At 46.9% G+C, this 144,179-nt stretch overlaps 1 protein-coding gene across 1 annotated transcript; it reads right to left on the bottom strand.

Moving 5' to 3' along the window:
- Window positions 1–38,844: 38,844 nt before the first annotated feature.
- LOC141167193 (asialoglycoprotein receptor 1-like) lies at window positions 38,845–131,660 on the bottom strand. The gene is made up of 9 exons (XM_073654627.1): window positions 131,505–131,660; window positions 129,630–129,681; window positions 128,487–128,600; window positions 66,757–66,852; window positions 66,610–66,681; window positions 66,340–66,417; window positions 65,660–65,811; window positions 52,713–52,819; window positions 38,845–40,860 (listed from the first exon to the last, which is right to left on the bottom strand). Exons 1-9 carry the CDS (start codon window positions 131,643–131,645, stop codon window positions 40,716–40,718), a joined length of 957 nt encoding a protein of 318 aa, XP_073510728.1. The 5' UTR covers window positions 131,646–131,660; the 3' UTR covers window positions 38,845–40,715.
- Between the last annotated feature and the right edge of the window lie 12,519 nt (window positions 131,661–144,179).

The raw sequence follows: 144,179 nt of genomic DNA, 5'->3' as shown, positions 1-144,179 counted from the left end.
CACAGTATGATGTCTCCACAGTACATTCCCTCCACACAGTATGATGTCCCCACAGTACATTCCCCCCACACACAGTATGATGTCCACACAGTACATTCCCCACACACAGTATGATGTCCTCACAGTACATTCCCTCCACACACAGTATGATGTCTCCACAGTACATTCCCCCCACACACAGTATGATGTCTCCACAGTACATTCCCCACACACAGTATGATGTCTCCACAGTACATTCCCTCCACACACAGTATGATGTCTCCACAGTACATTCCCTCACACACAGTATGATGTCCCCACAGTACATTCCCCACACACAGTATAATGTCTCCACAGTACATTCCTCCACACACAGTATGATGTCTCCACAGTACATTCCCTCCACACACAGTATGATGTCCCCACAGTACATTCCCCCACACAGTATGATGTCCTCACAGTACATTCCTCCACACACAGTATGATGTCTCCACAGTACATTCCCCCCACACACAGTATGATGTCCCCACAGTACATTCCCCCACACACAGTATGATGTCCTCACAGTACATTCCCCCACACACAGTATGATGTCCTCACAGTACATTCCCCCACACACAGTATGATGTCCCCACAGTACATTCCCTCCACACACAGTATGATGTCCCCACAGTACATTCCCTCCACACACAGTATGATATCCCCACAGTACATTCCCTCCACACACAGTATGATGTCCTCACAGTACATTCCCTCCACACACAGTATGATGTCCCCACAGTACATTCCCCACACACAGTATGATGTCCCCACAGTACATTCCCCCACACACAGTATGATGTCCCCACAGTACATTCCCTCCACACACAGTATGATGTCCTCACAGTACATTCCTCCACACACAGTATGATGTCCTCACAGTACATTCCCCACACACAGTATGATGTCCTCACAGTACATTCCCCCACACACAGTATGATGTCCCCACAGTACATTCCTCCACACACAGTATGATGTCCTCAAAGTACATTCCTCCACACACAGTATGATGTCCTCACAGTACATTCCCCACACACAGTATGATGTCCTCACAGTACATTCCCACACACACAGTATGATGTCCTCACAGTACATTCCCTCCACACACAGTATGATGTCCCCACAGTACATTCCCCACACACAGTATGATGTCCCCACAGTACATTCCCCACACACAGTATGATGTCTCCACAGTACATTCCCCCACACACAGTATGATGTCCTCACGGTACATTCCCACACACACAGTATGATGTCCCCACAGTACATTCCCTCCACACACAGTATGATGTCCCCACAGTACATTCCCCACACACAGTATGATGTCCCCACAGTACATTCCCCACACACAGTATGATGTCTCCACAGTACATTCCCCCACACACAGTATGATGTCCTCACAGTACATTCCCCCACACACAGTATGATGTCCTCACAGTACATTCCCCCACACACAGTATGATGTCTCCACAGTACATTCCCTCCACACACAGTATGATGTATCCACAGTACATTCCCCCACACACAGTATGATGTCCCCACAGTACATTCCCCACACAGTATGATGTCCCCACAGTACATTCCCCACACACATTATGATGTCCTCACAGTACATTCCTCCACACACAGTATGATGTCTCCACAGTACATTCCCCCACACACAGTATGATGTCCTCACAGTACATTCCCCCCACACAGTATGATGTCCCCACAGTACATTCCTCCACACACAGTATGATGTCTCCACAGTACATTCCCCCACACACAGTATGATGTCCTCACAGTACATTCCCCCACACACAGTATGATGTCTCCACAGTACATTCCCTCCACACACAGTATGATGTATCCACAGTACATTCCCCCACACACAGTATGATGTCCCCACAGTACATTCCCCACACAGTATGATGTCCCCACAGTACATTCCCCACACACATTATGATGTCCTCACAGTACATTCCTCCACACACAGTATGATGTCTCCACAGTACATTCCCCCACACACAGTATGATGTCCTCACAGTACATTCCCCCCACACAGTATGATGTCCCGACAGTACATTCCCCCCACACAGTATGATGTCCCCACAGTACATTCCTCCACACACAGTATGATGTCCTCACAGTACATTCCCCACACACAGTATGATGTCCTCACAGTACATTCCTCCACACACAGTATGATGTCTCCACAGTACATTCCCCTCACACACAGTATGATGACCTCACAGTACATTCCCCCACACACACAGTATGATGTCTCCACAGTACATTCCCCCACACACAGTATGATGTCCTCACAGTACATTCCCCACACACAGTATGATGTCCTCACAGTACATTCCCCCCACACAGTATGATGTCCTCACAGTACATTCCTCCACACACAGTATGATGTCCTCACAGTACATTCCCTCACACACAGTATGATGTCTCCACAGTACATCCCCCCACACACAGTATGATGTCCCCACAGTACATTCCCCACACAGTATGATGTCCCCACAGTACATTCCCCCACACACAGTATGATGTCCCCACAGTACATTCCCCCACACACAGTATGATGTCCCCACAGTACATTCTCCACACAGTATGATGTCCCCACAGTACATTCCCCCACACACAGTATGATGTCCCCACAGTACATTCCCCACACAGTATGATGTCCTCACAGTACATTCCCCACACACAGTATGATGTCCCCACAGTACATTCCCCACACACAGTATGATGTCCCCACAGTACATTCCCCCCACACACAGTATGATGTCCCCACAGTACATTCCCCACACACAGTATGATGTCCTCACAGTACATTCCCAACACACAGTATGATGTCCTCACAGTAAATTCCTCCACACACAGTATGATGTCTCCACAGTACATTCCCCACACACAGTATGATGTCCCCACAGTATATTCCTCCACACACAGTATGATGTCCCCACAGTACATTCCCCACACAGTATGATGTCCCGACAGTACATTCCCCACACACAGTATGATGTCCTCACAGTACATTCCTCCACACACAGTATGATGTCTCCACAGTACATTCCCCCACACACAGTATGATGTCTCCACAGTACATTCCCCACACACAGTATGATGTCACCACAGTACATTCCCCCACACACAGTATGATGTCCCCACAGTAGATTCCCTCCACACACAGTATGATGTCCCCACAGTACATTCCCCCTGCACACAGTATGATGTCCTCACAGTACATTCCCCCACACACAGTATGATGTCCCCACAGTACATTCCCCACACACAGTATGATGTCCTCACAGTAAATTCCTCCACACACAGTATGATGTCTCCATAGTACATTCCCCCACACACAGTATGATGTCTCCACAGTACATTCCCCCACACACAGTATGATGTCCCCACAGTACATCCCCCCACACACAGTATGATGTCCCCACAGTACATTCCCCACACAGTATGATGTCCCGACAGTACATTCCCCACACACAGTATGATGTCCTCACAGTACATTCCCCACACACAGTATGATGTCCTCACAGTACATTCCTCCACACACAGTATGATGTCTCCACAGTACATTCACCACACACAGTATGATGTCATCACAGTACATTCCCCCACACACAGTATGATGCCCCCACAGTACATTCCCTCCACACACAGTATGATGTCCCCACAGTATATTCCCCCTGCACACAGTATGATGTCGTCACAGTACATTCCCCCACACACAGTATGATGTCCCCACAGTACATTCCTCCACACACAGTATGATGTAACCACAGTACATTCCCCCACACACACAGTATGATGTCCCCACAGTACATTCCCCCACACACAGTATGATGTCCTCACAGTACATTCCCCCACACACAGTATGATGTCCCCACAGTACATTCCCCCACACACACAGTATGATGTCCCCACAGTACATTCCCCCACACACACAGTATGATGTCCTCACAGTACATTCCCCCACACACAGTATGATGTCCTCACAGTACATTCCCCCACACACAGTATGATGTCCCCACAGTACATTCCCTTCACACACAGTATGATGTAACCACAGTACATTCCCCCACACACACAGTATGATGTCCCCACAGTACATTGCCTCACACACACAGTATGATGTCCCCACAGTACATTGCCCCACACACAGTATGATGTCCCCACAGTACATTCCCAACACAGTATGATGTCCCCACAGTACATTCCCTCCACACACAGTATGATGTCCACACAGTACATTCCCTCCACACACAGTATGATGTCCACACAGTACATTCCCTCCACACACAGTATGATGTCCTCACAGTACATTCCTCCACACACAGTATGATGTCCACACAGTACATTCCTCCACACACAGTATGATGTCCCCACAGTACATTTCCCCACACACAGTATGATGTCCCCACAGTACATTCCCCCAACACACAGTACGATGTCCCCACAGTACATTCCCCCACACACAGTATGATCTCCCCACAGTACATTCCCCCAACACACAGTATGATGTCCTCACAGTACATTCCCCCACACACAGTATGATGTCCTCACAGTACATTCCCCCACACACAGTATGATGTCCTCACAGTACATTCCCCCACACACAGTATGATGTCCTCACAGTACATTCCCCCACACACAGTATGATGTCCTCACAGTACATTCCTCCACACACAGTATGATGTCCCACAGTACATTCCTCCACACACAGTATGATGTCCACACAGTACATTCCTCCACACACAGTATGATGTCCCCACAGTACATTCCCCCACACACAGTATGATGTCCCCACAGTACATTCCCCCCACACACAGTATGATGTCCTCACAGTACATTCCCCCACACACAGTATGATGTCCTCACAGTACATTCCCCCACACACACAGTATGATGTCCTCACAGTACATTCCCCCACACACACAGTATGATGTCCTCACAGTACATTCCCCACACACAGTATGATGTCCCCACAGTACATTCCCCCCACACACAGTATGATATCCCCACAGTACATTCCCCCACACACAGTATGATGTCCTCACAGTACATTCCTCCACACACAGTATGATGTCCTCACAGTACATTCCCCACACACAGTATGATGTCCCCACAGTACATTCCCCACACACAATATGATATCCCCACAGTACATTCCCTCCACACACAGTATGATGTCCACACAGTACATTCCCCCACACACACAGTATGATGACCCCACAGTACATCCCCCCACACACAGTATGATGTCCTCACAGTACATTCCCTCCACACACAGTATGATGTCTCCACAGTACATTCCCCCACACACAGTATGATGCCCCCACAGCACATTCCCCACACACAGTATGATGTCCTCACAGTACATTCCCTCCACACACAGTATGATGTCTCCACAGTACATTCCCTCCACACACAGTATGATGTCCCCACAGTACATTCCCCCCACACAGTATGATGTCTCCACAGTACATTCCCTCCACACAGTATGATGTCCTCACAGTACATTCCCCCACACACAGTATGATGTCCTCACAGTACATCCCCCACACACACAGTATGATGTCCCCACAGTACATTCCCCCACACACAGTATGATGTCTCCACAGTACATTCCCAGACACACAGTATTATGTCCTCACAGTACATTCCTCCTCACACAATATGATGTCTCCACAGTACATTCCCCCCACACACAGTATGATGTCCACACAGTACATTCCCCACACACAGTATGATGTCCTCACAGTACATTCCCCCACACACACAGTATGATGTCCCCACAGTACATTCCCCCCACACACAGTATGATGTCCCCACAGTACATTCCGCCACACACAGTATGATGTCCCCACAGTACATTCCCCCACACACAGTATGATGTCTCCACAGTACATTCCCTCCACACACAGTATGATGTCTCCACAGTACATTCCCTCCACACACAGTATGATGTCCCCACAGTACATTCCCCGCACACAGTATGATGTCCTCACAGTACATTCCCCCCACACACAGTATGATGTCCTCACAGTACATTCCCCCCACACACAGTATGATGTCCCCACAGTACATTCCCCCCACACACAGTATGATGTCCCCACAGTACATTCCCCCACACACAGTATGATGTCTCCACAGTACATTCCCCCACACACAGTATGATGTCCTCACAGTACATTCCCCCCACACACAGTATAATGTCCTCACAGTACATTCCTCCACACACAGTATGATGTCCTCACAGTACATTCCCCCACACACAGTATGATGTCCTCACAGTACATTCCTCCACACACAGTATGATGTCCTCACAGTACATTCCTCCACACACAGTATGATGTCCTCACAGTACATTCCCCCACACACAGTATGATGTCCTCACAGTACATTCCCCCACACACAGCATGATGTCCTCACAGTACATTCCCCCACACACAGTATGATGTCCTCACAGTACATTCCTCCACACACAGTATGATGTCCTCACAGTACATTCCCCCACACACAGTATGATGTCCTCACAGTACATTCCCCCACACACAGTATGATGTACTCACAGTACATTCCTCCACACACAGTATGATGTCCTCACAGTACATTCCCCCACACACAGTATGATGTCTCCACAGTAAATTCCCCCACACACAGTATGATGTCTCCACAGTACATTCCCTCCACACACAGTATGATGTCTCCACAGTACATTCCCTCCACACACAGTATGATGTCCCCACAGTACATTCCCCACACACAGTATGATGTCCTCACAGTACATTCCCCCCACACACAGTATGATGTCCTCACAGTACATTCCCCCCACACACAGTATGATGTCCCCACAGTACATTCCCCCCACACACAGTATGATGTCCCCACAGTACATTCCCCCACACACAGTATGATGTCTCCACAGTACATTCCCCCACACACAGTATGATGTCCTCACAGTACATTCCCCCCACACACAGTATAATGTCCTCACAGTACATTCCTCCACACACACAGTATGATGTCTCCACAGTACATTCCCTCCACACACAGTATGAGGTCCTCACTGTACATTCCCCACACACAGTATGATGTCCTCACAGTACATTCCTCCACACACAGTATGATGTCCTCACAGTACATTCCTCCACACACAGTATGATGTCCTCACAGTACATTCCCCCACACACAGTATGATGTCCTCACAGTACATTCCTCCACACACAGTATGATGTCCTCACAGTACATTCCTCCACACACAGTATGATGTCCTCACAGTACATTCCCCCACACACAGTATGATGTCCTCACAGTACATTCCCCCACACACAGCATGATGTCCTCACAGTACATTCCCCCACACACAGTATGATGTCCTCACAGTACATTCCTCCACACACAGTATGATGTCCTCACAGTACATTCCCCCACACACAGTATGATGTCCTCACAGTACATTCCCCCACACACAGTATGATGTCCTCACAGTACATTCCTCCACACACAGTATGATGTCCTCACAGTACATTCCTCCACACACAGTATGATGTCCTCACAGTACATTCCACACAAACAGTATGATGTCCCCACAGTACATTCCTCCACACACACAATATGATGTCTCCACAGTACATTCCCCCACACACAGTATGATGTCTCCACAGTACATTCCCCACACACAGTATGATGTCCCCACAGTACATTCCCTCCACACACACAGTATGATGTCCTCACAGTACATTCCCTCCACACACAGTATGATGTCTCCACAGTACATTCCCCCACACACAGTATGATGTCCTCACAGTACATTCCTCCACACACACAATATGATGTCTCCACAGTACATTCCCCCCACACACAGTATGATGTCCTCACAGTACATTCCTCCACACACACAATATGATGTCTCCACAGTACATTCCCCCCACACACAGTATGATGTCCTCACAGTACATTCCACCACACACAGTATGATGTCCTCACAGTACATTCGCCACACACACAGTATGATGTCCTCACAGTACATTCCTCCACACACACAATATGATGTCTCCACAGTACAACCCCTCCACACACAGTATGATGTCCCCACAGTACATTCCACCACACACAGTATGATGTCCTCACAGTACATTCCCCACACACACAGTATGATGTCCTCACAGTACATTCCTCCACACACACAATATGATGTCTCCACAGTACATTCCCTCCACACACAGTATGATGTCTCCACAATACATTCCTCCACACACAGTATGATGTCCTCACAGTACATTCCTCCACACACACAGTATGATGTCTCCACAGTACATTCCCTCCACACACAGTATGATGTCCCCACAGTACATTCCCCACACACAGTATGATGTCCCCACAGTACATTCCCCACACACAGTATGATGTCCCCACAGTACATTCCCCACACACAGTATGATGTCCCCACAGTACATTCCCCACACACAGTATGATGTCCCCACAGTACATTCCCCCCACACACAGTATGATGTCACCACAGTACATTCCTCCACACACAGTATGATGTCCTCACAGTACATTCCTCCACACACACAGTATGATGTCCCCACAGTACATTCCCGCCACACACAGTATGATGTCCTCACAGTACATTCCCCCACACACAGTATGATGTCCCCACAGTACATTCCCTCCACACACAGTATGATGTCCCCACAGTACATTCCCCACACACAGTATGATGTGCTCACAGTACATTCCCTCCACACACAGTATGATGTCTCCACAGTACATTCCTCCACACACAGTATGATGTCCTCACAGTACATTCCCCCACACACAGTATGATGTCCTCACAGTACATTCCCCACACACAGTATGATGTCTCCACAGTACATTCCCTCCACAGACAGTATGATGTCCCCACAGTACATTCCCTCCACACACAGTATGATGTCCTCACAGTACATTCCCCAAACACACAGTATGATGTCCTCACAGTACATTCCCCACACACAGTATGATGTCCTCACAGTACATTCCCCCACACACAGTATGATGTCTCCACAGTACATTCCCCACACACAGTATGATGTCTCCACAGTACATTCCTCCACACACAGTATGATGTCCCCACAGTACATTCCCCCCACACACAGTATGGTGTCCTCACAGTACATTCCCTCCACACACAGTATGATGTCCTCACAGTACATTCCCCCCACACACAGTATGATGTCCTCACAGTACATTCCCCACACACAGTATGATGTCCCCACAGTACATTCCCTCCACACACAGTATGATGTCCCCACAGTACATTCCCCCCACACACAGTATGATGTCCTCACAGTACATTCCCTCCACACACAGTATGATGTCCTCACAGTACATTCCCCCCACACACAGTATGATGTCCTCACAGTACATTCCCCACACACAGTATGATGTCCCCACAGTACATTCCCCACACACAGTATGATGTCCTCACAGTACATTCCCCCACACACAGTATGATGTCCTCACAGTACATTCCCCCACACACAGTATGATGTCTCCACAGTACATTCCCCTCACACACAGTATGATGTCCTCACAGTACATTCCTCCACACACAGTATGATGTCCCCACAGTACATTCCCCCACACACAGTATGATGTCCTCACAGTACATTCCTCCACACTCAGTATGATGTCCTCACAGTACATTCCCCCACACACAGTATGATGTCCTCACAGTACATTCCCCACACACAGTATGATGTCCTCACAGTACATTCCCCCACACACAGTATGATGTCCTCACAGTACATTCCCCCCACACACAGTATGATGTCCTCACAGTACATTCCCCCACACACAGTATGATGTCTCCACAGTACATTCCCCCCACACACAGTATGATGTCCTCACATTACATTCCTCCACACACAGTATGATGTCTCCACAGTACATTCCCCCCACACACAGTATGATGTCCTCACAGTACATTCCTCCACACACAGTATGATGTCTCCACAGTACATTCCCCCCACACACAGTATGATGTCCTCACAGTACATTCCCCCACACACAGTATGATGTCTCCAAAGTACATTCCCTCCACACACAGTATGATGTCCTCACAGTACATTCCCCCCACACACAGTATGATGTCCTCACAGTACATTCCCCACACACAGTATGATGTCCTCACAGTACATTCCCCCACACACAGTATGATGTCCTCACAGTACATTCCCCCACACACAGTATGATGTCCTCACAGTACATTCCCCCCACACACAGTATGATGTCCTCACAGTACATTCCCCCACACACAGTATGATGTCTCCAAAGTACATTCCCTCCACACACAGTATGATGTCCTCACAGTACATTCCCCCCACACACAGTATGATGTCCTCACAGTACATTCCCCACACACAGTATGATGTCCTCACATTACATTCCTCCACACACAGTATGATGTCCTCACAGTACATTCCCCACACACACAGTATGATGTCTCCACAGTACATTCCTCCACACACAGTATGATGTCCTCACAGTACATTCCCCCCACACACAGTATGATGTCCTCACAGTACATTCCCCCACACACAGTATGATGTCTCCACAGTACATTCCCCCCACACACAGTATGATGTCCTCACAGTACATTCCCCCACACACAGTATGATGTCTCCACAGTACATTCCCCCCACACACAGTATGATGTCCTCACAGTACATTCCTCCACACACAGTATGATGTCCTCACAGTACATCCCCCACACACAGTATGATGTCCTCACAGTACATTCCCTCCACACACAGTATGATGTCTCCACAATACATTCCCCCCACACACAGTATGATGTCCTCACAGTACATTCCCCCCACCACAGTATGATGTCCCCACAGTACATCCCCCACACACAGTATGATGTCCTCACAGTACATTCCCCACACACAGTATGATGTCCTCACAGTACATTCCCCCACACACAGTATGATGTCTCCACAGTACATTCCCCCCACACACACAGTATGATGTCCTCACAGTACATTCCCTCCACACACAGTATGATGTCCTCACAGTACATTCCCTCCACACACAGTATGATGTCCCCACAGTACATTCCTCCACACACACAGTATGATGTCCCCACAGTACATTCCCCCTACACACAGTATGATGTCCTCACAGTACATTCCCTCCACACACAGTATGATGTCCTCACAGTACATTCCCCCCACACACAGTATGATGTCCTCACAGTACATTCCCTCCACACACAGTATGATGTCTCCACAGTACATTCCCCACACACACAGTATGATATCCTCACAGTACATTCCCCCACACACAGTATGATGTCCTCACAGTACATTCCACACACACAGTATGATGTCCCCACAGTACATTCCCCCCACACACACAGTATGATGTCCTCACAGTACATTCCACACACACAGTATGATGTCCCCACAGTACATTCCTCCACACACAGTATGATGTCCTCACAGTACATTCCCCACACACAGTATGATGTCTCCACAGTACATTCCCTCACACACAGTATGATGTCCCCACAGTACATTCCCCCCACACACAGTATGATGTCCTCACAGTACATTCCCCCACACACAGTATGATGTCCTCACAGTACATTCCCCACACACAGTATGATGTCTCCACAGTACATTCCCTCACACACAGTATGATGTCCCCACAGTACATTCCCCCCACACACAGTATGATGTCCTCACAGTACATTCCTCCACACACACAGTATGATATCCTCACAGTACATTCCCCCACACACAGTATGATGTCCTCACAGTACATTCCACACACACAGTATGATGTCCCCACAGTACATTCCCCCCACACACACAGTATGATGTCCTCACAGTACATTCCACACACACAGTATGATGTCCCCACAGTACATTCCTCCACACACAGTATGATGTCCTCACAGTACATTCCCCACACACAGTATGATGTCTCCACAGTACATTCCCTCACACACAGTATGATGTCCCCACAGTACATTCCCCCCACACACAGTATGATGTCCTCACAGTACATTCCTTCACACACACAATATGATGTCTCCACAGTACATTCCCTCCACACACAGTATGATGTCTCCACAGTACATTCCTCCACACACAGTATGATGTCATCACAGTACATTCCTCCACACACAGTATGATGTCCTCACAGTACATTCCTCCACACACACAGTATGATGTCTCCACAGTACATTCCCTCCACACACAGTATGATGTCCCCACAGTACATTCCCCCACACACAGTATGATGTCCTCACAGTACATTCCCCCACACACAGTATGATGTCTCCACAGTACATTCCCTCCACACACAGTATGATGTCCCCACAGTACATTCCTCCACACACAGTATGATGTCCTCACAGTACATTCCCCCACACACAGTATGATGTCTCCACAGTACATTCCCTCCACACACAGTATGATGTCCCCACAGTACATTCCCCACACACAGTATGATGTCACCACAGTACATTCCCTCCACACACAGTATGATGTCCCCACAGTACATTCCTCCACACACAGTATGATGTCTCCACAGTACATTCCCCCCACACACAGTATGATGTCCCCACAGTACATTCCCCACACACAGTATGATGTCCCCACAGTACATTCCCTCCACACACAGTATGATGTCCCCACAGTACATTCCTCCACACACAGTATGATGTCTCCACAGTACATTCCCCCCACACACAGTATGATGTCTCCACAGTACATTCCCTCACACACAGTATGATGTCCCCACAGTACATTCCCTCCACACACAGTATGATGTCCTCACAGTACATTCCCCACACACAGTATGATGTCTCCACAGTACATTCCCTCCACACACAGTATGATGTCCCCACAGTACATTCCCTCCACACACAGTATGATGTCCTCACAGTACATTCCCCACACACACAGTATGAGGTCCTCACAGTGCATTCCCCACACACAGTATGATGTCCTCACAGTACATTCCCCCACACACAGTATGATGTCTCCACAGTACATTCCCCACACACAGTATGATGTCCCCACAGTACATTCCCCCCACACTCAGTATGATGTCCTCACAGTACATTCCCTCCACACACAGTATGATGTCCTCACAGTACATTCCCCCCACACACAGTATGATGTCCTCACAGTACATTCCCCCACACACAGTATGATGTCCTCACAGTACATTCCCCCACACACAGTATGATGTCTCCACAGTACATTCCCCTCACACACAGTATGATGTCCTCACAGTACATTCCTCCACACACAGTATGATGTCCCCACAGTACATTCCCCCCACACACAGTATGATGTCCTCACAGTACATTCCTCCACACACAGTATGATGTCCTCACAGTACATTCCCCCACACACAGTATGATGTCCTCACAGTACATTCCCCACACACAGTATGATGTCCTCACAGTACATTCCCCCACACACAGTATGATGTCCTCACAGTACATTCCCCCCACACACAGTATGATGTCCTCACAGTACATTCCCCCCACACACAGTATGATGTCCTCACAGTACATTCCCCACACACAGTATGATGTCCTCACAGTACATTCCCCCACACACAGTATGATGTCTCCACAGTACATTCCCCCCACACACAGTATGATGTCCTCACATTACATTCCTCCACACACAGTATGATGTCTCCACAGTACATTCCCCCCACACACAGTATGATGTCCTCACAGTACATTCCCCCCACACACAGTATGATGTCCTCACAGTACATTCCTCCACACACAGTATGATGTCTCCACAGTACATTCCCCACACACACAGTATGATGTCCTCACAGTACATTCCTCCACACACAGTATGATGTCCTCACAGTACATTCCTCCACACACAGTATGATGTCCTCACAGTACATTCCCCCCACACACAGTATGATGTCCTCACAGTACATTCCCCCACACACAGTATGATGTCTCCACAGTACATTCCCTCCACACACAGTATGATGTCCTCACAGTACATTCCCCCCACACACAGTATGATGTCCTCACAGTACATTCCCCACACACAGTATGATGTCCTCACAGTACATTCCCCCACACACAGTATGATGTCCTCACAGTACATTCCCCCACACACAGTATGATGTCTCCACAGTACATTCCCCCCACACACAGTATGATGTCCTCACAGTACATTCCTCCACACACAGTATGATGTCCCCACAGTACATTCCTACACACACAGTATGATGTCCCCACAGTACATTCCTCCACACACAGTATGATGTCCCCACAGTACATTCCTACACACACAGTATGATGTCCTCACAGTACATTCCCCCACACACAGTATGATGTCCTCACAGTACATTCCCCCACACACAGTATGATGTCTCCACAGTACATTCCCCCCACACACAGTATGATGTCCTCACAGTACATTCCTCCACACACAGTATGATGTCTCCACAGTACATTCCTCCACACACAGTATGATGTCCTCACAGTACATTCCCCCCACACACAGTATGATGTCCTCACAGTACATTCCCCCACACACAGTATGATGTCCTCACAGTACATTCCCCCCACACACAGTATGATGTCTCCACAGTATATTCCCCCCACACACAGTATGATGTCCTCACAGTACATTCCCCCCACACACAGTATGATGTCTCCACAGTACATTCCCCCCACACACAGTATGATGTCCTCACAGTACATTCCTCCACACACAGTATGATGTCCTCACAATACATTCCCCCCACACACAGTATGATGTCTCCACAGTACATTCCCCCCACACAGAGTATGATGTCCTCACAGTACATTCCCCCACACACAGTATGATGTCTCCACAGTACATTCCCCCCACACACAGTATGATGTCCTCACAGTACATTCCTCCACACACAGTATGATGTCTCCACAGTACATTCCCCCCACACACAGTATGATGTCCTCACAGTACATTCCTCCACACACAGTATGATGTCCTCACAGTACATTCCTCCACACACAGTATGATGTCCTCACAGTACATTCCCCCACACACACAGTATGATGTCCCCACAGTACATTCCTCCACACACAGTATGATGTCCTCACAGTACATTCCCCACACACACAGTATGATGTCTCCACAGTACATTCCTCCACACACAGTATGATGTCCTCACAGTACATTCCCCCCACACACAGTATGATGTCCTCACAGTACATTCCCCCACACACACAGTATGATGTCCCCACAGTACATTCCTCCACACACAGTATGATGTCCTCACAGTACATTCCCCACACACACAGTATGATGTCTCCACAGTACATTCCTCCACACACAGTATGATGTCTCCACAGTACATTCCCTCCACACACAGTATGATGTCCCCACAGTACATTCCTCCACACACAGTATGATGTCCTCACAGTACATTCCCCACACACACAGTATGATGTCTCCACAGTACATTCCTCCACACACAGTATGATGTCCTCACAGTACATTCCCCCCACACACAGTATGATGTCCTCACAGTACATTCCCCCACACACAGTATGATGTCTCCACAGTACATTCCTCCACACACAGTATGATGTCCTCACAGTACATCCCCCACACACAGTATGATGTCCTCACAGTACATTCCTCCACACACAGTATGATGTCTCCACAGTACATTCCCTCCACACACAGTATGATGTCTCCACAGTACATTCCCCCCACACACAGTATGATGTCCTCACAGTACATTCCCCCCACACACAGTATGATGTCCTCACAGTACATCCCCCACACACAGTATGATGTCCTCACAGTACATTCCCCACACACAGTATGATGTCCTCACAGTACATTCCCCCACACACAGTATGATGTCTCCACAGTACATTCCCCCCACACACACAGTATGATGTCCTCACAGTACATTCCTCCACACACAGTATGATGTCTCCACAGTACATTCCCCCCACACACAGTATGATGTCCTCACAGTACATTCCCCCCACACACAGTATGATGTCCTCACAGTACATCCCCCACACACAGTATGATGTCCTCACAGTACATTCCCCACACACAGTATGATGTCCTCACAGTACATTCCCCCACACACAGTATGATGTCTCCACAGTACATTCCCCCCACACACACAGTATGATGTCCTCACAGTACATTCCCTCCACACACAGTATGATGTCCCCACAGTACATTCCTCCACACACAGAGTATGATGTCCTCACAGTACATTCCCTCCACACACAGTATGATGTCCCCACAGTACATTCCCCCCACACACAGTATGATGTCCTCACAGTACATTCCCTCCACACACAGTATGATGTCCCCACAGTACATTCCTCCACACACAGTATGATGTCCCCACAGTACATTCCCCCCACACACAGTATGATGTCCTCACAGTACATTCCCTCCACACACAGTATGATGTCTCCACAGTACATTCCTCCACACACAGTATGATGTCCTCACAGGACATTCCCCCCACACACAGTATGATGTCCTCACAGTACATTCCCTCCACACACAGTATGATGTCCTCACAGTACATTCCCTCCACACACAGTATGATGTCTTCACAGTACATTCCTCAACACACAGTATGCTGTCCCCACAGTACATTCCTCCACACACAGTATGATGTCCCCACAGTACATTCCCCCCACACACAGTATGATGTCCACACAGTACATTCCCTCCACACACAGTATGAAGTCTCCACAGTACATTCCTCCACACACAGTATGATGTCCCCACAGTACATTCCCCCCACACACAGTATGATGTCCTCACAGTACATTCCCTCCACACACAGTATGAAGTCTCCACAGTACATTCCCTCCACACACAGTATGATGTCCTCACAGGACATTCCCCCCACACACAGTATGATGTCCTCACAGTACATTCCCTCCACACACAGTATGATGTCCCCACAGTACATTCCCCCCACGCACAGTATGATGTCCTCACAGTACATTCCCTCCACACACAGTATGATGTCTCCACAGTACATTCCTCCACACACAGTATGATGTCCTCACAGGACATTCCCCCCACACACAGTATGATGTCCTCACAGTACATTCCTCCACACACAGTATGATGTCCTCACAGTACATCCCCCACACACAGTATGATGTCCTCACAGTACATTCCCTCCACACACAGTATGATGTCCCCACAGTACATTCCCCCCACACACAGTATGATGTCTCCACAGTACATTCCCCACACACAGTATGATGTCCTCACAGTACATTCCCCCCACACACAGTATGATGTCCTCACAGTACATTCCTCCACACACAGTATGATGTCCTCACAGTACAACACCCACACACAGTATGATGTCCTCACAGTACATTCACCCCACACACAGTATGATGTCCTCACAGTACATTCCCTCCACACACAGTATGATGTCCTCACAGTACATTCCCTCCACACACAGTATGATGTCCTCACAGTACATTCCTCCACACACAGTATGATGTCTCCACAGTACATTCCCCACACACAGTATGATGTCCTCACAGTACATTCCCCCACACACAGTATGATGTCCTCACAGTACATTCCACACACACAGTATGATGTCCCCACAGTACATTCCTCCACACACAGTATGATGTCCCCACAGTACATTCCTCCACACACAGTATGATGTCCTCACAGTACATTCCCCACACACAGTATGATGTCTCCACAGTACATTCCCTCACACACAGTATGATGTCCCCACAGTACATTCCCCCCACACACAGTATGATGTCCTCACAGTACATTACTCCACACACACAGTATGATGTCTCCACAGTACATTCCCCACACACACAGTATGATGTCCTCACAGTACATTCCTTCACACACACAATATGATGTCCTCACAGTACATTCCCTCCACACACAGTATGATGTCTCCACAGTACATTCCTCCACACACAGTATGATGTCCTCACAGTACATTCCTCCACACACAGTATGATGTCCTCACAGTACATTCCTCCACACACAGTATGATGTCCTCACAGTACATTCCCCCACACACAGTATGATGTCCCCACGGTACATTCCCCACACACAGTATGATGTCTCCACAGTACATTCCCTCCACACACAGTATGATGTCCCCACAGTACATTCCCCACACACAGTATGATGTCACCACAGTACATTCCCTCCACACACAGTATGATGTCCCCACAGTACATTCCCCACACACAGTATGATGTCCTCACAGTACATTCCCTCCACACACAGTATGATGTCTCCACAGTACATTCCCCCACACACAGTATGATATCTCCACAGTACATTCCCCCCACACACACAGTATGATGTCTCCACAGTACATTCCCTCCACACACAGTATGATGTCCTCACAGTACATTCCCCACACACAGTATGATGTCTCCACAGTACATTCCCTCCACACACAGTATGATGTCCCCACAGTACATTCCCTCCACACACAGTATGATGTCCTCACAGTACATTCCCCACACACACAGTATGATGTCCTCACAGTACATTCCCCCACACACAGTATGATGTCTCCACAGTACATTCCCCCCACACACAGTATGATGTCCTCACAGTACATTCCCCCCACACACAGTATGATGTCCTCACAGTACATTCCCTCCACACACAGTATGATGTCTCCACAGTACATTCCTCCACACACAGTATGATGTCCTCACAGTACATTCCCCCCACACACAGTATGATGTCCTCACAGTACATTCCCCACACACACAGTATGATGTCCTCACAGTACATTCCCCCACACACAGTATGATGTCTCCACAGTACATTCCTCCACACACAGTATGATGTCCTCACAGTACATTCCTCCCACACACAGTATGATGTCCTCACAGTACATTCCCTCCACACACAGTATGATGTCTCCACAGTACATTCCTCCACACACAGTATGATGTCCTCACAGTACATTCCCCCCACACACAGTATGATGTCCTCACAGTACATTCCCACACACACAGTATGATGTCTCCACAGTACATTCCCCCCACACACAGTATGATGTCCTCACAGTACATTCCCCCACACACAGTATGATGTCTCCACAGTACATTCCCCCCACACACAGTATGATGTCCTCACAGTACATTCCTCCACACACAGTATGATGTCTCCACAGTACATTCCCCCCACACACAGTATGATGTCCTCACAGTACATTCCTCCACACACAGTATGATGTCCTCACAGTACATTCCCTCCACACACAGTATGATGTCACCACAGTACATTCCCCCCACACAGTATGATGTCCTCACAGTACATTCCCCACACACAGTATGATGTCTCCACAGTACATTCCCCCCACACACAGTATGATGTCCTCACAGTACATTCCCCCACACACAGTATGATGTCTCCACAGTACATTCCCCCCACACACAGTATGATGTCCTCACAGTACATTCCTCCACACACAGTATGATGTCTCCACAGTACATTCCCCCCACACACAGTATGATGTCCTCACAGTACATTCCTCCACACACAGTATGCTGTCCCCACAGTACATTCCTCCACACACAGTATGATGTCCCCACAGTACATTCCCCCCACACACAGTATGATGTCCTCACAGTACATTCCCTCCACACACAGTATGAAGTCTCCACAGTACATTCCTCCACACACAGTATGATGTCCTCACAGGACATTCCCCCCACACACAGTATGATGTCCTCACAGTACATTCCCTCCACACACAGTATGATGTCCCCACAGTACATTCCCCCCACGCACAGTATGATGTCCTCACAGTACATTCCTCCACACACAGTATGATGTCCTCACAGTACATTCCCTCCACACACAGTATGAAGTCTCCACAGTACATTCCTCCACACACAGTATGATGTCCTCACAGGACATTCCCTCCACACACAGTATGATGTCTCCACAGTACATTCCTCCACACACAGTATGATGTCCTCACAGGACATTCCCCCCACACACAGTATGATGTCCTCACAGTACATTCCTCCACACACAGTATGATGTCCTCACAGTACATCCCCCACACACAGTATGATGTCCTCACAGTACATTCCCTCCACACACAGTATGATGTCCCCACAGTACATTCCCCCCACACACAGTATGATGTCTCCACAGTACATTCCCCACACACAGTATGATGTCCTCACAGTACATTCCCCCCACACACAGTATGATGTCCTCACAGTACATTCCTCCACACACAGTATGATGTCCTCACAGTACATCCCCCACACACAGTATGATGTCCTCACAGTACATTCACCCCACACACAGTATGATGTCCTCACAGTACATTCCCTCCACACACAGTATGATGTCCTCACAGTACATTCCTCCACACACAGTATGATGTCCTCACAGTACATTCACCCCACACACAGTATGATGTCCTCACAGTACATTCCCTCCACACACAGTATGATGTCCTCACAGTACATTCCCTCCACACACAGTATGATGTCCTCACAGTACATCCACCACACACAGTATGATGTCCTCACAGTACATTCCCTCCACACACAGTATGATGTCCTCACAGTACATTCCTCCACACACAGTATGATGTCCTCACAGTACATTCCTCCACACACAGTATGATGTCTCCACAGTACATTCCCCACACACAGTATGATGTCCTCACAGTACATTCCCCCACACACAGTATGATGTCCTCACAGTACATTCCACACACACAGTATGATGTCCCCACAGTACATTCCTCCACACACAGTATGATGTCCCCACAGTACATTCCTGCACACACAGTATGATGTCCTCACAGTACATTCCCCACACACAGTATGATGTCTCCACAGTACATTCCCTCACACACAGTATGATGTCCCCACAGTACATTCCCCCCACACACAGTATGATGTCCTCACAGTACATTCCTCCACACACACAGTATGATGTCCTCACAGTACATTCCTTCACACACACAATATGATGTCTCCACAGTACATTCCCCACACACACAGTATGATGTCCTCACAGTACATTCCTTCACACACACAATATGATGTCTCCACAGTACATTCCCTCCACACACAGTATGATGTCTCCACAGTACATTCCTCCACACACAGTATGATGTCCTCACAGTACATTCCTCCACACACAGTATGATGTCCTCACAGTACATTCCTCCACACACAGTATGATGTCCTCACAGTACATTCCCCCACACACAGTATGATGTCCCCACAGTACATTCCCCACACACAGTATGATGTCTCCACAGTACATTCCCTCCACACACAGTATGATGTCCCCACAGTACATTCCCCACACACAGTATGATGTCACCACAGTACATTCCCTCCACACACAGTATGATGTCCCCACAGTACATTCCCCACACACAGTATGATGTCCTCACAGTACATTTCCTCCACACACAGTATGATGTCTCCACAGTACATTCCCCCACACACAGTATGATATCTCCACAGTACATTCCCCCCACACACACAGTATGATGTCTCCACAGTACATTCCCTCCACACACAGTATGATGTCCTCACAGTACATTCCCCACACACAGTATGATGTCTCCACAGTACATTCCCTCCACACACAGTATGATGTCCCCACAGTACATTCCCTCCACACACAGTATGATGTCCTCACAGTACATTCCCCACACACACAGTATGATGTCCTCACAGTACATTCCCCACACACACAGTATGATGTCTCCACAGTACATTCCTCCACACACAGTATGATGTCCTCACAGTACATTCCCCCCACACACAGTATGATGTCCTCACAGTACATTCCCCCACACACAGTATGATGTCTCCACAGTACATTCCCCCCACACACAGTATGATGTCCTCACAGTACATTCCCCCACACACAGTATGATGTCTCCACAGTACATTCCCCCCACACACAGTATGATGTCCTCACAGTACATTCCCCCACACACAGTATGATGTCTCCACAGTACATTCCCCCCACACACAGTATGATGTCCTCACAGTACATTCCTCCACACACAGTATGATGTCTCCACAGTACATTCCTCCACACACAGTATGATGTCTCCACAGTACATTCCCCCCACACACAGTATGATGTCCTCACAGTACATTCCTCCACACACAGTATGATGTCCTCACAGTACATTCCTCCACACACAGTATGATGTCCTCACAGTACATTCCCTCCACACACAGTATGATGTCACCACAGTACATTCCCCCCACACAGTATGATGTCCTCACAGTACATTCCCCACACACAGTATGATGTCTCCACAGTACATTCCTCCACACACAGTATGATGTCCTCACAGTACATTCCCCCACACACAGTATGATGTCTCCACAGTACATTCCCCCCACACACAGTATGATGTCCTCACAGTACATTCCTCCACACACAGTATGATGTCTCCACAGTACATTCCCCCCACACACAGTATGATGTCACCACAGTACATTCCCCCCACACAGTATGATGTCCTCACAGTACATTCCCCCACACAGTATGATGTCTCCACAGTACATTCCCCCCACACACAGTATGATGTCCTCACAGTACATTCCCCCACACACAGTATGATGTCTCCACAGTACATTCCCCCCACACACAGTATGATGTCCTCACAGTACATTCCTCCACACACAGTATGATGTCTCCACAGTACATTCCCCCCACACACAGTATGATGTCCTCACAGTACATCCCTCCACACACAGTATGATGTCACCACAGTACATTCCCCCCACACAGTATGATGTCCTCACAGTACATTCCCCCACACACAGTATGATGTCTCCACAGTACATTCCTCCACACACAGTATGATGTCTCCACAGTACATTCCCCCCACACACAGTATGATGTCCTCACAGTACATTCCTCCACACACAGTATGATGTCTCCACAGTACATTCCCCCCACACACAGTATGATGTCCTCACAGTACATCCCTCCACACACAGTATGATGTCACCACAGTACATTCCCCCCACACAGTATGATGTCCTCACAGTACATTCCCCCACACACAGTATGATGTCTCCACAGTACATTCCTCCACACACAGTATGATGTCTCCACAGTACATTCCCCCCACACACAGTATGATGTCCTCACAGTACATTCCCCCACACACAGTATGATGTCCTCACAGTACATTCCCTCCACACACAGTATGATGTCCTCACAGTACATTCCCTCCACACACAGTATGATGTCTCCACAGTACATTCCCCCCAAACACAGTATGATGTCCTCACAGTACATTCCCCCCACACACAGTATGATGTCCTCACAGTACATCCCCCACACACAGTATGATGTCCTCACAGTACATTCCTCCACACACAGTATGATGTCCTCACAGTACATTCCCTCCACACACAGTATGATGTCCTCACAGTACATTCCTCCACACACAGTATGCTGTCCCCACAGTACATTCCTCCACACACAGTATGATGTCCCCACAGTACATTCCCCCCACACACAGTATGATGTCCTCACAGTACATTCCCTCCACACACAGTATGATGTCTCCACAGTACATTCCTCCACACACAGTATGATGTCCTCACAGGACATTCCCCCCACACACAGTATGATGTCCTCACAGTACATTCCCTCCACACACAGTATGATGTCCCCACAGTACATTCCCCCCACACACAGTATGATGTCCTCACAGTACATTCCCTCCACACACAGTATGATGTCTCCACAGTACATTCCTCCAAACACAGTATGATGTCCTCACAGTACATTCCTCCACACACAGTATGATGTCCTCACAGTACATTCCCTCCACACACAGTATGATGTCCCCACAGTACATTCCCCCCACACACAGTATGATGTCTCCACAGTACATTCCCCACACACAGTATGATGTCCTCACAGTACATTCCCCCCACACACAGTATGATGTCCTCACAGTACATTCCCCCACACAGTATGATGTCCTCACAGTACATTCCCCCCACACACAGTATGATGTCTTCACAGTACATTCCCTCCACACACAGTATGATGTCCTCACAGTACATTCCCCCCACACACAGTATGATGTCCTCACAGTACATTCCCCACACACAGTATGATGTCCTCACAGTACATTCCCCCCACACACAGTATGATGTCCTCACAGTACATTCCCCCACACAGTATGATGTCCTCACAGTACATTCCCCCCACACACAGTATGATGTCCTCACAGTACATTCCTCCACACACAGTATGATGTCCTCACAGTACATCCCCCACACACAGTATGATGTCCTCACAGTACATTCCCCCCACACACAGTATGATGTCCTCACAGTACATTCCCTCCACACACAGTATGATGTCCTCACAGTACATTCCCTCCACACACAGTATGATGTCCTCACAGTACATTCCTCCACACACAGTATGATGTCTCCACAGTACATTCCCCACACACAGTATGATGTCCTCACAGTACATTCCCCCACACACAGTATGATGTCCTCACAGTACATTCCACACACACAGTATGATGTCCCCACAGTACATTCCTCCACACACAGTATGATGTCCCCACAGTACATTCCTCCACACACAGTATGATGTCCCCACAGTACATTCCCCCACACACAGTATGATGTCCCCACAGTACATTCCCCCACACACAGTATGATGTCCTCACAGTACATTCCCCCACACACAGTATGATGTCCCCACAGTACATTCCCCACACACAGTATGATGTCCTCACAGTACATTCCCTCCACACACAGTATGATGTCCTCACAGTACATTCCTCCCACACAGTATGATGTCTCCACAGTACATTCCCCCACACACAGTATGATGTCCTCACAGTACATTCCCCCACACACAGTATGATGTCCTCACAGTACATTCCTCCCACACACAGTATGATGTCCCCACAGTACATTCCTCCACACACACAGTATGATGTCCTCACAGTACATTCCCCCACACACAGTATGATGTCCTCACAGTACATTCCCCACACACAGTATGATGTCCCCACAGTACATTCCCCCACACACAGTATGATGCCCTCACAGTACATTCCTCCACACACAGTATGATGTCCTCACAGTACATTCCTCCCACACACAGTATGATGTCTCCACAGTACATTCCCCCACACACAGTATGATGTCTCCACAGTACATTACCCCCACACACAGTATGATGTCCTCACAGTACATTCCTCCCACACACAGTATGATGTCCTCACAGTACATTCCCTCCACACACAGTATGATGTCCCCACAGTACATTCCCCCCACACACAGTATGATGTCTCCACAGTACATTCCCCCACACACAGTATGATGTCCCCACAGTACATTCCCTCCACACACAGTATGATGTCTCCACAGTACATTCCCTCCACACACACAGTATGATGTCCTCACAGTACATTCCCTCCACACACAGTATGATGTCCCCACAGTACATTCCCCCCACACACAGTATGATGTCCCCACAGTACATTCCTCCACACACAGTATGATGTCCTCACAGTACATTCCCTCCACACACAGTATGATGTCCCCACAGTACATTCCCCCCACACACAGTATGATGTCCTCACAGTACATTCCCTCCACACACAGTATGATGTCTCCACAGTACATTCCTACACACACACTATGATGTCCCCACAGTACATTCCCCCCACACACAGTATGATGTCCCCACAGTACATTCCTCCACACACACAGTATGATGTCCTCACAGTACATTCCCTCCACACACAGTATGATGTCCCCACAGTACATTCCCCCCACACACAGTATGATGTCCTCACAGTACATTCCCTCCACACACAGTATGATGTCCCCACAGTACATTCCCCCCACACACAGTATGATGTCCTCACAGTACATTCCCCCACACACAGTATGATGTCCCCACAGTACATTCCCCCACACACAGTATGATGTCCCCACAGTACATTCCCCCTACACACAGTATGATGTCCCCACAGTACATTCCCTCCACACACAGTATGATGTCCTCACAGTACATTCCCTCCACACACAGTATGATGTCCCCACAGTACATTCCCCCCACACACAGTATGATGTCCTCACAGTACATTCCCCCACACACAGTATGATGTCCCCACAGTACATTCCCCCACACACAGTATGATGTCCCCACAGTACATTCCCTCCACACACAGTATGATGTCCCCACAGTACATTCCCCCCACACACAGTATGATGTCCTCACAGTACATTCCCCCACACACAGTATGATGTCCCCACAGTACATTCCCCCACACACAGTATGATGTCCCCACAGTACATTCCCTCCACACACAGTATGATGTCCCCACAGTACATTCCCTCCACACACAGTATGATGTCTCCACAGTACATTCCTCCACACACAGTATGATGTCCCCACAGTACATTCCCCCCACACACAGTATGATGTCCCCACAGTACATTCCTCCACACACTCAGTATGATGTCCTCACAGTACATTCCCTCCACACACAGTATGATGTCCCCACAGTACATTCCCCCCACACACAGTATGATGTCCTCACAGTACATTCCCTCCACACACAGTATGATGTCCCCACAGTACTTTCCCCCCACACACAGTATGATGTCCTCACAGTACATTCCCCCACACACAGTATGATGTCCCCACAGTACATTCCCCCACACACAGTATGATGTCCCCACAGTACATTCCCCCCACACACAGTATGATGTCCTCACAGTACATTCCCCCACACACAGTATGATGTCCCCACAGTACATTCCTCCACACACAGTATGATGTCCTCACAGTACATTCCCTCCACACACAGTATGATGTCCCCACAGTACATTCCTACACACACAGTATGATGTCCCCACAGTACATTCCTACACACACAGTATGATGTCCCCACAGTACATTCCTCCCACACACAGTATGATGTCCTCACAGCACATTCCTCCACACACAGTATGATGTCCCCACAGTACATTCCTCCCACACACAGTATGATGTCCTCACAGCACATTCCTCCACACACAGTATGATGTCCCCACAGTACATTCCTACACACACAGTATGATGTCCCCACAGTACATTCCTCCACACACAGTATGATGTCCTCACAGCACATTCCTCCACACACAGTATGATGTCCTCACAGCACATTCCTCCACACACAGTATGATGTCCTCACAGTACATTCCCCCACACACAGTATGATGTCCTCACAGCACATTCCCTCCACACACAGTATGATGTCCTCACAGTACATTCCTCCACACACAGTATGATGTCCCCACAGTACATTCCTCCACACACACAGTATGATGTCCTCACAGTACTTTCCCCCCACACACAGTATGATGTCCCCACAGTACATTCCCCACACACAGTATGATGTCCCCACAGTACATTCCCTCCACACACAGTATGATGTCCTCACAGTACATTCCTCCACACACAGTATGATGTCCTCACAGTACATTCCCTCCACACACAGTATGATGTCCTCACAGTACATTCCCTCCACACACAGTATAATGTCTCCACAGTACATTCCCTCCACACACAGTATGATGTCCCCACAGTATATTCCTCCACACACAGTATGATGTCCTCACAGTACATTCCCTCCACACACAGTATGATGTCCTCACAGTACATTCCCTCCACACACAGTATGATGTCTCCACAGTACATTCCCTCCACACACAGTATGATGTCCCCACAGTACATTCCACCACACACAGTATGATGTCACCACAGTACATTCCCCCACACACAGTATGATGTCCCCACAGTACATTCCCTCCACACACAGTATGATGTCCTCACAGTACATTCCTCCACACACAGTATGATGTCCTCACAGTACATTCCTCCACACACAGTATAATGTTACCACAGTACATTCCTCCACACACAGTATGATGTCTCCACAGTACATTCCCCCCACACACAGTATGATGTCTCCACAGTACATTCCCCCACACACAGTATGATGTCTCCACAGTACATTCCCCCACACACAGTATGATGTCCTCACAGTACATTCCCCCACACACAGTATGATGTCCTCACAGTACATTCCCCCACACACAGTATGATGTCCCCACAGTACATTCCTCCACACACAGTATGATGTCTTCACAGTACATTCCCTCCACACACAGTATGATGTCCCCACAGTACATTCCTACACACACAGTATGATGTCCCCACAGTACATTCCTCCACACACAGTATGATGTCCTCACAGTACATTCCCTCCACACACAGTATGATGTCCCCACAGTACATTCCTACACACACAGTATGATGTCCCCACAGTACATTCCTCCACACACAGTATGATGTCCCCACAGTACATTCCTACACACACAGTATGATGTCCCCACAGTACATTCCTCCACACACAGTATGATGTCCTCACAGCACATTCCTCCACACACAGTATGATGTCCTCACAGCACATTCCTCCACACACAGTATGATGTCCTCACAGTACATTCCCCCACACACAGTATGATGTCCTCACAGCACATTTCTCCACACACAGTATGATGTCCTCACAGTACATTCCTCCACACACAGTATGATGTCCCCACAGTACATTCCTCCACACACACAGTATGATGTCCCCACAGTACATTCCCCACACACAGTATGATGTCCCCACAGTACATTCCCCACACACAGTATGATGTCCCCACAGTACATTCCCCACACACAGTATGATGTCCCCACAGTACATTCCCCACACACAGTATGATGTCCTCACAGTACATTCCTCCACACACAGTATGATGTCCTCACAGTACATTCCCTCCACACACAGTATGATGTCCTCACAGTACATTCCTCCACACACAGTATAATGTTACCACAGTACATTCCTCCACACACAGTATGATGTCCTCACAGTACATTCCCTCCACACACAGTATGATGTCCCCACAGTACATTCCCCCACACACAGTATGATGTCCTCACAGTACATTCCCACACACACAGTATGATGTCCCCACAGTACATTCCCCCCACACACAGTATGATGTCCCCACAGTACATTCCCCACACACAGTATGATGTCCCCACAGTACATTCCCTCCACACACAGTATGATGTCCTCACAGTACATTCCTCCACACACAGTATGATGTCCTCACAGTACATTCCCCCACACACAGTATGATGTCCTCACAGTACATTCCTCCACACACAGTATGATGTCCTCACAGTACATTCCCCCACACACAGTATGATGTCCTCACAGTACATTCCCCCCACACACAGTATGATGTCCTCACAGTACATTCCTCCACACACAGTATAATGTCTCCACAGTACATTCCCCCACACACAGTATGATGTCCTCAAAGTACATTCCCTCCACACACAGTATGATGTCCCCACAGTACATTCCCCACACACAGTATGATGTCCCCACAGTACATTCCACCACACACAGTATGATGTCCCCACAGTACATTCCCCACACACAGTATGATGTCCCCACAGTACATTCCCTCCACACACAGTATGATGTCCTCACAGTACATTCCTCCACACACAGTATGATGTCCTCACAGTACATTCCTCCACACACAGTATGATGTCCTCACAGTACATTCCCCCACACACAGTATGATGTCCTCACAGCACATTCCTCCACACACAGTATGATGTCCTCACAGTACATTCCTCCACACACAGTATGATGTCCCCACAGTACATTCCTCCACACACACAGTATGATGTCCTCACAGTACATTCCCCCACACACAGTATGATGTCCTCACAGTACATTCCCACACACACAGTATGATGTCCCCACAGTACATTCCCCCCACACACAGTATGATGTCCCCACAGTACATTCCCCACACACAGTATGATGTCCCCACAGTACATTCCCTCCACACACAGTATGATGTCCTCACAGTACATTCCTCCACACACAGTATGATGTCCTCACAGTACATTCCCCCACACACAGTATGATGTCCTCACAGTACATTCCTCCACACACAGTATGATGTCCTCACAGTACATTCCCCCCACACACAGTATGATGTCCTCACAGTACATTCCTCCACACACAGTATGATGTCTCCACAGTACATTCCCCCACACACAGTATGATGTCCTCAAAGTACATTCCCTCCACACACAGTATGATGTCCCCACAGTACATTCCCCACACACAGTATGATGTCCCCACAGTACATTCCACCACACACAGTATGATGTCCCCACAGTACATTCCCTCCACACACAGTATGATGTCCTCACAGTACATTCCTCCACACACAGTATGATGTCCTCACAGTACATTCCTCCACACACAGTATGATGTCCTCACAGTACATTCCCCCACACACAGTATGATGTCCTCACAGCACATTCCTCCACACACAGTATGATGTCCTCACAGTACATTCCTCCACACACAGTATGATGTCCCCACAGTACATTCCTCCACACACACAGTATGATGTCCTCACAGTACATTCCCCCACACACAGTATGATGTCCTCACAGTACATACCCACACACACAGTATGATGTCCCCACAGTACATTCCCCCCACACACAGTATGATGTCCCCACAGTACATTCCCCACACACAGTATGATGTCCCCACAGTACATTCCCTCCACACACAGTATGATGTCCTCACAGTACATTCCTCCACACACAGTATGATGTCCTCACAGTACATTCCCCCACACACAGTATGATGTCCTCACAGTACATTCCTCCACACACAGTATGATGTCCTCACAGTACATTCCCCCACACACAGTATGATGTCCTCACAGTACATTCCCCCCACACACAGTATGATGTCCTCACAGTACATTCCTCCACACACAGTATGATGTCTCCACAGTACATTCCCCCACACACAGTATGATGTCCTCAAAGTACATTCCCTCCACACACAGTATGATGTCCCCACAGTACATTCCCCACACACAGTATGATGTCCCCACAGTACATTCCACCACACACAGTATGATGTCCCCACAGTACATTCCCCACACACAGTATGATGTCCCCACAGTACATTCCCTCCACACACAGTATGATGTCCTCACAGTACATTCCCCCACACACAGTATGATGTCCCCACAGTACATTCCCCCCCACACACAGTATGATGTCCTCACAGTACATTCCCCCACACACAGTATGATGTCTCCACAGTACATTCCTCCACACACAGTATAATGTTACCACAGTACATTCCTCCACACACAGTATGATGTCCTCACAGTACATTCCTCCACACACAGTATAATGTTACCACAGTACATTCCTCCACACACAGTATGATGTCTCCACAGTACATTCCCCCCCACACAGTATGATGTCTCCACAGTACATTCCCCACACACAGTATGATGTCTCCACAGTACATTCCCCCACACACAGTATGATGTCCTCACAGTACATTCCCCCCACACACAGTATGATGTCTCCACAGTACATTCCTCCACACACAGTATGATGTCCTCACAGTACATTCCTCCACACACAGTATGATGTCCCCACAGTACATTCCCCCCACACACAGTATGATGTCTCCACAGTACATTCCCCCACACACAGTATGATGTCCCCACAGTACATTCCCCCCCACACACAGTATGATGTCCTCACAGTACATTCCCCCACACACAGTATGATGTCTCCACAGTACATTCCCCCCCACACACAGTATGATGTCCTCACAGTACATTCCCCCACACACAGTATGATGTCCCCACAGTACATTCCTCCACATACAGTATGATGTCCCCACAGTACATTCCCCCCACACACAGTATGATGTCTCCACAGTACATTCCCCCCCACACACAGTATGATGTCCTCACAGTACATTCCCCCACACACAGTATGATGTCTCCACAGTACATTCCTCCACACACAGTATGATGTCCTCACAGTACATTCCCTCCACACACAGTATGATGTCTCCACAGTACATTCCCCCCACACACAGTATGATGTCTCCACAGTACATTCCCCCACACACAGTATGATGTCTCCACAGTACATTCCCCCACACACAGTATGATGTCCTCACAGTACATTCCTCCACACACAGTATGATGTCTCCACAGTACATTCCTCCACACACAGTATGATGTCCTCACAGTACATTCCTCCACACACAGTATGATGTCTCCACAGTACATTCCCCCCACACACAGTATGATGTCTCCACAGTACATTCCCCCACACACAGTATGATGTCTCCACAGTACATTCCCCCACACACAGTATGATGTCCTCACAGTACATTCCTCCACACACAGTATGATGTCTCCACAGTACATTCCTCCACACACAGTATGATGTCCTCACAGTACATTCCCCCACACACAGTATGATGTCCCTACAGTACATTCCCCCACACACAGTATGATGTCCCTACAGTACACCCCCCCACACACAGTATGATGTCTCCACAGTACATTCCCCCCACACACAGTATGATGTCTCCACAGTACATTCCTCCACACACAGTATGATGTCCTCACAGTACATTCCCCCACACACAGTATGATGTCACCACAGTACATTCCCTCCACACACAGTATGATGTCTCCACAGTACATTCCTCCACACACAGTATGATGTCACCACAGTACATTCCTCCACACACAGTATGATGTCACCACAGTACATTCCCTCCACACACAGTATGATGTCACCACAGTACATTCCCTCCACACACAGTATGATGTCCCCACAGTACATTCCCCACACACAGTATGATGTCCTCACAGTACATTCCTCCACACACAGTATGATGTCCCCACAGTACATTCCCCCCACACACAGTATGATGTCCTCACAGTACATTCCTCCACACACACAGTATGATGTCCCCACAGTACATTCCCCCACACACAGTATGATGTCCTCACTGTACATTCCTCCACACACAGTATGATGTCCTCACAGTACATTCCCCCACACACACAGTATGATGTCCCCACAGTACATTCCCCCCACACACAGTATGATGTCACCACAGTACATTCCCTCCACACACAGTATGATGTCCTCACAGTACATTCCCCCACACACAGTATGATGTCCTCACAGTACATTCCCTCCACACACAGTATGATGTCCTCACAGTACATTCCCCCACACACAGTATGATGTCCTCACAGTACATTCCCTCCACACACAGTATGATGTCCCCACAGTACATTCCCCACACACAGTATGATGTCCCCACAGTACATTCCTCCACACACAGTATGATGTCCCCACAGTACATTCCCCCCACACACAGTATGATGTCTCCACAGTACATTCCCCCCACACACAGTATGATGTCTCCACAGTACATTCCCCCACACACAGTATGATGTCCCCACAGTACATTCCCCACACACAGTATGATGTCCTCACAGTACATTCCTCCACACACAGTATGATGTCCCCACAGTACATTCCCCCCACACACAGTATGATGTCCTCACAGTACATTCCTCCACACACACAGTATGATGTCCCCACAGTACATTCCCCCACACACAGTATGATGTCCCCACAGTACATTCCCCCACACACAGTATGATGTCCTCACAGTACATTCCTCCACACACAGTATGATGTCCTCACAGTACATTCCCCCACACACACAGTATGATGTCCCCACAGTACATTCCCCCCACACACAGTATGATGTCTCCACAGTACATTCCCCCACACACAGTATGATGTCTCCACAGTACATTCCCCCACACACAGTATGATGTCCTCACAGTACATTCCTCCACACACAGTATGATGTCTCCACAGTACATTCCTCCACACACAGTATGATGTCCTCACAGTACATTCCCCCACACACAGTATGATGTCCCTACAGTACATTCCCCCACACACAGTATGATGTCCCTACAGTACATCCCCCCACACACAGTATGATGTCTCCACAGTACATTCCCCCCACACACAGTATGATGTCTCCACAGTACATTCCCCCACACACAGTATGATGTCACCACAGTACATTCCCTCCACACACAGTATGATGTCTCCACAGTACATTCCTCCACACACAGTATGATGTCACCACAGTACATTCCTCCACACACAGTATGATGTCACCACAGTACATTCCCTCCACACACAGTATGATGTCCCCACAGTACATTCCCCCCACACACAGTATGATGTCACCACAGTACATTCCCTCCACACACAGTATGATGTCCCCACAGTACATTCCTCCACACACAGTATGATGTCCTCACAGTACATTCCTCCACACACAGTATGATGTCCCCACAGTACATTCCTCCACACACAGTATGATGTCCTCACAGTACATTCCTCCACACACACAGTATGATGTCCCCACAGTACATTCCCCCACACACAGTATGATGTCCCCACAGTACATTCCCCCACACACAGTATGATGTCCTCACAGTACATTCCTCCACACACAGTATGATGTCCTCACAGTACATTCCCCCACACACACAGTATGATGTCCCCACAGTACATTCCCCCCACACACAGTATGATGTCCTCACAGTACATTCCCCCCACACACAGTATGATGTCCTCACAGTACATTCCTCCACACACTGTATGATGTCCCCACAGTACATTCCCCCCACACACAGTATGATGTCCCCACAGTACATTCCCCCACACACAGTATGATGTCACCACAGTACATTCCCTCCACACACAGTATGATGTCCTCACAGTACATTCCCTCCACACACAGTATGATGTCCTCACAGTACATTCCTCCACACACAGTATGATGTCCTCACAGTACATTCCTCCACACACAGTATGATGTCCTCACAGTACATTCCCCCCACACAGTATGATGTCCTCACAGTACATTCCCCCACACACAGTATGATGTCCTCACAGTACATTCCCTCCACACACAGTATGATGTCCCCACAGTACATTCCCCACACACAGTATGATGTCTCCACAGTACATTCCCTCCACACACAGTATGATGTCCCCACAGTACATTCCTCCACACACAGTATGATGTCCCCACAGTACATTCCCCCCACACACAGTATGATGTCCTCACAGTACATTCCTCCACACACAGTATGATGTCCTCACAGTACATTCCTCCACACACACAGTATGATGTCCCCACAGTACATTCCTCCACACACAGTATGATGTCCCCACAGTACATTCCCCCCACACACAGTATGATGTCTCCACAGTACATTCCCCCCACACACAGTATGATGTCTCCACAGTACATTCCCTCCACACACAGTATGATGTCCCCACAGTACATTCCCTCCACACACAGTATGATGTCCCCACAGTACATTCCCTCCACACACAGTATGATGTCCTCACAGTACATTCCCTCCACACACAGTATGATGTCTCCACAGTACATTCCCTCCACACACAGTATGATGTCTCCACAGTACATTCCCCCCACACACAGTATGATGTCCCCACAGTACATTCCCTCCACACACAGTATGATGTCCCCACAGTACATTCTCCCCACACACAGTATGATGTCCTCACAGTACATTCCCCCCCCCACATACAGAATTATAGTCTCTCATCCCCCTACGAGTAATGACTCCTAAAATAATAAGATAGACCCTATATGCTCACCTAGCTCTGGATCCTGGAGTTGCTCCCACAGTCAGTACTGGAACCAGTTCTCCCTGCTGTAGCCTCAAATTTAATTGTATTGGTATGCTCTACATGCTGTGTATAGTTAAGATTTGCAGTTATTCCAAGTGGATCCCTCCAGGGCTGACACCAGGAATTTCAGTGCCCCATACTGGCAAAATTTTCGGGCCCCCTTGAGACTCTGCCTTGAGACCACCCCAGCTCCACGTCCATCACTCGAACCTTCCACAGTTCCACCACTAACTGTTGGAAAAAATTTACTTTCTGCACCAAATCTTCACCAATCACATATTAACAGTTCCCATCAAACACCATATCACATACATAGTAGCCAGCAGCTTTTGTATTGACCAAAAGATTTTTTAAGCCGCCACCACGACAAGGAGACTCTTCTGGCCGGGCACTTACTCTACTCTAACCTATTATATATTTCTTATAATACCCAATAATCTTTTTAGGTATATTTTTATTTATGTGAATGTGTCACATACATTTTTTAAAATGACCAATAATACCACATACAAGGGACAAATACCACCACACTATGACCATATCACATATTACCACCACATAGTGACCGAATAATACCACATACAAGGGACAAATACCACCACACCATGACCGAACCACATATTACTACCACATAGTGACTGAATAATACCACATACAAGGGCAAATACCGCCACACTGTGACCAGATCACATATTACCACCACATAGTGACTGAATAATACTACATACAAGGGCAAATACCGCCACACTGTGACCAGATCACATATTACCACCACATAGTGACCGAATAATACCACATACAAGGGACAAATACCCCCACACCATGACCGGACCACATATTACTACCACATAGTGGCTGAATAATACCACATACAAGGGACAAATAAGACCACACTATAACCATATCACATATTACCACCACATAGTGACTGAATAATACCACATACAAGGGCAAATACTGCCACACTGTGACCAGATCACATATTACCACCACATAGTGACCGAATACTAGAATACTGATCACTAATAAAAAAACAGAATACTAATATTACCATAAGTGCCATTATACACAGGAGCTCTGTACATAGTATACAGTGTCAGTGACAGATAACACACTGACTCACTTGTGACGTCTTTAGTTGAAGTCCTTCATCTTCGCTTTTCCTCTTCATCCAGCACAGACCGCCATCACTTCTTCTAGCCAGGAATCGTCTCTGCATAAAATAACACAGTTATCTATAGCAGCTTACAGAGCACATTCCCAATATTTACCAACTTCTACACTGCGCCAGATGAGGAAAGGAAAGTGACATAGTGTCACCCTGCACAGTAACAGGACCCCCTCCACTGAAAACAGTATCCTCAGAAATAATGCATCACAGCAGTAATAAAATCCTTTAATTAGCCCCTACAGTAATAATGTCCTACATCTTGCCCCCATGTCTCCATCCTGCCCCCATATCTACATCCGGCCTCCAATGTCTCTATTCTGCCTCCAATGTCTCCATACTGCCCCCATGTTTCCATTCTGCCCCCAATGTCTCCTTTCTGCCCCCATTGTCTCCATCCTGCCCCAAAGTCTCCCATTCTGCCTCCATTGTCTCTATCCTGCCCCCATTGTCTCCATCCTGCCCCCATTGTCTCCATCTTGCCCTCATGTTTCCATCCTGCCGCCATGTTTCCATTCTGCCCCTAAAGTCTCCCATTCTGCCCCCATTGTCTCTACCCTGCCCCCATTGTCTCTATCCTGCCCCCATTGTCTCCATCCTGCCTCCATTGTCTCCATCTTGCCCTCATGTTTCCATTCTGCTCCAATGTTTCCATTCTGCCCCTAAAGTCTCCCATTCTGCCCCCATTGTCTCTACCCTGCCCCCATTGTCTCTATCCTGCCCCCATTGTCTCCATCCTGCCCCCATTGTCTCCATTCTGCTCCCATGTTTCCATTCTGCCCCCATGTGTCCATCCTGCCACCATTGTCTCCATCCTGCCCCCATTGTCTCCATCCTGCCCCCATGTTTCAATTCTGCCCCCATGTTTCCATCCTGCCCCCAAAGTTTCCCATTCTGCCCCAAAGTCTCCCATTCTGCCCCCATGTTTCCATCCTGCCGCCATGTCTCACATTCTGCCCCCATGTTTTCTGCCTACAGTATCTCACATTCTCCCCATTATCTCTCCATCCTGCCCCCATGTTTTCTGCCCCAATGTTCCCCATGCCCCCCATGTTTTCTGCCCCCAATTCCGCCCCCATTGTTCGGCTTCCCACACGGCAATAGATTTAAAGTGAACCTGCATCCAAGGACGCACGTTCACAGTAAGTGGACCGTCAAAGCCCTGCTGCTGGGGCCCGGTGAGCAGAAGAATGGGGGTCATCTCTGGTCACCGGGCCCCATATGCCAGTAAGGGCAGTAATGCCCTGATGGCGGCCCTGGATCCCACCATGTGAGTGTGCTTGGGGTGACCGCTCCCTCTGCCCCACAGTATCTGCACTGCTGTCTCCATCACATTATTGACTGCACTGTGTGTGGCAGGTAACTCCATAGCATTATGGCTGCAGCATTGATGTCTTGTTGTGAAGAGGCTCTGTCCGGGATCACCTGGCAGCTCCCACTACGGCTTCCATGGACAGGTTACTCAGACTATCATCTCGTTCCATCTGTGCCCTGGCCTTCACCCGTTATAGGGATGTGGCCCTGGGTTTACTTCTGTAAGTAGTTGCTGGACGATGTAGCAGGCTGGCAGGAAAGTCAGGTAGTTGGGTCAGAACCAGGAGGTATTGATAGGGAACAAAATGAATGAGAAGAATAGGCAGGAAACAGGTTGTGGTTGTCACAAGGTGGAAAATACAGAAAAGATACAAACCAAAGTCACACAGAACAGTATTAGCAAACCCTGCTAACCCAGCGCAGTCCCTGCAGCCCAGCATAAGCCTGCAGCTGTTGTAGTCTCTAACACTGATATGGCAGCATATACATATATATGGTGTCGGGGGTCCTGAGATTTCTCCCTGTGGTCACACATGAGACAGCAGGTGTAATATATTAGATTTGATATATTCTGACATAATTATCACAGAATCATAATATATTCCTTTACACAAATGGATGAATGTGATCAGGTAGTCGGTGTATTATAGGAGATGTCTGAAGATCAGGTGGAGGTGTCTTTCCAAGAGCATGACGTGAGGGTGGATCATGGGTGATAAAGGACGGGAAGAGGACATGTCCCAGAAACCATCGATATTGTTCTTCTGGCTGGAGGACCTATGTGGTCATCTAAATGGAGCCACTCATTGTACCTTCTACATGGTCAGGTCCATACAGCCGCTCTGTGCACCTACATGGTCAGGTCCATACAGCCGCTCCGTGCACCTATATGGTCAGGTCCATACAGCCGCTCCGTGCACCTATATGGTCAGGTCCATACAGCCGCTCCGTGCACCTATATGGTCAGGTCCATACAGCCGCTCCGTGCACCTATATGGTCAGTTCCATACAGCCGCTCCGTGCACCTATATGGTCAGGTCCATACAGCCACACCGTGCACCTATATGGTCAGGTCCATACAGCCGCTCCGTGCACCTATATGGTCAGGTCCATACAGCCGCTCCGTGCACCTATATGGTCAGGACCATACAGCCGCTCCGTGCACCTATATGGTCAGGTCCATACAGCCGCTCCGTGCACCTATATGGTCAGGTCCATACAGCCGCTCCGTGCGCCTATATGGTCAGGTCCATACAGTCACTCCGTGCACCTACATGGTCAGGTCCATACAGCCGCTCCGTGCACCTATATGTTCAGGTCCATACAGCCACACCGTGCACCTATATGGTTAGGTCCATACAGCCGCTCCGTGCACCTACATGGTCAGGTCCATACAGCCGCTCCGTGCACCTATATGGTCAGGTCCATACAGCCGCTCCGTGCACCTACATGGTCAGATCCATGCAGCCGCTCCGTGCACCTATATGGTCAGGTCCATACAGCCGCTCCCTGCACCTATATGGTCAGGTCCATACAGCCGCTCCGTGCACCTATATGGTAAGGTCCATACAGCTGCTCCGTGCACCTAAATGGTCAGGACCATACAGCCGCTCCGTGTACTTATATGGTCAGGTCCATACAGCCGCTCCATGCACCTATATGGTCAGGTCCATACAGCCGCTCCTTGCACCTATATGGTCAGGACCATACAGCCGCTCCGTGCACCTAAATGGTCAGGACCATACAGCCGCTCCGTGCACCTAAATGGTCAGGTCCATACAGCTGCTCCATGCACTTATATGGTCTGGTCCATACAGCCGCTCAGTGCACCTATATGGTCAGGTCCATACAGCAGCTCCGTGCACCTATATGGTCAGGTCCATAGAGCCGCTCAGTGCACCTATATGGTCAGGTCCATAGAGCTCCTCCGTGCACCTATATGGTCAGGTTCATAGAGCCGCTCCGTGCACCTATATGGTCAGGTCCATAGAGCCGCTCCGTGCACCTATATGGTCAGGTCCATAGAGCCGCTCCGTGAGCCTATATGGTCAGGACCGTACAGCCGCTCCGTGCACCTATATGGTCAGGTCCATAGAGCCGCTCCGTGCACCTATATGATCAGGTCCATACAGCTGCTCCATGCACCTATATGGTCTGGTCCATACAGCCACTCCGTGCGCCTATATGGCCAGGACCGTACAGCTGCTTCATGAACCTATATGGTCAGGTCCATACAGCCACTCCGTGCACCCTCTACCTGGATCTTTTATAAACAATTCCTACCTACATTAAGTTCCATATGTTACTATGAAAAATGTTTTGAAAACCCCTGAATGTCGGGGTCCGTGGTCCGGGGGGGTCCAGAAGAGCGTTAGATCCAGGGTAATGTCACCGGCACTGTAGGACGTCAGCTCTTTTCACATGTTCTTTTCACACATGTACCAGTAGCGTCGGGAGCAATGGTCATCATTCCACTGTCCATTTTGATGAAGGTGAGCACAATCTTCTCCTCCACCAAGTCCATGGCCGAAATACTCATCGGGCTGCCCGGGGATCCAATTCCTACCATACAAGAAAGAAAGGGTCAGAGTCTACAGAGAGAAAAGGGGTTCAGGGACACATGAAAATCTGGGGTACAGGATAACGAGGCCGACACTCGGGGTACGGGATAATGACCCCGACATTCCTGGTCCCGGAAAACGACACCGACACTCCTGGTACCGGATAACGACGCCGACATTCCTGGTCCCAGAAAACGACGCCGACATTCCTGGTCCCAGATAACAACGCCGACACTCGGGGAATGGGATAATGACGCCGACACTCCTGGTACTGGAAAACGACGCCAACACTCCTGGTACCGGAAAACGACGCCAACACTTCTGGTTCGGGAAAACGACGCCGACACTCGGAATACGGGATAATGACGCCAACACTCCTGGTACCGGAAAGCGACGCCAACACTCCTGGTACGAGATAACGACGCCGACACTGCTGGTACGAGATAACGATGCTGACACTCGGAGTATGGGATAATGACGCTGACACTCCTGGTACCGGATAACGACGCCGACACTCCTGGTGTGAGATAACAATGCCGACACTCAGAGTATGGGATAATGACGCTGACACTCCTGGTACCGGATAACGACGCCGACACTCCTGGTACTGGATAACGTTGACGACACACCTGGTACGGGATAAAGACGCTCACGCTGCTGGTACCGGATAACGATGCCGAAACTCCTGGTATGGGACAACGATGCCAACACCCAGGGTACGGGATAACGACGCCGAAACTCCTGGTACCAGATAACGACGCCGATACCCCTGGTACGGGATAACGACGCCGACACCCAGGGTATGGGATAACGATGCCGACACTCCTGGTACGGGATAACGACGCCAACACCCCTGGTATCGGATAACGATGCCGACACTCCTGGTAGCGGATAACGACGCCGACACTCCTGGTATGGGACAACGATGCCAACACCCAGGGTACGGGATAACGACGCCGAAACTCCTGGTACCAGATAACGACGCCGATACCCCTGGTACGGGATAACGACGCCGACACCCAGGGTATGGGATAACGATGCCGACACTCCTGGTACGGGATAACGACGCCAACACCCCTGGTATCGGATAACGATGCCGACACTCCTGGTAGCGGATAACGACGCCGACACTCCTGGTAGCAGATAATGATGCCGACACTAAGGGTACGGGATAACGACGCCAACAACAAGGGTACGGGATAACGACGCCAACACTCCTGGTACGGGATAATGACGCCAACACTCCGTGTACCGGATAATGATGTCGACACCCAGGGTACGGGATAACGACGCCAACACTCCTGGTACAGGATAACGATGCCGACACACCTGGTACGGGATGACGATGCCGACACTCCTGGTACGGGATAAAGACGCCGAACCCAGGGTACGGGATAACGACGCCTACACTCCTGGTACATGATAACGACGCCAACACTCCTGGTACAAGATAACGACTCCGACACCCCTGGTATGGGATAATGACGCCGACACCCCTGGAACGGGATAATGATGCCGACACTCCTGGTACCGGATAACGACGCTGACACTCTTGGCACCGGATAACGATGCCGACACTCCTGGTACGGGATAACGACGCCGACACCCAAGGTACGGGATAAAGACGCCCACACTCCTGGTACGGGATAACGACGCCGACACTACTGGTACAGGATAACGACGCTGACACTCCTGGTGCGGAATAACGACGCCGACACCTAGGGTACGGTATAACGACGCCAACACCAAAGGTACGGGATAATGACGCCGACACTTCGGGTACAGGATAACGACGCCGACACTCCTGACACGGGATAACGACTCCGACACCCAGGGTACGGGATAACGACGCCGACACTCCTGGTACCAGATAACAACGCCGACACTCCTGGTACGGGATAACGATGCCGACACTCCTGGTACAGGATAACGACGCCGACACCCCTGGTACGGGATAACGATGCCGACACTCCTGGTACAAGATAACGACGCCGACACTCCTGGTAGCGGATAACGACAACGACACTCCTGGTAGCAGATAACGACGCAGAAACTCCTGGTAGCGGATAACGATGCCGACACTCCTGGTACCGGATAACGATGCAGACACTCCAGGTAGCGGATAATGACACTGACACTCCTGATACGGGATAACAACGCCGACACTACTGGTACTGGATAATGACGCCGACACCCCTGGTACAGGATAACGATGCCGACACTCCTGGTACCGGATAACGACGCCGACACTCCTGGTAGCGGATAACGACACCGACACTCCTGGTAGCGGAAAACGACACCGACACTCCTGGTACCGGCTAACAATGCCGACACTCCTGGTACAGGATAACGACGCCGACACTCCTGGTACCAGATAACGATGCAGACACTCCTGGTACCGGATTACGATGTAGACACCCCTGGTACGGGATAACGACGCCGACACCCCTGGTACAGGATAACGACGCCGACACTCCTGGTACCGGATAACGACGCCGACACTCCTGGTAGCGGATAACGACACCGACACTCCTGGTACCGGCTAACGACGCCGACACTCCTGGTACCGGATAACAATGCCGACACTCCTGGTACCGGATAACAACACCGACACTCCTGGTACTGGCTAACGACGCCGACACTCCTGGTACCGGATAACGACACCGACACTCCTGGTAGCGGATAACGACACCGACACTCCTCGTACTTGCTAACAATGCTGACACTCCTGGTACAGGATAACGACGCCGACACTCCTGGTACCAGATAATGACGCAGACACTCCTGGTACCGGATTACGATGTAGACACCCCCAGTACGGGATAACGACGCCGACACTCCTGGTACTGGAAAAAGACGCCGACACTCCTAGTACGGGATAATGACACCGACACTCATGGTACGGGATAATGACGCCAACACTCCTGGTACAGGATAACGACACCGAAACTACTGGTAGTGGATAACGACGCCGACACTCCTGGTAGGGGATAATGATGCCGACAGCCCTGGAACAGGATAACGAAGCCAACACCAAGGGTACAGGATAACGACGCCGACACCCCTGGTAAGGGATAACGACGCCGACACTCCTGGTACAGGAAAATGACGCCGACACCCTTGGTACGGGATAACAACGCTGACACCCAGGGTACGGGATAATGACGCCAACACCAAGGGTACGGGATAATGACGCCAACACTCCTGGTAGGGGATAACGACGCCGACATTCCTGGTACAGGATAATGACGCCGACACCCCTGCTACGGGATAACGGCGCCGACACTCCTGGTAGCGGATAATGACGCCGACACTCCTGGTAGCGGATAACGACGCTGACACTCCTGGTAGTGGATAATGACGCCGACACTCCTGGTACCGGATAACGATGCCGCGCTCCTGGTACGGGATAACGACGCCGACACCCAGGGAATGGGATAAAGACGCCCACACTCCTGGTACGGGATAACGACGCCGACACTACTGGTACGGGATAACGACGCCGACACTACTGGTACGGGATAATGACGCTGACACTCCTGGTGCAGAATAACGACGCCGACACCCAGGGTACGGTATAACGACGCCAATACCAAGGGTACGGGAAAATGACACCGACACTCCTCGTACAGGATAACGACGTCGACACTCCTGGCACGGGATAATGACGCAGACTCCCAGGGTAAGGGATAACGACGCCGATACTCCTGGTACCAGATAACAACGCCGACACTCCTGGTACAGGATAACGACGCCAACACTCCTGGTATAGGATAACGACGCCGACACTCCTGGTACATGATAAAGACGCCGACACTCCTGGTACCGGATAATGATGCTGACACTCTTGGTACCGGATAACGACGCCGACACCCCTGATACGAGATAACGACGCCGACGCTCCTCGCACCGGATAACAATGCCGACACTCCCGGTACCGGATAATGACGCCAACACTCCTGGTACTGGATAACGACGCCGACTCTCCTGGTACGGGATAACGATGCCGACACTCAAGGTACGGGATATCGACGCCGACACCCCTGGTACAGGATAACGATGCCGACACTCCTGGTACCGGATAACGACACCGACACTCCTGGTACCGGATAACGATGCCGACACCCAGGGTACGGGATAACGATGCCGACACTCCGGGTACGGGATAGCGACGCCGACAGTCCTGGTACGGGATAAAGACGCCGACACCCAGGGTACATGATAACGACACCGACACTCCTGGTACGGGATAACGACGCCAACTCCCATGGTGCGGGATAATGACGCCGACACTCCTGGTACGGGATAACGAAGCCAACTCCCCTGGTGCGGGATAACGACGCCGACACACCTGGTACCGGATAACGACGCCGACACTCCTGGTAAAGGATAACAAAGCCGACACTCATGATACCGGATAACGACGCTGACACTCCTGGTACCGGATTACGACGCCGACACTCCTGATACCGGATAACGACGCTGACACTCCTGGTACCGGATTACGACGCCGACACTCCTGGTACCGGATTACGATGCCGACACTCCTGGTACCGGATAACGTTGCCGACACTCCTGGTACCGGATAACAACGCCGACACTCCTGATACCGGATAACGACGCCGACACTCCTGGTACCGGATTAAGACGCCGACACTCCTGGTACGGGATAAAGACGCCGACACTCCTTGTATCGGATAAGAACGCTGACACCCCTGGTACCGGATAACAACGCCAACACTCCTGGTACCGGATAACGACGCCGACTCTCCTGGTACGGGATAACGATGCCGACACTCAAGGTACGGGATATCGACGCCGACACCCCTGGTACAGGATAACGACGCCGACACTCCTGGTACCAGATAACGACACCGACACTCCTGGTACCGGATAACGATGCCAACACTCCTGGTACCGGATAACGACGCCGACACTCCTGGTACCGGATAACGACGCCAACACTCCTGGTACCGGATAACGACACCGACACTCCTGGTACCGGATAACGATGCCAACACTTCTGGTACCGGATAACGACGCCGACACTCCTGGTACCGGATAACGATGCCAACACTCCTGGTACCGGATAACGACACCGACACTCCTGGTACCGGATAACAACGCCAACACTCCTGGTACCGGATAACGACGTCGACACTCCTGGTAGCGGATAACGACGCCGACACTCCTAGTACGGGATAGCGACGCCGACAGTCCTGGTACAGGATAAAGACGCCGACACCCAGGGTACATGATAACGACGCCGACACTCCTGGTACGGGATAACGACGCCAACTCCCCTGGTGCGGGATAACGACGCCGACACACCTGGTACCGGATAACGACGCCGACACTCCTGGTACAGGATAACAATGCCGACACTCCTGATACCGGATAATGACGCTGACACTCCTGGTACCGGATTACGACGCCGACACTCCTGGTACCGGATTACGATGCCGACACTCCTGGTACCGGATAACGTTGCCGACACTCCTGGTACCGGATAACGACGCCAACACTCCTGGTACCGGATAACGACACCGACACTCCTGGTACCGGATAACGATGCCAACACTCCTGGTACCGGATAACGACGCCGACACTCCTGGTACCGGATAACGATGCCAACACTCCTGGTACCGGATAACGACACCGACACTCCTGGTACCGGATAACAACGCCAACACTCCTGGTACCGGATAACGACGTCGACACTCCTGGTAGCGGATAACGACGCCGACACTCCTAGTACGGGATAGCGACGCCGACAGTCCTGGTACGGGATAAAGACGCCGACACCCAGGGTACATGATAACGACGCCGACACTCCTGGTACGGGATAACGACGCCAACTCCCCTGGTGCGGGATAACGACGCCGATACACCTGGTACCGGATAACGACGCCGACACTCCTGGTACAGGATAACAATGCCGACACTCCTGATACCGGATAACGACGCTGACACTCCTGGTACCGGATTACGACGCCGACACTCCTGGTACCGGATTACGATGCCGACACTCCTGGTACCGGATAACGTTGCCGACACTCCTGGTACCGGATAACAACGCCGACACTCCTGATACCGGATAACGACGCCGACACTCCTGGTACGGGATAAAGACGCAGACACTCCTGGTACCAGATTACGACGCTGACACTCCTGGTACGGGATAAAGACGCCGACACCCAGGGAACGGGATAACGCCGATGTAGCATCGGCGTCTCTGCCCCGTACTAGGCAGAGACGCCGTCCCTCTCACCTCCCCGCTCCTGGCGCGGCGTCCTCCAGCGCTTCTCTCCCCGCTGCTTCCGGCACGCGCTCCTTCCCCGGCAGTGTGCTTAGGGCGCGCGCGCGCTCCCCCTCTCTTAAAGGGACCGCGTGCGCCGTCCTAAGGAGTCCCCGGCCAATTGCCGGAGGACCTCCCATATATAAGGCACCTCCTCCAAAATGGAGGTGCCCGAGCAATGTTGTTGCAAAGCCTTCACTCTTCTTCAGCCCTCAGGTCCCGTTACCAGTTATCTGCCAGTCACCTGCCAGATTCCTGCTTGTTACCTGCCAGTCACCTGCCAGATTCCTGCTTGTTATCTGCCAGTCACCTGACAGATTCCTGCTTGATACCTGCCTGATATCCGCTTACCTGCTTGCAAGCCTGCGGTCCGACGGTCTGCCTTCCGACACCTGTCAGTCTGTCTATGGACCAGCCTGCCCGCTCACCTGGGAGCGCTCACCTACTACCTGTCTGCTAGCCTACCTGGAGGCTCCGCCGTCACGTGCTGTGACCACCTGCCTGTCCAGAGACTCTTGCCCGCTCACCTGGGAGCGCTCACCTGCTACCTGCCTGCTAGCCTACCTGGAGGCTCCGCCGTCACATGCTGTGACCACCTGCCTGTCCAGAGACTCTTGCCCGCTCACCTGGGAGCGTCCACCTGCTGCCTGCCTGCTAGCCTACCTGGAGGCTCAGCCGTCACTTGCCGTGACCACCCGCCTGTCAAGAGACTGTCCCCGTCACTTGCCGTGACCTCCTGCCCTTCTACCCAGAGACTGTCCCCGTCACTAGCCGTGACTACCTGCCCGCCTTCCCTGGGAGCCACCCGCTTCCTTACAAGGACTGCCCCCTTGTATAGTTACTCAGAGGTTCCACCTCCCAGACCCGTTACAGCCGACACCCCTGGAACGGGATAATGACGCAAACACCCCTGGTACGGGATAACGATGCCGACACTCCTGGTACCGGATAACGATGCCGAAGTTCCTGGTACAGGATAACGATGCCGACACTCCTGGTACAGGATAACAACGCCGATACTCCTGGTACCGGATTACGACGCCGACACTCCTGGTACCGGATTATGACGCCGACACTCCTGGTACCGGATTACGATGCCGACACTCCTGGCAACGGATTACGACGCCGACACTCCTGGTACGGGATAACGATGCCGACACTCAAGGTACGGGATATCGAAGCCGACACCCCTGGTACAGGATAAGGACGCCGACACTCCTAGTACCGGATTACGACGCCGACACTCCTGGTACCGGATAACGACACCGACACGACACTCCTGGTACCGGATAACAACGCCGACACTCCTGGTACGGGATAAAGACGCCGACACCCAGGGAACGGGATAACGCCGACACCCCTGGAACGGGATAACGATGCCAACACCCCTGGTACGGAATAATGACGCCGACACTCCTGGTACCGGATAACGATGCCCACACTCCTGGTACAGGATAACGATGCCGACACTCCTGGTACAGGATAATGACGCCGACACTCCTGGTACCGGATTACGACGCCGACACTCCTGGTACCAGATTATGACGCCGACACTCCTGGTACCGGATTACGATGCCGACACTCCTGGCACCGGATAACGTTGCCGACACTCCTGGTACAGGATAACGACGCCGACACTCCTGATACCGGATAACGACGCCGACACTCCTGATACCGGATAACGACACTGACACTCCTGGTACCGGATTACGATGCCGACACTCCTGGTACCGGATTACGACGCCGACACTCCTGGTACGGGATAACGATGCCGACACTCTTGCCCGCTCACCTGGGAGTGCTCACCTGCTACCTGCCTGCTAGCCTACCTGGAGGCTCCGCCGTCACGTGCTGTGACCACCTGCCTGTCCAGAGACTCTTGCCCACTCACCTGGGAGCGCTCACCTGCTACCTGCCTGCTAGCCTACCTGGAGGCTCCGCCGTCACATGCTGTGACCACCTGCCTGTCCAGAGACTCTTACCCGCTCACCTGGGAGCGTCCACCTGCTACCTGCCTGCTAGCCTACCTGGAGGCTCCGCCGTCACTTGCCGTGACCACCCGCCTGTCAAGAGACTGTCCCCGTCACTTGCCGTGACCTCCTGCCCTTCTACCCAGAGACTGTCCCCGTCACTAGCCGTGACTACCTGTCCGCCTTCCCTGGGAGCCACCCGCTTCCTTACAAGGACTGCCCCCTTGTATAGTTGCTCAGAGTTTCCACCTCCCAGACCCGTTACAGCCAACACCCCTGGTACGGGATAATGATGCCGACACTCCTGGTACTGGATAACGATGCCGACATTCCTGGTACAGGATAACGATGCCGACACGCCTGGTACAGGATAACAACGCCGACACTCCTGGTACCGGATTACGACGCCGACACTCCTGGTACCGGATTATGACGCCGACACTCCTGGTACCGGATTACGATGCCGACACTCCTGGCACCGGATTACGACGCCGACACTCCTGGTACGAGATAACGATGCCGACACTCAAGGTACGGGATATCGACGCCGACACCCCTGGTACAGGATAAGGACGCCGACACTCCTGGTACCGTATTACGACGCCGACACTCCTGGTACCGGATAACGACACCGACACTCCTGGTACAGGATAACAACGCCGACATTCCTAATACCGGATAACGACGCCGACACTCCTGATACCGGATTACGACGCCAACACTCCTGGTACGGGATAAAGACGCCGACACCCAGGGAACGGGATAACGCCGCCAACACCCCTGGTACGGAATAATGACGCCGACATTCCTGGTACCGGATAACGATGCCCACACTCCTGGTACAGGATAACGATGCCGACACTCCTGGTACAGGATAACGACGCCGACACTCCTGGTACCGGATTACGACACCGACACTCCTGGTACCAGATTATGACGCCGACACTCCTGGTACCGGATTACGATGCCGACACTCCTGGCACCGGATAACGTTGCCGACACCCAGGGTACGGGATAACGATGCCGACACTCCTGGTACCGGATAACGATGCCGACACTCCTGGTACCGGATAACGACGCCGACAGTCCTGGTACCGGATAATGACGCCAACACTCCTGGTACCGGATAACGATGCCGACACTCCTGGTACCGGATAACGACGCCGACAGTCCTGGTACCGGATAATGACGCCGACACTCCTGGTACCGGATAACGATGCCGACACCCAGGGTACGGGATAACGATGCTGACACTCCTGGTGCGGGATAAAGACGTCGACACCCAGGGTACGAGGTAACGATTCCGACACTCCTTGTATCGGAAAACAACACTGACACTCCTGGTACCGGATAACGACGCCGACACTCCTGGTACCGGATAACGTCACCGACACTCCTGGTACCGGATAACGATGCCGACACTCCTGGTACCAGAAAACGAGGCCGACACTCCTGGTACCGGATAACGACGCCGACACTCCTGGTACCGGATAACGATGTCGACACTCCTGGTACGGGATAACGACGCCGACAGTCCAGGTACTGGATAATGACGCCGACACTCCTGGTACCGGATAACGATGCCGACACCCAGGGTACGGGATAACGATGCTGACACTCCTGGTGCGGGATAAAGACGTCGACACCCAGGGTACGAGGTAACGATTCCGACACTCCTTGTATTGGAAAACAACACTGACACTCCTGGTACCGGATAACGACGCCGACACTCCTGGTACCGGATAACGTCACCGACACTCCTGGTACCGGATAACGATGCCGACACTCCTGGTACCAGAAAACGAGGCCGACACTCCTGGTACCGGATAACGACGCCGACACTCCTGGTACCGGATAACGATGTCGACACTCCTGGTACGGGATAACGACGCCGACAGTCCAGGTACTGGATAAAGATGCCGACACCCAGGGTACGGGATAATGATGCCAACACTTCTGGTACCGGATAACAATGCCGACACCCCTTGTACGGGATAACTACGCCGACACCCCTGGTACGGGATAACAATGTCGACACTCTTGGTACAGGATATTGATGCCGACACTCCTGGTACTAGATAACGACGCCGGCACCCCTGGTACGGAATAACGACGCCGGCACCCCTGGTACAGGATAATGATGTCGACACTTCTGGTACCGGATAACGATGCCGACACTCCTGGTACTGGATAACGACGCCGATACTCCTGGTACCGGATAACGACGCCAACACTCCTGGTACAGGATAATGACGCCGACATTCCTGGTACGGGATAACGACGCCGACACTCCTGGTACGGGATAACGACGCCGACGCTCCTGGTACGGGATAACGACGCCGACACCCAGGGTACGGGATAACGACGCCGACACTCCTGGTACGGGATAAAGATGCCGACACCCAGGGTACGGGATAACAATGCCGACACTCCTGGTACGGGATAACGACGCCAACAGTCCAGATACTGGATAAAGATGCCGACACCCAGGGTACAGGTAACGATGTCAACACTTCTGGTACCGGATAACAATGCCTACACCCCTGGTACGGGATAACGACGCCGACACCCCTGGTACTGGATAACGACGCCGACACTCCTGGTACCGGATAACGACGCCGACACTCCTGGTACAGGATATTGACGCCGACACTCCTGGTACTGGATAACGACGCCGGCACCCCTGGTACGGGATAACAACGCCGGCACCCCTGGTACAGGATAACGATGTCGACACTCCTGGTACCGGATAACGACGCCGACATTCCTGGTACTGGATAACGACGCCAACACTCCTGGTACTGGATAACGATGTCGACACTCCTGGTACAGAATAATGACGCCGACATTCCTGGTACCGGATAACGATGTCGACACTCCTGGTACCGGATAATGACGCCGACACTACTGGTACAAGATAACGATGCCGACACTCTTGGTACCGGATAACGACGCTGACACTCCTGGTACAGGATAACGACACTGGCACTTGGGGTACGGGATAACGATGCCGACACTCCTGGTACAGGATAACGACACTGGCACTTGGGGTACGGGATAACGATGCCGACACTCTTGGTACGGGATATTGACGCCGATACTCCTGGTACTGGATAACGACGCCGACACTCCTGGTACATGATAACGACGCTGACACTCCCGGTACTGGATAACGATGCCGACACTCTTGGTACCGGATAACGACGCCGACACTCCTGGTATAGGATAACGACACTGGCATTTGGAGTACTGGATAACGACGCCGATACTCCTGGCACCGGATAACGACGCCGACTCTTGGGGTACGGGATAATGACGCCGACACTCCTGGTACCAGATAACGACGCCGCCACTCCTGGTACGGAATAACGACAGAGACTCGGTGTACAGAATAATGATAATGACACTCGGTATTCGAGATAACGACACTAGGGGTACAGGATAATGATGCCGACACTTGGGATATGGGATAACAACGCTGACACTCGGGGTAGAGGATAACGACACTAACACTCTGGTACCATTTCTTGTTTTTTTCCTCTTGGGACCACCTGACCACAGATGTCCTCCAGCTTCGGCACTTACTTTGGGGTAGAATCGTATTTTGTTCCATCCACCCATATCCACTCTCCGGACACGTCCGTCAGACCGATCCAGGTGTATTTTCCCTTTGTTATTCCAAATACGAAATTCTGTGGATACAGAGAACATTTTCTATGGCTACCCTTGTTTTCTGCTGTCTGGGCTCCTGGGGAATAATAATTGTAAAGATCTGAGGTTGTGGGTTTTAGTAATCACCTAGGCAGGTTAACGATGCAGCAATACTTTATTCCTCACATCCATAGAAATACAGCAATTCCATGTAAATGTCCAAAATACAATTGTCTCAATCCACAAGATCCCCTCCCCGGGACAGTAGTTCCACCGCCTTTGTGCCAGTATAGTCTGTAGTCACAGTCCCCGATCCTCCAGACGACAGATAAAATGATGGAAGCTGTAGCCGGGCAGAGACACCGATCCCCTCACCGTCGCGGTCCCGGTCCGGCGTCCTCCGGCTCCCCTGCTTCATCTGCCCGCACCACGCGCAGTTCCCCAGAAACTGTACTTAGGGTGCGCGCACGTGCGCTCCCTCCCTCTTAAAGGGGCTACGCGCACTGTCCAAAAGAGTCCCCGGCCAATGGCCAGAGGACTGCCCCTATAATAGGCAACTCCTCCAAAATGGAGGTGCCTGTGCAAGGTTGTTGTTTGTGTGCTAACACTCTCCTCAGCCCTCAGGTTCCAGTACTAACCACCTGCCTGTCTATCAGACATGCCCACCTGCCTCTCTATCAGCCGTGCCTGCCAGCCTGTCTATCAGCCATGTCTGCCTGCCTGCCTATCGGCCGTGCCTGCCTGCTTGTGTACCCACATCACCTGCCTGTCTACCAGCCGTGCTCATCTGCTGTGCCTGTTGGCTTCGGCCATCAGTCCAATGGGAGTCGCCTGCTCTCATACAAGGTCAGTCCCAGAGTGGCACCTGGTTCACCTTCCCGGTCCCTCCTTGGTTCACGGAGGCGACTAAGCCACCGTGTGGCCAGGGTCAGTCCGGGTAGGCACTTAGTTACGCCCCTCTGGTCCCTTCTTGTATCACAGCGCAGAGGTTCCACCACCCGGATCCATAATAGAAGCACAGGTATCCAACAATCCTTTAAGAAAGTTTAAATCCAAACGACAGATCCCACAACTGTAGCACGTTTATCCAACCAGTCGGTAACTGATCTCTAAACACTCCATATGCCATGCATTCAGCCATCCTTACAGGTCCTCAGTCTGGATCCTATTCTTTCAATTTCATTCTACCAACTCCCAACTAAATATGTGACTTCTTTTTTTGTTCAATGGAATCAGCCCCCTGAATGGGCAGAACTGCTCTCCCCCTGCCCCCTAAGCTAAGTGTGCATTAGTGGAGGTATTTTTTCAGTTCGAACCCATCACCTGGGTCTACATATGAGACTCCCTGGGGTAACGGCTGCGCTGGAATTTCTTTCAACACTCACAGAATGGGCCTAGATTCTGTTTGAACAATGTTTAGAGGCTCCTGAGATACTGATGAGATTACTGGAATGCTGGACACTTTACAAGTAAAATTAGTGTACATAAACTGACGAGCGAGCAGAAGATTAATAAAACACAGCAAGAAATCACTAAAAAACCACAACAATAAGATCGACAGAAACGGAGCTCCGTGATGGAAAAGTCTCATAGTCTTTAGTAAGTGGGCAGTTCCTCACATACCTCCCCCACTTTTTCAGCATGGACAGGAACATAAGAGCTTTCACCTTTATGAGAACGAAACTTTGTATCATCAAGTTCCCTCAAAGCATATTCCATGTCATCCTAGTGAATAAACTCCACAGTCCCCATTCCACCCTGGTATCCTGGTATACATCAGCATAGTAGACATCTCCAACTTCTGTCATATGATCTTTAAGATCATGCCAACTTCATGATGGGGAAGCCCTGAGACGAGGACTCTGTATACTCTGTATTTATTTAGCTGGGACAGGGGTCTGTCCCTCTCGCGGGGTCCTCTATATCCTCCCCCTGATCCCCGGTTTGTTCTGGGAAATTCCACGCACCCGATGAGAACCAAACTTGTATCCATTGAGACCAACCCGAGTGCTGACCCCCAGCTAGGGAGGTGGTCACTTGACGGCCAGGTAAATAGTGTTCTGGAGGGACAATATCTGGGCTGACCAGGGTGATGGTAGAACCTGTGTCCTGAAGTCCCTGGGCCTCCTCCCTGATGTAATTTACCTCCCCCAGGTTACATTTCTTCATGGTAACAGTCATTGCATTTTGTGTATTACTCACCACTGGCGGGAGGTTAGTCATCGGCATGATGAGATTGCTCCTTTCCCTCTCAGCTGATGCTGGGTGAACCGGTCCTTGGCTTTGGGTTACGACATTGGCCCAGTGGCACACCAATCCTCTTCCCAGATTGTTTCCCAGTAACACATCTCTTGGTAGATTCCACACTACTCCTACATCCATTCCATGACTGTGACCCCAGTCTAAATGTAGTTGGACCCTCCGAATGTTCAAAGCTTCTCTTCCGGCTATGTTGACTAACATACGGCTGCCGGGGACAATACATTGGTCCAGTACTAGATGGTCTTTTATCAATTTGACTGAGGCTCCGGAGTCATGGAGCTTCACAGCCTCCACACCCTCTACCCAGACCAGCTGGTTATTGGACTCTGACGTGTCCCATCTAGTCCCGGACACTTGTCCTTGTACCACATATGCCTCTTCTTCTTCCGGTTGGGGTAGTGGGATCCTCTCTCCCCCAGTATTCCAGCCCCATTGCAGCACAGTGTTCATAGGTTGGGGATGCGGATGATTTGGGCTAGAACATTCCTGGCATTCCTTGGCAAAGTGTCCCATGCGTTCACAATTATGGCAGTTTAGCCCTTCACGCCCCAACATGGGCCATACTAGGGGGTTTGGGAATCCTCCCCCCACTTTGTGAAGTCCAAAATCCCTGCCGTTCCTCCTCTGGCTAGTCCATGGGTTCCAATGCCTCACTGTAAGCTCCTGTTTCAGACTCGCTGAGGCTTTACTTCCATGTAGCCCTGGTCGATTAGCAGACCATTCATCAGCCAATCTTGCAGCTTCATCCAGGCTGAGTGATTTTCTATCTGCCACCCATTCTTTTAAGTCACCTGGGAGTTTGGACATAAACTGTTCCAGCATGAATATATCCATTACATGTTCTGCTTCCCGAGCCCTCAATCCTTCTATCCACCGAGTGCATGCCGTACGTAGCGTGTTGGCAAACTCCCGATGTGTGTGTGCAGCGGGCCTGTCAGTCTCCCGAAACTTCCTCCGGTAGGTTTCCGGTGTGAGGGCATACCTCTCTAGTAATGCGCCGCGAATGGTAGAGTAATGTGGCACCCCAGGGGTCTGGTTTCCACAGTAACGGCAATGTTATGTCTGAGAGCAGGTGGGAGGTCTCTTGGTCAGGAATCCTATGCATGCCACACCTCCTGCCCAGTCCTGGGAGGGGAAGAACTTCCCCTAGATAAACCTGGGGCTGAGGCAGGGTTAGGGAGTTGAGAGGGAGAGTTCAGCCAGGAGGGCTGACAGAGAGCTGTGGCTCCGGCTGGGCCCAGCTCCTGGGCCATGCCAGAAGTAGAGAAGAGAAGGAGCATAGGAAGAAACAACAGGAGCTCTGTGGGAGCAGTGTTACAAAGAGTCAGGGGCTGGCAGCTGCAGAGCTCGCCCTGACTGAGAAGATTTCTTACCGGACCCGGAGTCCGAGGCTGTGGGGACTAACTCCTACCCAGCAGCAGAATCCGTCAGGCAGGGGATTTCAGGTCCTCTGGCCAAGAAACCCGAAGGCACGGTCACACGCATGGGACCAGCACCGCCGTCGTGGAGCGGAAGCTACTAGAAGGCCCCGAGTCACCGGCCATACGGGTGAGCACCACACGGTACACTCAGGGACGTGGGCTACTTATACGTGCTTCTAGCAAGGTAGCCAGAAGAGTATCGTTAGTTTGGGAGGCCTACAACTCCGCCTGGCCAGGGGAGATCCCATCTGCTCAAGGACTGACCAGGCCCCAACCGCTAGCCAGTACTCCGGGAGGGTCTATCTTTGTCACCAGTAAAGACCCTGAACTACACTGCATCGTCTCTGAGTGGTTCCTGCTACCCCCATCATCCACGTCGGCTGCCCTGAGGCCATACCCCTCCCGTTGGGGTTTATACCATCCACGCTGCACCATCCTTCCACCGGCCTCAGCGGTCTGCCCTGTAGCGGCAGCTCCATAGCTGCATTCAACGGGTGGCGTAGTCGTCCATCATCTACCGCTGATACAGCGCCACTTAGTCTGACTCCCTGGGCACGGACCGGATCACCGCCACGAGACTACAACCCTCAACAGATCCGGCTCCGGGTAAGCTCCCGCGTGCGCAACGCTGCGCGACACAGGCCCAGGGGCGCGTCAACTTTTGGCGTAGTCGGCAGGATTTCGTGCCCGCAACCACTGAAAAAGACTGTGAAAACTTACCCGTGGTGAAGATTCCCGCCATCCGGCGCCATCTTCCGCTTTCTTCCCGCCATCGGTGGAGTTTTCCCGTCATCCGGCGCCATCTTCGGCCTTCTTCCCGCCATCCGTGGAGTTTTCCCGCCATTGGACGCCATCTTGAGGACGCCGCGCGGGAAGAAGAGGGGCGTGGACTCCGAAAACGCGCAAGAACTGAAGCCCCGCCTCACGTCCGGACGTTGCGTAAGGTCCTGGAAGGAGCCCAGCAGACGCCGACGTCACAGGAGCGCGACGGAAGGTCCTCAACCCTGACGATCCACTGCGGAGCCGCGGCCTACGGAAGAGGATCATCGCAAGGTAGGCCACGGTCCACTAGGGGGGAGAAGGATGTCGGATACGGAGGAGAGCTTCACCGCTCCAACCCCCGCCAGCGCCACCGCTGTTGCGGTCATGCCTTTCACCATGCCCTATATCCCGGGGGCAGCCTGGCTACCCCAGTACTCAGGGGAGTCACATACCCTGCAGGACTTTAGAGAAAAACTGGATAGCCTCTTCCAGGTGTACCCCCTCACAGAAGAGCAAAAAGTAAGCATCCTGGTGGCCCAATTAACCGGGGCAGCCCAAAGGGAGGTAAAGTCCTGGCCACCTGGGGGGAGGACTGTCGCAGGGATACTAACCCGGCTGAGGGACACCTTTGATACCCGCACCTCAGTCGAGATCAAGCTTAGATTCTACGGGTGCAAACAGCGGGCACATGAGAGTATAAGGGACTATGCCCTGAACCTACAAGAGGCCCTGAGAGCCATTAAGCAGACCGACCCTGACGGCGTGGGAGACGAGGACAGGCTGTTAACTGAACAATTTATAGAGGGTTTATATTGCAATGCCCACCGAACCCAGTTGCGGGCAATGGCCTTACAGGACCCTCATCTGGGATTTGCACAGTTCAAGGACAGAGCCATCCGGGTGCTCCGAGAACCGGCACCAGGTGGCGTTGTGACCCACAGACGCCCCACTACCACCTACCACCAGGAGGCGGCGCCCTTGTCGGCAGGGCCTGTGGGAGCTGATGCGCAGGCTTTGAACAATGACTCGGCTCCAGACCTGCACCATCAGGTCCAAGAGCTAGCTAAAAGCGTTGCTGCGCTAACCCGAACTGTGCAGTCTTTACAGGTTTCCACTCCAGGGAAGATCCAGCTGGCATCCGGACCGGAGGACATCCCGTGGCGTCGACCAAGGAGGACCCCACCGGCCAGAGGAAGACCCAGCGACCGATACAACGAGGACGGACGACCCATCTGCCGCCGCTGTAATCAACCCGGACATATGGCAAGGTACTGTCCTTTAAACTGGCACAACCTAGGGTAGAGGGCCAACCCCTAGGAAAAAGATCATCAGGCCCATCAAACTGGCGCGACAAATATGTGGGAGGACGTCCAGTCTTGCCTGTGGTACTGGATGGCATTCCTATGAGTGCCCTACTGGACACCGGGTCACAGGTTACCACCATCCCGTACGTGCTCTTCAAGCAGTACTGGAATGACTCGGATATTACCCGCTATCCTGACGACGACTTGAGTATCATCGCCAGCAATGGTCAGCCCGTGCCACAGATCGGATTTAAAGAGGTGACCATTAAAATTGGTAGAGTTGAACTGGCAGCACAGGGACTGATCATTGTAGACATTGACAAACACGAGAGTCACCCAAAGATAACTCTAGGAACTAATGTAATTGAAAATTGTCTTGCAGAGGTGATTTTCCTTTTACAGCAGGTTGCCAAGAACGCCAGCTCCGGCGAGCAGCGAGTGCTCCAAAAAGAGATCCGGGCACTGATGCGACGGCAACAGGTGGAACTCTCCGGCGGTGAGATTGGTAGCGTGAGAATGTGTGACCCTTTCCCTATTGCCATGCCCCCAAAAAGTGAAATGATGATTTGGTGCCGGGCAGCTATTGGTCTGAGAGGTAGAGATTACCAGGCAATGGTAGAACCAGTTTACTCAGACAGTAGGCCCACCATCTTGACAGCACGGGGGGTGGTTAATGTACGCCATGGGAGGGTGCCCGTTCGCATAATCAATATCGGGAAGAGGGAAGTGTACCTGCCCCGGTATGCCACGCTAGCCAAATTATATACCATTAACCAAAATGCTATACAATCTGTGGAACCCTTGCCTCCATCTCACCCGGAGGAAGGTAACGGCTCTAAGAAAACAATGGAGGACTGGTGTCAGCAACTACATTTGGGTACTGACTCCACTCCCTCACATCAGAAACAGGGAGTCTATCGGGTGGTTCAAGAGTACGAGAGAGTGTTTAGTAAACACCCGTTAGACTTCGGGCGAGTCAAGGGGGTAGAACACCACATCCCCACGGGAGACCATCCTCCCATAAAAGAGAGGTATCGACCCGTACCCCCTGCACACTACCAACACGCCAAGGGGATGCTTAGAGACATGAAGGAGGCTGGGGTGATCAGGGATAGCTGTAGCCCCTGGGCAGCTCCACTAGTCTTAGTCAAAAAGAAAGAAAACACCATGAGGATGTGTGTAGATTACCGGAAAATCAACCGTATCACACACAAGGATGCGTACCCCTTACCAAGGATAGAGGAGTCTTTGGCTGCTTTAAGATCTGCTAACTTCTTCTCTACCTTGGATCTCACTAGTGGGTACTGGCAGGTTCCTGTAGCAGAGGCGGACCGGGAGAAGACCGCATTCACCACCCCGATGGGACTTAGTGAGTTTACCTGCATGCCGTTCGGACTCTGCAACGCACCAGGAACCTTCCAACGATTAATGGAGTGCTGTCTGGGCCATAGAAACTTCGAGACGGTCCTGTTGTACCTGGACGATGTCATCGTATATTCTAAGACTTATGAGGACCACCTGAAACACCTGGCGGAAGTGTTCGAAGCTCTGGCAAGCTACGGCCTAAAGGTGAAACCCTCCAAGTGTCACCTCCTGAAACCAAAGGTGCAGTACCTGGGACACGTGGTGAGCGCTGACGGAGTGGCTCCCGACCCTGATAAGATCACCGCAATTAAGGAATGGCCAAGTCCCTCCAGTGTAAAGGAAGTGCGGCAGTTCCTCGGGTTGGTAGGCTACTACCGCAGGTTCATCCCCGGTTTCACCAAAAAGGCAGCTCCTATGCAGGACCTCCTGATAGGCCAGTCCCGGAAGGCCAAGAACCAGAAGCCGCCCTTCAGATGGGAGAAGTTGGAAGAGGAGTCCTTCCGCCAGCTGAAGATGGCCCTCACGGGGGATGAAATCCTGGCGTACCCGGATTACAGCCAGCCCTTTATCCTCTACACCGACGCAAGTAACATCGGGCTAGGAGCCGTGCTGTCCCAGATCCAGCAGGGGAAAGAACGAGTAATCGCTTACGCCAGCCGAAAACTGCGACCCACTGAGAGAAACCCTGAGAATTACAGCTCATTTAAGCTAGAGTTCCTGGCAGTGGTGTGGGCAGTCACCGAACGCTTTAAGCACTACCTCGCTTCTTCCCGGTTCGTCGTGTGCACGGATAACAACCCGTTGACACACCTGGACACAGCAAGACTCGGTGCCCTAGAGCAGAGATGGATGGCCCGTCTGTCCAACTACGAGTTCACAATCAAATACCGGGCAGGACGCTCCAATACCAACGCGGACGCCCTGTCCAGGATGCCAAACCTACCGGACGTAGGAGAAGATCCAGAGGGACTGGAAGAAGTCGAACTCCCTGCGTTCCACCGGCATGGGACTATCCAGTATTCCCACCGGGTAAGGAGTAAGCAAGCCGCTACGTTTAACCCCTTGCCTCACTACAACTGGGAGGAAACGCAAGACAGTGACCCTGCCGTCCGACTGGTGAAGGAGATGCTGACTCGGCCAGAGGCTCGCCTTGACCCAGACGCTCCGGAGGAAGCCAAGCAACTGTTGGCTGAGAAGAGTCGACTGTTCCTTTATAAGGGGAAGTTGTGCCGCAGAATGGTTAACTCCCGGACGCATGAACTAATCTGGCAAGTAGTGGTGCCACGAAGAGACGCAGCCATGGTGATGGAGGCATACCACGACGGGGCTGGACACTTCGGATGGAAGAAGCTGGAGTTCCTGCTGCGCGAGCGGTTCCACTGGGTAGGCATGAGGGGAACCATCGAGAGGTGGTGCAGAGACTGTGGCCCGTGCAACCTAAGAAGGAAGGACCGTGCCAGCCAGAAGACTCCCCTGCAGTCCATCGTCACCCGGCAGCCGTTGGAACTGGTAGCCTTGGATCATGTAAAACTGACCCCAAGCATAAGTCGCTACGTCTACGCACTAACCATCGTGGATCACTACTCTCGGTTCTTGGTTGTCGTCCCCGTCAAGGATTTAACAGCTCGAACAGCAGCGAGAGCCTTCCAGCAGCATTTCTGCCGTCCACACGGGTACCCGGACCAAGTGTTGACAGACCAGGGACCTGCCTTTGAAGCGGAGGTCTTCCAAGAATTCTGCACTCTGTATGGCTGCCGGAAGATAAGGACGACACCCTATCATCCACAAACTAATGGACTTTGTGAGAAAATGAACCAGGTGGTAATGGATCTTCTGAAAACGTTGCCCCTGGAAGAACGCAGTCTGTGGCCTGAGAAGCTGCCCGATCTGGTGGACCTATACAACCACATCCCGGTAGGTTCCACCAACTGTACCCCGGCTTACCTAATGAGGGCAAGACCTGGTAAGTTACCTGTTGACCTGGAAATGGGAGTCCTGACACCTGAGGACACTTCACCAGAAGCAGACTGGGACACAGAGAGGCAGCAGCAGTACCGGAGAGTACAGGAGAGCGTGGAGCGAAGTCTCTGTCAGGCTAGGGAAAGACAAGAGAAAACTTACAACCAGTATGCTCCCGCTGTTCCCCTGGTACCCGGAGAGCAGGTCTTGAAGAGAAAAAGACGGCTCCACAAGTTGGACGACCAGTGGGAGAAGGACCCGTACACCGTACTGCCCTCAAGCCACGACAACCCAAAGGTCTGTACCATCAGTAAAGACGGAGGGGAAACCACAACCATTGTATCCCGGGATCACCTGAAGAAGTGTCCCGAACAGCTACGGAACCCTGAAGAGGAACAAGAAGACCCTCGACCCGTAGAGGAAAGGGAAGACATGGTTAATACTGTGCTCGGAGACTTCCCTCGGTCTTGGACTCAAGTCAATGGTGCAGTTGTGGTACCCGTACTCACCTTCCTCCAACCAGCATCCCAAGCACCTACGGAGCAACAGGTAGAGCTGGAAGAACAGCCGGTCCAGGAGGCAGAAGACCCCACACCAGCAGACCAGGAGGATCAACCCTCTGCTTGCAGTGAGCCTGCCATATCCCTAGTGAGCCAAAGGGCCCGTAGACCGCTGCCCAGTTTACCCTTAACAGCTCCTACACCCTGTAGTTCAGGGCCAGACAGTCAGCTCCGTAGGTCCACTAGGGCCACTAGGGGCCAGTTACCCACACGTTGGAGGATTTGAAGTGTATAAATTGTTTTATTTGTGGTTACCTGTTTATTGTTGCTTGTGTATAATTATGTGTTTCTAGTTATTTTTAGGAGTCCTTGGTGGATTTACCGGGAATCCTTTGTACATAGTTGGAGCGTAACCCAGGACGGACTAAAGACTGTTAAGGACTCGGGGCAGGACAGACCCCTACCTGGTTACGTCTCCCTGTTTTGGTGAAATGGACACCTTGCTTTCTTCAAAGACTGCACCCGGTTACGGACATGCCGTGACCACCTTTATGTGTTTCTTTATTGTTATTGTTATATCTTGTTATGTTTTTCTAAAATATGTTTAGTCCCGGAGTACTAAATTTCACTAGGGGGGAATGTGGCACCCCAGGGGTCTGGTTTCCACAGTAACGGCAATGTTATGTCTGAGAGCAGGTGGGAGGTCTCTTGGTCAGGAATCCTATGCATGCCACACCTCCTGCCCAGTCCTGGGAGGGGAAGAACTTCCCCTAGATAAACCTGGGGCTGAGGCAGGGTTAGGGAGTTGAGAGGGAGAGTTCAGCCAGGAGGGCTGACAGGGAGCTGTGGCTCCGGCTGGGCCCAGCTCCTGGGCCATGCCAGAAGTAGAGAAGAGAAGCAGCATAGGAAGAAACAACAGGAGCTCTGTGGGAGCAGTGTTACAAAGAGTCAGGGGCTGGCAGCTGCAGAGCTCGCCCTGACTGAGAAGATTTCTTACCGGACCCGGAGTCCGAGGCTGTGGGGACTAACTCCTACCCAGCAGCAGAATCCATCAGGCAGGGGATTTCAGGTCCTCTGGCCAAGAAACCCGAAGGCACGGTCACACGCATGGGACCAGCACCGCCGTCGTGGAGCGGAAGCTACTAGAAGGCCCCGAGTCACCGGCCATACGGGTGAGCACCACACGGTACACTCAGGGACGTGGGCTACTTATACTTGCTTCTAGCAAGGTAGCCAGAAGAGTATCGTTAGTTTGGGAGGTCTACAACTCCGCCTGGCCAGGGGAGATCCCATCTGCTCAAGGACTGACCAGGCCCCAACCGCTAGCCAGTACTCCGGGAGGGTCTATCTTTGTCACCAGTAAAGACCCTGAACTACACCGCATCGTCTCTGAGTGGTTCCTGCTACCCCCATCATCCACGTCGGCTGCCCTGAGGCCATACCCCTCCCGTTGGGGGTTATACCATCCACGCTGCACCATCCTTCCACCGGCCTCAGCGGTCTGCCCTGCAGCGGCAGCTCCATAGCTGCATTCAACGGGTGGCGTAGTCGTCCATCATCTACCGCTGATACAGCGCCACTTAGTCTGACTCCCTGGGCACGGACCGGATCACCGCCACGAGACTACAACCCTCAACAGATCCGGCTCCGGGTAAGCTCCCGCGTGCGCAACGCTGCGCGACACAGGCCCAGGGGCGCGTCAGTAACATCTCTGATCCCCAGAAGACCAGTTATTAAAAGCTTCTCTTGCTTTTCCGGTCAGGCCAATGATCAAAAATCTGGGCCAGTCACTAACTGACACCTCATGCAGCAGACAGAGGATCTCAAATAACCGGAGATGTTCATCAATATCCGAGGTGTCCTCAGTAAACTGTGGTATATACCGGTACCTTTTAAAATGCGGGCACCTCTCTCCTGTTGTCCACTGTCATCTGCGATGGGGCGGGTGGAGGTAGTACTACATGCACACCCACAAATTTGTTTAACACTGCTCTATCTCCATGGCCCGCTCTCCTAGCGCCACCAGCATCCGCCTCAACTCAGTCGGTCGATCCTCCACCATATGGATGACAGCCCTGGGCTATTGTCCCTCATCCACGTCTGAACTGACCTCCTCATATGGATGTTCATGGTCCCAGTTGTCCAAGCGTTGCATTAGGGTCACCCGATTGTCCTCCGGCAACATCTCTAGTTCTCTCTCAGAGCAAAGGGCTCTCAGCTCCTCCTTCTTGAGCCTCTTGTAGATGGAGTCTGTCATCTCTTCTGCCGAGTCACATCTCAGTAACTTTCCCTGGTATGCTGTCCAGACATAGATGATCCCACCTGCTACCACCACTTGTAAAGATCTGAGATTGTGGGTTTCAATAATCACCTAGGCAGGTTAACGATACAACAATATTGTATTCCTCACATCCATGTTAATACAGCAATTCAAGGTAAATGTCCAGAATACAATTGTCTCAGTCCACAAGATCCCCTTGCCGGGATGGTAGTTACACCGCCTTTGTGCCAGTATAGTCTGTAGTCACAGTCCCCGATCCTCCAGACGACAGGTAAAACGATGGAAGCACAGGTATCCAGTAGCAACAGTCCTTTAAGAAAGTTTAAATCCAAACGACAGATCCCACAACTGTAGCACGTTTATCCAGTCCAGTCAGTAACTGATCTCCAACACTCCATATGCCATGCATTCAGCCATCCTTACAGGTCCTCAGTCTCGATCCTATTCTTTCGATGTCATTCCACCAACTTCCAACTAAATATGTGGCTTCTTTTCTCCTTCACTGGGATCAGCCCCCTGAATGGGCAGAACTGCTCTCACCCTTCCCCCCCCAAAGCTAAATGTGCATTAGTGCAGGTATTTTTTCAGGTCGACCGCATCACCTGGGTCTACACGTGAGATTCCCTGTGGTGACAGCTCTGCTGGATCATCCTTCAACACTCACACTCAGTTGACCTAGACACTGTTGGAACAATAGTTAGAGGCTCCTGACATACTAATGAGATTACTGGAATGCTGGACACTTTACAAGTAAAATTAGTGTACATAAACTGACGAGCAAGCAAAACATTAATAAAACACAGCAAGCAAATCTCTAATACAACACAATAAAAATATCGACGGAAACGGAGCTCCGTGATGGAAAAGTCTCATAGTCTTTAGTAAGTGGGCAGCTCCTAACAATAATAATATGGCGCCATGCACTCACATTGTGTCTAGCAGTGACCAGTCCTGGATGAGAGTGTGAAGCAGCCTCCTCCTAGGACCATTATCTGTTTCCCGTCCCCTATAAATCAACCTCACTGACCTGCTCTTCTTCAGAGTTGATGACCAGCAGGTGAGCTTGTTTGGCTTCACAAATTTTCTTGGAATCCTCCCAGGATCTCCCTTCAGAAGAGTAAAGGTAACAGCTGAGTAGGTTCTGAGTCCAACCAGAGGGGCAGGCGAGATCTTCAGACCCTTCACGAAGAAAAGAAAACCGGTTCATTGTCAGATGACATCATGAATTAGAAAGGATATTATGATGGATACGAGCCTGTCATGACCTGGAGAGGACATCATGGCCTGTAGATGAAATCTGCAGAGAGCATCATAAACTAGAGTGGAGATTATAATCTAGAGATGAAATGTTGACCTGCAGATGATGTCATAATAAGAAGATGACATCATCATGTCCTGGAAGTGACAATGCAATCAGGAGGTGACATCATGAAATGAAGATTACATCATCAACTGGAGTGGACATCATGACCAGCACATTACATCAAGGCATGGAGATAACATCATGATCTGCAGGTGACATCATGGCATCATGGAAATGACATTTCAATCTGGAGATTACATCATGACCTCAATGAGACCATCCTGGAGGACACGTAGACCACATTTTGTTGTGATCTCTAGCTTGCTAGTCCTGTGTGTGGGTCATGGTTGTTGATGGTTGGTTTGCCATTTTCCACCCTGATAGGTTTATATCTGACCACTCACCATTATCGAGCCTCTTTAGCCGGTCGGACATTTTACTGATGGCAGTCAGCACTCTCTGCATATTGCTCTGTAGTTGGCCTGAAATACCAGATATATCATGTTACCGGAGAATCTTTCATGACTCAATGCATGGTCCTAGTTGTAGTAGTGGCTCCTGGGCCCCTTGGCTGCCACATCTGCAGTAGAGGCTCCTGTGACATTTGACCCATGCTCCATAACTCTTCCTTTTAGACACCCTCAGCTTCAGCCCCACCAGTGCTGAGACTTTACCTATGGAAGTGTCAGCCCGGATGGCCTTCAGATCAGTATCCATCTGCTGAAGTTTCTCCATCAGCTTAGTTCCTTTGGAAAGATGACTGGAGTTAGACCCACTGTACTTGTTGGCTTGCAGTGATGGTCCACTCATAAATGACTCACCGTCCTGAGACAGCTGACCGACCTTCACCGTCATGCTCTCGCTGAGGTTACCAATCTGGAACTCAGTGGTGCGGTCTCTTGGCTTTTCTGCTGGAGCTGTAATTGCAATTATGAACATATTAGCTACAGAGACAATATAAGATGAGTATGGAAATGATCTCCGACACACAGTAAGCGAGGTGGGAATGACCCTCAGTGGCCAGACTGTGACCCTTGGCATCTTAACATGGAGCACGGTGAGAAAGGGCAACTCACGTCCTGATTGTGGGATACCGGTGGTCTTTACTAGTGGCTTGTGGTTCTTGTAAAACTACAACTCCTAGTATGCAGCGACTGCAGAGACATGCTGAAAGCTGAAGTCCTGGAGCCAAAGATTGAGGTTTACAAAGTGTGGGTCAATTGTAAAATGCACTCAGCAAAGTCACAAAAGAGCAGGAGAAAGTGAGAACATCGATATCGTCCAACATGGGAGCTCAGTACTACACGCTCAGCGTCCGCTCAGAGCAGGGTCCCTCTCCAGCATTAAAGGAGCGCGATTCCCAGCCTCTTTACACAGGCTGATAAACATGACGGGGCAGAACGATCACTAACAGACCACTCTGTTCCCATACAGACCACGCTATCGGCAGCACTTCTCCTGTGCACAGCGGCCATGTGCTGCTGACAACCATGATCTATTGCTCCCACATAAACAACCTAATCAGCGTCATTGCTGATCAACTCATCTGCATTGTCAGTGTTTATAAATGTGGAAGCTGCACACACTGTATGTTACAAAGACACACATGTACACACACTGCATGCTACAAAGACACACATGTACACACACTGCATGCTACAAAGACACACATGTACACACACTGCATGCTACAAAGACACACATGTACACACACTGCATGCTACAAAGACACACATGTACACACACTGCATGCTACAAAGACACACATGTACACACACTATATGCTACAAAGACACACATGTACACACACTGCATGCTACAAAGACACACATGTACACACACTGCATGCTACAAAGACACACATGTACACACACTGTATGCTACAAAGACACACATGTACAAACACTGCATGCTACAAAGACATACATGTACAAACACTGCATGCTACAAAGACACACATGTACACACACTATATGCTACAAAGACACACATATACACACAGTGTATGCTACAAAGACACAAATGTACACACACTGCATGCTACAAAGACACACATATACACACAGTGCATGCTACAAAGACACACATGTACAAACACTGCATGCTACAAAGACACACATGTACACACACTATATGCTACAAAGACACACATGTACACACAGTGCATGCTACAAAGACACACATGTACAAACACTGCATGCTACAAAGATACACATATACACACTGCATGCTACAAAGGCACACATGTACACACACTGCATGCTACAAAGACACACATGTACAAACACTGCATGCTACAAAGACACACATGTACACACACTGCATGCTACAAAGACACACATGTACACACACTGCATGCTACAAAGACACACATGTACACACACTGCATGCTACAAAGACACACATGTACACACACTGCATGCTACAAAGACACACATGTACACACAGTACATGATACAAAGACACACATGTACACACACTGCATGCTACAAAGACACACATATACACACAGTGTATGCTACAAAGACACACATGTACACACACTGCATGCTACAAAGACACACATGTACAGACAGTGCAAGCTACAAAGACACACATGTACACACACTATATGCTACAAAGACACACATATACACACAGTGCATGCTACAAAGACATACATGTACACACACTGCATGCTACAAAGACACACATGTACACACACTGCATGCTACAAAGACACACATGTACACACACTATATGCTACAAAGACACACATATACACACAGTGTATGCTACAAAGACACACATGTACAAACACTGCATGCTACAAAGACATACATGTACAAACACTGCATGCTACAAAGACACACATATACACACAGTGCATGCTACAAAGACACACATGTACAAACACTGCATGCTACAAAGATACACATATACACACACTGCATGCTACAAAGGCACACATGTACACACACTGCATGCTACAAAGACACACATGTACAAACACTGCATGCTACAAAGACACACATGTACACACACTATATGCTACAAAGACACACATATACACACAGTGCATGCTACAAAGACACACATGTACACACACTGTATGCTACAAAGACACACATGTACACACACTGCATGTTACAAAGACACACATGTACACACACTGTATGCTACAAAGACACACATGTACACACACTGCATGTTACAAAGACACACATGTACACACACTGTATGCTACAAAGACACAAATGTACACACACTGCATGCTACAAAGACACACATGTACACACACTGCATGCTACAAAGACACACATGTACACACACTGCATGCTACAAAGACACACATGTACACACACTGTATGCTACAAAGACACACATGTACACACACTGCATGCTACAAAGACACACATGTACACACACTGCATGCTACAAAGACACACATATACACACAGTGCATGCTACAAAGACACACATGTACACACACTATATGCTACAAAGACACACATATACACACAGTGTATGCTACAAAGACACACATGTACACACACTATATGCTACAAAGACACACATATACACACAGTGTATGCTACAAAGATACACATGTACACACACTGCATGCTACAAAGACACACATGTACACACACTGCATGCTACAAAGACACACATATACACACAGTGCATGCTAAAAAGACACACATGTACACACACTATATGCTACAAAGACACACATATACACACAGTGTATGCTACAAAGACACACATGTACACACACTGTATACTACAAAGACACACATGTACAAACACTGCATGCTACAAAGACATACATGTACAAACACTGCATGCTACAAAGACACACATATACACACAGTGCATGCTACAAAGACACACATGTACAAACACTGCATGCTACAAAGATACACATATACACACACTGCATGCTACAAAGGCACACATGTACACACACTGCATGCTACAAAGATACACATGTACAAACACTGCATGCTACAAAGACACACATGTACACACACTGCATGCTACAAAGACACACATGTACAAACACTGCATGCTACAAAGACACACATGTACACACACTGTATGCTACAAAGACACACATGTACAAACACTGCATGCTACAAAGACACACATGTACAAACACTGCATGCTACAAAGACACACATGTACAAACACTGCATGCTATAAAGACACACATGTACAAACACTGCATGCTACAAAGACACACATGTACACACACTGCATGCTACAAAGACACACATATACACACACTGCATGCTACAAAGACACACATGTAGACACACTGCATGCTACAAAGACACACATGTACACACACTGTATGCTACAAAGACACACAAGTACACACACTGCATGCTACAAAGACACACATACGCACACACTGCATGCTACAAAGACACACATGTACACACACTGCATGCTACAAAGATACACATGTACACACACTGCATGCTACAAAGACACACATGTACAAACACTGCATGCTACAAAGACACACATGTACACACACTGCATGCTACAAAGACACACATGTACACACACTGCATGCTACAAAGACACATGTACACACACTGCATGCTACAAAGACACATGTACACACACTGCATGCTACAAAGACACACATGTACAAACACTGCATGCTACAAAGACACACATGTACAAACACTGCAAGCTACAAAGACACACATGTACACACACTGCATGCTACAAAGACACACATATACACACACTGCATGCTACAAAGACACACATGTACACACACAGCATGCTACAAAGACACACATATACACACACTGCATGCTACAAAGACACACATGTACACACACTGCATGCTACAAAGACACACATGTACAAACACTGCATGCTACAAAGACACACATGTACACACACTGCATGCTACAAAGATACACATGTACAAATACTGCATGCTACAAAGACACACATGTACACACACTGCATGCTACAAAGACACACATATACACACACTGCATGCTACAAAGACACACATGTACACACACTATATGCTACAAAGACACACATGTACACACACTGTATGCTACATACACACATGTACACACACTATATGCTACAAAGACACACATGTACACATACTGCATGCTACAAAGACACACATGTACACACACTGCATGCTACAAAGACACACATGTACACACTGCATGCTACAAAGACACACATATACACACACTGCATGCTACAGACACACATGTACACATACTGCATACTACAAAGATACACATGTACACACACTGCATGCTACATACACACATGTACACACACTATATGCTACAAAGACACACATGTACACACACTGCATGCTACATACACACATGTACACACACTGCATGCTACAAAGACACACATATACACACAGTGCATGCTACAAAGACACACATGTACACACACTGCATGCTACAAAGACACACATGTACACACACACTATATGCTACAAAGACACACATGTACACACACTGTATGCTACATACACACATGTACACACACTGCATGCTACAAAGACACACATGTACACACACTGCATGCTACAAAGACACACATGTATACACACTATATGCTACATACACACATGTATACACACTATATGCTACATACACACATATACACACACTGCACGCTGCAAAGATACACATATACACACACTGTATGATACAAAGACACACATGTACACACACTGCATGCTACAAAGACACACATGTACACACACTGCATGCTACAAAGATACAAATATACACACACTGCATGCTACAAAGATACATATACACACACTGCATGCTACAAAGACACACATGTACACACACTGGATGCTACAAAGACACACATGTACATACACTGCATGCTACAAACACACATGTACACACACTGTATGCTGCAAAGACACATGTACACACACTGTATGCTACAAAGACACACATGTACACACACTGTATGCTACAAAGACACACATGTACACACACTGTATGCTACAAAGACACACATGTACACACACTGTATGCTACAAAGACACACATGTACACACACTGTATGCTACAAAGACACATGTACACACACTGTATGCTACAAAGACACACATGTACACACACTGCAGGCTACAAAGACACACATGTACACACACTGCATGCTACAAAGACACACATGTACACACACTGTATGCTACAAAGAAACACATGTACACACACTGCATGCTACAAAGACACACATGTACACACACTGCATGCTACAAAGACACACATGTACACACACACTATATGCTACAAAGACACACATGTGCACACACTGTATGCTACATACACACATGTACACACACTGTATGCTACATACACACATGTACACACTATATGCTACAAAGACACACATGTACACACACTGTATGCTACAAAGACACACATATACATACACTGCATGCTACATACACACATGTACACACACTGTATGCTACATACACACATGTACACACACTGCATGCTACAAAGACACACATATACACACACTGCATGCTACATACACACATGTACACACACTGCATGCTACAAAGACACACATGTACACACACACTATATGCTACAAAGACACACATGTGCACACACTGTATGCTACATACACACATGTACACACACTGTATGCTACATACACACATGTACACACTATATGCTACAAAGACACACATGTACACACACTGCATGCTACATACACACATATACACACACTGCATGCTACAAAGACACACATGTACACACACTGTATGCTACATACACACATGTACACACACTGCATGCTACAAAGACACACATGTACACATACACTATATGCTACAAAGACACACATGTGCACACACTGAATGCTACATACACACATGTACACACACAGCATGTTACATATACACATGTACACACACTGCATGCTACATACACACATGTACACACACTGAATGCTACATACACACATGTACACACACTGTATGCTACATACACACATGTACACACACTGCATGCTACAAAGACACATGTACTTACACTGTATGCTACATACACACATGTACACACACTGTATGCTACATACACACATGTACACACACTGCATGCTAGAAAGACACACATGTACACACACTGCATGCTACATACACACATGTACACACACTGCATGTTACATATACACATGTACACACACTATATGCTACATACACACATGTACACACACTGCATGCTACAAAGATACACATGTACACACACTGCATGCTACATACACACATGTACACACACTGCATGTTACATATACACATGTACACACACTGCATGCTACAAAAATACACATGTACACACACTGTATGCTACATACACACATGTACACACACTGCATGCTACATACACACATGTACACACACTGCATGTTACATATACACATGTACACACACTATATGCTACATACACACATGTACACACACTGCATGCTACAAAGATACACATGTACACACACTGCATGCTACATACACACATGTACACACACTGCATGTTACATATACACATGGACACACACTGCATGCTACAAAAATACACATGTACACACACTGCATGCTACATACACACACATGTACACACACTGCATGCTACAAAGACACATGTACACACACTGCATGCTACATACACACATGTACACACACTGCATGCTACATACACACATGTACACACACTATATGCTACTTACACACATGTACACACACTGTATGCTACATACACACATGTACACACACTGCATGCTACATACACACATGTACACACACTATATGCTGCATACACACATGTACACACACTGCATGCTACATGCACACATGTACACACACTGCATGCTGCATAAACACATGTATACACACTGCATGCTACATACACACATGTACACACACTGCATGCTACATACACACATGTACACACACTATATGCTGCATACACACATGTACACACACTGCATGCTACATGCACACATGTACACACACTGCATGCTGCATAAACACATGTATACACACTGCATGCTACATACACACATGTACACACACTGCATGCTACATACACACTGCATGCTACATACACACATGTTCACACACTATATGCTACATAAACACATGTACACACACTGCATGCTACATACACCCTGCATGCAATATACACACATGTTCACACACTATATGCTACATAAACACATGTACACACACTGCATGCTACATACACACATGTACACACACTGCATGCTACAAAAGCACATGTATACACACTGCATGCTACATACACACATGTACACACACTGCATGCTACATACACACTGCATGCTACATACACACATGTACACAAACTATATGCTACATACACATATGTACACACACTGCATGCTACAAAGACACACATGTACACACACTGCATGCTACAAAGATACACATGTACACACACTGCATGCTACAAAGACACACATGTACACACACTGTATGCTACAAAGACACACATGTACACACACTGTATGCTACATACACACATGTACACACACTATATGCTACATACACACATGAACACTCATTGCATGCTACATACACACAAGTACACACACTGCATGCTACATATACACATGAACACACACTGAATGCTACATACACACATGTACACACACTGCATGCTACATACACACATGAACACACACTGAATGCTACATACACACATGTACACACACTGTTTGCTACATACACACATGAACACACACTGAATGCTACATACACACATGTACACACACTGTATGCTACATACACACATGTACACACACTATATGCTACATACACACATGAATACACACTGCATGCTACATACACACATGTACACACACTGCATGCTACATACACACATGTACACACACTGCATGCTACATACACACATGTACACACTGCATGCTACAAAGATACACATGTACACACACTGCATGCTACAAAGACACACATGTACACACTGCATGCTACATACACACATGTACACACACTGCATGCTACATACACACATGTACACACACTGCATGCTACATACACACATGTACACACACTGCATGCTACATACACACATGTACACACACTGCATGCTACATACACACATGTACACACTGCATGCTACAAAGATACACATGTACACACACTGCACGCTACAAAGACACACATGTACACACACTGCATGCTACAAAGACACACATGTACACACAGTGCATGCTACATACACACATGTACACACTGCATGCTACAAAGACACACATGTACACACACTGCATGCTACATACACACATGTACACACACTGCATGCTACATACACACATGTACACACACTGCATGCTACATACACACATGTACACACACTGCATGCTACATACACACATGTACACACTGCATGCTACAAAGATACACATGTACACACACTGCACGCTACAAAGAAACACATGTACACACACTGCATGCTACATACACACATGTACACACACTGCATGCTACATACACACATGTACACACTGCATGCTACAAAGATACACATGTACACACACTGCATGCTACAAAGACACACATGTTCACACACTGCACGCTACAAAGATACACATGTACACACACTGCATACTACATACACACATGTACACACACTGTATGCTACAAAGATACACATGTACACACACTGCACGCTACAAAGACAGACATGTACACACACTGCATGCTACAAAGACACACATGTACACACACTGCATGCTACAAAGATACACATTTACACACACTGCATGCTACAAAGATACACATGTACACACACTGTATGCTACAAAGACACACATGTACACACACTGCATGCTACAAAGATACACATGTACACACACTGCATGCTACAAAGATACACATGTACACACACAGTATGCTACAAAGACACACATGTACACACAATGCACGCTACAAAGATACACATGTACACACACTGCACGCTACAAAGATACACATGTACACACACTGCATGCTACAAAGATACACATGTACACACACTGCATGCTACAAAGACACACATGTACACATACTGCACGCTACAAAGACACACATGTACAAACACTGCATGCTACAAAGATACACATGTACACACACTGCATGCTACAAAGATACACATGTACACACAATCTATGCTACAAAGACACACAAGTACACACACTGTATGCTACAAAGACACACATGTACACACACTGCATGCTACAAAGATACACATGTACACACACTGCATGCTACAAAGATACACATGTACACACACTGCATGCTACAAAGACACACATATACACACACTGCACGCTACAAACACACATATACACACACTGCATGCTACAAAGATACACATATACACACACTGCACGCTACAAAGACACACATGTACACACACTGCATGCTACAAAGATACACATGTACACACACTGCATGCTACAAAGATACACATGTACACACACTGTATGCTACAAAGACACACAAGTACACACACTGTATGCTACAAAGACACACATATACACACACTGCATGCTACAAAGATACACATGTACACACGCTGCATGCTACAAATACACACATGTAGACACACTGCATGCTACAGAGATATACATGTACACACACTGCACGCTACAAATACACACATGTACACACACTGCATGCTACAAAGATACACATGTACACACACTGCATGCTACAAATACACACATGTGCACACACTGCATGCTACAAAGATACACATATACACACACTGCATGCTACAAAGATACACATGTACACACACTGCACGCTACAAATACACACATGTACACACACTGCATGCTACAAAGATACACATGTACACACACTGCATGCTACAAAGATACACATGTACACACACTGTATCCTACAAAGACACACATGTACACACACTGTATGCTACAAAGATACACATGTACACACAATGTATGCTACAAAGACACACATATACACACACTATATGCTACAAAGATACACATATACACACACTGCATGCTACAAAGATACACATGTACACACACTGCATGCTACAAAGATACACATGTACACACACTGTATGCTACAAAGACACACATGGACACACACTGCACGCCACAAAGATACACATATACACACACTGCATGCTACAAAGATACACATGCACACACACTGCACGCTACAAAGACACACATGTACACACACTGCATGCTACAAAGATACACATGTACACACACTGTATACTACAAAGACACACATGTACACACACTGCACGCTACAAAGATACACATATACACACACTGTATGCTACAAAGGCACACATGTACACACACTGCATGCTACAAAGATACACATGTACACACACTGTATGCTACAAAGACACACATGTACACACACTGCATGCTACAAAGATACACATGTACACACACTGAATGCTACAAAGATACACATATACACACACTGCATGCTACAAAGGCACACATGTACACACACTGCATGCTACAAAGATACACATATACACATACTGCACGCTACAAAGATACACATATACACAAACTGCATGCTACAAAGATACACATGTACACACACTGCATGCTACAAAGGCACACAGGTACACACACTGAATGCTACAAAGATACACATTTACACACACTGTATGCTACAAAGACACACATGTACACACACTGTATGCTACAAAGATACACATGTACACACACTGAATGCTACAAAGATACACATATACACACACTGCATGCTACAAAGGCACACATGTACACACACTGCATGCTACAAAGATACACATATACACATACTGCACGCTACAAAGATACACATATACACAAACTGCATGCTACAAAGATACACATGTACACACACTGCATGCTACAAAGGCACACAGGTACACACACTGAATGCTACAAAGATACACATTTACACACACTGTATGCTACAAAGACACACATGTACACACACTGTTTGCTACAAAGATACACATATACACACACTGCATGCTACAAAGATACACATGCACACACACTGCATGCTACAAAGACACACATGTACACACACTGCATTCTACAAAGATACACATGTACACACACTGCATGCTACAAAGATACACATGTACACACACTGTATGCTACAAAAACACACATGTACACACACTGCATGCTACAAAGACACACATGTACACACACTGCACGCTACAAAGATACACATATACACACACTGCATGCTACAAAGATACACATGTACACACACTGCATGCTACAAAGACACACATGTACACACACTGCATGCTACAAAGACACACATGTACATACATACTATATGCTACAAAGACACACATGTACACACAATGTATGCTACAAGGACACACATGTACACACACTGCATGCTACAAAGATACACATGTACACACACTGCATGCTACAAAGACACACATGTACACACACTACATGCTACAAAGACACACATATACACACTGCATGCTACAAAGATAGACATATACACACACTGCATGCTACAAAGACACACATGTACACATACTGCATGCTACATACACACATGTACACACACTGCATGCTACAAAGACACACATGTACACACACTGCATGCTACAAAGACACAAGTACACACACACTGCATGCTACATACACATATGTACACACACTGCATGCTACATACACACATGTACATACACTGTATGCTACATACACACATGTACACACACTTCATGTTACATATACACATGTACACACACTGTATGCTACATACACACATGTACATACACTGCATGCTACAAAGACACACATGTACACACACTGCATGCTACAAAGACACATGTACACACATTGTATGCTACATACACACATGTACACACACTATATGCTACATACACACATGTACACACACTGCATGCTACAAAGACACATGTACTTACACTGTATGCTACATAGACACATGTACACACACTGCATGTTACATATACACATGTACACACACTGTATGCTACATACACACATGTACACACACTGCATGTTACATATACACATGTACACACACTGCATGCTACAAAGACACACATGTACACACACTGCATGCTACAAAGATACACATGTACGCACACTGCATTCTACAAAGACACATGTACACACACTATATGCTACATACACACATGTACACACACTATATGCTACATACACACATGTACACACACTATATGCTACATACACACATGTACACACACTGCATGCTACATACACACATGTACACACACTATATGCTACATACGCACATGTACACACACTATATGCTACATACACACATGTACACACACTGCATGCTACATACACACATGTACACACACTATATGCTACATACACACATGTACACACACTGTATGCTACATACACACATGTACACACACTGCATGCTACATACGCACATGTGCACACACAATATGCTACATACACGCATGTACACACACTGCATGCTACATACACACATGTACACACACTGCATGCTACATACACACATGTACACACACTGCATGCTACATACACACATGTACACATACTGCATGCTACATACACACATGTACACACACTGCATGCTACATACACACATGTACACACACTGTATGCTACATACACACATGTACACACACTATATGCTACATACACACAGGTACACACACTGCATGCTACAAAGATACACATGTACACACACTATATGCTACATACACACATGTACACACACTATATGATACATACACACATGTACACACACTATATGCTACATACACACATGTACACACACTGCTTGCTACAAAGATACACATGTACACACACTATATGCTACATACACACATGTACACACACTATATGCTACATACACACATGTACACACACTATATGCAACATACACACATGTACACACACTATATGCTACATACACACATGTACACACACTGTATGCTACATACACACATGTACCCACACTGCATGCTACATACACACATATACACACACTATATGCTACATACACACATGTACACACACTGCATGCTACATACCCACATGTACACACACTGCATGCTACATACACACATGTACACACACTGCATGCTACATACCCACATGTACACACACTGCATGCTACATACGCACATGTGCACACACAATATGCTACATACACACATGTACACACACTGCATGCTACATACACACATGTACACACACTGCATGCTACATACACACATGTACACACACTGCATGCTACATACACACATGTACACACACTGTATGCTACATACACACATGTACACACACTATATGCTACATACACACATGTACACACACTGCATGCTACAAAGATACACATGTACACACACTATATGCTACATACACACATGTACACACACTATATGCTACATACACACATGTACACACACTATATGCTACATACACACATGTACACACACTGCTTGCTACAATGATACACATGTACACACACTATATGCTACATACATACATGTACACACACTATATGCTACATACACACATGTACACACACTGCTTGCTACAAAGATACACATGTACACACACTATATGCTACATACACACATGTACACACACTATATGCTACATACACACATGTACACACACTGCATGCTACAAAGATACACATGTACACACACTATATGCTACATACATACATGTACACACACTATATGCAACATACACACATGTACACACACTATATGCAACATACACACATGTACACACACTATATGCTACATACATACATGTACACACACTATATGCTACATACATACATGTACACACACTATATGCTACATACACACATGTACACACACTATATGCAACATACACACATGTACACACACTATATGCTACATACACACATGTACACACACTGCTTGCTACAAAGATACACATGTACACACACTATATGCTACATACATACATGTACACACACTATATGCTACAAACACACATGTACATACACTATATGCTACATACACACATGAACACACACTGCTTGCTACATACACACATGAATACACACTGTATGCTACATACACACATGTACACACACTATATGCTACATACACACATGAACACACACTGCATGCTACATACACACATGAACACACACTGCATGCTACATACACACATGAACACACACTGCATGCTACATACACACATGTACACACACTATATGCTACATACACACATGTACACACACTGCATGCTACATACACACATGTACACACACTATATGCTACATACACACATGTACACACACTGCATGCTACATACACACATGAACACACACTGCATGCTACATACACACATGTACACACACTATATGCTACATACACACATGTACACACACTGCATGCTACAAAGATACACATGTACACACACTGCATGCTACAAAGACACACATGTACACACACTATATGCAACAAAGACACACATGTATACACACTATATGCTACATACACACATGTACACACACTATATGCTACATACACACATGTACACACACTATATGCTACAAAGACACACATGTATACACACTATATGCTACATACACACATGTACACACACTGTATGCTACATACACACATGTACACACACTATATGCTACATACACACATGTACACACACTATATGCTACATACACACATGTACACACACTATATGCTACATACACACATGTAGACACACTGCATGCTACATACACACATAAACACACACTGCTTGCTACATACACACATGAACACACACTGTATGCTACATACACACATGTACACACACTATATGCTACATACACACATGCACACACACTGCATGCTACATATACACATGAACACACACTGCATGCTACATACACACATGTACACACACTGTATGCTACATACACACATGTACACACACTGCATGCTACATACACACATGAACACACACTGCATGCTACATACACACATGTACACACACTATATGCTACATAAACACATGCACACACAATGCATGCTACATACACACATGAACACACACTGCATGCTACATACACACATGTACACACACTATATGCTACATACACACATGAACACACACTGCATGCTACATACACACATGTACACACACTCTATGCTACATACACACATGTACACACTGTATGCTACAAAGACACACATGAACACACACTGCATGCTACAAAGATACACATGTACACACACTGCATGCTACAAAGACACACATGTACACACACTGCATGCTACAAAGACACACATGTACTTACACTGTATACTACATACACACATGTACACACACTAAATGCTACAAAGACACACATGTACAAACACTGCATGCTACAAAGACACACATGTACACAAACTATATGCTGCAAAGACACACATGTACACACACTGCATGCTACAAAGACACACATGTACACACACTGCACGCTACAAAGACACACATGTACACACACTGCATGCTACAAAGACACACATGTACACACACTGTATGCTACAAAGACACACATGTACACACACTGCATGCTACAAAGACACACATGTACACACACTGCACGCTACAAAGATACACATGTACACACACTGCATGCTACAAAGACACACATGTACACACACTGCATGCTACAAAGACACACATATACACACACACTATATGCTACAAAGACACACATATACACACACTGCATGCTACAAAGACACACTGTATGCTACATACACACATGTACACACACTGTATGCTACATACACACATGCACACACTATATGCTACAAAGACACACATGTACACACACTGTATGCTACATACACACATGTACACACACTGCATGCTACAAAGACACACATATACACACACTGCATGCTACAAAGACACACATGTACACACACTATATGCTACATACACACATATACACACACTGCATGCTACTAAGACACACATGTACACACAGTGCATGCTACAAAGACACACATGTACACACACTATATGCTACAAAGATACACATGTACACACACTGCATGCTACAAAGACACACATATACACACACACTATATGCTACAAAGACACACATGTACACACACTGCATGCTACAAAGACACACATGTACACACACTGCATGCTACAAAGACACACATGTACACACACTGCATGCTACAAAGACACACATATACAAACACACTATATGCTACAAAGACACACATATACACACACTGCATGCTACAAAGACACACATGAACACACACTGCACGCTACAAAGACACACATGTACACACACTACATGCTACAAAGATACACATGTACACACACTGTATGCAACAAAGACACACATGTACACACACTGCACGCTACAAAGATACACATATACACACACTGCATGCTACAAAGGCACACATGTACACACACTGCATGCTACAAAGATACACATGTACACAAACTGTATGCTACAAAGACACACATGTACACACACTACATTCTACAAAGATACACATGTACACACACTGCATGCTACAAAGACACACATGTACACACACTGCACGCTACAAAGACACACATGTACACACACTGCATGCTACAAAGGCACACATGTACACACACTGCATGCTACAAAGACACACATGTACACACACTGTACGCTACAAAGACACACATGTACACACACTGCATGCTACAAAGATACACATGTACACACACTGTATGCTACAAAGACACACATGTACACACACTGTATTCTACAAAGACACACATGTACACACACTGCATGCTACAAAGACACACATGTACACACACTGCATGCTACAAAGATACACATGTACACACACTGTATGCTACAAAGACACACATGTACACACACTGTATGCTACAAAGATACACATGTACACACACTGCATGCTACAAAGACACACATGCACACACACTGCACGCTACAAAGACACACATGTACACACACTGCATGCTACAAAGATACACATGTACACACACTGTATGCTACAAAGACACACATGTACACACACTGTATGCTACAAAGACACACATGTACACACAGTGCATGCTACAAAGGCACACATGTACACACACTGCACGCTACAAAGACACACATGTACACACAGTGCATGCTACAAAGGCACAAATGTACACACACTGTATGCTACAAAGACACACATGTACACACACTGCATGCTACAAAGACACACATGTACACACACTGCACGCTACAAAGACACACATGTACACACAGTGCATGCTACAAAGGCACACATGTACACACACTGTACACACACTGTATGGTACAAAGATACACATATACACACACTGCATGCTATAAAGACACACATGTACACACACTGTATGCTACAAAGACACACATGTACACACACTGCACGCTACAAAGATACACATATACACACACTGCATGCTACAAAGATACACATGTACACACACTGTATGCTACAAAGACACACATGTACACACACTGTATGCTACAAAGATACACATATACACACACTGCATGCTACAAAGATACACATGTACACACACTGCATGCTACAAAGACACACATGTACACACACTGCATGCTACAAAGATACACATGTACACACACTGCATGCTACAAAGATACACATGTACACACACTGTATGCTACAAAGACACACATGTACACACACTGCACGCTACAAAGACACACATGTACACACACTGCATGCTACAAAGACACACATATACACACACTGCATGCTACAAAGATACACATGTACACACACTGCATGCTACAAAGACACACATGTACACACACTGCACGCTAAAAAGATACACATATACACACACTGCATGCTACAAAGATACACATGTACACACACTGCATGCTACAAACACACATGTACACACACTGCATGCTACAAAGACACACATGTACATACACACTATATGCTACAAAGACACACATTTACACACACTGTATGCTACAAAGACACACATATACACACACTGCATGCTACAAAGATACACATGTACACACACTGCATGCTACAAAGACACAAATGTACACACACTGCATGCTACAAAGACACACATATACACACTGCATGCTACAAAGATAGACATATACACACACTGCATGCTACAAAGACACACATGTACACACACTGCATGCTACAAACACACATGTACACACACTGCATGCTACAAAGACACACATGTACACACACTGCATGCTACAAAGACACAAGTACACACACACTGCATGCTACATACACACATGTACACACACTGCATGCTACATACACACATGTACACACACTGTATGCTACATACACACATATACACACACTGCATGTTACATATACACATGTACACACACTGTATGCTACATACACAGATGTACACACACTGCATGCTACAAAGACACATGTACACACACTGTATGCTACATACACACATGTACACACACTATATGCTACATACACACATGTACACACACTGCATGCTACAAAGACACATGTACTTACACTGTATGCTACATACACACATGTACACACACTGCATGTTACATATACACATGTACACACACTGTATGCTACATACACACATGTACACACACTGCATGCTACATATACACATGTACACACACTGCATGCTACATATACACATGTACACACACTGCATGCTACAAAGATACACATGTTCGCACACTGCATGCTACAAAGACACATGTACACACACTATATGCTGCATACACACATGTACACACACTATATGCTACATACACACATGTACACACACTATATGCTACATACACACATGTACACACACTGCATGCTACATACACACATGTACACACACTATATGCTACATACACACATGTACACACACTGCATGCTACATACACACATGTACACACACTATATGCTACATACACACATGTTCACACACTGTATGCTACATACACACATGTACACACACTGCATGCTACATACACACATGTACACACACTATATGCTACATACACACATATACACACACTGCATGCTACATACACACATGTACACACACTGCATGCTACATACGCACATGTGCACACACTATATGCTACATACACACATGTACACACACTGCATGCTACATACACACATGTACACACACTGCATGTTACATACACACATGTACACACACTGCATGCTACATACACACATGTACACACACTGCATGCTACATACACACATGTACACACACTGCATGCTACATACACACAGGTACACACACTGCATGCTACATACACACATGTACACACACTGTATGCTACATACACACATGTACACACACTATATGCTACACACACATGTACACACACTGCATGCTACAAAGATACACATGTACACACACTATATGCTACATACACACATGTACACACACTATATGCTACATACACACATGTACACACACTATATGCTACATACACACATGTACACACACTGCTTGCTACAAAGATACACATGTACACACACTATATGCTACATACACACATGTACACACACTGTATGCTACATACACACATGTACACACACTGCTTGCTACAAAGATACACATGTACACACACTATATGCTACATACACACATGTACACACACTATATGCTACATACACACATGTACACACACTATATGCTACATACACACATGTACACACACTATATGCTACATACACACATGTACACACACTATATGCTACATACACACATGTACACACACTGTTTGCTACAAAGATACACATGTACACACACTATATGCTACATACACACATGTACACACACTATATGCTACATACACACATGTACACACACTATATGCTACATACACACATGAACACACACTGCATGCTACATACACACATGAACACACGCTGCATGCTACATACACACATGAACACACACTGCATGCTACATACACACATGTACACACACTATATGCTACATACACACATGTACACACACTGTATGCTACATACACACATGAACACACACTGTATGCTACATACACACATGTACACACACTATATGCTACATACACACATGTACACACACTGCATGCTACATACACACATGAACACACACTGCATGCTACATACACACATGTACACACACTATATGCTACATACACACATGTACACACACTGCATGCTACAAAGATACACATGTACACACAGTATATGCTACATACACACATGTACACACACTATATGCTACAAAGACACACATGTATACACACTATATGCTACATACACACATGTACACACACTGTATGCTACATACACACATGTACACACACTGCTTGCTACAAAGACACACATGTACACACAGTGCTTGCTACAAAGATACACATGTACACACACTATATGCTACATACACACATGTACACACACTGTATGCTACATACACCCATGTACACACACTATATGCTACATACACACATGTACACACACTATATGCTACATACACACATGTACACACACTGCATGCTACATACACACATGAACACACACTGTTTGCTACATACACACATGAACACACACTGTATGCTACATACACACATGTACACACACTATATGCTACATACACACATGTACACACACTGCATGCTACATACACACATGTACACACTGTATGCTACAAAGACACACATGTACACACACTGCATGCTACAAAGACACACATGTACTTACACTGTATGCTACATACACACATGTACACACACTGCATGCTACAAAGACACACATGTACACACACTGCATGCTACATGCACACATGTACACACACTGTATGCTACAAAGACACATGTACACACACACTGTATGCTACATACACACATGTACACACACACTGTATGCTACATACACACATGTACACACACACTGTATGCTACATACACACATGTACACACACACTGTATGCTACATACACACATGTACACACACACTGTATGCTACATACACACATGTACACACACACTGTATGCTACATACACATATGTACACACACACTGTATGCTACATACACACATGTACACACACACACTGTATGCTACATACACACATGTACACACACTGTATGCTACATACACACATGTACACACACTGCATGCTACATACACACATGTACACACACGCTGCATGCTACATACACACATGTACACACACTATATGCTTCATACACACATGAACACACACTGCATGCTACATACACACATGTACACACTGTATGCTACAAAGACACACATGTACACACACTGCATGCTACAAAGACACACATGTACACACACTGCATGCTACATACACACATGTACACACACTGCATGCTGCAAAGACACACATGTACACACACTGTATGCTACAAAGACACACATGTACACACACTAAATGCTACATACACACATGTACACACACACTGTATGCTACATACACACATGTACACACACACTGTATGCTACATACACACATGTACACACACACTGTATGCTAAATACACACATGTACACACACACTGTATGCTACATACACACATGTACACACACACTGTATGCTACATACACACATGTACACACACACTGTATGCTACATACACACATGTACACACACACTGTATGCTACATACACACATGTACACACACACTGTATGCTACATACACACATGTACACACACTGTATGCTACATACACACATCTTATTATTTTTACAGCAGCCCTGATTCCTGATTCTGCACTTGAGGAGAAAGTTACATATAAGATACAAATATAAAATACAGTGAACAAACTAACAATGACAAATGGGTGCGGAGGGGAGAGGGTCCGGCCCTCTCACCTGACAGTCTACCGGATATTAAACACACCCCGTATGTTACACACAGCGTGGAGGTCTCACCATATTCCCTCATCTCCATACTGCTGCACCCAAGGCCTGACCTGTTCATTTAATCTCAGAAACTGCGCTGATCAGGGCTGGAGTAATCTGTACATAGCTGGGGTCTGCACAGTGGGGAAGGTGGGGTGCGAAAAACATCTGAGAGGGTCCCTAAAGGGTAAGCATGCAAGTGCCCTTGAAAACAGTGTCCACAGTGTTTGACCCCTAAAAAAATAATAATGCCCCCTATGTGCACCTGTACAATACACTGAGTTCCCCTAGAACAATAATGATTCTTAAGTGCCCACTTAAAATTGAATAACCCCTTTGCCCCCTGGTGCCCCCACAGCCTCCCACACACAGTATTATAGCCCCCTCACTGCACTCATACAGTATAATGATCCCATAGCCCACACACTGCATGATCGTCCACACAGCCCCCATACAGTATAATGACCCCCATAATCCCCCAACCACGATATGATGACCTCCACAGACATTTACACAGTATTATGACCCCCACAGAATATGATGGTTCTGACAGTCCTCACAGACACACAGTATGATAACCCCACAGCTCCAGACACATAGTAGGGTGGCTTCCCACACAGCATGAAGACACCCAGATTACCCACACCTGACCCAACAGTCCCAACACACACACCTTGAAGTCCCCCACATTTCCCACACACAGTATGATGACCCCCTCGTCTCCCCACACACAGTACAATGAGCTCCTCATCTCCCCACACACAGTATGATTACCCCCTCATCTCCCCCCGACAGTATGATGACCCCCTCATCTCCCCACTCACAGTATGATGACCCCCTCATCTCACCACACACAGTATGATGACCTCCTCATCTCCCCACACACAGTATGATGAACCCCTCATCTCCCCACGCACAGCATGATGACCCCCTCATCTCCCCACACACAGTATGATGACCCCCTCATCTCCCCACACACAGTATGATGACCCCCTCATCTCCCCACACACAGTATGATGACCCCACATCTCCCCACACATAGTATGATTACCTCCTCATCCCCCCCCCACAGTATGATGACCCCTTCGTCTCCCCACACACAGTATGATGATCCCCTCATCTCTCCACACACAGTATGATGAGCCCCTTGTCTGCCCACACACAGTATGATGACCCCCTCGCCTCCCTACACATAGTATGATGACCCCCTCGTCTCCCCACACACAGTATGATGACCCCCTCATCTCCCCACACATAGTTGTTTACCTCCTCATCTCCCCCCCACAGTATGATGACCCCTTCGTCTCCCCACACACAGTATGATGATCCCCTCATCTCTCCACACACAGTATGATGAGCCCCTTGTCTCCCCACACACAGTATGATGACCCCCTCGCCTCCCTACACACAGTATGATGACCCCCTCGTCTCCCCACACACAGTATGATGACCCCCTCGCCTCCCCACACACAGTATGATGACCCCCTCATCTCCCCACACACAGTATGATGACTCCCTCGTCTCCCCAGACACAGTTGATGACCCCCTCGTCTCCCCACACACAGTATGATGACCCCCTCGTCTCCCCACACACAGTATGATGACCCCCTCATCTCCCCACACACAGTATGATGACCCCCTCATCTCCCCACACACAGTATGATGACCCCCTCATCTCCCCACACACAGTATGATGACCCCCTCATCTCCCCACACACAGTATGAATACCCCCTCATCTCCTCCGACGGTATGATGAAGCCCTCATCTCCCCACAAACAGTATGATGACCCCCTCATCTCCCCACACACAGTATGATAATCCCCTCATCTCTCCACACACAGTATGATGACTTCCTCATCTCCCCACGCACAGTATGATTACCCCCTCATCTCCCTCTGACAGTATGATGACCCCCTCATCTCCCCACACACAGTATGATGACCCCCTCATCTCCCCACACACAGTATGATGACCTCCTCATCTCCCCACACACAGTATGATGACCTCCTCGTCTCCCCACACACAGTATGATGACCCCCTCATCTCCCCACACACAGTATGATGACCCCCTCATCTCCCCACACACAGTATGATGACCCCCTCATCTCCCTCTGACAGTATGATGACCCCCTCACCTCCTCACACACAGTATGATGACCCCCTCATCTCCCCACACACAGTATGAATACCCCCTCATCTCCCCCGACGGTATGATGACCCCCTCATCTCCCCACAAACAGTATGATGACCCCCTCGTCTCCCCACACACAGTATGATAATCCCCTCATCTCTCCACACACAGTATGATGACTTCCTCATCTCCCCACACACAGTATGATTACCCCTTCATCTCCCTCTGACAGTATGATGACCCCCTCATCTCCCCACACACAGTATGATTACCCCCTCATCTCCCTCTGATAGTATGATGACCCCCTCATCTCCCCACACACAGTATGATGACCCCCTCATCTCCCCACACACAGTATGATGACCCCCTCATCTCCCCACACACAGTATGATGACCTCCTCGTCCCTCCACACACAGTATGATGACCCCCTCATCTCCCCACACACAGTATGATGACCCCCTCATCTCCCCACACATAGTATGATGACCCCCTCATCTCCCTCTGACAGTATGATGACCCCCTCACCTCCTCACACACAGTATGATGACCCCCTCATCTCCCCACACACAGTATGAATACCCCCTCATCTCCCCCGACGGTATGATGACCCCCTCATCTCCCCACAAACAGTATGATGACCCCCTCGTCTCCCCACACACAGTATGATAATCCCCTCATCTCTCCACACACAGTATGATGACTTCCTCATCTCCCCACACACAGTATGATTACCCCCTCATCTCCCTCTGACAGTATGATGACCCCCTCATCTCCCCACACACAGTATGATTACCCCCTCATCTCCCTCTGACAGTATGATGACCCCCTCATCTCCCCACACACAGTATGATGACCCCCTCATCTCCCCACACACAGTATGATGACCCCCTCATCTCCCCACACACAGTATGATGACCTCCTCGTCTCCCCACACACAGTATGATGACCCCCTCATCTCCCCACACACAGTATGATGACCCACTCATCTCCCCACACACAGTATGATGACCCCCTCATCTCCCTCTGACAGTATGATGACCCCCTCACCTCCTCACACACAGTATGATGACCCCCTCATCTCCCCACACACAGTATGATGACCTCCTCGTCTCCCCACACACAGTATGATGACCCCCTCGTCTCCCCACACACAGTATGATGACCCCCTCATCTCCCCACACACAGTATGATGACCCCCTCATCTCCCTCTGACAGTATGATGACCCCCTCATTTCCCCACACATAGTATGATGACCCCCTCATCTCCCGACACACAGTATGATGACCCCATACATGTACACACACTGCACGCTACAAAGACACACATGTACACACACTGCATGCTAAAAAGACACACATGTACACACACTGCACGCTACAAAGACACACATGTACACACACTGCATGCTACAAAGATACACATGTACACACACTGCATGCTACAAAGACACACATGTACACACACTGCATGCTACAAAGACACACATATACACACTGCATGCTACAAAGATACACATATACACACACTGCATGCTACAAAGACACACATGTACACACAGTGCATGCTACAAAGATACACATGTACACACAGTGCATGCTACAAAGATAGACATGTACACACACTGCATGCTACAGAGACACACATATACACACACTGCATGCTACAAAGACACATGTACACACACTACATGTTACAAAGACACACATGTACACATACTGTATGCTACAAAGACACATGTACACACACTGCATGCTACAAAGACACATATATACACACACTGCATGCTACAAAGACACACATGTACGCACACTGCATGCTACAAACACATATGTACACACACTGCATGCTACAAAGACACACATGTACACACACTGCATGCTACAAAGACACATATATACACACTGCATGCTACAAAGACACACATGTACACACACTGCATGCTACAAAGACACATATATACACACACTGCATGCTACAAAGATAGACATATACACACACTGCATGCTACAAAGACACACATGTACACACAATGTATGCTACATACACACTTGTACACACACTGCATGCTAAAAAGACACACATGTACACACACTGCATGCTACAAAGACACATGTACACACACTGCATGCTACAAAGACACACATGTACATACACACTATATGCTACAAAGACACACATGTACTCACACTGTATGCTACAAAGACACACATATACACACTGCATGCTACAAACACACACATATACACACACTGCATGCTACAAAGACACATGTACACACACTGCATGCTACATACACACATGTACACACACTGCATGCTACAAAGACACACATGTACACACACTGCATGCTACAAAGACACATATATACACACACTGCATGCTACAAAGATACACATATACACACACTGCATGCTACAAAGACACATGTACACACACTGCATGCTACAAATACACACATGTACACACACTGTATGCTACAAAGACACATATATACACACACTGCATGCTACAAAGATACACATGTACACACACTGCATGTTACAAAGACACACATGTACACACACTGCATGCTACAAAGACAAACATGTACAAACACTGTATGCTACAAAGACACAAGTACACACACTGCATGCTACATACACACATGTACACACACTGCATGCTACAAAGACACACATGTACGCACACTGCATCCTACAAAGACACACATGTACACACACTGCATGCTACAAAGACACACATGTACACACACTGCATGCTACAAAGACACACATGTACACACACTATATGCTACATACACACATGTACACACACTATATGCTACATACACACATGTACACACACTGCATGCTACAAAGACACATGTACACACACTGAATGCTACATACACACATGTACTTACACTGTATGCTACATACACACATGTACACACACTGCATGTTACATATACACATGTACACACACTGCATGCTACATACACACATGTACACACACTGAATGCTACATACACACATGTACACACACTGTATGCTACATACACACATGTACACACACTGCATGCTACAAAGACACATGTACTTACACTGTATGCTACATACACACATGTACACACACTGCATGCTACATACACACATGAACACACACTGCATGCTACAAAGACACACATGTACACACACTGCATGCTACAAAGACACACATGTACACACACTGCATGCTACATACACACATGTACACACACTGCATGCTACATATACACATGTACACACACTATATGCAACATACACACATGTACACACACTGTATGCTACATACACACATGTACACACACTGTATGCTACATACACACATGTACACACACTGCATGCTACAAAGACAAATGTACTTACACTGTATGCTACATACACACATGTACACACACTGTATGCTACATACACACATGTACACACACTGCATGCTACAAAGACACACATGTACACACACTGCATGCTACATACACACATGTACACACACTGCATGTTACATATACACATGTACACACACTATATGCAACATACACACATGTACACACACTGTATGCTACAAAGATACACATGTACACACACTGCATGCTACAAAGATACACATGTACACACACTGCATGCTACAAAGACACACATGTACACACACTGCATGCTACATACACACATGTACACACACTGCATGTAACATATACACATGTACACACACTATATGCAACATACACACATGTATACACACTGCATGCTACAAAGATACACATGTACACACACTGCATGCTACAAAGATACACATGTACACACTGCATGCTACAAAGACACATGTACACAAACTGTATGCTACATACACACATGTACACACACTGCATGCTACATACACACATGTATACACAGTGCATGCTACATACACACATGTACACACACTGCATGCTACATACACACATGTATCCACACTATATGCTACATACACACATGTACACACACTGCATGCTACATACACACATGTACACACTGCATGCTACAAAGATACACATGTACACACACTGCATGCTACAAAGACACACATGTACACACTGCATGCTACAAAGATACACATGTACACACACTGCATGCTACAAAGACACACATGTACACACACTGTACGCTACAAAGATACACATGTACACACACTGCATGCTAAAAAGATACACATGTACACACACTGCATGCTACAAAGACACACATGTACACACACTGTATGCTACAAAGACATACATGTACACACACTGCATGCTACAAAGACACACATGTACACACACTGCACGCTACAAAGATACACATGTACACACACTGCATGCTACAAAGACACACATGTACACACTGCACGCTACAATGATACACATGTACACACACTGCATGCTACAAAGATACACATGTACACACACTGCATGCTACAAAGACACACATGTACAAACACTGCACGCTACAAAGACACACATGTACACACACTGCATGCTACAAAGACACACATGTACACACACTGCATGCTACAAAGATACACATGTACACACACTGCATGCTACAAAGAAACACATGTACAAACACTGCATGCTACAAAGATACACATGTACACGCACTGCATGCTACATACACACATGTACACACACTATATGCTACAAAGACACACATGTACAAACACTGCATGCTACAAAGACACACATGTACACACACTGCACGCTACAAAGACACACATGTACATACACTGTATGCTACAAAGACACACATGTACACACACACTATATGCTACAAAGACACACATGTACACACACTGCATGCTACAAAGATACACATGTACACACACTGCATGCTACAAAGACACACATGTACAAACACTGCATGCTACAAAGACACATGTACACACACTGCATGCTACAAAGATACACATGTACACACACTGCATGCTACAAAGATACACATGTACACACACTGTATGCTACAAAGACACACAAGTACACACACTGTATGCTACAAAGACACACATATACACACTGCATGCTACAAAGACACACATATACACACACTGCACGCTACAAAGACACACATGTACACACACTGCATGCTACAAAGATACACATGTACACACACTGCATGCTACAAAGATACACATGTACACACACTGTATGCTACAAAGATACACATATACACACTGCATGCTACAAAGTTACACATATACACACACTGCATGCTACAAAGACACACATGTACAAACACTGCATGCTACAAAGACACACATGTACACACACTGCATCCTACAAAGATACACATATACACACACTGCACGCTACAAAGACACACATGTACACACACTGCATCCTACAAAGATACACATATACACACACTGCACGCTACAAAGACACACATGTACACACATTGCATGCTACAAAGATACACATGTACACACAATATATGCTACAAAGACACACAAATACACACACTGTATGCTACAAAGACACACATATACACACACTGCACGCTACAAAGACACACATGTACACACACTGCATGCTACAAAGATACACATGTACACACAATGCATGCTACAAAGATACACATGTACACACACTGTATGCTACAAAGACACACAAGTACACACACTGTATGCTACAAAGACACACATATACACACACTGCACGCTACAAAGACACACATGTACACACACTGCATGCTACAAACATACACATGTACACACACTGCATGCTACAAAGATACACATGTACACACACTGCATGCTACAAAGATACACATGTACACACACTGTATGCTACAAAGACACACATGTACACACACTACATGCTACAAAGATACACATGTACACACACTGCATGCTACAAAGGCACACATGTACACACACTGCACGCTACAAAGATACACATATACACACACTGCATGCTACAAAGATACACATGTACACACACTGTATGCTACAAAGATACACATGTACACACACTGCATGCTACAAAGATAGACATGTACACACACTGTATGCTACAAAGACACACATGTACACACACTGCATGCTACAAAGACACACATGTACACACACTGCATGCTACAAAGACACACATGTACACACACTGCATGCTACAAAGACACATGTACACACACTGTATGCTACATACATACATGTACACACACTATATGCTACATACACACATGTACACACACTGCATGCTACAAAGACACATGTACTTACACTGTATGCTACATACACACATGTACACACACTGCATGTTACATATACACATGTACACACACTGTATGCTACATACACACATGTACACACACTGCATGTTACATATACACATGTACACACACTGCATGCTACAAAGACACACATGTACACACACTGCATGCTACAAAGATACACATGTACGCACACTGCATGCTACAAAGTCACACTTACACACACTATATGCTACATACACACATGTACACACACTATATGCTACATACACAAATGTACACACACTATATGCTACATACACACATGTACACACACTGCATGCTACATACACACATGTACACACACTATATGCTACATACACACATGAACACACACTGCATGCTACATACACACATGTACACACACTGCATGCTACATACACACATGTACACACTGCATACTACAAAGATACACATGTACACACACTGCACGCTACAAAGACACACATGTACACTCTGCATGCTACAAAGATACACATGTACACACACTGCACGCTACAAAGACACACATGTACACACACTGCACGCCACAAAGATACACATGTACACACACTGCATGCTACAAAGATACACATGTACACACACTGCATGCTACAAAGATACACATGTACACACACTGTATGCTACAAAGACACACATGTACACACACTGCATGCTACAAAGACACACATGTACACACACTGCACGCTACAAAGATACACATGTACACACACTGCATGCTACAAAGACACACATGTACACACACTGCACGCTACAAAGATACACATGTACACACACTGCATGCTACAAAGATACACATATACACACACTGCATGCTACAAAGATACACATATACACACACTGCATGCTAAAAAGATACACATGTACACACACTGCATGCTACAAAGACACACATGTACACACACTGCACGCTACAAAGACACACATGTACAAACACTGCATGCTACAAAGATACACATGTACACACACTGCATGCTACAAAGATACACATGTACACACACTGCATGCTACAAAGACACACATGTACACACACTGCACGCTACAAAGACACACATGTACAAACTCTGCATGCTACAAAGACACACATGTACACACACTGCATGCTACAAAGACACACATGTACACACACTGTATGCTACAAAGACACACATGTACACACACTGTATGCTACAAAGATACATATGTACACACACTGCATGCTACAAAGATACACATGTACACACACTGCATGCTACAAAGACACACATGTACACACACTGTATGCTACAAAGACACACAAGTACACACAGTGCATGCTACAAAGACACATATACACACACTGCACGCTACAAAGACACACATGTACACACACTGTATGCTACAAAGATACACATATACACACACTGCACGCTACAAAGACACACATGTACACACACTGCATCCTACAAAGATACACATATACACATACTGCACGCTACAAAGACACACATGTACACACACTGCATGCTACAAAGATACACATGTACACACACTGCATGCTACAAAGATACACATGTACACACACTGTATGCTACAAAGATACACATGTACACACACTGTATGCTACAAAGATACACATGTACACACACTGCATGCTACAAAGATACACATATACACACACTATATGCTACAAAGACACACAAGTACACACACTGTATGCTACAAAGACACACATGTACACACACTGTATGCTACAAAGACACACATGTACACACACTGCATGCTACAATGATACACATGTACACACACTGCATGCTAAAAAGAAACACATGTACACACACTGTATGCTACAAAGACACACAAGTACACACACTGTATGCTACAAAGACACACATATACACACACTGCACGCTACAAAGACACACATGTACACACTGCATGCTACAAAGATACACATATACACACACTGCATGCTACAAAGATACACATGTACACACACTGTATGCTACAAAGACACACATGTACACACACTGCACGCTACAAAGATACACATATACACACACTGCATGCTACAAAGATACACATGTACACACACTGCACGCTACAAAGACACACATGTACACACTACATGCTACAAAGATACACATGTACACACACTGTATGCTACAAAGACACACATGTACACACACTGCACGCTACAAAGATACACATATACACACACTGCATGCTACAAAGGCACACATGTACACACACTGCATGCTACAAAGATACACATGTACACACACTGCATGCTACAAAGACACACATGTACACACACTGTATGCTACAAAGACACACATGTACACACACTACATTCTACAAAGATACACATGTACACACACTGCATGCTACAAAGACACACATGTACACACATTGCACGCTACAAAGACACACATGTACACACACTGCATGCTACAAAGGCACACATGTACACACACTGCATGCTACAGAGACACACATGTACACACACTGCACGCTACAAAGACACACATGTACACACACTGCATGCTACAAAGATACACATGTACACACACTGTATGCTACAAAGACACACATGTACACACACTGTATGCTACAAAGACACACATGTACACACACTGCATGCTACAAAGACACACATGTACACACACTGCATGCTACAAAGATACACATGTACACACACTGTATGCTACAAAGACACACATGTACACACACTGTATGCTACAAAGATACACATGTACACACACTGCATGCTACAAAGACACACATGTACACACACTGCACGCTACAAAGACACACATGTACACACACTGCATGCTACAAAGATACACATGTACACACACTGTATGCTACAAAGACACACATGTACACACAGTGCATGCTACAAAGGCACACATGTACACACACTGTATGCTACAAAGATACACATATACACACACTGCACGCTACAAAGACACACATGTACACACAGTGCATGCTACAAAGGCACAAATGTACACACACTGTATGCTACAAAGACACACATGTACACACACTGTATGCTACAAAGACACACATGTACACACAGTGCATGCTACAAAGGCACACATGTACACACACTGTATGCTACAAAGATACACATATACACACACTGCACGCTACAAAGACACACATGTACACACAGTGCATGCTACAAAGGCACAAATGTACACACACTGTATGCTACAAAGACACACATGTACACACACTGCATGCTACAAAGACACACATGTACACACACTGCACGCTACAAAGATACACATATACACACACTGCATGCTACAAAGGCACACATGTACACACACTGCATGCTACAAAGATACACATGTACACACACTGTATGCTACAAAGACACACATGTACACACACTACATTCTACAAAGATACACATGTACACACACTGCATGCTACAAAGACACACATGTACACACACTGCACGCTACAAAGACACACATGTACACACACTGCATGCAACAAAGATACACATGTACACACACTGTATGCTACAAAGACACACATGTACACACACTGTATGCTACAAAGACACACATGTACACACACTGCATGCTACAAAGACACACATGTACACACACTGCATGCTACAAAGATACACATGTACACACACTGTATGCTACAAAGACAGACATGTACACACACTGTATGCTACAAAGATACACATGTACACACACTGCATGCTACAAAGACACACATGTACACACACTGCACGCTACAAAGACACACATGTACACACACTGCATGCTACAAAGATACACATGTACACACACTGTATGCTACAAAGACACACATGTACACACACTGTATGCTACAAAGACACACATGTACACACAGTGCATGCTACAAAGGCACACATGTACAAACACTGTATGCTACAAAGATACACATATACACACACTGCACGCTACAAAGACACACATGTACACACAGTGCATGCTACAAAGGCACAAATGTACACACACTGTATGCTACAAAGACACACATGTACACACACTGCATGCTACAAAGACACACATGTACACACACTGCACGCTACAAAGACACACATGTACACACAGTGCATGCTACAAAGGCACACATGTACACACACTGTATGGTACAATGATACACATATACACACACTGCATGCTACAAAGGCACACATGTACACACACTGCATGCTACAAAGATACACATGTACACACACTGTATGCTACAAAGACACACATGTACACACACTGCACGCTACAAAGATACACATATACACACACTGCATGCTACAAAGATACACATGTACACACACTGTATGCTACAAAGACACACATGTACACACACTGTATGCTACAAAGATACACATATACACACACTGCATGCTACAAAGATACACATGTACACACACTGCATGCTACAAAGACACACATGTACACACACTGCATGCTACAAAGATACACATGTACACACACTGCATGCTACAAAGATACACATGTACACACACTGTATGCTACAAAGACACACATGTACACACACTGCACGCTACAAAGACACACATGTACACACACTGCATGCTACAAAGATACACATATACACACACTGCATGCCACAAAGATACACATGTACACACACTGCATGCTACAAAGACACACATGTACACACACTGCACGCTACAAAGATACACATATACACACACTGCATGCTACAAAGATACACATGTACACACACTGCATGCTACAAAGACACACATGTACACACACTGCATGCTACAAAGACACACATGTACATACACACTATATGCTACAAAGACACACATGTACACACACTGTATGCTACAAAGACACACATATACACACACTGCATGCTACAAAGATACACATGTACACACACTGCATGCTACAAAGACACACATGTACACACACTGCATGCTACAAAGACACACATATACACACTGCATGCTACAAAGATAGACATATACACACACTGCATGCTACAAAGACACACATGTACACACACTGCATGCTACAAACACACATGTACACACACTGCATGCTACAAAGACACACATGTACACACACTGCATGCTACAAAGACACAAGTACACACACACTGCATGCTACATACACACATGTACACACACTGCATGCTACATACACACATGTACACACACTGTATGCTACATACACACATATACACACACTGCATGTTACATATACACATGTACACACACTGTATGCTACATACACACATGTACACACACTGCATGCTACAAAGACACACATGTACACACACTGCATGCTACAAAGACACATGTACACACACTGTATGCTACATACACACATGTACACACACTATATGCTACATACACACATGTACACACACTGCATGCTACAAAGACACATGTACTTACACTGTATGCTACATACACACATGTACACACACTGCATGTTATATATACACATGTACACACACTGTATGCTACATACACACATGTACACACACTGCATGCTACATATACACATGTACACACACTGCATGCTACAATGACACACATGTACACACACTGCATGCTACAAAGATACACATGTTCGCACACTGCATGCTACAAAGACACATGTACACACACTATATGCTACATACACACATGTATACACACTATATGCTACATACACACATGTACACACACTATATGCTACATACACACATGTACACACACTGCATGCTACATACACACATGTACACACACTATATGCTACATACACACATGTACACACACTGCATGCTACATACACACATGTACACACACTATATGCTACATACACACATGTACACACACTGTATGCTACATACACACATGTACACACACTGCATGCTACATACACACATGTACACACACTATATGCTACATACACACATATACACACACTGCATGCTACATACACACATGTACACACACTGCATGCTACATACGCACATGTGCACACACTATATGCTACATACACACATGTACACACACTGCATGCTACATACACACATGTACACACACTGCATGTTACATACACACATGTACACACACTGCATGCTACATACACACATGTACACACACTGCATGCTACACACACACATGTACACACACTGCATGCTACATACACACATGTACTCACACTGTATGCTACATACACACATGTACACACAGTGTATGCTACATACACACATGTACACACACTATATGCTACACACACATGTACACACACTGCATGCTACAAATATACACATGTACACACACTATATGCTACATACACACATGTACACACACTATATGCTACATACACACATGTACACACACTGCTTGCTACAAAGATACACATGTACACACACTATATGCTACATACACACATGTACACACACTATATGCTACATACACACATGTACACACACTGCTTGCTACAAAGATACACATGTACACACACTATATGCTACATACACACATGTACACACACTATATGCTACATACACACATGTACACACACTATATGCTACATACACACATGTACACACACTATATGCTACATACACACATGTACACACACTATATGCTACATACACACATGTACACACACTGTTTGCTACAAAGATACACATGTACACACACTATATGCTACATACACACATGTACATGCACTATATGCTACATACACACATGTACACACACTGTTTGCTACAAAGATACACATGTACACACACTATATGCTACATACACACATGAACACACACTGCTTGCTACATACACACAAGAATACACACTGTATGCTACATACACACATGTACACACACTATATGCTACATACACACATGAACACACACTGCATGCTACATACACACATGAACACATGCTGCATGCTACATACACACATGAACACACACTGCATGCTACATACACACATGTACACACACTATATGCTACATACACACATGTACACACACTGTATGCTACATACACACATGAACACACACTGTATGCTACATACACACATGTACACACACTATATGCTACATACACACATGTACACACACTGCATGCTACATACACACATGAACACACACTGCATGCTACATACACACATGTACACACACTCTATGCTACATACACACATGTACACACACTGCATGCTACAAAGATACACATGTACACACACTGCATGCTACAAAGACACACATGTACACATACTGCACGCTACAAAGATACACATATACACACACTGCATGCTACAAAGATATACATGTACACACACTGCATGCTACAAAGACACACATGTACACACACTGCATGCTACAAAGACACACATGTACACACACTGCATGCTACAAAGACACACATATACACACACTGCATGCTACAAAGATACACATGTACACACACTGCATGCTACAAAGACACACATGTACACACACTGCATGCTACAAAGACACACATATACACACTGCATGCTACAAAGATAGACATATACACACACTGCATGCTACAAAGACACACATGTACACACACTGCATGCTACAAACACACATGTACACACACTGCATGCTACAAAGACACACATGTACACACACTGCATGCTACAAAGACACAAGTACACACACACTGCATGCTACATACACACATGTACACACACTGCATGCTACATACACACATGTACACACACTGTATGCTACATACACACATGTACACACACTGCATGCTACATATACACATGTACACACACTGCATGCTACAATGACACACATGTACACACACTGCATGCTACAAAGACACAAGTACACACACACTGCATGCTACATACACACATGTACACACACTGCATGCTACATACACACATGTACACACACTGTATGCTACATATACACATGTACACACACTGCATGCTACAATGACACACATGTACACACACTGCATGCTACATACACACATGTACACACACTGCATGCTACATATACACATGTACACACACTGCATGCTACAATGACACACATGTACACCCACTGCATGCTACAAAGATACACATGTTCGCACACTGCATGCTACAAAGACACATGTACACACACTATATGCTACATACACACATGTACACACACTATATGCTACATACACACATGTACACACACTATATGCTACATACACACATGTACACACACTGCATGCTACATACACACATGTACACACACTATATGCTACATACACACATGTACACACACTGCATGCTACATACACACATGTACACAAACTATATGCTACATACACACATGTACACACACTGTATGCTACATACACACATGTACACACACTGCATGCTACATACACACATGTACACACACTATATGCTACATACACACATATACACACACTGCATGCTACATACACACATGTACACACACTGCATGCTACATACGCACATGTGCACACACTATATGCTACATACACACATGTACACACACTGCATGCTACATACACACATGTACACACACTGCATGTTACATACACACATGTACACACACTGCATGCTACATACACACATGTACACACACTGCATGCTACATACACACATGTACACACACTGCATGCTACATACACACATGTACTCACACTGCATGCTACATACACACATGTACACACACTGTATGCTACATACACACATGTACACACACTATATGCTACATACACACATGTACACACACTGCATGCTACAAAGATACACATGTACACACACTATATGCTACATACACACATGTACACACACTATATGCTACATACACACATGTACACACACTGCTTGCTACAAAGATACACATGTACACACACTATATGCTACATACACACATGTACACACACTATATGCTACATACACACATGTACACACACTGCTTGCTACAAAGATACACATGTACACACACTATATGCTACATACACACATATACACACACTGTATGCTACATACACACATGTACACACACTATATGCTACATACACACATGTACACACACTATATGCTACATACACACATGTACACACACTATATGCTACATACACACATGTACACACACTGTTTGCTACAAAGATACACATGTACACACACTATATGCTACATACACACATGTACACACACTATATGCTACATACACACATGTACACACACTATATGCTACATACACACATGAACACACACTGCTTGCTACATACACACAAGAATACACACTGTATGCTACATACACACATGTACACACACTATATGCTACATACACACATGTACACACACTGCATGCTACATACACACATGTACACAAACTATATGCTACATACACACATGTACACACACTGTATGCTACATACACACATGTACACACACTGCATGCTACATACACACATGTACACACACTATATGCTACATACACACATATACACACACTGCATGCTACATACACACATGTACACACACTGCATGCTACATACGCACATGTGCACACACTATATGCTACATACACACATGTACACACACTGCATGCTACATACACACATGTACACACACTGCATGTTACATACACACATGTACACACACTGCATGCTACATACACACATGTACACACACTGCATGCTACATACACACATGTACACACACTGCATGCTACATACACACATGTACTCACACTGCATGCTACATACACACATGTACACACACTGTATGCTACATACACACATGTACACACACTATATGCTACATACACACATGTACACACACTGCATGCTACAAAGATACACATGTACACACACTATATGCTACATACACACATGTACACACACTATATGCTACATACACACATGTACACACACTGCTTGCTACAAAGATACACATGTACACACACTATATGCTACATACACACATGTACACACACTATATGCTACATACACACATGTACACACACTGCTTGCTACAAAGATACACATGTACACACACTATATGCTACATACACACATATACACACACTGTATGCTACATACACACATGTACACACACTATATGCTACATACACACATGTACACACACTATATGCTACATACACACATGTACACACACTATATGCTACATACACACATGTACACACACTGTTTGCTACAAAGATACACATGTACACACACTATATGCTACATACACACATGTACACACACTATATGCTACATACACACATGTACACACACTATATGCTACATACACACATGAACACACACTGCTTGCTACATACACACAAGAATACACACTGTATGCTACATACACACATGTACACACACTATATGCTACATACACACATGAACACACACTGCATGCTACATACACACATGAACACACGCTGTATGCTACATACACACATGAACACACACTGCATGCTACATACACACATGTACACACACTATATGCTACATACACACATGTACACACACTGTATGCTACATACACACATGAACACACACTGTATGCTACATACACACATGTACACACACTATATGCTACATACACACATGTACACACACTGCATGCTACATACACACATGAACACACACTGCATGCTACATACACACATGTACACACACTATATGCTACATACACACATGTACACACACTGCATGCTACAAAGACACACATGTACACACACTGCACGCTACAAAGATACACATATACACACACTGCATGCTACAAAGATACACACACTGCATGCTACAAAGACACACATGTACACACACTGCATGCTACAAAGACACACATGTACATACACACTATATGCTACAAAGACACACATGTACACACACTGTATGCTACAAAGACACACATATACACACACTGCATGCTACAAAGATACACATGTACACACACTGCATGCTACAAAGACACACATGTACACACACTGCATGCTACAAAGACACACATATACACACTGCATGCTACAAAGATAGACATATACACACACTGCATGCTACAAAGACACACATGTACACACACTGCATGCTACAAACACACATGTACACACACTGCATGCTACAAAGACACACACTGCATGCTACAAAGACACAAGTACACACACACTGCATGCTACATACACACATGTACACACACTGCATGCTACATACACACATGTACACACACTGTATGCTACATACACACATATACACACACTGCATGTTACATATACACATGTACACACACTGTATGCTACATACACACATGTACACACACTGCATGCTACAAAGACACACATGTACACACACTGCATGCTACAAAGACACATGTACACACACTGTATGCTACATACACACATGTACACACACTATATGCTACATACACACATGTACACACACTGCATGCTACAAAGACACATGTACTTGCACTGTATGCTACATACACACATGTACACACACTGCATGTTACATATACACATGTACACACACTGTATGCTACATACACACATGTACACACACTGCATGCTACATATACACATGTACACACACTGCATGCTACAATGACACACATGTACACACACTGCATGCTACAATGACACACATGTACACACACTGCATGCTACAAAGATACACATGTTCGCACACTGCATGCTACAAAGACACATGTACACACACTATATTCTACATACACACATGTACACACACGATATGCTACATACACACATGTACACACACTATATGCTACATACACACATGTACACACACTGCATGCTACATACACACATGTACACACACTATATGCTACATACACACATGTACACACACTGCATGCTACATACACACATGTACACACACTATATGCTACATACACACATATACACACACTGCATGCTACATACACACATGTACACACACTGCATGCTACATACACACATGTACACACACTATATGCTACATACACACATATACACACACTGCATGCTACATACGCACATGTGCACACACTATATGCTACATACACACATGTACACACACTGCATGCTACATACACACATGTACACACACTGCATGTTACATACACACATGTACACACACTGCATGCTACATACACACATGTACACACACTGCATGCTACATACACACATGTACACACACTGCATGCTACATACACACATGTACTCACACTGCATGCTACAAGCACACATGTACACACACTGCATGCTACATACACACATGTACACACACTGTATGCTACATACACACATGTACACACACTATATGCTACATACACACATGTACACACACTGCATGCTACAAAGATACACATGTACACACACTATATGCTACATACACACATGTACACACACTAAATGCTACATACACACATGTACACACACTGCTTGCTACAAAGATACACATGTACACACACTATATGCTACATACACACATGTACACACACTATATGCTACATACACACATGTACACACACTGCTTGCTACAAAGATACACATGTACACACACTATATGCTACATACACACATGTACACACACTATATGCTACATACACACATGTACACACACTATATGCTACATACACACATGTACACACACTATATGCTACATACACACATGTACACACACTATATGCTACATACACACATGTACACACACTGTTTGCTACAAAGATACACATGTACACACACTATATGCTACATACACACATGTACACACACTATATGCTACATACACACATGTACACACACTATATGCTACATACACACATGAACACACACTGCTTGCTACATACACACATGAATACACACTGTATGCTACATACACACATGTACACACACTATATGCTACATACACACATGAACACACACTGCATGCTACATACACACATGAACACACGCTGCATGCTACATACACACATGAACACACACTGCATGCTACATACACACATGTACACACACTATATGCTACATACACACATGTACACACACTGTATGGTACATACACACATGAACACACACTGTATGCTACATACACACATGTACACACACTATATGCTACATACACACATGTACACACACTGCATGCTACATACACACATGAACACACACTGCATGCTACATACACACATGTACACACACTATATGCTACATACACACATGTACACACACTGCATGCTACAAAGATACACATGTACACACACTATATGCTACATACACACATGTACACACACTATATGCTACAAAGACACACATGTATACACACTATATGCTACATACACACATGTACACACACTATATGCTACATACACACATGTACACACACTGCTTGCTACAAAGACACACATGTACACACACTGCTTGCTACAAAGATACACATGTACACACACTATATGCTACATACACACATGTACACACACTGTATGCTACATACACACATGTACACACACTATATGCTACATACACACATGTACACACACTATATGCTACATACACACATGTACACACACTGCATGCTACATACACACATGAACACACACTGTTTGCTACATACACACATGAACACACACTGTATGCTACATACACACATGTACACACACTATATGCTACATACACACATGCACACACACTGCATGCTACATACACACATGAACACACACTGCATGCTACATACACACATGTACACACACTATATGCTACATACACACATGTACACACACTATATGCTACATACACACATGTACACACACTGCATGCTACAAAGATACACATGTACACACACTGCATGCTACAAAGACACACATGTACACACACTGCATGCTACAAAGACACACATGTACATACACACTATATGCTACAAAGACACACATGTACACACACTGTATGCTACAAAGACACACATATACACACACTGCATGCTACAAAGATACACATGTACACACACTGCATGCTACAAAGACACACATGTACACACACTGCATGCTACAAAGACACAAGTACACACACACTGCATGCTACATACACACATGTACACACACTGCATGCTACAAACACACATGTACACACACTGCATGCTACAAAGACACACATGTACACACACTGCATGCTACAAAGACACAAGTACACACACACTGCATGCTACATACACACATGTACACACACTGCATGCTACATACACACATGTACACACACTGTATGCTACATACACACATATACACACACTGCATGTTACATATACACATGTACACACACTGTATGCTACATACACACATGTACACACACTGCATGCTACAAAGACACACATGTACACACACTGCATGCTACAAAGACACATGTACACACACTGTATGCTACATACACACATGTACACACACTATATGCTACATACACACATGTACACACACTGCATGCTACAAAGACACATGTACTTACACTGTATGCTACATACACACATGTACACACACTGCATGTTACATATACACATGTACACACACTGTATGCTACATACACACATGTACACACACTGCATGCTACATATACACATGTACACACACTGCATGCTACAAAGACACACATGTACACACACTGCATGCTACAAAGATACACATGTTCGCACACTGCATGCTACAAAGACACATGTACACACACTATATGCTACATACACACATGTACACACACTATATGCTACATACACACATGTACACACACTGCATGCTACATACACACATGTACACACACTATATGCTACATACACACATGTACACACACTGTATGCTACATACACACATGTACACACACTGCATGCTACATACACACATGTACACACACTATATGCTACATACACACATATACACACACTGCATGCTACATACACACATGTACACACACTGCATGCTACATACGCACATGTGCACACACTATATGCTACATACACACATGTACACACACTGCATGCTACATACACACATGTACACACACTGCATGTTACATACACACTTGTACAAACACTGCATGCTACATACACACATGTACACACACTGCATGCTACATACACACATGTACACACACTCCATGCTACATACACACATGTACTCACACTGCATGCTACATACACACATGTACACACACTGTATGCTACATACACACATGTACACACACTATATGCTACATACACACATGTACACACAGCATGCTACAAAGATACACATGTACACACACTATATGCTACATACACACATGTACACACACTATATGCTACATACACACATGTACACACACTGCTTGCTACAAAGATACACATGTACACACACTATATGCTACATACACACATGTACACACACTATATGCTACATTCACACATGTACACACACTGCTTGCTACAAAGATACACATGTACACACACTATATGCTACATACACACATGTACACACACTATATGCTACATACACACATGTACACACACTATATGCTACATACACACATGTACACACACTATATGCTACATACACACATGTACACACACTATATGCTACATACACACATGTACACACACTGTTTGCTACAAAGATACACATGTACACACACTATATGCTACATACACACATGTACACACACTATATGCTACATACACACATGTACACACACTATATGCTACATACACACATGAACACACACTGCTTGCTACATACACACATGTACACACACTATATGCTACATACACACATGTACACACACTATATGCTACATACACACATGAACACACACTGCATGCTACATACACACATGAACACACGCTGCATGCTACATACACACATGAACACACACTGCATGCTACATACACACATGTACACACACTATATGCTACATACACACATGTACACACACTGCATGCTACATACACACATGTACACACACTGCATGCTACATACACACATGTACACACACTGCATGTTACATACACACATGTACACACACTATATGCTACATACACACATGAACACACACTGCATGCTACATACACACATGAACACACGCTGCATGCTACATACACACATGAACACACACTGCATGCTACATACACACATGTACACACACTATATGCTACATACACACATGAACACACACTGCATGCTACATACACACATGAACACACGCTGCATGCTACATACACACATGAACACACACTGCATGCTACATACACACATGTACACACACTATATGCTACATACACACATGAACACACGCTGCATGCTACATACACACATGAACACACACTGTATGTTACATACACACATGAACACACACTGTATGCTACATACACACATGTACACACACTATATGCTACATACACACATGTACACACACTGCATGCTACATACACACATGTACACACACTATATGCTACATACACACATGTACACACACTATATGCTACATACCCACATGAACACACACTGCATGCTACATACACACATGTACACACACTATATGCTACATACACACATGTACACACACTGCATGCTACAAAGATACACATGTACTCACACTATATGCTACATACACACATGTACACACACTATATGCTACAAAGACACACATGTATACACACTATATGCTACATACACACATGCACACACACTATATGCTACATACACACATGTACACACACTGCTTGCTACAAAGACACACATGTACACACACTGCTTGCTACAAAGATACACATATACACACACTACATGCTACATACACATATGTACACACACTGTATGCTACATACACACACTATATGCTACATACACACATGTACACACACTATATGCTACATACACACATGTACACACACTGCATGCTACATACACACATGAACACACACTGTTTGCTACATACACACATGAACACACACTGTATGCTACATACACACATGTACACACACTATATGCTACATACACACATGCACACACACTGCATGCTACATACACACATGAACACACACTGCATGCTACATACACACATGTACACACACTATATGCTACATACACACATGTACACACACTGCATGCTACATACACACATGAACACACACTATATGCTACATACACACATGTACACACACTATATGCTACATACACACATGTACACACACTGCATGCTACATACACACATGTACACACACTGCATGCTACATACACACATGTACACACACTATATGCTACATACACACATGAACACACTGCATGCTACATACACACATGTACACACTGTATGCTACAAAGACACACATGTACACACACTGCATGCTACATACACACATGAACACACGCTGCATGCTACATACACACATGTACACACACTATATGCTTCATACACACATGAACACACACTGCATGCTACATACACACATGTACACACACTATATGCTACATACACACATGTACACACACTGCATGCTACATACACACATGTACACACTGTATGCTACAAAGACACACATGTACACACACTGCATGCTACAAAGACACACATGTACACACACTGCATGCTACATACACACATGTACACACACTGCATGCTACAAAGACACACATGTACACACACTGCATGCTACAAAGACACACATGTACTTACACTGTATGCTACATACACACATGTACACACACTGCATGCTACAAACACACACATGTACACACACTGCATGCTACATACACACATGTACACACACTGTATGCTACAAAGACACACTAAATGCTACATACACACATGTACACACACTGCATGTTACAAATACACATGTACACACACTGTATGCTACATACACACATGTACACACACTGCATGCTACATATACACATGTACACACACTGCATGCTACAAAGACACACATGTACACACACTGCATGCTACAAAGATACACATGTTCGCACACTGCATGCTACAAAGACACATGTACACACACTATATGCTACATACACACATGTACACACACTATATGCTACATACACACATGTACACACACTGCATGCTACATACACACATGTACACACACTATATGCTACATACACACATGTACACACACTGCATGCTACATACACACATGTACACACACTATATGCTACATACACACATGTACACACTATATGCTACATACACACATGTACACACACTGCATGCTACATACACACATGTACACACACTATATGCTACATACACACATATACACACACTGCATGCTACATACACACATGTACACACACTGCATGCTACATACACACATATACACACACTGCATGCTACATACACACATGTACACACACTGCATGCTACATACACACATGTACACACACTGTATGCTACATACACACATGTACACACACTGCATGCTACATACACACATGTACACTCACTATATGCTACATACACACATATACACACACTGCATGCTACATACACACATGTACACACACTGCATGCTACATACGCACATGTGCACACACTATATGCTACATACACACATGTACACACACTGCATGCTACATACACACATGTACACACACTGCATGTTACATACACACATGTACAAACACTGCATGCTACATACAAACACGTACACACACTGCATGCTACATACACACATGTACACACACTGCATGCTACATACACACATGTACTCACACTGCATGCTACATACACACATGTACACACACTGTATGCTACATACACACATGTACACACACTATATGCTACATACACACATGTACACACACTGCATGCTACAAAGATACACATGTACACACACTATATGCTACATACACACATGTACACACACTATATGCTACATACACACATGTACACACACTGATTGCTACAAAGATACACATGTACACACACTATATGCTACATACACACATGTACACACACTATATGCTACATACACACATGTACACACACTATATGCTACATACACACATGTACACACACTATATGCTACATACACACATGTACACACACTGTTTGCTACAAAGATACACATGTACACACACTATATGCTACATACACACATGTACACACACTATATGCTACATACACACATGAACACACACTGTATGCTACATACACACATGTACACACACTATATGCTACATACACACATGAACACACACTGCATGCTACATACACACATGAACACACGCTGCATGCTACATACACACATGAACACACACTGCATGCTACATACACACATGTACACACACTATATGCTACATACACACATGTACACACACTATATGCTACATACACACATGTACACACACTGCATGCTACATACACACAAGAACACACACTGCATGCTACATACACACATGTACACACACTATATGCTACATACACACATGTACACACACTGCATGCTACAAAGATACACATGTACACACACTATATGCTACATACACACATGTACACACACTATATGCTACAAAGACACACATGTATACACACTATATGCTACATACACACATGTACACACACTATATGCTACATACACACATGTACACACACTGCTTGCTACAAAGACACACATGTACACACACTGCTTGCTACAAAGATACACATGTACACACACTATATGCTACATACACATATGTACACACACTGTATGCTACATACACACATGTACACACACTATATGCTACATACACACATGTACACACACTGCATGCTACATACACACATGAACACACACTGTTTGCTACATACACACATGAACGCACACTGTATGCTACATACACACATGTACACACACTATATGCTACATACACACATGCACACACACTGCATGCTACATACACACATGAACACACACTGCATGCTACATACACACATGTACACACTGTATGCTACAAAGACACACATGCACACACACTGCATGCTACATACACACATGAACACACGCTGCATGCTACATACACACATGTACACACATTATATGCTTCATACACACATGAACACACACTGCATGCTACATACACACCTGTACACACACTATATGCTACATACACACATGTACACACACTGCATGCTACATACACACATGTACACACTGTATGCTACAAAGACACACATGTACACACACTGCATGCTACAAAGACACACATGTACACACACTGCATGCTACAAAGATACACATGTTCGCACACTGCATGCTACAAAGACACATGTACACACACTATATGCTACATACACACATGTACACACACTGCATGCTACATACACACATGTACACACACTATATGCTACATACACACATATACACACACTGCATGCTACATACACACATGTACACACACTGCATGCTACATACACACATATACACACACTGCATGCTACATACACACATGTACACACACTGCATGCTACATACACACATGTACACACACTGTATGCTACATACACACATGTACACACACTGCATGCTACATACACACATGTACACACACTATATGTTACATACACACATATACACACACTGCATGCTACATACACACATGTACACACACTGCATGCTACATACGCACATGTGCACACACTATATGCTACATACACACATGTACACACACTGCATGCTACATACACACATGTACACACACTGCATGTTACATACACACATGTACAAACACTGCATGCTACATACAAACACGTACACACACTGCATGCTACATACACACATGTACACACACTGCATGCTACATACACACATGTACTCACACTGCATGCTACATACACACATGTACACACACTGTATGCTACATACACACATGTACACACACTATATGCTACATACACACATGTACACACACTGCATGCTACAAAGATACACATGTACACACACTATATGCTACATACACACATGTACACACACTATATGCTACATACACACATGTACACACACTGCTTGCTACAAAGATACACATGTACACACACTATATGCTACATACACACATGTACACACACTATATGCTACATACACACATGTACACACACTATATGCTACATACACACATGTACACACACTATATGCTACATACACACATGTACACACACTGTTTGCTACAAAGATACACATGTACACACACTATATGCTACATACACACATGTACACACACTATATGCTACATACACACATGAACACACACTGTATGCTACATACACACATGTACACACACTATATGCTACATACACACATGAACACACACTGCATGCTACATACACACATGAACACACGCTGCATGCTACATACACACATGAACACACACTGCATGCTACATACACACATGTACACACACTATATGCTACATACACACATGTACACACACTATATGCTACATACACACATGTACACACACTGCATGCTACATACACACAAGAACACACACTGCATGCTACATACACACATGTACACACACTATATGCTACATACACACATGTACACACACTGCATGCTACAAAGATACACATGTACACACACTATATGCTACATACACACATGTACACACACTATATGCTACAAAGACACACATGTATACACACTATATGCTACATACACACATGTACACACACTATATGCTACATACACACATGTACACACACTGCTTGCTACAAAGACACACATGTACACACACTGCTTGCTACAAAGATACACATGTACACACACTATATGCTACATACACATATGTACACACACTGTATGCTACATACACACATGTACACACACTATATGCTACATACACACATGTACACACACTGCATGCTACATACACACATGAACACACACTGTTTGCTACATACACACATGAACACACACTGTATGCTACATACACACATGTACACACTATATGCTACATACACACATGCACACACACTGCATGCTACATACACACATGAACACACACTGCATGCTACATACACACATGTACACACTGTGTGCTACAAAGACACACATGCACACACACTGCATGCTACATACACACATGAACACACGCTGCATGCTACATACACACATGTACACACATTATATGCTTCATACACACATGAACACACACTATATGCTACATACACACATGTACACACACTGCATGCTACATACACACATGTACACACTGTATGCTACAAAGACACACATGTACACACACTGCATGCTACAAAGACACACATGTACACACACTGCATGCTACATACACACATGTACACACACTGCATGCTACAAAGACACACATGTACACACACTGCATGCTACAAAGACACACATGTACTTACACTGTATGCTACATACACACATGTACACACACTATATGCTACATACACACATGTACACACACTGCTTGCTACAAAGATACACATGTACACACACTATATGCTACATACACACATGTACACACACTATATGCTACATACACACATGTACACACACTATATGCTACATACACACATGTACACACACTATATGCTACATACACACATGTACACACTCTATATGCTACATACACACATGTACACACACTGTTTGCTACAAAGATACACATGTACACACACTATATGCTACATACACACATGTACACACACTATATGCTACATACACACATGTACACACACTATATGCTACATACACACATGAACACACACTGCTTGCTACATACACACATGAATACACACTTTATGTTACATACACACATGTACACACACTATATGCTACATACACACATGAACACACACTGCATGCTACATACACACATGAACACACGCTGCATGCTACATACACACATGAACACACACTGCATGCTACATACACACATGTACACACACTATATGCTACATACACACATGTACACACACTGTATGCTACATACACACATGAACACACACTGTATGCTACATACACACATGTACACACACTATATGCTACATACACACATGTACACACACTGCATGCTACATACACACATGAACACACACTGCATGCTACATACACACATGTACACACACTATATGCTACATACACACATGTACACACACTGCATGCTACAAAGATACACATGTACACACACTATATGCTACATACACACATGTACACACACTATATGCTACAAAGACACACATGTATACACACTATATGCTACATACACACATGTACACACACTATATGCTACATACACACATGTACACACACTGCTTGCTACAAAGACACACATGTACACACACTGCTTGCTACAAAGATACACATGTACACACACTATATGCTACATACACATATGTACACACACTGTATGCTACATACACACATGTACACACACTATATGCTACATACACACATGTACACACACTATATGCTACATACACACATGTACACACACTGCATGCTACATACACACATGAACACACACTGTTTGCTACATACACACATGAACACACACTGTATGCTACATACACACATGTACACACACTATATGCTACATACACACATGCACACACACTGCATGCTACATACACACATGAACACACACTGCATGCTACATACACACATGTACACACACTATATGCTACATACACACATGTACACACACTGCATGCTACATACACACATGAACACACACTATATGCTACATACACACATGTACACACACTATATGCTACATACACACATGTTCACACACTATATGCTACATACACACATGTACACACACTGCATGCTACATACACACATGAACACACACTGTTTGCTACATACACACATGAACACACACTGTATGCTACATACACACATGTACACACACTATATGCTACATACACACATGCACACACACTGCATGCTACATACACACATGAACACACACTGCATGCTACATACACACATGTACACACACTATATGCTACATACACACATGTACACACACTGCATGCTACATACACACATGAACACACACTATATGCTACATACACACATGTACACACACTATATGCTACATACACACATGTACACACACTGCATGCTACATACACACATGTACACACACTGCATGCTACATACACACATGTACACACACTATATGCTACATACACACATGAACACACTGCATGCTACATACACACATGTACACACTGTATGCTACAAAGACACACATGCACACACACTGCATGCTACATACACACATGAACACACGCTGCATGCTACATACACACATGTACACACACTATATGCTTCATACACACATGAACACACACTGCATGCTACATACACACATGTACACACTGTATGCTACAAAGACACACATGTACACACACTGCATGCTACAAAGACACACATGTACACACACTGCATGCTACATACACACATGTACACACACTGCATGCTGCAAAGACACACATGTACACACACTGCATGCTACAAAGACACACATGTACACACACTGCATGCTACATACACACATGTACACACACTGTATGCTACAAAGACACACATGTACACACACTAAATGCTACATACACACATGTACACACACACTGTATGCTACATACACACATGTACACACACACTGTATGCTACATACACACATGTACACACACACTGTATGCTAAATACACACATGTACACACACACTGTATGCTACATACACACATGTACACACACACTGTATGCTACATACACACATGTACACACACACTGTATGCTACATACACACATGTACACACACTATATGCTACATACACACATGTACACACACACTGTATGCTACATACACACATGTACACACACACTGTATGCTACATACACACATCTTATTATTTTTACAGCAGCCCTGATTCCTGATTCTGCACTTGAGGAGAAAGTTACATATAAGATACAAATATAAAATACAGTGAACAAACTAACAATGACAAATGGGTGCGGAGGGGAGAGGGTCCGGCCCTCTCACCTGACAGTCTACCGGATATTAAACACACCCCGTATGTTACACACAGCGTGGAGGTCTCACCATATTCCCTCATCTCCATACTGCTGCACCCAAGGCCTGACCTGTTCATTTAATCTCAGAAACTGCGCTGATCAGGGCTGGAGTAATCTGTACATAGCTGGGGTCTGCACAGTGGGGAAGGTGGGGTGCGAAAAACATCTGAGAGGGTCCCTAAAGGGTAAGCATGCAAGTGCCCTTGAAAACAGTGTCCACAGTGTTTGACCCCTAAAAAAATAATAATGCCCCCTATGTGCACCTGTACAATACACTGAGTTCCCCTAGAACAATAATGATTCTTAAGTGCCCACTTAAAATTGAATAACCCCTTTGCCCCCTGGTGCCCCCACAGCCTCCCACACACAGTATTATAGCCCCCTCACTGCACTCATACAGTATAATGATCCCATAGCCCACACACTGCATGATCGTCCACACAGCCCCCATACAGTATAATGACCCCCATAATCCCCCAACCACGATATGATGACCTCCACAGACATTTACACAGTATTATGACCCCCACAGAATATGATGGTTCTGACAGTCCTCACAGACACACAGTATGATAACCCCACAGCTCCAGACACATAGTAGGGTGGCTTCCCACACAGCATGATGACACCCAGATTACCCACACCTGACCCAACAGTCCCAACACACACACCTTGAAGTCCCCCACATTTCCCACACACAGTATGATGACCCCCTCGTCTCCCCACACACAGTACAATGAGCTCCTCATCTCCCCACACACAGTATGATTACCCCCTCATCTCCCCCCGACAGTATGATGACCCCCTCATCTCCCCACTCACAGTATGATGACCCCCTCATCTCACCACACACAGTATGATGACCTCCTCATCTCCCCACACACAGTATGATGAACCCCTCATCTCCCCACGCACAGCATGATGACCCCCTCATCTCCCCACACACAGTATGATGACCCCCTCATCTCCCCACACACAGTATGATGACCCCCTCATCTCCCCACACACAGTATGATGACCCCACATCTCCCCACACATAGTATGATTACCTCCTCATCCCCCCCCCACAGTATGATGACCCCTTCGTCTCCCCACACACAGTATGATGATCCCCTCATCTCTCCACACACAGTATGATGAGCCCCTTGTCTCCCCACACACAGTATGATGACCCCCTCGCCTCCCTACACATAGTATGATGACCCCCTCGTCTCCCCACACACAGTATGATGACCCCCTCATCTCCCCACACATAGTTGTTTACCTCCTCATCTCCCCCCCACAGTATGATGACCCCTTCGTCTCCCCACACACAGTATGATGATCCCCTCATCTCTCCACACACAGTATGATGAGCCCCTTGTCTCCCCACACACAGTATGATGACCCCCTCGCCTCCCTACACACAGTATGATGACCCCCTCGTCTCCCCACACACAGTATGATGACCCCCTCGCCTCCCCACACACAGTATGATGACCCCCTCATCTCCCCACACACAGTATGATGACTCCCTCGTCTCCCCAGACACAGTTGATGACCCCCTCGTCTCCCCACACACAGTATGATGACCCCCTCGTCTCCCCACACACAGTATGATGACCCCCTCATCTCCCCACACACAGTATGATGACCCCCTCATCTCCCCACACACAGTATGATGACTTCCTCATCTCCCCACACACAGTATGATTACCCCCTCATCTCCCTCTGACAGTATGATGACCCCCTCATCTCCCCACACACAGTATGATGACCCCCTCATCTCCCCACACACAGTATGAATACCCCCTCATCTCCCCCGACGGTATGATGACCCCCTAATCTCCCCACAAACAGTATGATGACCCCCTCGTCTCCCCACACACAGTATGATAATCCCCTCATCTCTCCACACACAGTATGATGACTTCCTCATCTCCCCACGCACAGTATGATTACCCCCTCATCTCCCTCTGACAGTATGATGACCCCCTCATCTCCCCACACACAGTATGATGACCCCCTCATCTCCCCACACACAGTATGATGACCTCCTCATCTCCCCACACACAGTATGATGACCTCCTCGTCTCCCCACACACAGTATGATGACCCCATCATCTCCCCACACACAGTATGATGACCCCCTCATCTCCCCACACACAATATGATGACCCCCTCATCTCCCTCTGACAGTATGATGACCCCCTCACCTCCTCACACACAGTATGATGACCCCCTCATCTCCCCACACACAGTATGAATACCCCCTCATCTCCCCCGACGGTATGATGACCCCCTCATCTCCCCACAAACAGTATGATGACCCCCTCGTCTCCCCACACACAGTATGATAATCCCCTCATCTCTCCACACACAGTATGATAACTTCCTCATCTCCCCACACACAGTATGATTACCCCCTCATCTCCCTCTGACAGTATGATGACCCCCTCATCTCCCCACACACAGTATGATTACCCCCTCATCTCCCTCTGATAGTATGATGACCCCCTCATCTCCCCACACACAGTATGATGACCCCCTCATCTCCCCACACACAGTATGATGACCCCCTCATCTCCCCACACACAGTATGATGACCTCCTCGTCTCCCCACACACAGTATGATGACCCCCTCATCTCCCCACACACAGTATGATGACCCTCTCATCTCCCCACACACAGTATGATGACCCCCTCATCTCCCTCTGACAGTATGATGACCCCCTCACCTCCTCACACACAGTATGATGACCCCCTCATCTCCCCACACACAGTATGAATACCCCCTCATCTCCCCCGACGGTATGATGACCCCCTCATCTCCCCACAAACAGTATGATGACCCACTCGTCTCCCCACACACAGTATGATAATCCCCTCATCTCTCCACACACAGTATGATGACTTCCTCATCTCCCCACACACAGTATGATTACCCCCTCATCTCCCTCTGACAGTATGATGACCCCCTCATCTCCCCACACACAGTATGATTACCCCCTCATCTCCCTCTGACAGTATGATGACCCCCTCATCTCCCCACACACAGTATGATGACCCCCTCATCTCCCCACACACAGTATGATGACCCCCTCATCTCCCCACACACAGTATGATGACCTCCTCGTCTCCCCACACACAGTATGATGACCCCCTCATCTCCCCACACACAGTATGATGACCCCCTCATCTCCCCACACACAGTATGATGACCCCCTCATCTCCCTCTGACAGTATGATGACCCCCTCACCTCCTCACACACAGTATGATGACCCCCTCATCTCCCCACACACAGTATGAATACCCCCTCATCTCCCCCGACGGTATGATGACCCCCTCATCTCCCCACAAACAGTATGATGACCCCCTCGTCTCCCCACACACAGTATGATAATCCCCTCATCTCTCCACACACAGTATGATGACTTCCTCATCTCCCCACACACAGTATGATTACCCCCTCATCTCCCTCTGACAGTATGATGACCCCCTCATCTCCCCACACACAGTATGATTACCCCCTCATCTCCCTCTGACAGTATGATGACCCCCTCATCTCCCCACACACAGTATGATGACCCCCTCATCTCCCCACACACAGTATGATGACCCCCTCATCTCCCCACACACAGTATGATGACCTCCTCGTCTCCCCACACACAGTATGATGACCCCCTCATCTCCCCACACACAGTATGATGACCCCCTCATCTCCCCACACACAGTATGATGACCCCCTCATCTCCCTCTGACAGTATGATGACCCCCTCACCTCCTCACACACAGTATGATGACCCCCTCATCTCCCCACACACAGTATGAATACCCCCTCATCTCCCCCGACGGTATGATAACCCCCTCATCTACCCACAAACAGTATGATGACCCCCTCGTCTCCCTACACACAGTATGATAATCCCCTCATCTCTCCACACACAGTATGATGACTTCCTCATCTCCCCACACACAGTATGATTACCCCCTCATCTCCCTCTGACAGTATGATGACCCCCTCATCTCCCCACACACAGTATGATTACCCCCTCATCTCCCTCTGATAGTATGATGACCCCCTCATCTCCCCACACACAGTATGATGACCCCCTCATCTCCCCACACACAGTATGATGACCCCCTCATCTCCCCACACACAGTATGATGACCTCCTCGTCTCCCCACACACAGTATGATGACCCACTCATCTCCCCACACACAGTATGATGACCCCCTCATCTCCCCACACACAGTATGATGACCCCCTCATCTCCCTCTGACAGTATGATGACCCTCTCACCTCCTCATACACAGTATGATGACCCCCTCATCTCCCCACACACAGTATGAATACCCCCTCATCTCCCCCGACGGTATGATGACCCCCTCATCTCCCCACAAACAGTATGATGACCCCCTCGTCTCCCCACACACAGTATGATAATCCCCTCATCTCTCCACACACAGTATGATGACTTCCTCATCTCCCCACACACAGTATGATTACCCCCTCATCTCCCTCTGACAGTATGATGACCCCCTCATCTCCCCACACACAGTATGATTACCCCCTCATCTCCCTCTGACAGTATGATGACCCCCTCAGCTCCCCACACACAGTATGATGACCCCCTCATCTCCCCACACACAGTATGATGACCCCCTCATCTCCCCACACACAGTATGATGACCTCCTCGTCTCCCCACACACAGTATGATGACCCCCTCATCTCCCCACACACAGTATGATGACCCCCTCATCTCCCCACGCACAGTATGATGACCCCCTCATCTCCCTCTGACAGTATGATGACCCCCTCACCTCCTCACACACAGTATGATGACCCCCTCATCTCCCCACACACAGTATGATGACCTCCTCGTCTCCCCACACACAGTATGATGACCCCCTCGTTTCCCCACACACAGTATGATGACCCCCTCATCTCCCCACACACAGTATGATGACCCCCTCATCTCCCTCTGACAGTATGATGACCCCCTCATTTCCCCACACATAGTATGATGACCCCCTCATCTCCCGACACACAGTATGATGACCCCCTCGTCTCCCCACACACAGTATGATTACCTCCTCATCCCCCCTCCCCACAGTATGATTTCCCCCATGGCTTTCAACAATTGTTGACTGGTAAAATAATTTAAAAAACATTATATATCACTTAACCCCTGATCCTGGTGAGTCTATGTCACAGTCGGCATCTCGTCGTGGACGGTGCGACACAGTGATGTCATGAAGTCACCTGCACTCTGCCTTTCTGTAGGCCGCAGGCGTGAAGCTGCGCACTACAGAGAGGAGAGCATTGCTGTCTGCCAGCAGAATTTATAGCATGATAGCCAGGGGGTGCGCTGTTCCACGTGCCCATCACTCTACCCCTCCTTGTGGTAATCGCAGGGTGCAGATGGGTTGCCATGGCAGCTGTGGGTATGCTGCAGACCCCTGTGCTTGGTGTGATGATGCCCCTGTGAAGACCAGACTGGAGCTGGGCTTCCTAGGAGACTGCTGTAGTGCGGACAGAGTATAAGAGATCAGACGATCACAGGTTAAGCCCAGGAGGGGAATTAATAGAGAAAATTCAAAAATATATATTCTTTTATAAAAAATAAAACTTTGAATCATCCCCTTCGCCCCCATTAAAAAATAAAGATGGCAAAGAAATAAAAAAATAAAGGTGACGTCCATAAGGGTCCGATCTCGTAGACTGCGAGCCCTCGCGGGCAGCGTCCTCTCCTCCTGTATCTTGTTGTTTGCTATGTATATCCCGATCATGGAATTAATGGTGCTATAATTATTAATAATAATAATAATAATAATCTATTGATCAGTAAATTATGTAAAGAGAAGAATAAATCGTCCGCCAGAGCTGCAGGTTTTGGATCGCAGCGGCGCTGCAAACAATGCAATAAGAAGCGATAAAAACCTGGAATCTACCATAGAAAAAGTAGAAAAGCAATGGTGGAATTATTGGGTTTTCTCGTTGTAATTTGATAGAATTCCTTTCTGTTACATTTTCCCGTCCATTAATTGGTGAAATGAATGGAATCATTCAAGATTACAACTCAGTAGAGTAACCAGAAGGAGGCTTCCGCCGCTCACCGATGGTCACCTAGATCCTGAGATCGGTGGAGCATGGACCTCCCGAGCTTCACACTTACTTCTAAAGACGACGATCAGGATGATGATGATGAAGAAGAGCGTGGCGCAGAGAGCGCTCAGGGCGTAGAGGAGGCGAGAGGATGGTGGAGGGGTCCTCAGCTTCATCGTCACTTCTAGGATGGAGAACATGGTCAGTTACAGAGACTCCACCGCTCGGTCACCTGACACTTCACCCATTCTCACAAGTCACCAACTAATCAATCCTTAGAGACGATTCATGATCGTTTGCCTTAGAGGGAATCGGTCCGCGGGTATTTGTTATGTGATCTGAGAGCAGCATGAGACCCTTGATCCAGTGATGTGTCACTTACTGGCCTGTGTTTGTTATTTTAATAAAAAATCAGACTTTTATTAGGAGATTATCACTACAGGACTAGGTATCTCGTGCCTCCTAAACCTGCGGTTCTGAGTAAGCATACTCCGACCACTGATTGGCAGCTTTCTGCCTATGCACAGTGTACACAGTAAGCATCTAATCTGGGGTGTGGGTGGGGTTATACAGGCCTCAGCATTCTGAGCACTGATACATTTAGTAAAAAAAAAAGTGATTTTATCAAAACTACAATCAGCAGCCCAGTATGTGAGACATAGATGGGATCAGGGTCTCTGCCCCTTATTATGCTGCCCTCAGATTACATATTATAAATTCCCAGAGACAAAACACAGACTCCTCACCTTCACCAAGCCTTAATTTGGTGCCACTACTGGGCTCTTATCTATAATTATTACCACTACTGACCCTTCTACCTCTCCAGTCCAGGACCTAAAGCTGAAGGAGAAGACTACTGCTTGATCCTTGCCGAAGACCCTGGGGGAAATCAGCCATCTCTGTAGACCCCATAAAAGAGGCTAAGAGTAATGAGCAGGACAACATTCTCAGGAAGAAACCTGCAGCTTTCAAGCCCCCGAGTCTCCATCAAGGTGATAGACGTGGGAAATCCAGGGAAATGTGGATGACATCCAATATGGCGACCATCACACTTCCCACGGGGATGACCACTCATTTTCCCGCACTCCTGCGTGGGATCCATCACTGCAGATCTGTAATCCATGAGGTGGTATATTTTCTTTAAAAAGCAGACACCCTCAAACCTTTGCTCCGGGAGCCCCCAACTCCTTCCTCGTCCTCTAGGTCCATTTACCTTCACTGTCAGGTGATTCTTTCAGAAGGTCTTTGTATTCTAATGACATCGTCTGAGGGTGAAGGGAGAATTATTCATTAATACAAACTTGTGTAGAAGAACTTAATTCTGGAGGCAATATTTCAGCTGGCTCTGGTCTGGATGGTGGAAGGGGAGGGCTGCGACATGAGCTGATGACAGAGAATAGCTGACAAGGATCACACATTTTCATAATATCCTAAGAGTGACATAATGGAGGTGGATGTCCTACATGAGATGTGGAGGCTCCACCATGGGACATTGAGGCTCCTCCATAAGATATGGAGGTCTCGACATGAGACATGAGGCATAGAGGATCCACCATGGGACATTGAGGCTCCTCCATAAGATATGGAGGTCTCGACATGAGACATAGAGGATCCACCATGGGACATTGAGGCTCCACCATAAGATATGGCGGTCTCGACATGAGACATGAGACATAGAGGATCCACCATGGGACATTGAGGCTCCACCATAAGATATGGAGGTCTCGACATGAGACATGAGACATAGAGGATCCACCATGGGACATTGAGGCGCCTCCATAAGATATGGAGGTCTCGACATGAGACATGAGACATGGAGGATCCACCATGGGACATTGAGGCTCCTCCATAAGATATGGAGGTCTCGACATGAGACATGAGGCATAGAGGATCCACCATGGGACATTGAGGCTCCACCATAAGATATGGAGGTCTCGACATGAGACATGAGACATAGAGGATCCACCATGGGACATTGAGGCTCCTCCATAAGATATGGAGGTCTCGACATGAGACATAGAGGATCCAACATGGGACATTGAGGCTCCACCATAAGATATGGAGGTCTCGACATGAGACATGAGACATAGAGGATCCACCATGGGACATTGAGGCGCCTCCATAAGATATGGAGGTCTCGACATGAGACATGAGACATGGAGGATCCACCATGGGACATTGAGGCTCCACCATAAGATATGGAAGTCTCGACATGAGACATAGAGGATCCACTATGGGACATTGAGGCTCCACCATAAGATATGGAGGTCTCGACATGAGACATAGAGGATCCAACATGGTAAATTGAAGCTCCTTCATAAGATATGGAGGTCTCGACATGAGACATAGAGGATCCACCATGGGACATTGAGGCTCCTCCATAAGATATGGAGGTCTCGACATGAAACATAGAGGATCCACCATGGGACATTGAGGCTCCTCCATAAGATATGGAGGTCTCGACATGAGACATAGAGGATCCACCATGGGACATTGAGGCTCCTCCATAAGATATGGAGGTCTCGACATGAGACATAGAGGATCCAACACGGTAGATTGAAGCTCCTTCATAAGATATGGAGGCTATCACAGGCATTGTATCAGCTCGTTGTATAATTGTCAGTACCATTTATATGTAAATTACTCCATACATGAGCTATAGCAACTCTGTAACAATGGTTCCTGCTGTGACCACACTATGGACCAGACATCCTACGAGACCCAGAACATCTTACTCTAAAGGCCATACTCCTCCATGATGTCTCCATATTCCCAGTACATCTAATAAATCCTACAGGGAAGTCTATTAAGACCAGGAGAACTTCACATCCGCAGCCTTTCGTTCTTGTGGAGTGATCCAGTACCCATGATTCAGAACCAGAAATTTTATGGCTCTCAGTGACATTGTGTCTCTATAAAAAGGAATATTAGGGACCAGACCATGTGGTAGTGAGTTACTACCATCCATTACTACTACCACGATCCACAAAATGATGACCTGCAGTGGGCCATGGGACAATCATCACACCAGCCACAGCCCCCATCCCACTTCCCCATTCAGTCCCCATTACAAGGGTGCATGTATTACCAGAGCCTCGCTCCTCTTCTTCCTTCTGAGGGTGACTGACCCATAACTGGAGATAAAGTCCGGCTCCCCCTCCCCTATCACTTCCCTCTGACCAGGACCTGACTCCCCTTCCAGGGAATTTGCAGCGAGTGCATAAATCATCTTCCTTTTCTCCAGAATGTTGTCAATATTTCAGAGAAGTTCCTGGTAATTGTTCATCATGTTGTGGTGAAGATGGAAATCCCCGTCATCCCAAATATCTTCTGATTCTGCTAATCAGTCTGAGAAGTCATCGCTAACTATAAGTCCTATATTACCCCTATCAGGCCATCAATGTAAGAATTCCCAGGTGTTTTCTGTTTCACAGTCTGCAGGGACTTCTCCAGAGTCAGGCTAGCCCACCAGAGATCAAAGGGTCTCCAGTGGCTGTTACAAAATAAAGGGTCTCAAAGGTCCAGCAGAAGACTGCCCTATATGAATCTTTAATCTTTGGGTCTATTTCTTTTTATATCATTCACAGAAAAACTATGAGACCCTGGTGAAGTTGTGCACTTACTGATACATTTACACAGATTCATGTGCAGGAATATTTTATTCCTGGTAGACCCAGTCCAAAACTTGTTCGAAAAGTGGGATAATAAACCAATGACCAACTGTATTGCAACCACCTTGGACATGAAATGGTCATCCCTTTGCATGTTACTGTTTACACTACCAAGATCAGAATGGCCTACCAGAATACGAACCAGTAGAACCATCAATGGGTTCAGGTTCTGATGCCATGATAGCTCCCAATGGACCAGCTGGAGGCAACTCCATCTGGAGCCAATCGCTTGCCAGTAGATGTTATTTCTTCTGGCTCTGTCATAAAAAACCTAATGGATCTGCTGGATGTGTGTGCACCTACGCCAAATTTACAACACGTGTTTGTGTTTTTTAGACTGTAAGGTCCTCTGAGTTGTGTACTGTTAGTCGTGGCCACTCCGCTAAAACGTGTCCTCTTGGTCATGGCAACTCCTCTGAGCAATGTCCTCCTGATCATGCCACTCCTCTTAGCAATGTCCTCCTGCCATGACCGTTCCTCCAAGCAGTGTCCTAGTCATGGCCGGTCATGACTCCTAAGACGCATTCTACAGATCATGGCCACTCCTCTGAGCAATGTCTTCCTGGTCATGGCCATTACCCTGAGCAATTTCCACCTGGTCATGGCCGCTGTACAAAGCAATGTCCTCCAGGTCATGGCCATCTCTTTGAACAGTGCCTTCCTGGTCAGGGTCGTTCCTCTGAGCAATGTCCTCCTGGTCACGGCCATTCCTCTGAGCAATATCTTAGTCATGACCAGTCTTCTGAACAGTGTCTTCTTGGTCATGGCAACTCCTCTGAGCAATGTCCTCCTGATCATGCCACTCCTCTTAGCAATGTCCTCCTGGCCATCACCATTCCTCCAAGCAGTGTCCTGGTCATGGCCGGTCATGACTCCTAAGACGCATTCTACAGATCATGGCCACTCCACTGAGCAATGTCTTCCTGGTCATGGCCATTACCCTGAGCTATTTCCACCTGGCCATAGCCGCTGTGCAAAGCAATGTCCTCCAGGTCATGGCCATCTCTTTGAACAGTGCCTTCCCGGTCAGGGTCGTTCCTCTGAGCGATGTCCTCCTGGTCATGGCCATTCCTCTGAGCAATGTCCTGGTCATGACCAGTCTTCTGAACAGTATCCTCTTGGTCATGGCAACTCCTCTGAGCAATGTCCTCCTGATCATGCCACTCCTCTTAGCAATGTCCTCCTGGCCATGACCATTCCTCCAAGCAGTGTCCTGGTCATGGCCGGTCATGACTCCTAAGACGCATTCTACAGATCATGGCCACTCCTCTGATCAATGTCTTCCTGGTCATGGCCATTACCCTGAGCAATTTCCACCTGGTCATAGCCGCTGTGCAAAGCAATGTCCTCCAGGACATGGCCATCTCTTTGAACAGTGCCTTCCCGATCAGGGTCGTTCCTCTTAGCGATGTCCTCCTGGTCACGGCCATTTCTCTGAGCAATGTCCTGGTCATGACCAGTCTTCTGAACAGTGTCCTCTTGGTCATGGCAACTCCTCTGAGCAATGTCCTCCTGATCATGCCACTCCTCTTAGCAATGTCCTCCTGGCCATGACCATTCCTCCAAGCAGTGTCCTGGTCATGGCCGGTCATGACTCCTAAGACGCATTCTTCAGATCATGGACACTCCTCTGAGCAATGTCTTCCTGGTCATGGCCATTACCCTGAGCAATTTCCACCTGGTCATGGTCGCTGTACAAAGCAATGTCCTCCAGGTCATGGCCATCTCTTTGAACAGTGCCTTCCTGGTCAGGGTCGTTCCTCTGAGCAATGTCCTCCTGGTCACGGCCATTCCTCTGAGCAATATCTTAGTCATGACCAGTCTTCTGAACAGTGTCCTCTTGGTCATGGCAACTCCTCTGAGCAATGTCCTCCTGATCATGCCACTCCTCTTAGCAATGTCCTCCTGGCCATCACCATTCCTCCAAGCAGTGTCCTGGTCATGGCCGGTCATGACTCCTAAGACGCATTCTACAGATCATGGCCACTCCACTGAGCAATGTCTTCCTGGTCATGGCCATTACCCTGAGCTATTTCCACCTGGCCATAGCCGCTGTGCAAAGCAATGTCCTCCAGGTCATGGCCATCTCTTTGAACAGTGCCTTCCCGGTCAGGGTCGTTCCTCTGAGCGATGTCCTCCTGGTCATGGCCATTCCTCTGAGCAATGTCCTGGTCATGACCAGTCTTCTGAACAGTATCCTCTTGGTCATGGCAACTCCTCTGAGCAATGTCCTCCTGATCATGCCACTCCTCTTAGCAATGTCCTCCTGGCCATGACCATTCCTCCAAGCAGTGTCCTGGTCATGGCCGGTCATGACTCCTAAGACGCATTCTTCAGATCATGGACACTCCTCTGAGCAATGTCTTCCTGGTCATGGCCATTACCCTGAGCAATTTCCACCTGGTCATGGTCGCTGTACAAAGCAATGTCCTCCAGGTCATGGCCATCTCTTTGAACAGTGCCTTCCTTGTCAGGGTCGTTCCTCTGAGCAATGTCCTCCTGGTCACGGCCATTCCTCTGAGCAATGTCCCGATCATGACCAGTCTTCTGAACAGTGTCCTCTTGGACATGGCAGCCGCTCCTCTGAAAAGTAATGATGAGATACAGCACTTCTGGGCAATGGGGTTCAAGTAGGATCCTATCCCAGAATTTCAGTAGACACCAAACTTGGCACTCAGATATAGTGAAGAGATGATTATTTTTATTATTGATGACAGCAATCCAGAAATAAACATACGTTTTGATCTACAGTAGGTACGGAAAGTATTCAGACCCCTTTAAATTTCTCACTCTTTGTTTCATTGCAGCCATTTGGTAAATTCTAAAAAGTTCATTTTTTTTCTCATTAAAGTACACTCCGCACTAGTGATGAGCGAGCACTAAAATGCTCGGGTACCCGTTGCTCGGGTAGAGCACATTGGAATTTTGAGAACGCGAGGGTCATGGGAAAGGCAGCGTAACATAAACTGAGCCATGCGTGCCAGACTACTAACAGGCAAGACTTCCGTGTCCTCACCACGAGGATGACTGACCATGCCCTCCTCCTCCCCCTTTCTGTCCTCTGGTTATCCACGCTGAACAGACGGTATGACAGCTGTGCAGGTAGTACCGTCTATAGTGCATGAAACTAGCTCCTGTCCTTCCTCCTCCTCTTCCTCGTTGTCACCCAATCCACGTTGGGATGAGATGAGGCTGGGCTGTGGGTAATCACCCTGTATGGTTCCTTGCTCCATCTCATTGTGCTCCGCCTGCAATGCATCCTCTTTGATTGTGAGCAGAAAGCGTTTCAGAAGACAGAGAAGCGGGAAGGTGACGCTAATTATGGCGTCATCACCGCTCACCATCTTGGTGGAGTCCTCAAAGTTTTGGAGGATGGTACATATGTCTGACATCCATGTCCACTCCTGAGGTCTTATGTGTGGAGACTGAACTGAATAACGACGCCCTTGTTGATGCTGGTACTCAACAACTGGCCTCTTCTGCTCACAAATCATTCCCAACATCTGCAGTGTAGAGTTCCAATGCGTGGGGACATCACACACCATTCTGTGAGTCGGAAGCTGCAGATGCTGCTGAAACAAGACAATGGCGGTGGAAGCTGTAGCTGACTTTCTAAAATGAGCACACAGGCAGCGTACTTTAACAAGCAGATCCGGCAGCTCCGGGTAGGATTTGAGAAACCACTGAACCACGAGGTTAAGCACATGGGCCAGGCATGGTATGTGTGTGAGCTCGCCTCGCCTCAGAGCCGCCACCAGGTTTTGGCCATTGTCACACACGACCATGCCTGGCTGTAGGTTCAGCGGTGTGAGCCACAGATCTACCTGCTATTTCAGAGCTGTCCACAACTCTTCAGCATTGTGAGGTTTGTCACCTAAGCATATTAGCTTCAGCACAGCCTGTTGCCGCTTGGCCGAGGCAGTGCTTCAGTGCTTCCAGCTTGTGACTGATGTGGTCATTTTGGAGATGGAGGCTGAAGAGGAGGAGGCTGAGGAGGATGAGGGGCAGGAGCTGTAGACCACGGGGGAAACCCTGATTGACCTAGGGCCTGCAATCCTTGGCGTCGGGAGCACGTGTTCCGTCCCAAGGTCCGACTGGGTCCCGGCTTCCTCTATGTTAACCCAGTGTGCCGTCAGCGAGATGTACCGTCCCTGCCCACAAGCACTTGTCCACGTGTCCATGGTTAGGTGGACTTTCCCGGTAACTGCGTTGTTGAGGGCACGGCTAATGTTTTGGGACACGTGTTGTGTAATGGGGGGACGGCACACCGGGAGAAATAGTGGCGGCTGGGGACCGAGTACCGAGGGACGGCCGCCGCCATCAGGTTGCGGAATGCTCCCGTCTCCATGAGCCTAAAAGGCAACATTTTGAGCGCAAGCAGTCGTGAAATGTGATAATTTAGTAGTGTGGTCCGTGGGGCGTTGGCTGCATATTAGCGCTTGCGTTCCAAGGACTGGGGTATGGACAACTGAAAGCTGCGCTGGGACAAGGACATGGACGTGCTTCCTGATGCTGCTACTTGAGAGTGTGCAACGACAGGTGCAGGGCAGGAGGCATCTTCGCATGCACCATGGACAGGGGATTGGCTTGCATGCACAACAGTGGAAGAAGCAATGGTGCCACCTGCAGACACTGTTCCTGTACCCAGGGGTTCAGCCCACAAAGTTGGGTACTTTGCTTCCATGTGCCTGATCATGCTGGTGGTGGTCAGGCTGGTTGTTTTGCCACCCCTGCTGATGCTGGCCTGGCAGGTGGTGCAAATGGCCTTTTTGGGGTTATCAACATAGGTCTTTTCGAGACTGGTAGTTTTTTAAAGACTAACAGTTGTACTGGCAACTTCCTTCGTGTTGGTGTTACGGGGAACGGTTGCCTGCCTTCTGTCTGCGGCCACCACACTGCTTTTTCCTGCCTGTTGGGGTGCTCTGCCTCCCTCCCCCTGACTGCTGCTGTCCTCACTCTGCATGTCCTCCTGCCAGGTTGGGTCAGTTACTATATCATCCACCACCTTGTCTTCCACTTCTGCACCCTGGTCCTCCTTCTGACTTTCTGGCAATTGCGTCTCATCATCGTCCACCTCTTGTGACACTTTCCCACCATCGCCTTCATGTGACCGTGGCTGCTCAAATATTTGGGCATCGCTACACGCAATCTCCTCTTGCCCCGCTTCAAGTGGACCGGGCGAGAGGCCCGAATCTATAAATGGAAAAGTGAACAGCTCTTCGGAGTGTCCAAGTGTGGGATCAGTTGTCTCTGGGCACTCGACATGGTGGGAGGAAGGAGGATCAGGGTGAGGAATATGCGGTCCAGACTCACGGCTACTGAAACTTGACCGTGTGGAAGACAGGGTGGTGGTGGTGGTCGTGGCTAAGTGACTGGAAGCATTATCCGCTATCCAACCAACAACCTTTTGACACTGCTCTGGGTTCAATAGTGGTGTGCTGCGGTCCCCTAGAAATTGGGACAGGAAGGTCAGGCGAGAAGATGTGGGTGTTTGTTGTGGCACAATTTCAGCTTGCCCACGGCCTTGTCCTCGGCCTCTGCATGCACCATCACCAACACGTCCAGTTCCCCGTCCCTTGCCACGTGCCTTGCCCATTTTAAATGGAGGACAATATCTTCCACGCTCACTACAAATGACTGAGTTTGGAGCGAATTTATATGTGATCCGTGTGATGGAGAAAACAGAGTTTTAAATACCTGTCCTGTAGGTAACTATTTTTAACAGCAAACTGCTGTGAATTGCTTCACTGACACACTGAAACAAATTTTTAATGGAGGCCAGAAATGGCAATATTTTCAGCCCAATTATATGTGATCCGTGTGACGGAGAAACCACAGTTTTTAATATCTGGATTTCTAGCGCTGTAATATGGAAAGGACCTGGCTGTATTCTGCAGTGCCAACAAGCAAATGGCGCAGAAAAACTGTGTTCTCTGGATTGCTATTTAAGCAAATAATGAGGATTAAGATCCAAAACAAAATTATTCCTGGCCCCTGAGACCTGGGCCTTTGTATAGAAATATCTAACAGCAGCAGAAGACAGAACTGGAATGGAGCCTCTTGTGCTATATGCACTGCAGTCTGCTATATACACCGCCTGCCTATATACACTGCCTGCCTGCCTATATACACTGCCTGCCTGATATCTCTGCAGATGGATTAGTCCTCAGGACTGTTTGTTAAGATGGATATGTGTAATGTACGGTTTTTCTCCCTACACTACCTAATACACAAGAGAATCTCTCGCTGACACAGCAGCAGCTCTCCCTACACTGTCTGATCCGGAGTGACTGTGACGAGCATGGCGGCGCCAGGTCTGATATAGACCTGATGACACTGAGCAGCCAGCCAATCACTGTAATGCCACAACCAACATGGCTACAGCATTACAGTGAGTGGCAGGCAATCCCTGCATGTTCATTGGCTCTCTAAAGAGCGCCAAACATGCAGGGAGGGGACCTGAGCTCTTGCCGAGCAACCAGGAAATACTCGGCGAGCTCCAAGCATCTCGAGCACTGAGTTGCTCGGGCGAGCACCAAGTAGTAGTGAGCATGCTCACTCATCACTACTCTGCACCCCATCTTGACTGAAAAAAAACAGAAATGTAGAAATTTTTGCAAATTTATTAAAAGAGAAAAACTGAAATATCCCATGGTCATAAGTATTCAGACCCTTTGCTCAGACACTCATATTTAAGTCACATGCTGTCCATTTCCTTGTGATCCTCCTTGAGATGGTTCTACTCCTTCATTGGAGTCCAGCTGTGTTTAATTAAACTGATAGGACTTGATTTGGAAAGGCACACACCTGTCTATATAAGACCTCACAGCTCACAGAGCATGTCAGACCAAATGAGAATCATTTCCATTGAGCAATGTCCTCCTGGACATGGTCGCTACTATTAACGGTGTCCTCCTTCTGAACAGTGTCCTCCTGGTTTGGCCGTTCCTCTAAGCAATGTCCTCCTGGTCAAGGCCACTCCTCTGGGCAATGTCCCCCTGATCATGGCCAATCCTCTGAGCAATTTCTTCCTCGTCATGGCCACTCCTCTAGCACGCATCCTCCTGGTCATGGACGCTAATATAAGCAGTGTCCTCCTGGTCATTGCCACTCCTCTGAGCAATGTCCTCTTGATTATAGCCACTTTTCTAAACCGCATCATGCTGGTCATAGCCGCTTCTCACAAATGTCTCCTTCCAGTCATGGCTGCTCCTCTAAGATGCAATCTTCTGCTCATGGCTGCTCCTCTAAGTCACGTCCTTCTAGTCATGGACGGACCTCTGAGCATTGTTCTACTGGTCATGGCTGCTCCTCTAAGTCACGTCCTTCTAGTCATGGACGGACCTCTGAGCATTGTTCTACTGGTCATGGCTGCTCCTCTAAGTCACGTCCTTCTAGTCATGGACGGACCTCTGAGCATTGTTCTACTGGTCATGGCTGCTCCTCTAAGTCACGTCCTTCTAGTCATGGACGGACCTCTGAGCATTGTTCTACTGGTCATGGCTGCTCCTCTAAGTCACGTCCTTCTAGTCATGGACGGACCTCTGAGCATTGTTCTACTGGTCATGGCTGCTCCTCTAAGTCACGTCCTTCTAGTCATGGACGGACCTCTGAGCATTGTTCTACTGGTCATGGCCGCTCCTCTAAGTCACGTCCTTCTAGTCATGGATGGACCTCTTAGCATTGTTCTACTGGTCATGGCCACTCCTCTAAGTCAAGTCCTTCTAGTCAGGGACGGACCTCTGAGCATTGTCCTACTGTTCATGGCTGCTCCTCTAAGTCACGTCCTTCTAGTCATGGACGGACCTCTGAGCATTGTTCTACTGGTCATGGCTGCTCCTCTAAGTCACGTCCTTCTAGTCATAGACGGACCTCTGAGCATTGTTCTACTGGTCATGGCTGCTCCTCTAAGTCACGTCCTTCTGGTCATGGACAGACCTCTGAGCATTGTTCTACTGGTCATGGCCACTCCTCTAAGTCACGTCCTTCTAGTCATGGACGAACCTCTGAGCATTGTTCTACTGGTCATGGCCACTCCTCTAAGTCACGTCCTTCTAGTCATGGACGGACCTCTGAGCATTGTTCTACTGGTCATGGCCGCTCCTCTAAGTCACGTCCTTCTAGTCATGGATGGACCTCTGAGCATTGTTCTACTGGTCATGGCCACTCCTCTAAGTCACGTCCTTCTGGTCATGGACGGACCTCTGAGCATTGTTCTACTGGTCATGGCTGCTCCTCTAAGTCACGTCCTTCTGGTCATGGACAGACCTCTGAGCATTGTTCTACTGGTCATGGCCACTCCTCTAAGTCACGTCCTTCTAGTCAAGGACGGACCTCTGAGCATTGTTCTACTGGTCATGGCCACTCCTCTAAGTCACGTCAATCTAGTCATGGACGGACCTCTGAGCATTGTTCTACTGGTCATGGCTGCTCCTCTAAGTCACGTCCTTCTGGTCATGGACGGACCTCTGAGCATTGTTCTACTGGTCATGGCTGCTCCTCTAAGTCACGTCATTCTTGTCATGGACGGACCTATGAGCATTGTTCTACTGGTCATGGCTGCTCCTCTAAGTCACGTCCTTCTGGTCATGGACGGACCTCTGAGCATTGTTCTACTGGTCATGGCTGCTCCTCTAAGTCACGTCCTTCTGGTCATGGACGGACCTCTGAGCATTGTTCTACTGGTCATGGCCACTCCTCTACGTCATGTCCTTCTGGTCATGGACGGACCTCTGAGCATTGTTCTACTGGTCATGGCCACTCCTCTAAGTCACGTCCTTCTAGTCATGGACGGACCTCTGAGCATTGTTCTACTGGTCATGGCTGCTCCTCTAAGTCACGTCCTTCTGGTCATGGACAGACCTCTGAGCATTGTTCTACTGGTCATGGCCACTCCTCTAAGTCACGTCCTTCTAGTCATGGACGGACCTCTGAGCATTGTTCTACTGGTCATGGCCACTCCTCTAAGTCACGTCATTCTAGTCATGGACGGACCTCTGAGCATTGTTCTACTGGTCATGGCTGCTCCTCTAAGTCACGTCCTTCTGGTCATGGACGGACCTCTGAGCATTGTTCTACTGGTCATGGCTGCTCCTCTAAGTCACGTCATTCTTGTCATGGACGGACCTATGAGCATTGTTCTACTGGTCATGGCTGCTCCTCTAAGTCACGTCCTTCTGGTCATGGACGGACCTCTGAGCATTGTTCTACTGGTCATGGCTGCTCCTCTAAGTCACGTCCTTCTGGTCATGGACGGACCTCTGAGCATTGTTCTACTGGTCATGGCCACTCCTCTAAGTCATGTCCTTCTGGTCATGGACGGACCTCTGAGCATTGTTCTACTGGTCATGGCCACTGCTCTTAGTAATGTTGTACTGGTCATAACAGAGTGACTGCAGACTTATTACTTTTGACCAGACAACCCCTTTAAAAAGTCAACCCAAGACCTCTGGAGTCTGGGCCGATCTTGTGTACATTCTCTACAAATGTCATTTTCCCACAATCCTCCTTTCTTCTCTGTGATGTTTTTGGTGATTGGATGAAAACTTCTGTATTAAAGCGTATTTTTCGTCCGAGTGTATATAGGGGGTCAGCCTGTATTTTGGTGGTTGCATTTATGGAGATGGAATAGATATCACAATCACACACGTTTTGTTATACACGTGTTTATTTCCTAAAAAAAAACAGAGAAAGAAAAGTAAATGATTTTTTATTATTATTATTATTATTTATATGGCGCCATTGATTCCATGGAGCTGTACATAAGAAGGGGTTACATACCAAATACAGATATCACTTACAGTAAACTAACAATGATAGACTGGTACAGAGGGAAGAGGACCCTGCTCCTGGGGGGCTTACATTCTACAGGATGGGGAAGGAGACAGTAGGTTGGGGGTTGTAGTAGCTCCGGTGGTGATGATGCGGCAGTGGGGTCATATTTAGACAAAATTTCACATAAAACCCCAGAAACGGGCTGGAAAAAATTGTTGGCACTTTTCCAAAATTGTGGGTAAACAACTTTGTTTCAAGCATGTGATGCTCGTTCACACTCACCTGTGGCAAGGAACAGGTGTGGGTAACAGTTTTTGCCATGACTGTAGGTGGTTGCCTGTATATAGGTGGTTGGTCTGTATTTAGATGGTCACCTGTATAAAGGTGGACGGCCTGTATATAGATTGTCGGACTGTATATAGGTGTTTGCTTGTATATAGTTGGTCGTCTGTATGTAGATGGCCGCATGTATACAGATGGTCAGTCTGTATATAGGTGGTTGCCTGTATATAGGTCGCCGGCCCATATGTAGGTGTCACAATTATATAGGTGGCTGTCCTCTGTGTAGTTGATTGCGTGTATGTGGGTGGTCGCCTGTATATAGGTGGTCGCCTGTATATAGTTGGCCGTCTGTATATAGGTGGCTGCAAGTATGCAGTGATTGGTCTGTATATAGGTGGTCGCCTGTATATAGTTGGTCGTCTGTATATAGTTGGTCGTCTGTATATAGTTGGTTGTCTGTATATAGGTGGCTGCAAGTATGCAGGTGATTGGCCTGTATATAGGTGGTCGCCTGTATATAGTTGGTCGTCTGTATATAGGTGGCTGCAAGTATGCAGTGATTGGTCTGTATATAGGTGGTCGCCTGTATATAGTTGGTCGTCTGTATATAGGTGGCTGCAAGTATGCAGGTGATTGGTCTGTATATAGGTGGTCGGCCTGTATATAGTTGGTCGTCTGTATATAGGTGGCTGCAAGTATGCAGGTGATTGGCCTGTATATAGGTGGTCGCCTGTATATAGTTGGTTGTCTGTATATAGGTGGCTGCAAGTATGCAGGTGATTGGTCTGTATATAGGTGGTCGCCTGTATATAGTTGGTCGTCTGTATATAGGTGGCTGCAAGTATGCAGGTGATTGGTCTGTATACAGGTGGTCGCCTGTATATAGTTGGTCGTCTGTATATAGGTGGCTGCAAGTATGCAGGTGATTGGTCTGTATATAGGTGGTCGCCTGTATATAGTTGGTCGTCTGTATATAGGTGGCTGCAAGTATGCAGGTGATTGGTCTGTATACAGGTGGTCGCCTGTATATAGTTGGTCGTCTGTATATAGGTGGCTGCAAGTATGCAGGTGATTGGTCTGTATACAGGTGGTCGCCTGTATATAGTTGGTCGTCTGTATATAGGTGATCGCCTATACAGTGGGGATTATAAATATTTGATCCACTGCTGATTTTGCACATTTCCCACCTACAGTGAATGGGGAGATCTGTAATATTTATCGTCGGTCACTTCACCTGAGAGAGACAGAACCTAAAAATAATAACCAGAAAATCACATGGTAGGATTTTTACATAATTAATTTGCATTTTTTCGCATGAAATAAGTATTTGATCACCGACCAACCAGCAGGAATTCTGCCTCTCACAGACCTGTTCTGTAAGAAGCCTCCTACTCTGCACTCATTACCTGTATTAATTGCACCTGTCTGAACTCGTTACCTGTATAAAAGACACCTGTCCGCACACTCAATCACACTCCAACCTCTCCACCATGGCCAAGACCAAACAGCTGTCTAAGGACACCAGGGACAAAATTGTAGACCTGCACAAGGCTGGGATGGGCTACAGGACAATAGGCAAGGATCTTGGTGAGACGACAACAACTGTTGGTACAATTATTAGAAAATGGAAGAAACACAAGATGACTGTCAATCTTCCTCGGTCTGGGGTTTGAAGTCGGCCATTTTGGATCCAACTTTTTTTTTCAATGGGAAGAGGGTCATGTGACACATCAAACTTATTGAGAATTTCATAAGAAAAACAATGGTGTGCTTGGTTTTAACGTAACTTTATTCTTTCACGAGTTTTTACAAGTTCATGACCACTTATAAAATGTGTTCAAAGTGCTGCCCATTGTGTTGGATTGTCAATGCCGCCCTCTTCTTCCACTCTGGACACACTGATAGCAACACTGCAGAAGAAATGCTAGCACAGGTTTCCAGGATCCGGTGTTTCAGATGCTGCACATCTCGTATCTTCACAGCATAGACAATTGCCTTCAGATGACCCCAAAGATAAAAGTCTAAGGGGGTCAGAT

This window comes from Phyllobates terribilis, unplaced genomic scaffold (assembly GCF_046119375.1).
Source record: "Phyllobates terribilis strain yellow unplaced genomic scaffold, ASM4611937v1 Scaffold_11__3_contigs__length_659146591, whole genome shotgun sequence".
Lineage (NCBI taxonomy): Eukaryota > Metazoa > Chordata > Amphibia > Anura > Dendrobatidae > Phyllobates > Phyllobates terribilis.
The sequence above is the reverse complement of the archived record's forward strand: the minus strand, read 5'-3'. Positions and strand labels throughout refer to the sequence as shown.

Bases quoted from the DNA above. Each gene is read 5' to 3' on its own strand.
- LOC141167193 (XM_073654627.1), bottom strand. From the start codon at position 131,645: ATGATTTATGCACTCGCTGCAAATTCCCTGGAAGGGGAGTCAGGTCCT. The intron at 129,682-131,504 runs GTAATACATGCA...CTTCACCCTCAG, and splicing joins AGAAGAGGAGCGAGGCTCTG to ACGATGTCATTAGAATACAA. The intron at 128,601-129,629 runs GTAAATGGACCT...TCTCCATCCTAG, and splicing joins AGAATCACCTGACAGTGAAG to AAGTGACGATGAAGCTGAGG.